Consider the following 113,177-nt stretch of genomic DNA (forward strand, 5'->3'; position numbering starts at 1 on the left):
CAAACCTTAAACATTTTGCCTGGGGTATAGGCATAATGAAAACTGGGACAGAAACCAGTGGGAGAGAACAGCCTATATGCTCAATGTATAGCCCATGCAGTGATTGAATAATGCTGACATTAAAAAAAAATACAGCTGATAAATGATTGATGAGCAAGAAGGTGTTTTGCTCATTTAACACAAGGCAGTCTCCATTATTATGGCGCAAGTAATTTCATTAAGAGGACTGATGTGTATTAATTAATCTTTGAACAGTGCTGGGGGGTGGGGGGGGGGTTGTGGTCAGATGATCTCCAATGGAGACTCAGGATAAGGCAGTGGCATGCACGTGCCTCAAACAAACACTATAGAGTAACAATAACTAGGCTATGTAGTTTTTAGAATAGGCTATGTGCAGGCAGGCACTGTGAAGAAAATAATAACTCCAAAAGAACATGGGGAACATTTTTTTATGTGGGTGGTTATAGGCTGGCTAGTCAAGTCGGTGTGTGGAGCTAACTTGCAAAACCAAAATTCAGGAAAAAGAAAGACCTACACAGTAGCCTAAACTGTCTGAAATTACACCAACAACAACAATAATATGACTTATCACTTCACGTTACATTTTCAAGAGACCCAACTGTCAGAGCAATTTGTCTCGGAGAAAATCGCATTGATTGTGCACACATAGCCACACTACACACACACACACACACACACACACACACACACACACACACACCACCTTAAGCGCCGTGTCGCTCAGTCACACTCACCATGCTGTCGTAGTGTATGAGCTCCAGCTCGTAGTCTGGCAGAATGTCAGTCCTGTTGTTCACAAGGTCCAGGGCCATCTGCGCGGAGGGCAGGCACGCCTGGCCGCCCGGCCAGCCGCCGCTCATTGGAAACAGCGCTCCGATGTACAGCTTCTTTTTGCCTATGGACGGACACGGCCAGACCAAGAGAAGCAACATAAGAGATGCCCGGAGTTTACTTGCTTCGTGGCCGGAGGCGACCCCGTGTGACTGCCGTAGACTTCTCCGAAGCCCCAACATGATCAGGTGAGTTGGAACTTGTTTTGAAGTGGTGCAGTAAGATAGAGTGCTGTTCTTTTTTAATGGTAAAAGTTGCAGTTGTCTGCCGCCTACTTGTCTTGATGGGGGACTAGAGGCTATACTGCTGTATATGAATTTCGTGCACTCGAATCGCAACTATAGTTGTCGGCGAAAAGTGATCTCAACACGTGTCTGGTTTATTGGAGAACTTTAAATAACCTATTAGATCTTAAAATATTTTACTTTGTTATTGTGCGTGTGCATTTGTGGACAGAACATTAATTCCATAATCATTTTAGTAACGTATAGGCGCAATCGATCCTATAATTTAGGCTATTTTGTAGCCTACCTTGATTATTAGCGGCTGGGACGAATTCAATTTGGGATCCATAGCATTTCTACTTTGGGCTGCAGATACGATTCTGATCATTCGAAGCTGGCTATTGCATTGCAATATCATGCACATGCAAACTGACGAAATTAATTTAGGGTTCATGCATTTGTACACATTGTGCACAAGGCAGTCGAATTACAGTCAACGATGCACAAATGATGCCCATACTCACGACTTTTACAAATAGAATAAAACACGCGCACCGAGCAACACTCGTCTCGAATCCACGAAGAATGGGTCAAATTGACCAAAATAAAAAAAGTTGGACTTTAAAAAAAATTAAAAGATGGTTTTGTGTGTGGAAGAAACGGATATTTAATCCTCGTTCAACTATTCGTATTCCAACATGAAAAGGATTTTCTGCGGAATCAGGCGCGCCTGAGCTCTGCGCATCACTCACTGCAGCACACTGACTAGCTGCATGGGAGTCTCAGCCAGAATAACTCGCACAGAAATGTGTGTGGAGAGAGGAGAACATAGAGAGAGAGGGGGGAGAGGGAGAGAGAGCAAGAGAGAGAGAGAGAGAGAGAGAGAGGGGGGGGGGGGGGGGAGGGAGAGAGAGAGGTTGGGAGGGGTGGAAGGGTTGAGACTTGAGAGAGACAGAGAGGGAGGGAGACAGACAGATGGGGGGGTGACACAGACAGACAGACAGACAGACAGACAGACAGAGGAGAGGAGAGGAGAGGAGAGGAGAGGAGAGGAGAGGAGAGGAGAGGAGAGGGAGGGAAGGTGAGAGAGATGGATAGAGGGAGGGAGAGGGACAGAGAGACCTACCTGAAGGCGGTTGAGAAGGGTCTTTGTACAAGGACCACTTCACCACTTTTCAACCTATCTTCATATAATTGGTCCTCATATAAAATACCACAATTTGTTTTCTACTTGGCCTGTGTCTCATAGGAGGGCTGTGGGCAGTTCAGAAACCCATCCACCAGTGACATCATCGTTAGGCAGATTTAAAAAAGTATATATTTAACAATGGCAACTATTTTCGCATTGCAACTTTTTAGGAATAGAACGCCTGCAGTTTCTATTCCCCATCGATGATGTCACTGGTGGACGGGTTTCTGAACTGCCCACAGCCCTTCATGAGACACAGACTTTGTGCTATTTTATCATGAACTTTTGAAAAGTGGTGAAGTGGTCCATTAAGATTTTCAAATGAAGCACACAAGGCCAGCTACTGTTACACTGTACTACTGCTTTGTGAGCCAGTGTCTTATTTCACTCTCCTTGAACAAGCTACAACTTATTTTATCACCACATTGTCCCATATAGCTTACAGGCCTATATACTGTGGTCCTATAATGCATTCATAATCAACGTTTGGTCTATATGTTGACATATCCAATTATCCATCTAAAGAGGTTACCTAGACTAAGGGCTCCATTTTCATTTGAGCATTCTAAATACACTATTTGGGGATTTAGCAGTGGGGAAGGGGCGTTCCCACACTAAAGTGGTAAAGTGGCTATTTTGGTCACCTGTCTAAATCCCTAAAACACCTCCGCTACCCGTTACATTATGTGTGGTTTGGGCGTTACAATAATGAAACCAATCACCCTGCCACATGCCATTGCCTTTAAGAGATCCCTTATCCATTGCCCGTTATGCCCAGTTCTATGTTGATTCATAGCCTTACGGTCTAGCCCAAGGCATGGAAGAGTGAAGCGTTGCTGCCTTGAAGTCTCACTTGTGCTGTCCACCACCCCCTCCCCGTGCCAACAACTCGCTCAGATCTCGCTCATTTTTAACATTTCAAAGTGCTGTGTGATCTACGGATTTCGAGCTTTCGTTTGGTATATAGATCGTGCGTTTAGGCAGTATACGAAACGGTACCGCTTGGGATACTATTTACATTATGAAGAGAGGATATATACACAATTGTTTTTGGATTTTTGAGCGATGGAAATAAGCTAATTAGCACAACACCCCAATGCCCCATTCAATTCAATGCAATTCAATTCATTTCATTGAGGGTTTATGGTAGGGGAAATAGCCAATAATGCGCCTTCCCAAATGTGTGTAACCAAAATAGCAATTTAGGGGAAAGCGTGCCAACACGCCCATGACCACACCTCTAGGCGCAAATACCGGTGTCGGCAAAATAGATTGCGGGTGACGCTGGAGCAAAATACCATTAAGGGACAGAGCAAGCTACTATACTCGTAATTTCCGGGCAGCGGCTGACTTGTGGGCCGCAGGTAACGGCAGCGACGAAAATCGAGCCCTAAATGCCAATGTTGAACTATTGACAAAAAGAAAAAAAGAAATTGATCAGTAAGATTATAGCTTTCAGCTACACAATCAATCAAGTGTTCGTTCTTTGTAAAAGCCTCTCAGTATACTGTGTGCTCACTCCATGCTCATCCACCTCCATATTACAAATAGCCCCCATGCGCTACAGCGGAGCTACTTTGAGAAAATAATCAATGACAACACAAACATGATCATATGAATGTCGTATGTTGGTATGCAAACACACTTGCCACCGTATACATACACTCAGACCAAAAAGACACACTGGCCTTGCAGCAGCCAATGCAGCACTTTCTCGCTGCCAACCTTATATGAAATCCCTCGGTAGGTCAATGGCTCTAACAGAATTAGAGCTGGAATTCAATTATGATCCAGCTGGTCATTATTTCTGCCCTTTTCAAAAGCGAGTATGCATGCTCCTCCGTGGAGAATCCTGTCTGGCTCCTGCCAAGATATTCAAGAATCAGTTGACGTCGTTATTAATACTTAATGGCATTGGCTTTTACTCTAGGGAAAGGTTTTGGATTGTTGTAAAAAGGAAAAAAATGTCAATACAATCGTGTAGGTCTATCAATTATACTATTTTTCCACAATCATATACACAAGTATCAACAATGTTCTATGAACACTGTAATAATAGGATACTTTCACTTTTGAAAGTTCCTTATTCAAACAGCTGTGAAAGAGACCATTATTTCCTCCAAATAATTTGAGGTCAAATGAACAAATTCTACAGTGATTTTATAAAACACGATTTATATAACTTCACTTCATTATCCAAATCTCATTATGTTGGAGTGTGCAATTCATGCAGATCCCATTGCTGTAATAAGCCACCAGAGGCAGAGGTGAATCTAGTGATCATATGTTGGCATTTCCCCTCCCCTTCTTCTCTATTACCCCATAAACCCCCCTTAACCACCCCCCACACCCATCCCACCCCATGACCCATCCACCACAGCATCAATTATTTAGGCCTGAACTTTTATAAGGCGTTCCAATCCACACCACCAGCAGCGAGCACTGACAGCACGCACAGCGTCCAAGAATGCAGTAAACAACCCCTGTGAAGGCACAGCCGTTTGCTGCCGAGGTATTAGGTGCAGTCTGCAGTGTGCACTATGGGGACATTTCAGCTGCAATCTGTTGCTGAGGCAATTTAATGAGGGCGTTTGGATTTCTTGAATCTAGAATATGTTGTGCAATAGGCATTCCCATGGATAATAATGGCCTGCTTTCTTACTCACTTTTCTTGTCTTTGGTAGCACAATAAATCGAATAAAAATAATGTTTTCCCGATATTTCTCAGATAGTTCCACACTTGCCCAGAATACCAAGGCCACCATTCAAAATGGATTGTTAGGTGTTGCCTGGAAGCTGACATGTAAGCTATAGTTTTGTCAGTATTGTTGCAGACACGGGTCCTCTGTCACATAGTATTTATGATTAATTCATTCTCAGTATCTTTCTTTAACATGCATTGAGTACCAGATACTGTAGCTGGGATTTACAACATTGTGTTATGCAGTGCCGGTTCTAGGCCTTTTGAGGCCCTAGGCAACATATTATACAGAGCCCAAAATGTTTATAAACAAATCACAAATGTTTATAAACAAATCACAAATGTTTATAAACAAATCACAAATGTTTATAAACAAATACCAAAATGTTTATAAACAAATCCCAAATCCCTTGGTCCTACCCCCCCGACCATGAGACTTACTACAGGTAAACTGGTAGTGGTCCTACCCCCCCCCATGAGATTTACAAATCCCAAATGTTTATAAACAAATCACAAGTGTTTATAAACAAATCACAAATGTTTATAAACAAATCACAAATGTTTATAAACAAATACCAAAATGTTTATAAACAAATCCCAAATCCCTTGGTCCTACCCCCCCGACCATGAGACTTACTACAGGTCAACTGGTAGTGGTCCTACCCCCCCCCCCCCCCCCCCATGAGATTTACAAATCCCAAATGTTTATAAACAAATCCCAAATGTTTGTAAACAAATCCCAAATGTTTATAAACAAATCCCAAAATGTTTATAAATAAATCACAAATGTTTATAAACAAATCACAAATGTTTATAAACAAATACCAAAATGTTTATAAACAAATCCCAAATCCCTTGGTCCTACCCCCCCGACCACTGTTATGCAAAGATAATCACACATTGGATAATTCATGGAACTCATAGTAGATACATGAAGTAGCCTACATCCACATCATTTTGGTTAGCCAAATCACTGAACTCTGATGTGACCCGCACCAGGTCTTGGGTCCAGACTTTCTAGTTACCTCTGTTCTGATTTTATTGCCAACGCTGGTCTGTGTAAGTTCCGATGTGTTTTGAGAATGTCAGACAATATGAGGGTATGTGCACTATTGCCTAATTGCCTATAATAGCCAGATTAAGTGTTTTTGTTTTTCTGACAAAAAATTGGTTCTGTATGGGGAACACTCACAAAGGCAAATGCTGATTAAACGCTATACAAATGGCATTTCATGATTATTCATGTTCATGTTATTATTTTGGGGACCTTTGGGACAATTCTGTCTGCAGATAGTGGATGTAATCTTCCCAGTCATGGGCTCTGCAGTTGGGAAGGTAATATGCATACTGTATGAGCACGTACGCACGCACGCACGCAGGCAGGCACGCACACACACACACACACACACACACACACACACACACGCACACGCACACACACGTACACGTACGCACGCACGCACGCATGTGCGTGCGTGCGTATGTACGTGCACACACACACACACACACACACACACACACACACACACACACACACACACACACACACACACACACACACACACACACACACACACACACACACACACACACACACACACAGCAGGGTATTAACCTTTCTCCTGCTGAGGCAGTAAGTGGGTGGTGAGTCAGGTGAACACACACTGAGTGGAGAGGGAACAAAATAAGAGATGCTGACAGAGTATAAAAAGAAAGTTCTAAAAGGTCTTTCTTTGTTAAAATAAGTGGCTCTATAGTCCTATAGTAATCATTGCTATTTGCTAACTTTGTTAACCAACAGGGGTCTTGCTATGTCTCCAGTTCGTTAGTAAACAGAAAATACATTTTCATGTCAGGGTATAGAAATGTTATCTAATCAGGAGAGAGTACTCATACAGGATAAACAAGTGCAATTGGAAGTTATGAAACAAAAACAAGAAAGTTGCAGACAAATTTGGAACACTATAAAATTGAACATGATAAATGGGTTCTCTTTCCTGATTGGATAAAATGGGTACCCCACCTACACCACATAGAAATGATTACTATACAGAATATATGCTTAACCTTTTTAAATGTTTGTTTTTGTTTTAACAAAAAAGCTAAACTTACAGAACTTACAGAAATAGGCAGCAGTGCAGCACACCATCAAATCATCTGTGTTAATTCAACTCATTTATGAGAGTGTAAAAATGTACCCAAATGAACACTTTCAGAGTTAAATTACTGTAACAGGGTAATGACAGGACCGGAGAAATTATCTCCTGTTTAGTTCATTGTGTCTTTGTAAAGTCTCTGCCCTCTCTTTATGTTATGTGAGTTCTGTTGTCATGCCCATGTCGACATAAATCCTGGCTGAGATAATTGAGTGCATGGTTTTAAATTTGACAGTGGATATTCAGCTGTCACATGGCATTGGTATAGGAAACACTTGTTTTGATGTGTCTGTTTGAGCGCTCTAAACACCCTCCACAGATCCTTACTCATAATATTAACCAGACCAGACCAAACCCATGCCTAAACATAACAAACAGTGCCTAATCTTAAAGTTGCACTATGTAACATTCCTCTTCTATCATCGATTTTAACCCGGTTTCCTGCACAAGTGCTGACATTTTTATTATTGAGCTACTAGAGATTGCCTGCTTGCTCAGAGGAAACATTTAATATTGACCCAGTAAAAATTTGTGTCAGATCCTGTGTCTAGGTGAGACATGAACTTTGACACAATCAAAATGTTTCAATAGAAGAGCAGGGAGACAAAACCACCCCAACCCCAAGTTATATAGTTTATACTCAAAATTATATTTGAATCATAACAACTGAATTCATGAATTAAACAAAAAAGTATTAACAGTGCCTAACCTTAACTAAATTAACAAATAAAATCACAAAACCCATGCATAAACTTCATTAACTGTGCCTAACCGCAATTAAAACGAATTAATGAATTAAACACGATATATGCTCATGCCCAAACGTAACAGTGCATAACTTTAACTCAAATTAATTAACTAAACTACACCAGGCAATCTCATTAACAGTCACTAACCTCAACCAGCTGCAGTTGCATATGATTGCCCCTGACCAATACAAACACGTACACTGAGGCTCAGAGGGCTGAATATTCATTACAGGGCTGAATATTCATTGTGTGTCTGTGAATCTCTATATGTATTTATGTAGCATTTCTGCTCAAGCCCTTCCAACAACAGCTCCATATGCCTATGGTTCAATACCGTGGAGTAATGCTTATTTCCCTTGACTGCAACTAAGAGCAATGGGTTAACAACTAAATAATTATATTTTTCCAGTGACATTATTTCACCAGTAGGGCCTATATAGTAACTTTTATTTACCCAAGAGAGGTTGTCAGAACAGTGCACACATTCGTAATCGTCGCCAACATCCTTCAAACTAATACACATTTAGTAGAAAGTAATTCTCCATAATCTGCTAACCCTGATTGTTAATTCCTTGTGTCAATTTTGTTCAGTCAATCAAACTGTGTACAAGTGTCTTGCCTTTTGCTGCCTACATCAGAGAGCGAGAGAGTTTTATTAAAAAGTGAAAGCCTCTGCTCTGTCTCAGAATGATACAACAGCTTAGTGGTCGTGGACAGCGGAGAGTGGAGTGGACAGTAACAACATGCATTTACTTGAGTACTAGGCCTATACTACATACAAGTTCCGTTTTTGAGTATGTCTGTAGCCTACTTGAGTATTTGTATTTTTTTGATACTTTCACTCCACTACATTTCTAGGACGTAAGGAATTACATTATGAATTAACCACTTAAACAATATTTTCAAATATAGGCCTAGTTGAAATATAGCAGCTCTAGTAGCACACACAACAACACAAAGTGTGAGCTTGTACAAGTGTCTAAATATACTTATATTTATTTTTTAAAGCAAGTACTCCAGTACTTTAACTCGAGCTTGTAGATCGTCTATTTTTGGTGTGCGATGGGTTTAGTAGCCTACAATGCTGTTGCTGTTACAATCTGCCTACTTGTAGACGTACCTGTATGAGTCTATGAGAGCATTTTACCCAACTCTCATAGATTAGAAACGGCTGCCCTCTTGTGTCCATAAAATGCATTGCAGCTTGAGATAAAAGACGACTATTATACTGTAGGCTACATAACAACATGAGGAAACAATCCAGGGCCAAAATCCTACCTGTGTAGTTTCTGTCATCTTTGGTAAGCCAGCAGAAAAAAAGGGAAAAGGAAAAAGTTCATTAGCAACTAGCAAAGAAGGTTTGGGTGAAATGTTTCAACATTTTAAAACATATTGTTTGATGAACAGAGAAGAGGACATCTTTCACTCAAATATTGTTATGGTGTGTATTTTCCCAGAGGAATATTGTGTGCATTCAGTATTCAAAATTCATATTATTTCATGCCACAAAGTGACAGACACATACTTATTGGACAGGCTAATAATATCACAGCTATAATAATACTATTATGTTGACTATCCTATGATGCTATCCTATCTAGTCCCCAGATTACACTCTAATTGCTTAGTTAAAGGTATAGGGTTATTCTTTTGGTTAAAACAAAAGGTTTTGTGTTAAAATGGTACTATATTCATTGCTATAGACTTGTTTGTCGGTAACAGGGGTCTCCCCAGTCCCCATCTCTCCAGGCAGCTCTTTAAGAAACAAAATACAATGGACCCTTCTAAACCCAGACCCCAAAAGTGATTGTCCAATGCCAATCCAAATAGTTTAGCAACTGTTGCTAAGAATGGCAAGCTTCCGTCACCTCATAGCTGTCAATGTTATATTGCATGGCTGTGTTGTTGAACCCATGCCATAGCAGCCATACACAGCTTAACGTCGGGGAAGTTACACGACTCACACACCCAGGTGATGGCAATAATACCGTACCGTGCATTACATGAAAAGTTGATTGAGTTGGAATTGGTTACTGTTTCTCCCTCTAACATCTCCTCCTCGGCTCCTCATATTTCTAGTTTACTGAAATAATGTCATGCACATTTTCCAGTGCATTGTTGACTAGATTTAGAATGCATTTTGAAGCTCCTGCTACTGAATTGATTGATTATTTATATGGGTGAGAAGCACAGCTTAAATTGCCAGTCCCTTTTCTGGCAGAGTGGGCCTTAGCGAAGGGTCCATTTCAGGTGGGTGGCCAATTTTCAGCCAATCAGGAGAAAGTAGCCTATAGTCCAAAGTCCACTAGCTAGAATGTGAACAAAAAAGGGTTTAATTTAATCAATAGCACTTCCTCCAAATTTGGTGACCTACATTGCTGAATCAATGAAAGTAAAACAGAGATAGTATACCTGTAGGCCTATCACTAAAATAACTGTTGCTGAAGTGGTTGTGAATGCTGCCCAGACCAGATCTTTTTTTTGTGCTGGCCTTTTTATGTATTACTCAACTGACCAGACATAACAGTTGTGAATTTGATCACTATGTTACATGTTGTTCAAAATAACACAGGCAAGGACATGTTTCAGTGTGTTGTTACTGTATCTTATTTTAGCCTATAGTTCATACTCTTTGCACTGACAGTGTTGCTTGCTGATAAAATCTGTTGTCTACATTGAACGTAATGCTGATTTCTATTGAGGCAGTTGAGTCACTCACAGAGGCACGTGGGTTTGAGTGAGTCCCACTTGCCCAGCTTGGTGCAGTGGCTGACGTTTCTGCCTTCCAGGATGAAGCCGGCATGGCAGCTGTAGTGGAGAACTGTGCCCTCCACCGGTGGGCCCGGGGGCTTCACCGCCACCCTGCCGTTCTCCAGAGACGTCCACACCCGTGGGCACAGCAGCACTTGAAGTTTGGAAAAAAGGGAGAGGGAAAGATAATTAAGCAGCTGTAGAAAGCCAGTAAGCTGCTCTTTTTATAAAGCAGTGCTATTGAACACCCTTAAGGGCAGTCCATACTGTCTCCGACCATCAAACTTTCGTCGGAAAGCTCCGGTACAACTACAACATGACGTCACTCGCAACTTCTGAAACGCATTCCTGCCCTTTACTGTGTGTGCGTTTTACAAATATTGAAGCAATGAAAAGTATTAAAACGCTTCTGACTAAACCTCCTAACTCCATTGGATCCTCAAACTGTCGGTCAACCACTACAGTAACTCCAACTTTGGAGACAGTTGTTTTTTCCACCATTAATTAAAATGACAAAGCCAGGCCACATTAATGGTCAAAAATGTCCTAACTCCACTTGAGCTGTACTGTATTTGGGTAAAGTGATGATAATATGATAAGGACACAAGGGCCTTTCTGTGTGGAGTTTGCATGTTCTCCCCGTGTCCCCTAGGGTAGGTACCCTCACAAAAAACAGGTCGGAATAACGTGTTCCTTCCACGCACTACGTCCGGCCGGGAAAACGCTCCTCTGTCAGGTGAAAAGAAGCAGCTTGGACTCCTCATGCATAGAAGGGAGCATGACGTCAGTCCGCTGTCAGCATAAAAGGTAAAATCACACCATGGTGCAACTCTCCCCCCCCCCCTCCCCCCTCTCTCTCTCACTCATTAGCAGCCAAAGTGCAGCACTATCTCTCTCTCTCTCTCTTTCTGGCACAACAGTGCCCCTACTGGTACTAATTGTCATACTGGTGCTCACAGTCACATAGGTGCATGGGTGGGTGGGTTAACGTCACATAGGCGGGTGAACACGGACATTGCTGTTCCTTGGAGTGGTTGCACCACTCAAAAATAACAAAAATATGTACAGGTTGGGGAACAAAGAAGGGCTTATAAGGAGGTGGGGTAGTCACTAGACTAGGGCGGGGGGGTAATCATTTCCTCTCCCTTTGGCATGCTAAAAAGTGGATTTTCAGGCCTGTTTTAAATTTGCATTTTTTTCAGGGAGGGAGTCAGGGTATTCCACACTTCTACAGTGCTGTAGAAGGAGAATTTTTCCCATGTTTTTTTTTAAAGAGGGTGGTACCAGATTGTTGTTCTTGCTTCCTCTTGTATTGTGGCTTTTTTTAGGTAGTTTGTCAGGCACAGAGGGCATAGAGAGCAAAGCTGCATTTACAATTTTAAATGTCAGTCCCAATTTCATTTGCTTAACTGTTTTATACCCGGAGCCACCCTAGACTATCAAAATATGTTGCAAAAAGATGGGTCATGGGCCCCAGACTGAGGAGTAGTATTTTGTTTTGGGAGGTTTGTAGCTTGGACTTTAGTGACATAGAGATGTTTGAGAACCAAGAGGTGCAAGCATAGTCAAAGTACGGCTGAATTAGGGCTGCTTGCTGGTCTGACAGTACACTCACTCAAACTCCATCCAGAATGCCACAGCATGCCTGGTCTTCAACCTCACAACATTTTCACATCTCCCCCCTTCTGTCTTCTCTTCACTCACTGGCTTCAAGTTGCTGCCACCAATCCAATTCAAAACACTGGTGTGATGACAACGAAGACAATCAATGGCATGGCACCTGCTTACAATCAGTACACGATCCACCCCTACACCCCTTCCTGCACACTTTGATCAGGTAACACAGGACGTCGACCTGCTCCTCCATTCCCTACAACACCCTGGCCAATGCTCCATGAATCCTATAATCTTCTACGTTCTGGAAATTGTGGAATGGACACATGTGGAGCCCTGACCTAGACCCCTGGTACACAACCCGCTCAGGAAAGCACAAAGCATTTCCATGGCAGCACATATTGCAGTGTGATGATGCAAAGATGTGGCAAGCTATTGATTGGAAGCGGGGGCTTTCCTCATCCCCTCGACAAGAGATACCTTCTCAAAGTGACTTTCAAGAACATATGGAGAGACTGCTGAACCCTCCTGCTGACAAGGGAGAACACCCACTACATACTGTACATAGGGCTATAATGATAATGCCAACAGTTACATGCCACTTCTAGACGAGCCTATCACAATGGCAGAGCTTCTATATTTGATTGACCACCAGCTAAAGGCAGGAAAAGGAGCGGGCCCTGATGGTGAAGTAAGCCCATTTAAAAAAAAACTTGAATGGGTGATGCACACTCATCAACTATTTGTAACTGGCTATCCAATGAGCTGGGTCCCCCTGCTAGACTTATGTTATTTAAGAAAGGTAACCTTGATTGTGACAATTACCCATGATAAGTGTGATTAATAGTGCAGCAAAGGTTTATGAATATGTGCTCAATAACAGCCATTCCGAGAGCAGGTGCTCAACATAAAATAAGCTGCTTTGAACACAGTGTGGCTTATAATTAGACATTGTGCCAGAAAGAAGCTGCATCTGTACATTGCCTTTATAGCCTATGATGACAGGGTCCCAAGGGGAACACTGTTCAAAGTCTGGGGTGTGGACTTACTATAGAGTAAGAGTTTGTTCAGTAACCCCGTTGATATCTATAATCTATCTAACTATAAATGCACCAAGTCTCTGTGTGGTACGTCTGTAATCTACATTACTCGAGAACCACTCGCCCCACCGACTTCAAATTCAACACACGCGTTCCACCCCATCACTGGGGGTGCAGTGCTAAGCTGGCCAGTTCTGACATCCCAACACTCCATATTTGGGCATGGCTGACACAGAACTCCAATAGGAATAAAGGGACACAGAGAGACACATACAGAAATCTGACATAATATCTGGGTGGGCCATGCATTTCCAACTTGTATTGTTCCAAGTAGGCCAGTGCCCATCGGGCACCACTGTAGAGGCCCCACAGGCACCTCTCTAGTGTTCTGAAATTAGTAAAAAGGAGAACCAAGTCATGAATTCTCATTTAACAAAACGTAGAAACAAGATCATATTTGTGACCGAGGAGACATGACATGATTGATAAACTGCAATCCGAAGAGGGTTCAAGATATAAGACCTACCAAGTTCCAACCCAGAATCCAGATCAACCCAGATTTATCTGTCCATCCACTCTATACCAGCACCGGCAGTACAGTACATCTTACTGTACATTGGGGACTATTTGAAGCTTTACACGGTTCTAGTTATTCTCTCATAGGCTGCGTGTGGAGAAGGGGGGGTGGAGTTGCATACCACCTGAGCAGGGCATGTGTCAATGTAAGACTGGTATACAAAATTAACAACTTCATACTGTTTGTTTCAATAAAGTAACTAACTAACTGGAAGGTTACGCTTTCCCCTGACATTAATAACTATTAGGTTACTCCTAGACTTTTAAAAATGGAGGGAAAAGATACAGTGCATTACACATTGTACCTTGATCCCCAGTTGGTGTATTGTAAATTATGTAACATGGTAGATTTGTGATAATGAAATACATTTGCTTTGTATCAAAGATTGCCATTAAACCTCCAGGGAATATCAGAGAAAATGTATAGTACTAACCACTATACTCTGGCTTGTTGAAATACACATCTTGATGGGGAATAGGAGGACATACGGTAAAGGAAATAAAGCAGCAGGGGACAGACGTCCTGAGCTGAGCGTGCTCTACTGTCAATTGGTTAAGAGAATTAAAGGTGCAGGCTCTCAGTGCAGGCTCTCAGTGCACTCACAAAGTCATTTTTCCCCCATTCTTTAATTTACTGCAGCAGCAGTTCAATTTAAACCAGAGAGAGTCTAATAGAGAGTTGGATCAAAGAGCACTTACAACATCTGCTGGACTGCATGATGTCCGTCCATGTGCCGTTGGGCAAACACTTCCTGACCTTAGGCCCCACAATCACCCTGTTCCCTCTGCAGATGTACTCTATCTCATAATCCATCGGCAGAATCTGCACACTGCGTATCTGGCAGGGAGAGGGAGGGAGAGAGAGTTATATTAGTGCCAAAGAGAGAGAGTAATTACAGTGATTGATGCTCTCTCATACCATTTGTCGCATTCACTTAGGGACTCCTTTAATTTTGTCTTAATACACTGGCTTTCTGGGCCCATGTGGTGCTATTGGTTGAGCTGTGTTATAAATAACATCTCATGGCAATATCTTCTGAATTAACAAGCTTCTGTGGTTTTGAAATGCATACTGACTCTGGTTTCAGGAGGGGGTATAGGAAGAGAGGGAGATCTCTCTGAGCATGTGTGAGTGTGATTATGTTTCAACCTTGCACTCCGATGCTGCATGCATACCGGTATGTGGGGGGAATTGTGTGCATGTGTGTATGTATGTCTGTGTGCCCTGCACAGTGCAGACACAAGAGTGTTCGATGCACATACCGGTATGTATGAGCGGGTGTTATTTATTTTATTTTGGACATGTCAAATCAACACTGTTTGATCCCTGCGTTTTTAATCCAGAGCAGATCTAGAAGCTGTGTACCTGTTCTTGGGTCAGCCCCCTGTAACGGATCCCTCCATCCCTAGGAGGACGGATGATGGCACAGCCTGAAAGAAAAGACGAGTGAAAGGAGGTAGGCAAGATGGCAAGAAGAATTTCATCCTCCAGAAAAAAAGTAGATATATTACTGTAACATGATATCCCTGTACCATTTGGTGCCTTCCCAACATGCACAAATAACAGCACTCCATTTAGGTCACTTAGCAATCTCTATGGAGCTGCTTCTACCCATTAATGCATATAAACACACACTCACGAACACTCAAACACAAGCACATAAACAGCACATAGAGACAAAAACACAAGCATATTACCTCCAGTTGATGAATTATGTATGGGCACAACAAGAGATGGAAGAGCATAGAGAATTATCAGAAACAATAGCTGTGCCATCTCTGGATCTGAAGAGAGGAAAGAGAATGAGAGAATGAGGGAGGGAGTCAGGGAGAGGGGGGAGAATAGGAGAGAGAGAGACATGAGGGGGAGAGAGAGGGAGAGTTTATGCACAAAATATTGCATAAAATAAAACACTTTGGGGCTTTGGGAAAAAGAAACAGAGAAAGCACGGGAACAGAATAAATCTAGAAAGGTTAATAGTATTCTTCCAATAAGGGGGCTGTCAGATTCATATGTGAGTGAGAGTATCATGACTACAGTGCTCACACACAGTACTACTGATGCAAACCTACTGATGCTACTCTTAATCACTTAAAGAGGAGGATATCTCCCATTTTCAGCTTATCTTCAGTTTAGGAGAGCTGTGGACAGTTCACATCGCATCGACACATTTGTGTAGAATTGTATAGATCTATTTTTGCTATTTTTTCATAATTTGTTTTGCAATTTGTCTTTTGTTTTTGAGAGTTTTTGCCTATAAGGACATGACCAAAATAAGTTGTAGGTCTTGCTATTTTTGAAAAATCGTTAAAATGTGCCTCAAATCTTTCCGAAAATTGTCATGATTTTTTTTTTCTTTTCCACGTCAGGCCTGAATGGGTTAACAGGAGCCCTCGTACAAGGTTTCTTTGAATATGCATGCACCTCCTGGTACCACAGCACCTCAAAGGCCCTTAAAACTAGGCTCCAAACTTGGCCTCACCCCCCCAAACCCACCTCACCCCTGCCCACTTTGACAGGCTGGAATGGCTTAGGGTCGACGACAGAGTACAGCATCTTGCAATGGGTCTAGTCCACAAGATTCGATACACCACCAAGATACCGAAGATACCCACAACACCAGAGGGAGTGCAACGAACCATGTACAACCCAGATTCGGCACAAACAAGGGACTAAATTATTTTCGCGCCTATGCCACCAAAATGTGGAACGCCCTACCAACAGTCATTAAGACGAATCCCTTGACTCCTTCAAAACCGCTCTCAAAGGGCACCTTGTCATGGATGTAGACAGAGTCGAACCCAAGTGCAGAGTAACAACAAACAAGTAGTAGATAAGTAGATAATAAAGTATTTAATAAAGAATAAGGCTTCTTACACGGAAGTAGTAGGCAGGAATCAGGCAATTGCAGAATGACAATGCAGTCAAAACAGGAATCCACAGACAAGCAACCATGACAACAGACTATGAACTGACAATGAGTGTTTGTGAAGAGTCCAGTTTTATAGGAGCAGGTTGATTGGCAAAGTGTTCACAGGTGGGCTGACGAGGGAGTTGAAGACAGGTGTGTAAATGGGACTGCAGTGTGGTGGAAATGAATGTGGGAGTGGCCATGGTGGAGTCACAGACTGAGGGGGAGAGAGAATGTGACACACCTACGGACGACTGCAATTCGAAACTGCCCCCCCATAAAATCTGAATCATAAAATCTGAATCAAAGGGGTGGGCCCAGGCGCCCACCCCTTTTTCCCCTCACTGTATATGTTTCTTTTCCCTTTTTACCTCCTTTATGATGAATTCCTGTTCTGTTCTTTGACTAGAAGTGTCTATTTGTACGTCTCTAAATGTTATGATGAATTGAACAAGGTGGACCATCTTGTAAACAAGTGTAATGCTTAATTGGGTTGTCCACTCACAGTTAACAGTCTTTGTATTGAGTTTGTGCTTGAAATGTACTTTAATTCTGCAAACTGTTAATAAATATTTCAATCAATCAATCAATCAATCCGTCCAAGTCCAAGTTGTAGCTCAAGTACGGTTCTCTAAAGCCCCGTTCAGACCAAAAAAAGCTGTTCATTCCAAGCTTTAAAACGCAAAAGCTGCTCTGCATAGAGATAACATGGGACCACGAAGCTAAAGCAGAAGCTAGCTTCTTTGGTGTGAATGGAGCTTAAGGATAGAGAGTTGTAGTGGTTAACAAGTACATACAGTAGTAGACTCTCTTTTGGCTCTCTGGGATAGAGTTAGGCCACAAACCACTTGGCCAATTAAACTGACTACACAATGTATAGATTTCATGAGCAGTTTCCATCTGTGGGAGTGATGAGTTAATCTGTGACACTTCAAACGATCCCTGACACTTCAAAAGAGGAGTTTGCATGTTCTCCTCGTGTCCCCTAGGGTAGGTAACCTCACAAAAAACATGCAGTAATCCTGGTCTCTAAACTGCCTCCCCCTGGCCAGCCGAGGCGCCTGATGGAGGGTAAAGGAACTGGTTGAAATAACGTGTTCCTTCCACGTGCTACATCCAGCCGGTGAAACTCTCCCATGTCAGGTGAAAAGAAGCAGCTTGGACTCTTCATGCATAGAAGGAAGCATGAGGTCAGTCCGCTGCCTCCCCAGGTTGGCAGAGGAAGTGTAGTGCCCAGGATTACATTAGATAATTGACACTGGGTGAAAAAATGGGTTGCAAAAAGATCCCTGACACTAGTCCATCAGTTAACTACTGCTGGAACACACAGGCCCAGGGGACTTTGCCCATGGCACACTCACTCATGTACGCACATACACACACACGCGCACGCGCACGTGCACGCGCGCACACACACACACACACACACACACACACACACACACACACACACACACACATCACACACACACACACACACACACACACACACACACACACACACACACACACACACACACCATACACACATGCACAAGCACACGCAGACATGTCATGCACACGCACAGAAACAGACAAGACACACTGGCATGACAGATACACAATGAAGTGTGCATGTTGTGTGTATGTGTATACAGTAACAGTACGCACGCAACCGCGCACACGCACAAACGCACACACAGCCATTAAGTTTGCATGTATCAAAGTATAACACACAACCCTATATATAGCTGCTCATTTGCAGTGTTGGATAATACATTTGGATTTATACTGTGGTCTCAAATACACAAAGTCACACATGTCGTACACAGCACACGCACGCACGCACGCGCACACACGCACACACACACACACACACACACACACACACACACACACACACACACACACACACTGCACATACAAATATACACTGTGTGATGGGTGGTGGTGTGACAACAAAGCAAAGCACCAGAGAGGGAGACAGATGGCGGCAAGGATTTCTTATAGAAGACAGACAAATTCTGCTGGATATTTCATTAGCATTAGCCAGTGTATTTTTAGAGTGTTTGTGCAGGACTTGTGCATACATACATGTTGAATAGGGAGTCTGCTTGTGTGTGTGTCAGTGTTTGTGCATGTGTGAGTATGAGTATGTGTGTGCAGCATATGTCACTGCATTGTGTACAGATACTGGATATGCGCCTCAGCAGGAGACATTAATATAACTGGTACCATACTGTGTAACATAAAAGTGAACAGTCTGACTCTGAGTCTGGCATGGATGATGAGACAGCCTAGAAAGTACAAAGCCAGTTAACTTCATCCATATGGAGGCTATGATGCAGAAATATGAAAGACACCCCCCCACCACCACAACCACTGATGTGGTTATCAACTTGCCTCAAGCTTACAGCGCAATTAAGACCAATTTCAGGCAGCATGCACCCTGCATGGACTATACATGTACCACAGTTGTCCATATAGTCTACTCTATACCATGATTAGGATCGATTCTATAAGAACCTTTAAATGTTATGTTTATCATGTGCTAATGGGTGTGTTGTCCATCTTTATCATCTTGCTACCTCGACTGAATTACTGCTGAATTAGGCGGCGGCCACATATTGCCATCATGTCCTGGACGGGGTAGATTCCGGGCATAAAAACAAATCCATTGCTATAAAACCCCTTGAGTAGGCCTATATGTTAATCCAGAAGGCGGCCACGGGACAATTCTGGTCCGCTTCAGAACCATGGACAGCGGCGGCATGTTCAGATTGTTAGCGCAGTTGCCAGCAGCCTGCTGGTGGATGGAGAATTGTTAAGCTATTGGTCGTTATGATGACACAACATGCACACACTGACTCAGATACTGTGATTTGTGCATGAGTGAGCATGAACTATTGAGACGTGAGGGTCACAGTGAGGGTGCCACCAACCGTATGCTGCCGGTAGTTACTGGTAGGCTGTTGACATGGGAATCCGTGATGACGGCCTGCATGTGAAGGAAGGCCGACCATTATACAAGACGTCTGCACACAGAATCGGCATCTAAAAACGCTCCTACAAAAGTATTAATGTCCAGCTCAGTTCAGCTCAAATCAGTTAACTGGACTGGATGATTATTTAAAAAATCAAGACGCAACATTTCGAAACGTTTCCCCCCCAAAAGCACCAGAATGGTAAACGGTAGATTAGGATGGTCGTGGAACAGAGAAATGAAAACAAACAGCTCTCTGTTTTATGAAAATAGCCCATACAGATACATTGTACATAAAATATGATAAATAACGTTCTTTGGTATACAGTAGCCTATACTACTGTATATATGCTGTGAAATCGAATTATATTTTCACATATAAATCAATGTAGTCAAATCCTGCATCCAACAGTAACATATGACACCCTGAAGCGATGCTGCATGTATACGTTACTTACTATTAGTTTCGATGCGCTCAGTGAAGATAAGGTCCTTCGGGTGGGACTCGTCGGGGAATAAAGCCCGCGGTGTCGGATTATTTGGTAAAAAATGTCTTTATAACGATGTGTATGGCTATTGTCGATATATAGTATAAATGTGCAGCTATAGCACCGTGTGCGTAAACAGAATGCCACAAAAAACAAAACGTATGCTGTGTTCTTCGGTGTAGGCTATGTTATTGCTTGGGGCTGGGCGCACGCCAAAATAAATACATGACAATTATCCACAGAGGTACATGCACGACTATATACAAAACGCATCCCACTAATACGACGGAGCAGCGATTTGCCACCACACTCCCCGCTTTCCCCCCCTACAATCTCCAGCTATATTCACGACGTCATGATGGAGACGTAGGGTGCGTAACACTCCCTCTTCCACGCATATAGTCACTGTCAGCAGCAACCTGGCTGATGAAGCACGCCTATTTAGGCCTACCATATTATTATGATCAGATTCATAATACATCCGAGGAGGCTTTGGTCTTATATCTTATTAAAAGCTCGTGTATTGATCCCACCGTGGATCATTATCAGGGTTTGAAGACTGGATCATATGGGGCGAGTCCACTAGTAGTCACTCTATGGCTATACGTAAGCTGCCGTAAAGCCCCCTGGAGCTTATGTCATCAAAGCAACAATCAGTAGTTTTTGTAAGTGGTCAGTGCAGGTCATTCTAACAAACCAGACTCCTGCCTCTATTTTGTCTTTGCATTCTCCTGCCAGTGCCTCTCCTCCCCTGCCATCTATTCCAAGACCACCGCTCTCCTTCATATTTATATCCCTACTGAATAATTGAAGCATGGCGGGAATAGATAACCTCTGCTTCTGCTGTGTCTCACCATCACTCTTCCTAACGCCATAAACCACAAATTCACATCTTCTCCTCCTATAACAAGCTGGCCCTACATTCCTGTTCACGAAAATAACCTAGCAAGAAGAAACACAAAACAAAGTATATAACAACAACACACAAGAAAAATAACGGTTACAGGTTGCAATGTTTTATTGATATTGAATCTTTTTTTTGTTTTTTTTACACTAGGCTATTGCATACATGGTTGAGTCAGTTAGTTGAACAATATAATATGAGTGGCATGTCAAAGTCACACCAATACCATCAAGAGTTGAAGACATTAGGAGTGTTCTTGAGAATGTAAATGTTGGGAGTGTTAAACATAAAGGAGTGGGATTAAGACAGGCGGTCAAGTGTGCACGACATGCTTAAAATATCAGAATGTCGAAAACAACTGTACAATCTCTCAAATATTCAAATCCACTATATGTCTCTGTACATTTCATTATTTTCCAACTTTGTAATAATTACATAAATTTACAAGTCATCTCTTGACTTAATTATTTTTCACATTAAAACTTCCACAACATATATACATATATAGTATCCATATATTATATATCACATACGTAATATATATGATACAGGATATATACTATATAATACAGTATATATACTGTATGCCTATGTGTCAGAAAATACAACGAATGAGTCAAATTAAATCTAAAAACTCATACTCAGCTGATTCACAATAATTAAAAAAAATATCATAAAAGGGTACACAAAATCCTTCCAAGTGTTTCTAAATACAGCTAGAATTTCATATTATTCAGTTTAAAATTACGTCACTATACAGGCTTAATTTGTCAGGTGTTTTGGGTCAAGGCACACTTAAAATTACAACTGAGGACGAAAAAAGAAAGCTTCATTGCAATTTGAATTTGCACAAATGAAATCTACCTTTACAATAGTAAACAATATTGAAATGAGGAAATCTGGGACAGGGTTTTGAATAACACAGCAAAGTACAGCAAAACTACTGATGCAATAAATAAAAATTAAGTCACAACTCAGGTTCATCATCACATAAATGTTCTTAAGTGTTTATTTGATCATATAGCCCTGAATGAGACATTTCATAATGTCTAAATAAATAGCTAGTTTGGAGTGCATGCTGTCTTGATGCAAACAGAATAGTCTGTGGCTCTATTAATTGTTTTAAGGCTCTAATCCAGTACATTTCATCAACCTTTTCTTCTTTTTTTTAAATTTTGTTTTAGGAATAATCAAAAATGCATTCTTCTTTCTTCCCAAAACACTACATAGACATAGATCACTGGAAATAAATACATGAAATGTGAACCCGAACATGCTTTTTCTCACAGCAGAGAAAGAGAACCGTTTTTATCATTCTTTCCAGTAAAGAACAAGTTGATGCGTATTGTTAGTGGAGATCTCAGCGTACGCGGATGGATCCTGCACCGCTCCACCTTGAAGCAAACACTGATTTTACTTGACATGTCATGGTGAAAACAACGAAGAGCTTGTTTTTACCAGTCTAATCAAATTAGATCAACCACTTATCTCAGAAAGGAACAAATGATGCAGGCCCTGCATATAGGGTTCGTCCTTTGCAGCTCTCTCGTGCTATAGGAGCTACGCCTCCCAGGTTCCCTTACTACCAGAGTATAAGAGGTTATTTAACTTAGTGGTTCTCAACCTTTTCATGCTGTGACCGCCCAAAATAATAACATTTGAACTGGGGCCCCCCACCCTGACAAGCACTTGGAATGTAGGATTTGAGGCATTCAAGTTTGTGACTCGGCTCCACACCACAGATGGTATGAAAATAGCACATCTATACAAGCTCACAATGCCTCACATAGCGAGGCGTTGTGAGCTTGTAGATCGGCTATTTTCACAATTTCTGCCTCTTTCTTATATTATGAGACAATTTGGCTCATGTTTGAACAGTTTATTTTAGTATATTTGATGGCTTTTGATCTCCCCCACTGAGAACCACTGATTTAACTCACCTCAAAAGGTCTGTAAAGTTTAGGAATACCGGTAATTTCCTTCTACTGTGATGCAATATATCAGTCTCATGATAAATTGTTGCCAGTCAATGTACCTGTGCTTGTTTATAGATTATCATACACCTCTATCATTGCTTTACTCCAGTTCTTTCACTTTCATACTGAACTCACGCTTTTATACTTTGGTATTTGCCTATATTGTCACTTTGTCAGGTTAGGTAACTCGTGTTTTCTTTTTAAGCGAGTACAAACGCTGTTGCTGCTTGTTTTCGGTTTTGTCTTCCAGGATTAATAAGACGACTATGACATCAGCTTCACAAACTGAAGCTTCGGTGGTGCTGTTTGTAGAATTGCTGTTGGCGTTCCTTGATGGTGGGTTCTCTGTTATCCATCGCTCCTCTGTCTCTGTCCACCTCGTCGCCCGTCACGCTCCCCACATCGCTGAAGTCCCCAAGGTGCTCCACGGAGTCGCACTTCTCCAGGTCGGAAGCGATGGTCTGCAGGCTGAAGACCGAGAGGGAGTCCGACCCGGCACGCTCCCTCTCCTTCTCGCCCTCCCGTTCCCTGTACTTCTCTACCAGATCGTTGGTCTTATCCTGCCCGTCTCTCTCCACCGGCCCGCCTCCACAGGCTCCGCCTTCCTTCTGGAAACCACTGTCGCACTCTGCGCCCACTGGGGGGCTCCGTACGACGCAGCTGATGGCCAGTGCTCCATCCGCGGGGTCCTGCCCCCTCTGGGCGTGGATCTGCTCACTGATTTTCTCCAAGTTGCGCAAAGCGATGGAGTAGCGGGTCTTCACCTTGGCCACGTACTGTTCCAGCTGCATCACTTTGGTCTTGTGCTCCTGGAGTCACAAAGAATGCAGAGTAGGGCTGGACAATTAACCGAAAATATATCAAAGCCCATATTTAGAACCAATAGCTGAATTATACTAATATTTTTGAGGGGCATTTGTGTAAACACAAACATTGAAGACAACAGTGTGTAAACACAAACACTGAAGACACAAATTGTGATTGGCCAGAATGAGATGAGATTTCTTGTATAAAAACACCTGCATTGATTTCATGCCACTGAGCAAATAATGACCTACAGACTATTTTTGTCAAGTCTGCAGCTTTCAGTACCGGTACATTTACCCTCACAAGTGTGTGTGTGTGTGTGTGTGTGTGTGTGTGTGTGTGTGTGTGTGTGTGCGTGTGTGACAGAGAGACGTGTGTTGATTGAATTATTAATTGCAGCACTATCATCACTTGGAATTACCTCCAAGATGTAGTTGAACTGAGCCTTAAGCTCAAAGTAGGGTTTGGACTTGACAATGACTCTCTTGAGGGATTTCTGCAATGTCTGGACGCGAGCTTCTGCCTCCTGACAAGCGTGGGTGACACGCATGTGTTCCCTTTCACTGCGGAGGCGCTCCTCCTCTGCCTCATTCACCTAAGGACAGACATGTACAACACATGTCAACACACAGAGTTAAGGCCGACAGTACACATACTGTAGCAGAAATAACCAAGCCTGTAGTACCAGGCTCAGAGAGAGTTTATTTCCCTGAGGCTGCCCTAAACATAATACAATATAATGTATGTGTGTATTCTTTACTCCCTTCACATTTTATAATACAAATACAATTCACACCAGGTCTGTCTCAAAGTAAGGTCACCCAAAATCTTGATGAAGGATTTGTATAAGGAAAAGTTGTGTTTGGTGTCATAATGATAGAGGCCCCTCCTTTCCAGCAAATCATTACGGAGTCCTTACCTTAGAGGTGGCATGGTTGAGCATCTCTTGCCAGGTTGGATCCAGGGTGTTCTTGCCGTCAGCCATCAGACCCTGCTCTGCCACATACACCATCTCCCTGGCGGCTGTGTGCATGGAAACGGCTCTTTCATAACTCAGTGCAGCCTTCTGGGTCTCCTGCTGCGCCTAGAGGAAGAGGACAACCAATCATAAGGCAAGGAAGTTGTAAATAACATAACAAATCAACTGTGAAACGAAGAAAAAATTATTAAACAAATTCCAAACTGGTGTGATCTTTTATTTAATAGCAACCTGGAAATACTGATAGGTCCCACTTTGTAAACAACATGGTGTTAGTGTCAGTGACATCTGGTCTGTTCTCCTTGTTACCGGTCAGGTCAGAGTTATTCCCTTCTCTGATGATTCTTTTTGCATTTCCACTTTTTGTGTTATACGTTTACAGCTAGAAGCTACAAGCTGCACACGTGGTGTACTATAAACACAACACACACACTACCGCAATGGGAGAGTCACCTACACAGAACCCTCAACAGTAAAGCCCTATGTGACACATGGCTCCCTTTATAACCAAAAAAAATTATGTTAATTAAGACATATGCCTTATTAATAATCAATACAAGATAGATTCATCACGATGTTTGTCTGCATCGGTTGCTGTTCTTAAGATGTGGCTAGACATGTACCGGAAGTTTGTATACTGGACCAGACCAGGTAAACCGGAAATTGACCCAGTTCTACATATTAGCATAATGTTTTAGAATTTAGTTTATCCTGTTTGGAGGAACAGATGGGTGACATTTCAGAGAGCATCAAGTATGTACTCAAGAGAAATGAATTGAATCAATTGAATAATACCAGGAGTCATCAAGTACATTTGACCTGGTATTGCAGCACCTCCCCAACCCCCGGTTTTATCAGTGGGGGGTGGGGAGATTAGAGTAGACAACCCAAAATGGTATTCACCCGAGGCTATGGATGGCCCTTTCACACTGATCGCCACAGCAACACCAGGTGAAACTAAATTGCTGATTGGTATGTATACAACAGAACAATAAAAGACAACTACCTTCTTTGCATACAATTTTTTTTTCTCCGGAGGAAATATATTCTCTATGAGGCAATTCGGTGGCAACAAAATCCCCTTTTGGACAAAAAGTACTGTGTGGTGGGGGCCCTGGGGCTCAAAAGAGTCCTCCAACTAAGGAAAGTAGGCGTTCTAATGAGACAACCTGCCTTTGTTTTGGTGAGTAGCAAAAACGAGAGTAACATAGCTCTAAATGCAACGCATTAGAGCTTTAGAGCTATGGACCAGAGCTAGGACGTGTAGAGACACTTGAATTAAATAGCAGTTACACAGGTGATACCAAGATACCGGAGTACAAATAAATGAGCCATGACTTTTTCAAAGCAAAATTATTCGTTTTATGGCGTCGTGTCTGGGGATCTAAAGAACATTCTTGGGATTGACTAAGGTTACCACATCTCTCTGAATGTGTAAAGTGTATTGAAATGTGTTTAAAATATTAGTAACAAGTTCCTCTCTCAGTGTGAACCATCATGTTTAGGCTACTTAAATCACCATTGCAAAGTGATGACGTTACCGTTTGGACTAGAAAGGAGTGATTTAGCTGTTCAGATCTTTATACTGTATCTCTGCACTCCTAGAAGTGCAAAATCTCCATCTCTTTTTTAACTCTAATGCAATGTTTCATGGAATTCTTCTAACTAATCAACTTGATTTGCCCTTACATAGACAGTCAGACAATTACATTTATACTCTAGGCATTCTTGGGATTGTCAAAGAATTCTTAGTAAACATTTAATAGAACTTACTATACTACAATTAGTTATTTTTCCTTCATAACAACTCAGCTCTGGAACAGCTTCAGGAATCTTTAGTAAGAGAGGCATCAGCTTGCCAGATTATGTAATCTACTTCCTTTGTTTCTTTGTTTGAGCATCATGGGGCTAGTACTGTCCTAAAACAGTAGCAACTGTTTCTTTGTTTGAGCATCATGAGGCTAGTACTGTCCAAAACAACTGTTTCTTGAGCCCTTTATCTGACCTAATCACTCCCAACTCCCCAAATGTGTTTCTGTTGCTGAATTTAAAATATAATTTATAGTAACGCAACAACAACACTTCTCTGCGATGTTTGACTTTCCACATACATGAACACAAACAGTATGGCACAGAGACACACACATACACGCTCATTTTACGAGACACACAATTGAATTTGCGTACCTCTTTGGCAAGACGTCGAGCCTCATAGTATGGTCTGGCTTTCTCTATGCAGCTGCCGAGCTGGGAGCTGTGGGCATTCAGTTTCCTGGCAGAGTCGGTGAGAATCTTTCTATACCCTGACCTGGCATCCTGGATGGAAGATAAGGCAATGTGATTATAATGTCACTGTATTATAACAACTGACCATACTGAAACACCATAAAGGGCCCGGGAAATGAGTGTTTATTCTTTGGTAGAGCATCTCAAATCCAGAGCTCTGATGAAGGCTCAAACGCGTAATCGTTCCTTTTTGGTGTGTGCTAATAAAGAAATGGAAATGTGAGTACTTTGTCCGCCATTTATTACATTGGATGGATTTTGGATGTGCTACCTTTTTCTCATTTATTTTAATTAATTAGTTGGTGACAGACAGATCATTCTGTGACCCCAGCCATTAACACGGTAAACTTCAAACTTTTTGATTAAACTTTTGTGTGTTTTTTGGCACATTTGAAAGTGGGTGTATGTTACAAAATATAGACCTTTGCTTACATTTGTAGATGATTAATTACCATATACTATACAACAACTATTGGGCCTCATGGCTCGGCAAGGCTACTTATACAACAACTATTGTACTATTTACACTTACATCCAACTGCAGTTCTAGTTTGTTGATTTCGGCACTAGCTTCATTGAGGTGTTCCAACTCCTCCTGTAAGACAAATATGTACATGATTTATCACTTATGTATTGATATTAAGACACACACAATGTATATATACTGTAGCCTGCGTAGTGGGTATATATTGCAAATTGTCTCAGTATTGTGATAATAAAGGTAGGCTATAGTCACTTGTCAAAACATGCATGCTTCACTTCATGAAAAGTACCATCATCCTGGTTCGATTGATTGAAAATTGTACAACAGTTTGTAGAGTAAGTCCAGTTCGAGGAAAGCAGTTCAAAACAAAGTCTGCACAGACTAAAGCCCGAACCACAACAAAGGGTCAGGTTGGGACAAAACAGTTTTTAACACCAATGCAACGCATTGCAACTCAAAAAGCACAATGGCCATTGGGGTCCTGCATTTTCTATTCATCATCAGAACATTTAATGACATCCAAATATACAGTACTGTGCAAAAACAAAACATCATATAAATTATAAACGGTTAGGAAAAATAAAAGATGTACAGTATAGAGGGGGGACAATTAAGTCTCCCCTTGAGTTAAACTTCTTCTAACCATGGTGGTCTCTTGGGATACAGGAGAACAGGACAGTGGCCACTTTTACGTGGGCATGTGCATAGCACATTTGACTCATAATTAATTGTAAACACGTTTTATTCTAGTTATATTCCCACAATTCCCATTTTCCAAACGAGCACACGCTTCTCTATGAACTCTCATCTCGTACCTGAATTCTGGGGTCCAGTTCTTCTTCGTAGGGGCTCTGTGGCCCCTCGCTCTTCAGTCTCTCTCGACCACCATCCTCGTGGGACGTTTCTAGTGTAGTTTCATTATTATTAGTTTCAACAACTTTGACCTCTGCAACACCACCGGCGATTTCTTCCCTCCATTCACCCGCTTCGGAGTCCCCAGACCCGGCGGGGCTTTCTCGCAAGTCGCCTGGCTCCATCACAGGCCAAGTCAGTCTACACGTTAGTGCTGCTGGAAGCGAACGTGAGCTCAGGTTACGTAGCTAACGATAGCTGACTTCGGTGGGGATCGAACCGCGACAACCCCTGTTAACAACCAACGGTATAGACTGGAACAGCCATTAAATAACGACTGAGCAAATAATGTCGTTTGGTTAGCGATGTACAAGCACCATCAGATCATAACTAATTTAACGAAATGAAACCCATTGAATCTCTCCGTTCGGGATGTTGACCAGACAAGGCTAGCACAGCAGGGTAGCTCGCTAATAGGCAAATTCTCTCTGCATAAAACCGGCCTTTACTCAGGTATAATTAAATATGTCAAAGTAAAGAAAACGGAGGCCCATCGCTTACCCGGAGCTTTACCCCCATCTCTCCAAATGAACCCCCGTAGCAGCCCCTCTTCCCAGCTCAGTTCATTGTGGAAGAAAAGTAAACACTCGAACCACTTGAAACCCAACGGCTACCGTAGGACGCAAGTCCCCCTCGGCCCCTCCCCAACACACACAAAAGTTTATTACTGCTGGTTACCCCCATCGATTCGTAGGCCAGTCATTACTTGCATTACATTGTTTTTTTTTCTTACATGAAGAAACGGTAAACACAATGTTCCTTCCATGAAAGGTTAAATGGGTGATTTTATTCAAAAAATATAACACACGTATTATTATTATTTTAATACTGTGACAATAATGTATGGAGGCCTCTTTGGACAATTATTAAATCAAAAGTAGTATGATTGAAAGGTAATCAATGAGAAAGTATTACCACAGGGCAGAGAGATAGAGGGATTATATTAGTTAGGCCCATTATTGGTGACCAGTGTGACCACCACCAAAATAACAAAACAGTTGCACAGTTTGTACAGACATTTTTACCAGACAAATAAAAATCAAGAACAGAGGTTAATAGTAATTTAATTTAAACAAATGTGACATTGAATGAATGAATTAATATATGCATAGCATAATATAAAAATAAATCTCTTGATTTTTACAGCAATTATGTTAAATCATTATTAAGGCTTATCCTACACTGTAAAAATATGTTTTGGAATCATGAAAAAGACCTGAGTGGTATTGGCAATAAGTCTTATATCAGGAAGAAGGATAAACCATTCTTTATAATCGACACAGAGATAGATTACATCTTAGCATTCATTCAAATACAAACTTGAAACTAATTCATTCTTTGGCCTAGAATGGTCTTCCTCATTGACACATACTGATTTCAATCAGGTTACTGTTACTGCATATCAGATCAACTCCAGGTGGGGTCATATTGGGTCCATCCGGGAGGGGGTGCCAAATAGATTCTCTTCCCCCTCGACATGAAACTGACAACGCCCCTGTATCCTGCCCGTGGGACTCCAGACTTTAAGTCTTCCATGACCCCCAGGTTTTTGGCCAGGACTTTAAAACTGTCCTTGCTAGAGTACTGCAGACGAAAGGGCCCCGATCCAGTCAGTTGACCCTGCTTGACCTCTTCATAACTCACCACAGGAGCACTATAAACTTTATTCTCAAACTCTTGTCTGTAGGTCTCCTCTTTCAAGTAGCTCAGATCCATTTTAGTGAAAGGCACATATTCAGAATTCAGCTTTATGTAGCGCAAGTACTTGTCATAAAATTGGCCCAGGCTCACACCCTTCCTACCAAAAGTCAAAGTGCGTGAAATCTCTGGGCGGATACAGGCCCGGTCACGGCGCTGCGCCGGCTGGCGCATCCAGTCGTCCCAGAAGGAAGCAGGCCACTTAGGCTCCAACTCATCCCATAGCTCCTTGAGGAGCATCCAGCCCAGGCCAGGGAAGAAGTCTGTCCTGTAGAGCAGGTTGGCTTTACCAGGGTCCACAAAGCCATCCCTGCCATTGTCATTCCAGGCTGACACACACCACAGGCTTGGGTCAGACTTCAGCATTGGATGAAGGGATCGGAAGTACTCAAAGAAGTCTGGTGCCACCTAGAGGAAGAAAATAAACTTTTCAATATGCTTTAACACAAATCAATGTAACACTGTACTAGTATACAATAGGTGAACTGAAGTATAGTTAACACAATCCTAACTTCTGTTAACTATACTAATAAAAACTATGGCAGTGGTTCTCAAAGTGAGGTCCGGGGACCAGCAAAATGAGTTATAACATCAAATTTGTTTCATCACTATGGTTTATACCCATTAACCCATTTAGACAGTGTGTAACTTATACGTTGTTATAGTTTTCATGCTGTGAGCCATATCGGTGTCTCATAGGCTATAGCAACAGCATTGTTTTCATTTGAAGGTTTTCAGAAAGCCTTAGGTTAGGTTTTTTTTTAGAATCGGCCTCAGGCCTAAATTGGTTAAATAGGGATAAACTAAAGTGAGTGTGAGCTCAGCTTGTAGATCGGCTATTTTTAAATAACAAAAAAAATAACAACACAAATCTTTTATGAGCACAAAATATTTTCAGATGGGGGTCCGAGGTAGAAAATCACTGAACTATGGTATTACCTCCAAGTCATCCTCCACAATCACAACTGAGGAATGAGACAGGGTGTTGAACACTTGGTTGAGAGCCCAGCGGTAATGCCTGGAGATCTTGTAGTAACCCTGAAACTTCTTGTGTTCCGGACGCACCACGTTATCTGTCAAGTCTGGCTGTTTTAGGTGAGTCACCTGATTACCATAAGAATGTATCACCTCCGCCGTCTCAGGATGTCCACAGTCCTGACTGACAATTATCGGGTAGAGCTCCGCTGACGGTCGATACTCTAAGAGCTTGTCCAGGCAGCGTTTCACGGTGACCCTGTTACAGGCAATAACCAGGATAGGAATTGCAGTCTGTTGGGGTGCAAGCTTCTGTCCACTTCTATTCGGTAGCTCCCACAGTGACCGATGACCCTGGATCTGTAGGAGGATCTTCTTCTGCAGTTCAAGCTCTGCTTCAAACGTGTCAGCCATGCGAAGCACATCGGCCGCCACATCAAAAGCTGGCCCTTCATCCAGCTCCCTTTGCTCTCTGTTTGGCTTGTTGTCTGACTGCCCAGACGGGGGCCTCCCCCACAACAGAAGCACCAGTATGGCATTCCAGGTGACAAATAGTAGCGTACCACCGAGAATGAGAGAGCCTCTTTTGCGAAGCATGGCCCAAATCTCAGGAGAGAGGGTGGAGCGGGGTCAGGAAGACAGGGTGCTGAAGGAATGGTGTCATAAAAATGTACTGTACTGCCCAGGACACAGGGAGGAGTACCTTGTGACTCATCACAAGAGCATAATGAAGTAAGACCCACACTTTTATTCCGCTTGTGTATACCAACTAAATATTATTATTTACCAAGCCATACTACAGTGACAAAGAGATGAAGCTGGGCACTGCAGAGATTCAGGTGGGCAAAGGATGCATCTTGCATTTCTGGATCCTCAACTTGCATTATCCAATTCCACCTGAAATAATAATAAAACATACAAACATAAGCATATAGATAAGCATATGTACAGTTAAAAAGGCTATATAAAACTGATCCTGTTATCAAAGTTATTAAATCCCATAACCTATTCAATTACATGAATAAAATGAAATAGTTACAATATTATCGTTTATGAGGAAATGAGGTTAGCAATAGCATATGGGTTATGGACTGCACACTGCCATGCAGTCGGTGCACAGAGGAATGTGTGACATCCAACCCCGGTGCCACAAATCGATTTTATTATCACCTGTAGCTAGCACACAAATGAAGCTAAACCAGAGTTATTCTAACTGACCAATAACTATATAATGAAAACACATAATTGCTTGTTGCATGTCTATCAGATCGAATGACATATTGGCTGTACAAAATAACGTACAGCTGAAGGAAGAACGTGTTCAGTGAAATTAGCCCTTACCCTGACAATATAAGAGTTTCTTCTCTCTGTAGCCATTTCTCAGCTATTTCTTCGATGACAATCGGCGAAAGTAAACGAGCGGAATTACAAGAACGTACTGTGTCGCTGTGAAATGTCGCATTAGCGAATTATACACGATAAAGTCAACTAATCTCGTTACTTTTCCTTGTTTCTCACAAGACTGAAGAAGTCGGACGACAACTTCCGGATAACATGTTAACAGGAAGTCCCGCCCCTACTGTCACCTTAGAAATTACATAACGGCGATGCTCTTATTATTTAGGACAACCTTCACTGAAAGTTTATTCTGCACTTTAAAACATAGGTCAGATGTGAAATATGCTATAAAAAAACTAATAATAGCAGCAGTTGTGGTGGAGTGACTGAAATGTAGGCTAATCAATTGAATTTGTCCATGTTTTCTGCACAATTGAAAGTTCAAACTCACATGTTTTAAACAAACGCCTTGCCCATGCCCACATGTTTTGTACAAAAAATCCATCACATATTCAAGTGGCCTAATTATTTGCGAATAATTTGGCAGAAATACTCAACATAGCTGATAGCTCGATTGTGCAGTAATAAAGCCTGGCTATAATACTGTCGTATAAAGTCAGTTCAAGTTTCAGCATTTAATTTATTATGATACACTTCAGAAAAAGGAATGAAATCCTTTGTGAACTTGATGCTTCAGTAGTCCTTCTGATTCTATACATTTTTATTAATGAACAGTGTTCAATTTTGAGATCACATCACAACAATGGAAAAATATATGCCTATGATAAATTGTATAACAGTATAGGGTGCCATGGCCTCATCAATCAGGTCGATTTTCTTTGCTCTTCGGTCTAGAATCGGAGCAGGCTTTCAATGGATCACTGGCTCCCTTTACCTGAAAGTGTGAACAACAGACACTTAGTTTGGGTTTTTAGGACCCCATATTTTAGACATTTATAACGATTTAACTGCTCACCTGTTGGACATTTGAGACATTTTGCGTAGTACTTTTCCCCTGTTCATCCATCTCTCTTGCATTATCAGGGCTGCAGGACAAGACCCCCAGGTTAAAAGAAATAATTTCTGACACCAAAATAGATAAAGATATGCAGGTATTCTTCAGAGTCGACCACCCTTTTAGAATGAAAAGGGGTACTATCATTTGCCCTACACTTTCCTTCGAACTTGGCAAAATCACTGACACATTCAAAACTGGAAGTTCTTTGATATTCTGCAAACACTTTATTGTATAAATGTGTGCTGCAGGTGCGGTAGACTGCAATGTGCGCACCGGTGCATTCGGGGCACCTGCACCTGTCACGTAAGAGCGCGCGTCCTCTGGCGGCGTGCACGTTCTCCAGTGTGAACGACAGAGATTTTTAATTCCACGATCATTTGTATTTGTCAGCAACGTTTTGTCCTCCAGCGGCGCTGATTTCACCGTGGCTGACGATCCTTCCCCCCTCGACACAGTACGTTCTCCTCGCAGAAAACACGCGGTACCGCGCTCACTGGTGGAGTCGCGCACCGCCCCATAAGCCAGCCCGAGGCTGCGCGCCTGTGTGACAGGCCGCTTGTTCGGTGGATTCCTGCTTAAAATATTCCCCCGACACCGGAGAACAGCAGACAGGGCAGACGCAGAGGGAGTAGAAGCCATAATCTGAGCATATTATGACAGCTGTCTGCACTCCAGTTTAGACTTCCTTGACGCTTCAATCACTGGCCGCCTCTCCCTAGCTAACCAACACCTTTATATAATAATTCACAGCTACACAACAGCTCAGGACTGGAGGCAGTCAGCACATAGGTTACAGTTACATTACAGTAGTTTGCGTCAGTCCCCCAGACCATATTTGCTTCGTCCGGCCCGGGGTCGGGGTAATGGGTGATAGCAGCTAGGCGTGCGTGCGTGTGTGAGAGTGTGCGTGTTTGTGGCTTTTGTTGCTGGGGTCAAGGCAAGCTGTAAAGGTTTGCCTAGGGCTAAGGTTTTCCCACATAAGAGTCCACAAATAATTGGGCAATTAGATAATTATTTTAAATAACTTTGCATTTAGTTTAGGAATATACCCGTAGGAATATCTTTGAACATAAGATTTGGAAAAACTAGACTACATGCATTTCTTACTTGGGGTAAATTAGCCTATAGATAAAGTTTAGCCCAGCTGATTTATTTTCAGACACTTAGACCATCTCATTTGTGGACTGGTGGTGTAGGCCTATGTATGTTGAAGCATTTTACTAATGCTGACCAAATCATATCTGCTAGTCAAATATGGCAGCTGATTTCCTTCATAGAGCACATAAATTCCCCTGCATGGTAGTCAAACTGGTTTCTCAGCCCTGTGACTATGAACACATGCAAATCACTCTCCCCCAAAGTGTCACAGTTGTATAGTGTCAGAGATATTCTTCCTGAACACATTATCTAACAGTCTGTAATGCATCATCATCCTAGTAACCTAGTTTGTTGACACCTCAGTCTTCAGGAGTAGGCTAGTAGCCTATCGGGTAACAAAACCAGTTTCCAAAAGGCAGACGTGCAAATAGCCATGCAGTCTTTAACGTCAGCAATCAGGTGTCACTGGAAATGTGTCTCTACAATGGTCATCATTATTTATTAATCATTGACACTGGCTGTGACTGGCATAATATTGACTTTCCAGGTGAATGCAAGCATCCACCATTTACATCGCTGGTAAACATCTTACAATCTTTTCGGGCATTAAAGCTTTCCAGAAGATAGTCTATATTCACCATAGCCTACACTACAGATACTAGGCTTAGCCGCAATTTGCAACTCTAGATTTTTTGAGTGGTGCAACCACTCCAAGGAACAGCAATGTCTGTCTTCACCTATGTGACTATGAGTACCAGTAGGGGCAAAAGTGGCGCTGTTGTGCCAGAAACAGAGAGAGAATAGTGTTGCCTGCTAATTACAGAGAGAGAGAGAGAGAGAGAGAGAGAGAGAGGCAGGGGGAAAGGGGAGTTGCACCACTCACTTCACATGGGTGTGATTTTTTTATAATGGGATGAATCTAGAGTTGCAATACCCTCCATTGACTCCCCATTCATCCAATTTGCGTTTGCGATCTGCTTGTATTAAACAAGGTTAAACTCACCAACATTGCAGCTCTAGGCCAAGCTTGAATTATCCTCTTTCAATCTGCCAAGCTTTTGTTTCATTAACATCCACGTAGACATGTTATGAGCTACTTTTTGTCAAGAACTTCTGTGCAGGTGATTGGAGTGTTGGAGGCACTCGTTTTTATCAACGGGTCGCACTGCTGCCTCCTGTATTATGTGCAAATGCGAAACAGGTGGTACGCAGTAACGCAGGGCCGTTCAGTGACTGCTTCCAAACCACCAACATTTAGAAAAAGAATCATTGCACAGAATTTCTTGACAGAAAGTAGCTCATAACATGTCTACGGTTGATTTTTATGAAACAAAAGCTTGGCAGATTGAAAGAAGATAATTCAAGCTTGGCCTAGAGCTGCAATGTTGGTGAGTTTAACGTCAATACAAACAGATCGCAAACGCAAATTTGATGAATGGGGAGTCAATGGAAGGTATTGCAACTCTAGATTCATCCCATTATAATCTAGAGTTGCAAATTGCGGCTAATACTAGGTTATTTTGGGAATAATGATAGGTTATACTACACATTTCCTTGTTTAAATTAAACTCTATTCTGGAGAAAAACACACATCTGACAATTTGACAATTTTTTATTTTTTTTAAGTTTATTTTAATACAAATCTATATATCTTTATACAATGTTGAATGGCATACAAAACTTAGACATCCTGAGTCAAACAGTTTGATCGGCCCAATAAAAAAGACAGACAAAGATCCATATAGGACTATTCATGAAGGAGTTTAGTGCATCTGATCTGAATACTTACAGATTTCTCATCACTATGGATGCTGTCCATATAAATGTTCATAGCCTTCTCTATGTCCATTGCAACTAAGAGTGCCTTTCACAGTTATGTACTTCATAAGGAAACAAAAAAGGAAATAAAAATAAGTTGGTCTCCATGTTCTCGTGTAGCCTACATCACTCTGGGCCTGTATATTCAGTGATTTCAACAAAAAAAAAAAGAAAAAAATCCTCCCCACTGTAGAGTGTGCTGACCATAGGCTATAAGGAGTTCCTCCCTGTCCCCAGTTAACCCCTGGGGTCAAAACACCATAGGTTTCGTTTTTGGCTAGGGTTAGCCAGCCTTCATCCAATCAGGATGAGAGGGGCCTTCCTCCAATCATGATCGAGTGGGGGCGGGCCTTGGTGCATGCTGTTGGCCTGTTGCGTGTCCCCCCACTGTAGAGTGTGTGCATGTGCACATCTTGTTAACTGGGCGAACCAGGGGTTTTCCAAATCACCCAAATCAATGAATTCTCCTTTAAGCCGGTATCGTTCAATGACAATCTAGGCTAACAGCTCTTCATGCTTGCAAATACGTTTTAGTCAATGACAGATTTCCTTGCTTCCTTGTTTTCTTTCACTCAGTCCACTGAGCATTAAACCAAAACATATACAGTATGTGCTGCTTTTGGTGTGTCACTGTCATTTAAGGTTCACAGACCATCCCAATCATTGTCATATATATGAGCCATGAGGGTTTTCTGTCCTTTATTTCACCCTCTTCTCTTCATGGTGCTGCTGCTGTGGTTGGAAAGCCTAGTATGTTGCCACCTCCTTGTTGATCTGCCAGAGTTTGGTTAACATGGTGAGGCCTCCCGTGAACAACCACATTGGGCATGACAACAAAAGCCACAATCCCTACTAGCATGAGTGCCACTGTGATTGTGATGATGGATGCTACCACAGCATAGTAGCACTGGTCTGAGCGGAACCAACTGCGCAGGCGACCTCTGACTCTGTTGGGGGGCCTTCCTACATCCACAACAGTGGTCGGAGCAATGCCTTCTTCCAAATTGCTGAGGTTGACGTCGTTACCCTCCATGGAGGAGCCATCCTGCTTCTTCTTGGGCAGGGAGAGTGTGGTAGATTTGGTAGGGCTGCTAGGAGGGAGGTTCTTCAGGACCAACTGACCCTTGCTGCGTTTGAAGCGAATGGATATCGCCCTCTGCATCTCTCGAGGGAGTTTGCGGAAGATGTCCTGGTTGTTGCCTAATTGAGGCAGGTCCCGTCCATGGGGGAGCTCAGTCAATTCACGACACACTGGGCAAGACAGGGACTTGAGCTCTAGAGAGGAGACATTGATACGTGCAAGGCACTCCAGACAGAAGGTGTGTCCGCAAGAGAGCAGCTTAGGGGTCTTGAAGATGTTGTCATAGGAACAGAAGCACACAACACATTCTGTGTCAGCCATTTCATCTTCAGGCTGCTGCGCCTTCCTACCTTCCTCCTTCCTATCCCGTCTGGTCTCCTCACTCTTCCCACGTTTCCTCCGACCATGTGTGCTTCGTTCTCTCCTCCTCCCCCTATCTCTGCCAGCCCTCTCAGAGTCGGTGCTCTTGGATCGCCTCACTTTTGCAGGTTTCTCCTTCTTCCCTTGATCCTGCTTGGTGGCCTTGTCTTTAAGGTCAGGTTTGGGTTTAGGTTTGACATTGGGGGCTTGTCCGGTACCACAGGTCTCATCCCGACTCCCTTCACCTTGCTGTCTCTCTCTGTCCTCATTCATGATGGCAGGATGCAGTCACAGTCCCTTGCTGGCTGGATTCAAATGCAGGCCTGCCTATATAACAGTTTCTTCAGAAGAGCTGTGGAAAATGAAATATGTGATAAGATGACTGGTCTTTGATAACAAACAGATCAGGAAGCAAATGCAGGATTAGGTGAGCTGCTGTCATACCCATGAAAGGCATGCCTGAAAAAAAAACCACTTTCATGATGATGAAGCAATTTTAATCTATAAGAATCTAATGTACTATTGTAGTCTAAAGCTATCAATTTGGTTTGATTGTTTCATTTACTTAACAGGCATGTGGTAATATTGTCTCGATAATGGGTTGCCATATTTACTTAATAGGCTTTCCTGTACAGAAGTCATTGGCAAACATTTCTGTAATGACCACAGCTTACTGTACTCAAGTGTGTCAAATAGATTTCAATGTACTGATCAATTTTTAATGGTTTCTCATTGACTTTTTGACAATGTGCAGCTGACTGAAAGCAAGCCACCATTTATCTGAGATACCATAGCAAACATTCCATAATGACAATCTACTTTACATAGTCACTCAATCATTAACCCCAACCTTTTAACCATTACTAATCTCTTATTTTCATGACAGGCAGCTTTGTGGTCATACATATTTTTTCATATAATCCACTGCATCATTGCATTTGCGATGATTGTTTGTGATGATTGTTTGTTTGTTTTATTGGACTGAGTGGTACTGAGTTTTTACTCAACACCTAAAAGGGTAATTTAAATAGATGCATTCATGTACATAAGTAAAAGCAATATGATTCAGGATGTCTGACGAGTGAAAACAGAGAACATTAATGTTACACAACAAATTCCATAACTCTGCAAAATTGTAGGTGCAATTGAATTAGCATTCAAGATTTCACTGTGTACTGTAGACACTCAAACGCACTTACTTTTTTGAGGTAGGTGAATGTTGGATGAATCCCAGATAATCCAGCATGTAAGATATTTCTAATTAGTTATGTTCCACTCAATATATCTCCATCGACACCAAAACTTAAATCTGACTCTCATCTGATCTCCTACACTCCCCCCTCTTGTACTGTTTTTAATCTGCGTGTCACTTGTTCTACCTGTGATACTATACTGCCTTCCTTGATTGTCCCTCCTTCCTTGCCTCTGTTCGCTCGATAGATACCTCCCACTCCAATCTCTCGTCCGACCAGTTAAGCAAGTCAATGTGGCATTTGAAACATTACTTAAGTTTGTATGTGTGGAATTCGTGGCCACACTTGATGTGTGTATGCACGTCTGTGTTTGAACTTATACAATATAGTAGCATATATCATTTAAAATATGACATAGTGACCCATATAAATATACAATACAAAGCTCAGCTTTTTAGTTCAATGTCTTATCTTGAAAGAAAGTGCCTTGAGATAGACCTTTGTCTTTTCAACAGAGCATCACATTTCTCCTCAGTGCCATAACAAAGAGTGTTTGCATTCTGGACACTGTACGGTCTAATTTATAATATGAATGTTTCCCATTGATGTAATATTTCCTGATGTGACATGGGGACAGGGAACACAGTCAGTGGAAAATTCCCGTCACTGAAGCAAAAACAAGGGTACCAGACTGTCAACCATGACCTACAACAAGTCAAACAACAAATGACTCTCATACTTCCACTTGTCTTTGTCTAGTTAGTATCTTTGAGATTTTACTGCCCTGACAAGAAGAGCCACTTAAAAGCTTAAAACAAACTGCTGCTACCAGAAACACAATTATTTACTGTTCACTTAGTTGGGATGTGCATACACTCCAACTCAATTCTAAATGTGCTAATAATACCATGCTTAATGGCAATATACATCAGTTTCATCACTTACATATCTTCCTCAAATATTGACAATTTAAAATATATAAGGTTATTTGCTCACTAATGCCTGAAAACATAGAACACCCTTATTAATTCCTACTAATGACAACTTGGTGGTTTTGACAGCTTTTTTGAAACTATGTTTATTTCACTCAACCTTTTGTAATTCACATTTAACAGTGAAAAACAAAAGGTTAAAAAAATATATATTTTTTTTTCCTTTTTACCGAATGGGTTTCCAGATTGGTTTCTTTATAACCAATATCAACCTTCGAAGACATTTTTAACAATCCCTGGGAGAATTCTCAGTGAATTCTAAGTTGCTGTTTTCTAGCTTGACAATGGATAATAGTGGGTCACTCAAACAAGCTGTCTAAACATAACTTCCTGGTGCATGTCAATGAACTTCCTCATACAAAAAGGCAAATAGAAAACTAGGCTAACTGAAGTGAATGGCAATGGTTAATGAATAGTATTTATCATGATTCATGACTAATGAGTATTCTGCAATATTAGAAAGCCATGTGACCCACCTTCCTTCTCTAATCTTAAACACAAAAACTCACATCCGAGGCCAGAAAAAAGTAGCTGGAAATGTTTATTGTCATAGAAAAACACATTTTTAGTTAGTTAGGAGTTAGTCCATTTACCATTCTTACAATGCCTTGCTTTCACATCCATAAGCTTAAACAATGGGCTTTAACAAGCCCCTCTGGTGGGTGTTCATGTGCACTTCGAAAAACAAAGCAGTAGTAGTCTCATGTTTTCTACTGAGGCGTAAAAACCAACCCAGCAAGTCCTGTTTCTGCTGCTGCAAGGCATGGCTGTGTTGATGCAGGGAGTTCAAATGTAAGGACATAAGCATTCCCCTTTTGCGGCTGAACTCACACAACGATAATAGTGTATCCACAATTCCATGTGAGGTTTTGATCAACTGTAATTTTGGACCGACCACTCAGTTCTGTGTTGGCAAACAGAGCCGTCACCAGTGCTAGTGGGATTATGTCACTTGTTGCCGTGCTCAGCCAGTTCCTCTTTTGTCTTGCCTTGTTTGCGTGGCATCTTCCTGCTGCTGCTGTCCTCCAGCTCTTTGTTCTTGTAGTAGTGAGGAGCCACTTCAAGAAGCCAGCCACTCTCTATCTCAATGACCTTCACACAGGGGGAAGATGGATAAATCAATTAACGGCAATTCTAAGGTAAACATTGTTATGGTGGTACAGTAATCTCTGCTCAGACTTCTTCATTGCATTGGCACATGGTCACACGCTAATGAGGAAACCAGATAAGCCGATGTAACACAAAGCAATCATTCTAAGAAGACTTTCCAATGTGTTTGATTGAGACATGACTCAATCATGATTGAGCAATGACTTCTGCATTTGAGTTAAATCCTGTATAATTAGCAAAAAACGCCTATACACAGCATACCCAAAGAAAATTGATTGTTGTTCTTGGACCATTTGGAATAAATGCTTGGGCATGGTCTCATTTTCCCAGCAAAAAGAATCAACACTATGTGCAACTGACATTGAGTAATAAAAGTTTGCTTGCTTACTGGGATGGAAGGTTTCTATTAAAAGATGTTCATCTATGCCCTGGACACAATGTGGCTACAGTTTATGGATTATTGTTGGTATCAGCTGGTAACATGCTGCCCAAGCTGCTTCCCACTCTGCAGTACTGATTCTCCTAGACCTATCGGCAGCATTTGACACAGTGAACCACCAGCTGCTCCTAGACACCCTAGCGGATCTAGGCATCGGTGGAACGGCACTAAAGTGGTTCTCCTCCTACCTCACCGAACGGACCTACCAGGTTTCCTGGAAAGGTCTGTTATCATCCCCCCGAACCCTCCAAACTGGGGTCCCACAGGGATCTGTACTTGGTCCCCTCCTTTTCTCACTGTACACTAAATCCCTTGGCACTATCATCTCTGCCCACAATATATCCTATCACTGCTACGCCGATGACACACAACTGTTTCTATCCTTCCCCCCTTCTGCCACTCAGGTGGAAGAGCGCATCACGGCATGCCTGGCTGACATCTCACAGTGGATGTCCTCCAACCACCTCAAGCTGAACCCAGACAAGACTGAGCTTCTCTTCTTCCCAGCTAAGTCCTGCCCTATGCGGGAGTTAACTATTTCCGTAGACAACGCCCTGGTAACGTCTGTCCCAACAGCCAGGAATCTTGGTGTTGTCCTGGACAGTCAGCTCTCGTTCAAAGCTCACATCACAGCTGTCACTCGATCCTGTAGGTTCACACTCTATAACATACGACGAATTAGACCGTTCCTCACCCAGGAATCAGCCCAGCTCCTAATCCAGACAACAGTCTTGTCAAAACTTGACTATTGTAACTCCCTCCTTACTGGCCTACCAGCATGTGCACTTAAGCCTCTCCAGCTGATCCAAAATGCCGCAGCTCGCTTGGTCTTCAACCAGCCAAAATTCTCACATGTCTCCCCCCTGCTCCGCTCCCTCCACTGGCTCCCGGTCGCTGCCCGCACAGAATACAAAACTCTGATGCTGGCATTCAAAGCAACCAAAGGTATGGCTCCCCCATATCTTGCAAGTATGATTGAACCCTACAAACCCTCCCGCGCACTCAGATCAGCTAACGCAGGGAAGCTGGAAGTACCCTCACTAAAAACGCCGGGACAACGCTCCACACGTCCCAAACTCTTCTCCCTTCTGGCTCCAAAACTGTGGAATGCACTTCCCATGGCAGTCAGAACTGCAGCATCACTCCCAATCTTCCGCCGTGGTCTGAAAACCCACCTTTTCAGACTCCATCATGGCCCATAGCACTTACTCTACCCTAGATAGCACTTCTGTAGACTTAGATAGCATTTAAAACAGACTTATAGCATGTTATGTAGACAGCACTAGAATTGCATTGTATATAGTCATAGCACGCCATAGTACATATGTATAGCATAGTAGTATATATGTATAGTTTATACGTATAAGTTTCATTATATAGATATTCCACTGTTACTTTCTTAGCTTACGCATGTTTCATGATGAATGTTTTTATGTGATGTATTGTATTCCCATGCTTTTGTTCTTGCTTAATGTAAGTGGCTCTGGATTAAGAGCGTCTGCTAAATGCCTAAATTGTAAATTGTAACACATGGGAGTCTGTCCCCGTAACAATACGCTAGACCCCTGGGAGATGGATTGCTGAGGTGGAGCGCCACACCTACCATCAGCTCCCGCACGACTTGCTGCACCCAAGCCATGCTGCTCATACGCTGAGTTGGCGGTGCCCGGGATCGAACCCATGAACTTGTGGTCCCCCCAGCACTCAAAATACATAATCGAATAAATATTACTGTTACTTATAGACGAATTCAGAAACGCGTCTCATGGTCGCAGCTTACGTATTTCCTGTAGGCGGACTCGACATAGCTGCGGGGTTTAAACCCTCACCAGGCGCACCTCTTCTACTACAGTGAACGGTAGAGTGACTGATGTTAGTCTGCCTCAAACGTTACTCTTTTACCTGCTTTTTACTAACAATACTTTAAGTGCTTAGTATGAGATATAAAGCACAGCAGCCTTGTGTTCATAAAACAGAAAGATTGTGTATTGGGTAAGACTGACGTTATGTATCTTTCAGGACCTTTCACTGCTTCGTCTCAACCATTACTCAATGGCTCTGGTCTCAGCCACCGTGGTGGATATTTTGACATTCCGTTTATTTTTGGGAATGTACTACTGTTGGAGCAGCCATAAACTACACAGGTTTATCTCGATGTTCTGGGCATCTTTGTAATGTTAGTGTTAGTAAAAAGCAGTTAAAAGAGTAACGTTTGAGGCAGACTAACATTCACTGTCACTCAACCGTTCACTGTAGTAGAAGAGGTGACCTGGTGAGGGTTTAAACCCGCAGCTATGTCGAGTTCGCCTACAGGAAATATGTAAGCTGCGTAAGCATGAGACTTGTTTCTGAATTCGTCTATATATGTGACCTTATGGCAGCGAACGGCATTGCAAACACTAATCCAACCAGTAGTGTGATGCAGACAGACCTGTCTCATGAACTCTTTAGTGGTGAAGACCAGCTCATGGTAGATGAGCCAGCGTGGCTGTTCCTCAAACAGGGAGCTGTTGGGGTGGACATAGACCGTCTGTTGATGCTTCACCGTCTTATAGCCGCCCTTACTCAACCGTGCAGTGTGGTAGAAATACCCCGCTGTTACTGCCTGGGGGAGAGCGAGGCAAGAGAGGGAAGTGGATATTATGGTTTAAAACGGTATATACACATCTATATAAACTTTTCAACTGTGTTAAAAGCAATGTTGTTGTTGCTGTTGATATTGATCTCTCCAGTAATGTGGGTTAGGTCAAGTGAGGTATCTGATGCTATTAACCTGCTTTAGTCCAATGCTATCTATGTGTTTCACTGGTTTTATGGTTCATGGTGTGGTTCATGGAGCAGAGCTGCTCTGTGAAACCCAGTGACTCCCATTGAAAATGAATTGCGAGCTGCTTTGCCCCCCCTCTCCCACCGGAACAGAGAGCGATTTCGTTTCAATAGTGTGTACGGCGCCAAACAGCAGGGACAATAACAGGCCTATTGCCTAAGCCAGTATCCTGTCAAAGGTGTTAGAAAGAGTAATTTTAACCAGGATTTAAATGTATGTTTTAACTACTGACAATCAGTACAGATATATGCATAGATCTATGCTCTAAAGGAGTTGATCGCTATTCGCTAAATATGAAAGTCATAGTTGCTCTCTATTTGTATATTTTATTGACCCATCAAAGGCATTTGATCAAATCAATCATGAAAAACTATTCATGAAACTGATTGCAAGAAGTTTCCCAAAATACATAGTTAGAATTCTTATAAATTGGTATGCCCAGCTAAACATAATGCTGTCTCCACCCCATTTCACCTGGGCAATGGGGTCCGTCAAGGTGGAGTTTTATCTCAGTTTTTATCTAATGTTTTTATGGATGACCTCTCAAGGCAGCTAAATGCTTGCAAAACAGGTTGTATTGTTGGGGAGTGTCATTAATCACCTTATGTATGCGGATTATTTAGTTATAGCCCATATATACTGCAGGGTTACAACAATTATTGAGGATATGCTCACAGTATGGCAAAGAACATATTACTTATAATGCCCAAAAAGCATTATGATTGTTAGCTAGAGATATTGGATATATATTTTATATATATCCTGTCCTCTCTAGATCTAATAGCTATCCAGCTGGATAAATAGATACACTGCAGATCACGAGATGCCTTATTAACCCTGCCGTTGACAGATCTCCGTCAAGTCTAATCCAATGCTTCACTGCCGATGAGGGAGATTTCCCTCATGTGGTCTTTTCAGTCGTATGATAGATCAGGGGTTCTCAATGCTTTAGGCTGGGGACCCCCGGAAATGCTTTGGCCATGTCTCGCGACCCCTGCCCCGCCCCTGTCCCCACCCCCAATACAAACTGACTGCAAAAATAACCTTAAAAATAGAGAAAATACATCATAAATGAACTGAAACCAGATATAATCATTAAGTAAAGTTTATGCATGCACCACATACTATGTAAATTTCATTTTCCAGCTATTCCTTTTTTTTAAATAATAATTTGGCGACCCCCTGAGGGGTCGCGACCCACGGGTTGAGGACCCCTGCGATAAATCACGCTCTTCGCCAATATATAAATGGTTTTAGGTTGCTAAGCAACAGATACAACCGGAAGTGAACAACTGAACATTTCGCCTGCCATGCGCCTCCATGCTATCAGATTTAGAGAAAAAGCATTCCGAGATTGCATTTTTGGTCAAAACAAGCTCAACGACTGTTGAGTTTCCTAAATTGCTTACTGCTCGCAGTGTCTGGAATATTTTCTAGACAAACTGGCACATGATATATTTCCCATAATGTGACATGATTAACTAGTAACAAGTAACCAGCTAAAATTCAAACTGTAAAAATATTCCATTAGCCACTGACTAAAGAAACACCCAGGCTTATCTCATGTGGTTTTGGGGTGTGTTCAAACTGATACATTCTGATAAGGTTTGTAGAAGTCCATCTGCAAAGCCCATACACAGGCAGCCTTTAGTGTAGATGATTGCTCTGGTTTACCTTTCAAATATATATATATATATATTTTTTTTTCATCAGTGTCCAGTATGTTGCAAAATCATGGTGAAATTGCTGATGTTAAAATACATGTTTTTGGCATGAGCAACAGGTCAACAAGTTCCCCATTCAGCATGTCCAGAAAGCACTGACCTTGCGGATGGGAGTGATGTCGTCATGGCAGCTGACCACTTCCACTTCTATACGGTCCATCAAACCCTCCAGCTGCTCCCTTACATCCCGCGCCCTCTTCATGGAGCGGAACTGGATGAAGTTCTCGTAACACCACTGGGTGGAGTAGCCGCTCTCCATCCACTGACGGAAAAGGATATACGATTATTAAGGTCACCGTCTCCTGGGAATCAGGTGCGACCTTTACTCAGGGTACGACAGCATTTTCTGCAAGGTTTTGTTCAATAGGCATTAGTTTTCCCATAAGTTAAGTTTTAGACCTTTACTTCCTGCTTATTGGTTCAATTCCTATTGATATTTTATTCGGTTTACATCTTCCCATGCAAAAACAAAGATATGAGCTTCCGAGTCTGACATGATACTACTGTTTGATTTCATTGTTATTGTATGATTCAACTCTACCTGAGTGTAGACGTTAAGCAGCACCATGTGGTCCCCTCCTGGCACCACGAAGTTCATCCTGGCATTATCGGCATGTACCACCTTGTCTTTAGGTCGGTAGAAGATGGAGTTGTTCACGGACAACATTGCTGCTATGGTCAACACCTCCTCTGAACACTTATACCTATTAGAAATTGGGGTGGTGCAGAGGGTGGAGGAGATATAAAAATGACTGAGGCTTTGCCAGCTTTCCTAGTACTTAAGAAGACATGAAAGGGTTTGTGTTTGAGCCGTCACCTGGTACCAACCTCTCCAAGACTAGAACTATTTAAAGGGATATTTCACTTTCAAAAAAACTTTTGGTCATTTCATCATCTACCCAGGTTTATGTGAACACCCCAGAGTCCCAAACAGTTTTTAAGTTGCTTCAGTCAGTATTTAGATATTAGCTGCCCCTATACAAAACCATTATAACTTAAAACTCCATTTTAACCATGATAGATTCATCGAAAACATGACATCACACGTTTTGCAGATTCCTTCGCATTGCATGTTTACATGGAGACGTCAGGCGCAGCGTTTTCAAAGATTTCCACACTGGAAGGTAGTTCCACTTTGTTGCGTTTCAACCCCCAATAACGGCATTGCCGTCTAAATGGATGATATATTTTTCTCTAGAGACTGTTACCGTGTAAATGTGGCCTGGGTTGTTCATTGTTCTGTTATCAGCAGACACTCACTGTTCAGAGGCTAGGATCATTTTGCTCAGCATTGGATCCACTGGCAGCTCAGCCATCCTGCGACCCATCTGAAAACAAAACAACAAGTACGTCAATTCACTGCTCATTACACATTCCAAGACTAGGTCAAAAGGACAAAAAGTGTTTTACATCCTTCTTGTCTAACAATTTGTAATGAGGCCCAGTGGCTCATTTGTCTGAAAAACGGCCACTTTTTCCTGCAGAGTATCAGTGATTAGCTGATCAGTGAGATTGTGCATGTGATAACCGCTGAAAGGAGACTTTGTGTATCACATACTGTATCTCATACCTATCAGTTTTTAGTCAATAAGGAAGGGAGTCGCGGGAACTGAAAATGTGCCACTGGCTGTGCGTGATGTATTTACTTTGTGTTTGTATGCACAGAATGGAGGAATGGAGTGAAGACGCCCATAGATGATATAGGAAAGTCAACAAAGGGGCCCAAGAAAGCCTACAGAGTGATCGAGGTTGTCTCCATGCTCCACGCCCCGCATGTTTTAAGTTGGGTTGAGTCAACTATAATTAAAGGTATCTGTAACTTACTAGAGGTTTGGCGGACCTAAAACAAGCCAGAAAAAATAAACTTAACATGAACCCTGCAGTTAATTGTGGTGCTCTCTGCTGGAAGAGTTTGCTTATTTTGGCAGTTATCTGTTAGCAATTCTACTGTGTTGAGTTTTGACTTTTGAGAAGGTATTATTTACAGGAATTTACGAAGAAAAGGAAAAAGAAAAACCATTTAACAATGATACATTTAGGTTCCCCTCATTTAAGGGGACAGGGTACCCACTCAAAGAAAATTTCAGTTGTCCATGATATTTCAAGGACAAGGACTTCAATTACTTACTCTTTTCGACTGATTCTCATTCATACATTGAATTCATTCATACACACACACACACACACACACACACACACACACACACACACGTACACACCTTAGTAAGTTCTCCCATGTGGTTTAGAGCTCCCAGAGCATACAGCTGTTCCAGAGCCAATACCAGGGTCTCGTGAGGGGGCGGGTCCATAAAGTCAAAATGAATCAGGTCATTGATACCTGCAAGCAAAAGTGAATAGTCTGATAAGATGATAGCGAACAAACAGTGACCCACATGCTTATTGTTATGATTGCAGGGCGTTTTAATATGTGAGATCACATTACTCACTATGCTCATGTTTAGCTTACTACTTAGTAAGCTAAAAATCAATTAGTTGAATCAAGGGCATGTGGAAAAAGATTCTGATTTGTAGAATCACAAACATTTCTTCCCTCACCCAGACTTTTGAGCAGAAGGACTACATTTCCCAGGTTGGTCCTCTGGATCTCGGGCACTGTGGTCTCCTCCATCTCGTGCTTGAAGGCCCAGGCCGTGTACAGCCTGAAACATTTCCCAGCAGCCACTCTGCCAGCACGGCCTGCTCTCTGGTTGGCCGACGCCTGAGGGCATACATAACACCCAGGAATGTTATATTAAAGTCAGTGACTCCACAAACGGCATAATCACTCCCCCGGAGGCGGCATTGTGCAATTTGTGCGATAGAAGTGAGCTAAGCAGACCTAACTTCAAGTATGATGTATAACAATGTATTGTATTCAGACATTGTGTTAAGAAATGCTTAAGTTTAGGTAAGGGATTGGTGCCCTCCAAGGTCAGGTAAGCCAATGAGATTGTGTCAGAGCTTGTAGAAATTGGGTGCCGCTACCGGTTCAGGAGCCATAAGTCCACGACCAGTATTCAAAGTGAATTACCCGTGAGCACGGCGTGACAATTAGTGACTCCATGCCAGTGCGGGCGTTGTAACTCTTCTGTTTGCAGAATCCGGGGTCAATGACGTAGATTATACCGTCTATTGTCAGAGAGGTCTCCGCTATGTTGGTAGCCACAACCACCTTGGAATGACAGGGAGAGAGCACACATAGCCATAAGAAAAAGCCAGTAAGCCTTGCATAAGTATGATCTGTAGATTAAAGCTAAAAATAAAACAAAGTGATCAATGGCTTGATATTAGTGATAATGCAACAACTCTACTACAGCCAAAGATTGCAGATCTACAGTAAAGTCATTCATTCACAGCACCCCCTAGGGGCAAGAACAGGTATGTCCAGGAGGTGCTTTATGCAACTTTGTAAACACTTTGTATAGACACTAAACAGTAACACAGTACATTGATGGTGATTATCAGAAACATTGTTTCTCAAGTAATTATTCAAAGGAGGATAAAGTGCAGAAGACAGAAGACATCAGTGTTTTTTAATCCAAAAAGGTTATAGGAAATTAGGAAACAAATACCAATGTGTCACTAAATATTTTCCTGGTCAACACAATACCAACTAGACCAGTGATCCCCAAACGTTTTAATTTCAAGCACTCCCAATTTCATTTGATTTGATAATAGACTACTGTATGTGACAACCAGGTATAGTCTGGTGACCGCCCTGGTTTTGCCCTAGTGGGACTGATTGAGGGTAGCTACTGGGACGTAAGTCGGGACTTGATCACCCCGGCTGGGTCGCCTGAGTGAGGGGTATGATGTTCGAGAGACCCGAAACCCCGATGACCTTGGGATACATCACTGAGGATACATCCCATGTTATTGCCTTATTAGGCCACAGTCCCACAGACCATTTGATATAATTTAACTTTTTATACCCAGTATACACTATAAAATCCTCATTGTTAATTTACCTCTGACAAATGGAACCAACTGAATCCGTGAGGTTCCATTTAGTTCCATTTGTACTCTTTGAGTTACAGACTTGAAAGCGTCAATTTGGTTTGACATTACTCTCAATCATTTAGCCGAGCGCCTCCTGGACCTCCTTGAACGCCCCTACATCATGCTGAGAACGAGTACGACTGACCACCGTTTCTCAACGTTGGGTCCGGGGACCACCAAGGGTCCAAACAGACAATGGGTCTGCAACTCTGAGGATTTTACATTGTAGTTTGGGTTACCAAAGATTAAAAAAAAATGGAACCTAATGTGGCCTAACATATCTAACTGGGGGTCCTTGAAATTAAAAAAGGTTGCGAATAACAGAGCCAGACTACACAGTATAATGGAAATGACAAACTCATATCTGTGTCTGACCTTACGAGCTCCAGGCGGAGTAGGGTTGAAGATCTTGGCCTGCATGTCAGAGGGCAGGTTGGCGTAGATAGGCAGCACCAGCAGCTCAGAGATCTTGGAACCCAGTCGTCTGCATCTCTCCTGAAGCAGCTCACAACAAGTCTCAATCTCCTCCTGCAGAACACATGGATGAAAGAACATTAAGTAGTTGTAAACATGCACAATTATGCATATAATATACTGCATTGGTTATGAGAATACCTGTCCAGTAAGGAAGACCAGGATATCGCCTAAAGGTTGAGTGACATGGATCTGTAGCACAGACACCACACATGCCTCCAGGTAGTCTGCTTCTGGAGCCTACAGAATAGAGGAAAATAAATCAGCACCAATACATTTTACACAAGTTACTTAAACAGAGAATAGATTGACACAATCAGCGCTGGGATTCCTTCAAAATGGAAGCTCTGGGTCTGGGGTGCCGGGAAGACATGGCCGCTTTTACTCTGTAAAGACCCCCCTCCCGTTCCAGAAAAAAACTGGACATATTTTTGCTTGCTTACCTCATTTCATTATTATCACTAGATGATCCCTCGCGTTCATATTTTGAATGAGAGGCATGTTGAAGTCAGAAATGAAGAGTTTAGTATATCCATCAGATCAAAACCACAGAGAGCGCCCTAGATTAGGAGATACGAGGCATTCTTTCTGCAGCGGTTAACTAGGAAGTGACCGGGACCGGGGGTGAACGAAGAGCGAAGCATGGTGGAGTTGGAGTCCAACTCAAAAAAATTATAATCTGAATGTTCTTCTCTCATTTGATATCATTGAAGATGCGCTAGGACACACGTATACACGCGTGTACACGCGTGTACACACGTGTACACACATAACAAACTGACAAAACATTTTACATACTTCAAATAGAACTGAAATGAGTATTGAATGTTGTAAAGAAGATGCTCTCCTTGTGTTTGTCAAAAGTCAATATTTATATATTGTTTCCAATATGCATTTCAGTTACACAACACTAGTGTTGTATAAGTGCATTCAGTGTCAGTCTCCCGACTATCCTCTCACTCCATGAAACGCAATACCTACTGTAACGATGATTTCCTGTGTTAGCACGTGTTAGCACGTGTGCTAGGACGTGTACACACGTCCTAGCAACCCGTCGGTTGGATTGCTTATGACGTGTGGGCACGTCAGGTGGACTGAACCAGTTAACAAGAGGTGAAAATGTTAATTGAACCATTTTTGGCAAATAGCATATGTCTGTGTTTTTTGTTTATTTACTCATTTGTTATTCATTCCCCCTTTTGTGCCAGGGAAACTAATACATCTTCATTATAAAAAATTACTTTAAATCTTTCAGCCCTATATCGTACTATTTTAAAAAACACAATTTCAATCATAGATTTATGAAACAACAGATGAGCATTTGAGATATCCTGTTTGAGACTAGTGTTGAAAGTGGGAAGGGTGGACACAAACTGACAAACTGACAGACATTTGACATAATATTGAACTCGACTTCAAATAGAACTGACATGTGTAGTAACTATTGTTGTAAAGAAGCTGCTCTACTTGTTTTGATATGTCAATATTTATATATTGTTTCCAATATGCATTTCAGTTACACAACACTAGTGTTGTATAAGTGCATTCAGTGTCACAGTTCAGTGTCACAGTTCAGTGTCAGTGTCTCCCGACTATCCTCTCACTCCATGAAACGCAATACCTACTGTAATGAGGATTTCCTGTGTTAGCAGGGAACTGTCAGTGGGCTGTGTAAGAATCTCCTTGAGGAGGTCTGATGGTTTAGGCGCCTTAGGCGTTGGGGGAGGGAGTCGAATAGCTTGAGCCCGGCATCTTATTTCAGGGTACCTCCTTTTTATATCGCTTGAAGTATACTATTATATAATATTATTGATCTTCTTTCTACTGCTTCTGACTGGCACCTATACTTTATAGGGTCACGTGACGTCATGGCCTGACGTCACGCTGTCGGCCGTTTCCGTGGAACCACCTACAACAATCTAAACTTTCTGAGTTCATCAACAAAGACTCCCTACACGCAAACCACAGCATTGCCTGGTGTTGAAAATGAACATATTGCACAGATGCAGTAGTTTAGCAAACTATCACACATTCAAAATTAAACCACGAAGCAGCCAGGTTTGTGTGTTCTGCAGATATGTGCCACTAGTACTGGTCTAGACTGGTCTAGACAAAGACTACTGTATGTTATTCTTACATAATACAGGTGACAATTTATGTAACAATGATGATATTACATGTATTCCACCTCAGGGCTTTACTCATCTCAGTCCTTCTATAATGTAACCAGAGTAGATCCTGCTGTATAAGTAACTTACAACCACTTAAAAAACACAATCTGAACGGCCCATATAGGATACATATACATACATACAGATATCCAAACCCTGCCCTACTGACCTAATGTTGAAAAGGTCCTTCTTGATGACATAACGTGTAATGATTTTAATATATTTTTATATATATAGTTTTGCAACCCATTTTTTTCACCCAGTGTCAATTATCTAATGTAATCCTGGGCGCTACACTTCCTCTGCCAACCTGGGGGGGGGGGCAGCGGACTGACCTCATGCTTCCTTCTGCTTCTTTTCACCTGACAGGGAGTTTCCCCGGACGGACGTAGCGCATGGAAGGAACACGTTATTCCGACCAGTTCCTTTCATAATGTGTACTGATTTGCTTGATGTTTGGACTAAATCTGTAGGAGTGATAGAAAAAAAACGTACGGACATACGGATAGTCTCGGCCACGGCTTCGGCCTAGCGGAGACAAAAAGAGCCTTGTTCCAACGGAATACTGAACCTGTCCAATACAGCCAGAAGAAATTCTAAGATAGGTTTGCTGATTAACATTACATGTTTTGGGGAGGCGCAACTATCCGAGAGTGCTACAGCACTTTGTGCGTTTTTCTCAGTGCTCACAGAAAATAATGGAAAACATCTAGCACAGATCAGAACAGTACTGATCAAAAAGATAAAAGTGAATGTGATGGTAGTTAAATGTTCTTATGACGCTATGCACAATAAAGGTAGTCATCTTATGGTCTTATGTCATTCGTGGTGCGTGGCAGGAGCTAGGCAACATTATACACCTAGCAATGCTGGCCACTAACCTTAGTGTAGAAGATGTCAACCGGGAACCTCCTGCCTGGTATCCTGAAGACGGGAGCGTCATCGAAGAAGTTGGAGAAGCGCTCCGTGTCCAGAGTGGCGCTGGCCACCAAAACCTTTAGGTCCGGTCTGAAGCGGGCTATGTCCTTGATCAGTCCAAACAGGATGTCTGTATGCAGGGTCCGCTCATGGGCTTCGTCTATGATGACCACACTGTGGTTAAAGAATAAGGACAGAGGAGATGATGAAGAGACTGTAACACCAATCATAAAACACTAGAATTTCATGCCCGCTTCGCGAGCACTCAATCCCAGAGTTACTTCGCCACGCACTCCGCGGCAGAAGTGCCGTGTTTGCCAATTCAGGGCGGGAACCCCTTTTGGTGTTGAGCATTATGTACTTCAGCTATTGAAAAATAGCAGATGTACAAGCTCATAGCGCTCATGTGAAAGAGGCGCCGTCTCCGTTGTCCCCCTTTTTGCCTCTGTTTCCCCCCCCCCCATATTATTACTTGCGCAAGCAGAGCGCGCAAGTAATCGTTTCGCTTGGTCTCTTCGAAGTGAAGCCAAGTTTTCTTCAACGGTAAATCTGTGCCTGGTTTGCTGGGACTAGTTACAACATTACGTCATCCTTGAGAGAGTACATGGTGTGTATATGACGTAATGTTACAAGTTACAAGTTACAAGTTACAACATTACGTCATATACACACCATGTACTCTCTCAAGGATGACGTAATGTTGTAACTAGTCCCAGCAAACCAGGCACAGATTTACCGTTGAAGAAAACTTGGCTTCACTTTTTGGAACCAAGTAACCACAGTATACTGCTAATCAAATTACAACTACATACTCTGTATGTAGTTGTAACTAGAACAACTACATACAGTCTGTGCCTGGTTTGCTGGGACTAGTTACAAGTTACAAGTTACAACATTACGTCATATACACACCATGTACTCTGGTCCCAGTTCTCAACGATGACGTAATGTTGTAACTGGTCCCAGCAAACCAGGCACAGACTTACGGTTGAAAAGAACTTGGCTTCACTTTTTGGAACCAAGTAACCACAGTATACTGCTAATCAAATTACAACTACATACTCTGTATGTAGTTGTAATGTGATTTGTAATTTGTAAATCTGTGCCTGGTCTGCTGGGACCAGACTACACAGATGACCATATCTCTTACGTCATCACTGAGAGCTATAGTCATACATATACACACCGTGTACTCTGGTCCCAGCTCTCAAAGATGACGTAATGTGGTATCTGCTGGGACCAGATTATACAGATGACAATTTACAATTTACAATAAGTAATAAAATAATTATACTGTATAATATATTTTAATTCAGTTTATATACCTTTTTTTTCATCACATATCAATGATTCATTTTTCTGTAAAAAAGTAGTTAGGTAGCAAATAGTTACACGTAATGATTATACATTTCAAACGTTCCTTCACAGAGATACTGAGATGTGATACTTTCCAGCGGTCGAAAGTACTTGCGCGCTCTGCTTGCGCACTAGTAGGCCATTTATGGCCTACTAGTGTGCAACAAGCAAGTATGCACTCGGCAGAGTGCAGTTCTAGTTGTTACTATTATTAGTAACGTGTATGTTTCTCTGTTGCAAATAATTATACAACACTATGGTGGTACACGGAGACTCGACACGAATCACGATACATTATATACATTGATTCTGTGCACTGTCCAATGACTGCGTTTTGTTGTGGTAAATGTTGCATTTATAAAGCGTCTTTATCCAAGGCGCTTTATATAGATTGTGCATTACATTCACACACACATTCATACACCGATTGCGGCGGAAGCCATGCAAGGTACCAACCAGCACATCGGGAGCAATTTGGGGTTCAGTGTCTTGCCCATAGACACTTCGACATGTAGACAGGAGGAGCCGGGATTCGAACCGCCGACCCATGGATCATTGGACGACCTGCTCTACCTCCTGAGCCACAGCTGCCCAACTGCCAATCACGTCAGTAATGACTACATGTCGAACTTTTCATGGGTAAACACTAATCAGGTTTCACCGGACAAAAAGAGGAGCTGCATAATGATCATCCACTGGCAAATAATGACTAACGTGCTCCAAAACATATACGTCTGGCATCTCTATGCAATGGATTGACAGCATTATGGACATTATTTCATTCCGTTCACAACCGAACGACGAACGTAATGATGAAAAAAGAATCACACCCGTGCGAACTGAGTGGTGTAACTCCTCTCCCTCTGCCTCTCTGTAATTAGCAGGCAACAGTGCAACACTATCTCTCTCTGTTTCTGGCACAACAGCACCACTTTAGCCCCTACTGGTAATCTAAACATAGTCACAGTCACATAGGTCAGACGGACATTGCTGTTCCTTGGAGTGGTTGCACCACTCAAAAAAAGGAGTAAACTATAGTCACTCAGTCCATTCAATATACCTGTAGGTGGCTAGGTCAGGCTCGGTGAGGAACTCTCTGAGCAGCATGCCATCTGTCATGTACTTCAAAACTGTTCTTTCCGAGGTACAGTCCTCAAAACGGATACTGTATCCCACCTAGAAGAGGGCATGCAAACGAAATAGAATAATGATCAATCAGAAATGTATTTATGTGCATTTTACACAGAAGTGTAGCCTCCACAATAACAATTCTGGAACAGAAATGCATTGAAATGTTCTACTACTTAAACCAGAACACCTAGAGAGAAAAGATAAACCCACATCATTGCCCAGCTTGACGCCCATTTCCTCTGCCACTCTGGCTGCCACAGACATTGCCGCCACTCTGCGAGGCTGCGTGCAACCAATCTTCATGCCTCCTCTGGTGTAGCCCTGAGAGAGAAGGGTGGTAATTAGAGAAGGGTGAAAAATAGATTCATGTACAACCATCATCATCATCAGGTAGCTTGTTACTTAACTTTAATCCAAATTGATAACGTTTATATTTGCACGCCACATTTCTGTTGACCAATGTACACTCTCTTTACAGCGGCAAGCAGCCTTTCACTTACATCTTCAATGAGGTACTGTGGGATCTGTGTGGTCTTTCCGGAGCCCGTCTCCCCCTCGATGATCAGGATCTGGTGTTCCTGAATGGCATCCAGCAAGTCCTGTCTGTAGGGGAAAACGGGTAGGCTGCGTCGTACCTCCTGAAGGGACAGCTTCTTTCGCTGTGCCTCAGACACGGCCGGTTCATCCTGCTCCTGAACTCACCCACAAGGAGAACACCACATTAGGGCTTTGTACTTGCCGATTGTCACTCAAACAATTGCGATTAACGATTTAATTGTGTTTCTGTCGTTGAACATTATGAATGAAATTAGAATACATTTGTGTGTAGCTTTTAGGCCTTAAGTTGCACAGGGCAGATATGACAAATAACCCACATTTTTAATTACTTTATACTATCTACAGTCCATCTTGGGCATGTAGACCTGCTCCTATATCCACTATTTTTTAACATGGAAATGATTATGAAAATAATTCACATTCACAAGACCCTGCAATAAAAATGTTATGTGCAAATTAAAAAAGGACTGAATATTTGTAAGTGAATTGCAAACACAGCCATGCTCACTACACGCTGCAATTCCATTCAGCTCTATTCAATAATGAATTTCTAAATTTAGTTAACAAAATGTTCCAAGTCCAGTGGATTAATTATTTCACCAGCCAATGCCATAGTCAAATGATTTCAAAGCAGTCCAAATAATTTATTAACTCTATCTCTACCGCTAGCTGTTAGCATAAACCCCAGTTCCCAGTGCCAGCATACGCATTCACAAGACAGAGTTTGCCCGACCACCCCACACAGACACACACTGGCTACAAGTACATACACTCGCTACACATTGGAACAAGCACACACTGTTTACCTTTCGTCAGAAGCTTTTACATGGCGGCAGCATCGCGATACAAAGGCACAAATTAAATCTGAAATGTGGATGGCAGAAAATCCACCAAGGACATCAATCCTGGAGTCCAACTTATAGAGGTTTTCAACTGTTTAGCACTGTGAATATATTTGCAATCCCATAGTTGGAACAGTGGGGCGTTGCTATAGGAACCGGAGTTACCGGACCAATGTTAAAAGCTTCCGTAGGCCTCAACCATTACTGTATATAGACCGAGTATACGTTGGGGTACGTATATATACGGACCTGGGCTAAGACGCCACCTAGCGTCGATGTCCATATATATACGTACCTGGGGGGGAAAAAAAGAGTTAAATACAGGTTGTACCCATCATAGTACAACCCGTCAAGGTGTTATAATTTAAATAGGCTGATAACATGGCAGTCATGACAACCCCACCTTCTCTGACAGGGTACCCTTCATGGTGATGGCACTGCTGACAAAGTTGATCATCTCATCCTCCTCAAGGATCAACTGGTACTTCTCTCGCTCCTCCTGCATGCCTTGCTCCCGCTCCTTCTTGGCCCCAAAGCTCAAGGAGGCAGTCTTCAGCCTCTCCTCCTCCCAGCGACCTTGCTCTCCTCCCAGCTCCATGGGCATGTCATCGAACTCTAGGTCCCTCTGTGGCACCTCCTGGAGGAGGGTGGATGAGAGGGAGAAATGTGCACGGAAGTAGAGGAGAACAGGGAGAACAAAATAAATCCTCAATGAATAAAGCAAACCAGCAATCGTTGTATCACAACTTCACATGTCCCATCTCTCACTCCTACCTTGCTTCTCTTCTCTTCTGGCATGTAGTATCTGTTCTTTCTCTCATCTTTCTCGTGGGCTCCGGCCTTCTTGTAGTCTTTGGCCAGGTCGCGGAGGTTGCGCTTGTATTCCAGTTCTTTCTTTTCCCTTTCTGTCAGCTCCTCAGTAGAAAACAGGTACTCGTCGTCTTTGATCTCGGCCTCAAGGTCCTCCAGCTTCTCTGCCTCTCTCTTCTGCAGGTACTCCCAGCGGGATCGCTTCCTCAGCTCTGGCAACTAGGAAGGGATGGCAGGGATGGGAGAACTCACTGGACTGTGTCATTATGTTGATAGTTACCTGGTGAATGATTCCAGTGAGGGTCTTTCAAAAGGCATGCTGCTTATGGACTTGAGGAAAAATGGATGAAAATATCATTTGAGATGGGGACACTTTGGGGCATGCTATACTAATGCTGAATAATGGCTACATATCATCTTTGGAGTATACATTCTAAGATACATTTGAATAGCTAATGTTAATGAGATGAGATGAGATAATAAACAGAAAGAGAAACAACAAAAACAGAAGAAACGGAAACCAGAGACAAGGATGACATATACTAAATACTAAAACTGTGCACAGTGGCAAGAGTACATTTCAATTATTTTTATTTTGTTCATCACAAAGACGTTTCGGCTATCCAGCCAAATCTGTGTAGGTTTCGCTCTAGACACTGATGAAGGCTGGATAGCCGAACAGTCTATAAAAATAATTTAAATGTACTCTTGCCACTGTCTGCGATCCATCACCCCCCTTTTTTCCATGATGTTGTTTTGAGTGGATAAGAAGAGAACGGTGGTCACAAGAAAAGTCAATACTAAAACTGTAAAATGAAATGTTATTAAATGTATTCAGAACTGAGCTACTATGACTAACTGATACCTACCTACCTACTGTACCTACCAGCAGGACACCATTGGTCTCCCTGATAGGCGAATCGGCTGCATATACACAGATACTATTATAATTTAAATATTAATTAGCTTACTTTCATATCAAAATTGATTTTTTCCTAGATTTGAAAAATGCATTAAAAGATTCCAGGATTTCCCCCATGCATTAATGGTATCCTCCAAAGATGGTGAATCTTCGTAGAATACATCATGTGTGGTGTCAGCTTCCCTAAGTCTATAAATCAGTTTGACTGGCACGATGGTGCCAGTCAAAGCACTCACCATTTTCCTTTGGTCATCTTCAGCCAACTGCAGTCTCTTCTGAGCCTCTTCATAAGCCTGGAGTAAAACAAAATGGAAGGCATTACAGTACACCATATACAAAAATGGGTCAACTCTGATTAATTCATAAAGCTTCATAAAGTCATCCCCACCTTCTTGTCTGTCCTTTCCGCTATGTTCCGTGTCTTGTCTTTGTCCTTCAGTTTCACTCGCTCAGCAAAAGCATCCCTCTCCTCTAGGTCTTGTATTCGCTCTCTGTCCTCCTTCTCCCACTCCTCCTCTTCTTCTACTTCTTCTTTCTTGTTGGGCTCCTGCTCGTTTCTACGTGTATAACAATAAGAATGTAGAATAGGGCAGCAAAATATATCCAAGCATCAGCACTAAACACTGCAAGGTAGAAGGTACTAATATCAATGTACATATTGGATTCGGTATTGTGTACTGTATATTTTAATGTATTGTACCTTTTTAAAGTTTTTGATTCATGGGTTTTTTATTATTGTTTGGACCCAATGTTTTATACATTTGTGTCAATAAAGTAACTAACTAACTACAACACAGGGGCCACCTACAGTACCCTGTTGTACCAACAATATAATTGAAAACTAAGAGCGTATCTCAACTTCAAGTGAGTGACATGACGTATAGAGGGAAACAAGAACACAGAAAACACAAGCACTGGGGATACCTTTTTGTGGGTTCATCTTCACTTGATGACTCACTCTTCCTTTTCTGCCTGATGTGCTTCCTCTTGTTTCCTTTGTCCTTGCTTTTCTTTTTCCCTTTCTCCTTCTCTTTCACTGCCTCTCCATCACTTTCGCTGTCCTCCAGTAAGGTGTACGTCCGATTCTTCTTGTCCATCTCTATGGCATGTCGTTCAACCGCTCTCGCCGGCTTCTCAACAACTTGCGCTCGTGGAATCTAGGATGCATCATTTAAGACAGATGTAGAGATTAACCACTTGATTTTGTAAGAGTCAGACCACACTGGATACTGCCTGACTGGAGTTCACTTTAATAGCCTTCTGAGCCATTGCTGCCCAGTTGTCAAATTCGCAAAGTGAAGGAGTGTACAAATTAATAAATGGTCCACATATTACTTTATTTGCAGAGTCCAGTCTTTGGTGTGGAAACCTGGGCAGAATGTATTTAGTAGAGCTTGACAGATATATGGGTGTGGCCGATATATCCGACATTTATTTGTGTATTCTTTATTACATTGGTATGCAGCAGGTGTGTCCTGATTTTTAAACACTTACAAACTGGTCATAATAAGAAACGTGCAAAAACAGCCAATCGACAAGCTCACAAGGCATCCTTCCTGAGCTTGTATATCAAATTTGATGCCTTTGCTTTTGTCAAATATAATATGTTATCAAAGCTAAGTTTCTCAAACAGGTCAAAATATTGGTAACCGGTGGTCTATCTGACCCAAAGATCTGGCATTGGTTGGGCAGCCTCTAGTAGGATTGGAGCACAGTAAACACAAATGACTTAATGACCTACACAAAATATTTACCTTTCCATAGAGTTCTTGTGCAAAGTCAATCACTCTTTCGTCAATGTCGATTGTGCCAGTTTTCTTAAGGCGATCAACAAAGTCTTGAGGGTCCCAGGACTTCCGAGCAGTGCCAATCATGAACTGGGCCACATACCGGTCACTCATCCCCATTATGTCATGTAGACGGTCATTCACCCACTGCTCTAGATTAGCCATGTTGTCTGTCAAAACAGATGACAGAATGTTTGTCAAGTATGGATGTTTCATGTTTTGCAGTCAAATTGTGAAACACAGAGCAACACACAATGCTGCCAACATTAATTTCTTAAGTTTTCTAGTCTAGTTGATCTAAGCCTAAAGTCCAAACCACACCGGTAGGACAAAGCCGTTTAAAGGTTAACCAACACCAATGCAACTCATTGCAATAATTCAATGAGTTGCATTGGTGTGGTTGACCTTAAAACAGTCTCATCCCGACCCGACCCTTTGGTGTGGTTTGGGCTTAAGGCAACCAACATCATCCCAGTAAGACGGACTTCTTTCGAGTTAAAAAAGCTGCAATCCTAGCCCTGAAACATGACTGTCATAAGTACGAGCGTGATTGATTGAAGTATGTATTAACCGTTTGCAGAATTACAGTACATTTCAAGCACAACTCAATAAAAAAACTGTTAACTGTGAGTGGACGACACCATAAAGCTTTACACTTAATATACACTTCTACTCTATATAGCCAAAAATAGGAAATCATCATAAAGCAGGTTAAAAAGTGTGTGTGGGGGGGGGGGGGGGGGGGAGAAAAGATATACAGTCAGTGAGGGGAAAAAGGGGTGGGTGGGCGTCATGTGAACCGTTTAAATAAAGGTTCACATGACGTTTAAACCGTTTAAAGATGCCCTAGCTGCTAGGGCATCCACCCACTTTGATAACCACATAGAGATAAAGATAAAGCTAGCAAAGCGCCAGGTTGCGTATGCTTTCTGTAAATTCTGACCAAAAAAAACACGTTTCGACTATAAAAATGTATTACAGTTCTGTTAGTTTCAGAAGAGAAAGATCCAGCGTCAGTCAGATCAAAACGAGCCTTACCTCTACAGTCTATGCAGGACGCTGTAAACAAAGTGCTTAACGTGAGTCAAACGTGCATGTTACTTCCTTCCTACCCTGAGTTATAAAGTTCACAATTTCACGAAAGTGGTTACATTATCTCTCCCGTGTGATGCCTAACCAAAGTAACCATTTATATGAAGCGAACGAACGTTACGGTAAATGTTGTGTTGCTAAATCAAATCACAACAGGATTTCGTTAATATTTCTCACGCTGGACTTGGCGTCGGAAATAGAATTACGTCATTTCTGGGGCGACACGCAGTGTTACCAGGTTGGTTTTGCAAGAGAAACAAGCACCTATGGGTATGGGGTTCCCTCTGGCATAAGCATAACATGTTTTCAGATGGGGGTCCGCAGACGAATACCGGTATATGTTAATTTGGGGGTCCTTGACTTGAAAATTAAACAATGGTTTAAACAACATTAGGAAAAACAGAATAACATGTCAACGTCACTCAATAACAAGGCAATAACATACCGGTAACTACACTGGTGACACCGTGTGATATAGGCCTATTATAACTACAATGGCATACTGCCCTCATGCGGTCACCATGTGTCAAGTCAACGACTATAGCCAAAGAAGAAAGTACAGAACAGGAATTCATCATAAAGGAGGTAAAAAGGGAAAAGAAACACATATATACAGTGAGGGGGAAAGGGGTGAGTAGTGTGTGTGTGTGTGTGTGTGTGTGTGTGTGTGTGTGTGTGTGTGTGTGTGTGTGTGTGTGTGTGTGTGTGTGTGTGTGTGTGTGTGTGTGTGTGTGTGTGTGTGGGGGGGGGGGAATCTGGGTTGTACATGGTTCGTTGCACTCCCTCTGGTGTTGTGGGTGTGGACTTCGTTAACATTAAGGAAGTATCTAGACAGGTACATGGGTGTGGTGTACTGTATCAAATCTTGTGGACCAGCCCCATTGCAAGATGCTGAACTCTGACCCTAAGCCATTCCAGCCTGTCAAAGTGGGCAGGGGTGAGGTGTGTTCGGGGGGTGAGGCCAAGTAGGAGCCTGACCAGTTTGTTTTGGGAAGTCTGGAGCCTTGTTTTAAGGGCCTTTGAGGTGCTGTAGGAGGTGCAACTGCATGCATAGTCAAAGAAACCTTGTAGAGGGCTCCTGTTAAGGTCTTCACTGTGTTTTTGTTGACCAGTGAGGAGATCCTGTAGTGTAAAGGAATCTCAGTCAGGATACATATTAAACAAGTGGAATTGTAAGTGATGCAGACACAAAGAAATGAGCAGACAAAATTAGATTAATTTAAATGATTTAAAAGTTAATAAATGGCTACTCTCTCTTGATTGATTGGCTGAAAATGTGTCACCTATACCTGAAAATGTATTTTCTGTTTATTAAAGAGCTCCAGAGACAGGAGACCTGTTACTGAACAAACACTCTAGCAATGATTACTATCAGAATAAGTGATGTAACCTTTTAACAATTCTTTTTTTAACCAAAACATATCACTTACTGCTCATACTCTAGACTATAGGAAACATTAGACTATAGGCAACTACAGTCAGAGCCTCTCCTCACCAGATTGAGCGACTAATTTTGGTTCCTAGCTTTCTATTCCTTTAAGGAATAGAAACAGAAAGCTATACTGTATGTACAGGAACCAAAATTAGTTATACTAAAGTTAGTAATAAAACCTCTATTACTTGGTTTGTAAGTTATCTTTTCCAAATAGTTATTAATCATAATCAATACCGGGTTTGTCTTTATGGATAGTTGATTATACTTCTTTTTCCAGGCTCATCCAGGCACCAACTTGTCAGTGATAGATCTGTATGACAATCTGGGCAGCCTTCGACCAATGTGGAAACAAGTTCAAGGATTCAAGACCTACCCAAAATCATGCAAAATGCAGCCAACGGCATGATAAAACTGAACTGCCTTCTTTAGGGAATACCTGAAGAAGGCAGTTGTATCTGCCGAAACGTTGGTCCCTACTCCGCATCCTAATAAATAATCGGCACTTTGGCTATCTGTGTGTGCCACAACTCTTTAGATGTTTCTACCGTGAGCTGGCACCACTACTAAGACGTTTATCTATGGTGTTAAATAATACTTCAAGTAATAGTTAGGACGTAAAATTAGGGTAACGTGTGTCGGGGACTAAACGTCTCTCTCTCACTCTTGTGTGCACACTCTTGTCCGTGTGTGTGTGCACGCACTGTTCTTTATGGCATGTGGAGGAACAACGCAGACAGCAGCACAAAATTAATCCTACCTCCGTTTAGAAGTTTATCGACATGAAGAAAGTGCAATACAACTCACACAACTGCTCAAAGTAGTGATAAGGGAATTAACAGATAATAAGTGTGCAATTGGTATGTACTGTATGTGGTTCTCATTTTGCTGTTCCCTAAATAAATGTCCTCTTTTCACGTGCAGTAACTATCACTTCTCTCTCCACAGACACTTAAATGGCTTCCTGACCATATGAAGAGTCTTTCATGCTTGCTATAATAGATATGGACAGAAAGTGTCCATTTGTGACTAGGCCTTAATGGTAAACTGATGTCCTCCCACAGACCCTCACCAGAGAGTTCGCTATATACAGAGCAGAACCTTCCTGGCTCTTCTAAATGGAGATATACCCAACTTTCAAATGAAAGGTATGACTAATAATGACCCTCCAAAATGTACACTGCGTTCCCCTTTTCCCTGGTCCGTTCTAGTTTTGGTCAGTTTGTTCATGTAACATATGTGTAATACACACGTGTGTGTATTTTCTTTATGTTACTACGTTACTATGGATATGTGTTTCACCTCATCAGCCTGGAGGCAGAACTTTCTACACATCAAGAAGCTTGTACTGATTGGAGGACCAGATGATGGAGTCATCACACCGTGGCAGTCCAGGTGAAAACTCTGGCAATCAATCAATGATTCAGTCAAACTTATATGACAGCTCTGCTAGGAACATATCTTGCAAGCGCCTCAGAAAGCTTTTTGTGTGCAATGCAAATAATTGATTTAAAAGGAAAGAAAAGGAAACTAAATGTGTGTGTGTGTGTGTGTGTGTGTGTGTGTGTGTGTGTGTGTGTGTGTGTGTGTGTGTGTGTGTGTGTGTGTGTGTGTGTGTGTGTGTGTGTGTGTGTGTGTCCGTTCGTCTCCATTGCCATTGTTCGTATCCAATTGCCAAGGCGTAAGAAGAAATGGCACCCTTTTCACATTGGCCTATTATAGTGCCACCAGGAGGCCACAACCTGACATGCCCTGGTGGAGACCTGTGCCCCAAGGGGCACTTTATCTAGTTGTCTCCACCAGGCCGAAGGCATGCGGAGAGAGTATGTTTTGCACTGTATGTTTTGCACACGGCCTGATATAGCGCAACCAGGAGGTCGACTTTTGAAAAACACTCCTCCAGATTCTGTCCAAAAATCCCACAAATCGTTACACACTCTATGGTCATGTGTTCAAGCCGGATCTGTCCGATATTTCATATTCCATCCTAATTGGACAACATTACGTTTGCAGGATTGGCCCGTTTTGAACAAAAAGCCTCAAATGTTCAATCATGAACGCAGTGTGCAATTTACGTGAAATCTTTCACAGACTTTCCTACTAGGCTGAGGAATATATCCCACCCTTTTCACATTGGCCTGTTATACCGCCAACAGGTGGATTTTTGCAAAACACATTTTTGGAACAAAATGCCTCAAATCATCCAATTGCCATCCAAGGCGTAAGAAGAAATGGCACCCTTTTCACATTGACCTATTATAGCGCCACCAGGAGGCCACAAACTGACCTGAGCGGGTGGAGACCTATTCCATAATTGTTTTTAAATTAATTCGATAGTGTCTGCTTTCATTTCATATGTAGCCTACGCAGTATAATGGAGACTCACATTTGTCAATTTCAGATGAATTGAATATGAAGGAATTGGGGTCCAAGCCATAGTGCTTTCTAGGGGTGGGACTGTGGGAAGATATATCGGTATCGCGATATATCACGATATATATCACCGTGATTTATATTGTATCATCCTTCCAATATCATGATATTGATTCGTTAGTAGGCCCTACTAGGCTACCCAGTGTTGTGGACAGACAAGTTTTGGACAAATTGTAAAGTGTTTTACTGTTTGGAGTAGGCAAGATTCATGTAGCCTGAAAATATAATTTAGTCACAAACAACATTTCCAGTGACTGCAGTGAGATAAATGATAAATCTATTCTTTTCTTCATCATATATCGAACATATACTACTACTTATACTTAACTACTTTCGCACAAATGAGATTCACATTTATAGCCATCAAACTACTGGACATATAAAAAAATGTAATGCCCTTTTCCATTTTACCAATCTGTTTAGAGTGTGCTCTCTGTGCTGTGTGCACTGTGCACATCACATACTTTTGTCCTTTTCAGTTGATCAATGCAGCCACTCAGCCTGCAGGCAATCAATTTGAACAAATCAATTGACCTTAATAAACTCATTGATAGGTGAGGAACAGTGTTGTAGCCTGGGGAGGAAGAACGTAGAAATGTGGTCTCTCGTGTGGGAAACATATAGACAACGCAAGCCAGGAAGAGGAGAGGGAGAAAAATACATAAAAGTTACGGATTGCAGCTTTAACACTGGGATGGCCAGAGTGCCAGCCCTCATAACAGGTAGCATTGATGACGTCAACAAGGTAGCGCGCACAGTCAGCTCTCCCTTCCCTCCGGTGTTGCAACGCAGTCGAGTTCCTGGAGGAGTTTCAGTTTGTAAGAAACTTTTTTTTAAACCAATTTACACATAGTTTTGATTCAATGTTCAGTTATTACGGTGTGTGTCGCGAGATCGGCTTTTATCAGCTGACTGTGTGGTTTCTGGTTTGAGTTGTACTATAGATAACGATAGGCTGCTATCTCCTCGGCTGTGATATATTTCTCTACTTTATCACGTTCAGTCCGGATTGAACCTGTAGCAGCTGTAATAGTAGCCTATGCTTTGTATGAAAACTCACGCTCTATCACATTGTGTCATGATGAGATCGAACGAAGTGTAGTAGCCTACTGGTGCTAAATCGAAGGTGCGAAGAGATTGAGAACAGTGAGTTGGCAGGTTTATTTTCGGCTGAATCACCACGGCGCGGCATTCATAGGATAGCCTTCATTCTAATGCTCAGCGTTTGTCTCGCTGCACTTCAGTTCAGTTGCCTAAAATAGAACCAGATAGACGGCAGGTCAGTTTGACCACGAGTCCAGGACATATGAATTGATTCCATGCAGTCCGTGTTTTTATTCCGATTTAACGCAGTAGAATAAATGGGCTGCCTGCCTGTGTGCGAACGAGGCGAACTCAAAAGTGCTGCGAAAAGCGGTGGACAAGTTTAATAGTTTGGGAAAAGCATTTTCTGCATCGACAGTCACAGCCTGACAGATTTTTACTGTCAGCGTGGCTGAAGGTCGACGTGTACGCCCCGTGGTTAACTACTGTAAACACCCACCCAGCTGAGCTGCTTGCTATTGGGGAGAGCACTCTGTCCGGTCACAACATCCGAAGGGGAGTAGATTAAAAACCATACTGCTAGTCAGTGCTAGACAAAGCATAAGAGACCTGGCTATTCAGGGTTAAAACATTGGAGCAAATGTTTTCTAGTGGGATAATAGAGACAACGTTTTGATCATCCAGTTAAGACTGGAATATTTTGAAGTTCAAGCTACTGTAGTCAGTGTAGTGTACATTGATTACTTGTTGTACGGCCAGTGGCAATCCTGGCTACAAGCGATGCTGAAAATGAATTCTACTTGAGGTTTCCACATTGAATTATAATAAAGCAGGATTAACAGTTATTTCAGATCTTCCTGTGTGGACATCAAGGGAGAAGTTCATCTCTCCATCCATAATGTCCTCCAGAGGGAAAAAGGAGGGGTGTCGTGTATGTGGGGGCCCTCTCCAGGGTAACCAAAGACGATGGTTGTTTGCAAGTCAGAACAAGAGGGGTGGTCAGCCACAGACTCCTACTGAATACCTGAGAGATGGGAGTGTGTCCAGATCTTCTCTGAGTAGCCCATGGGGTAAGTGTGAAACAATGAGGATTTTATTTGTTCACATAAAAGATTGTTGAATAGAATGAGGAATTATTCATTTGTTAGCCAAATCTTGTAATTTACATCTGAATATTTTATATCCGAGTAATTAATATGGTCTTATTTGGTTGCCACATATATGGTTTCCATGCCTGGTTTAGTGACTACTTTCTGTGCCCCTTGCAGGTAGTACCCTGTCTCTGGGATCATCCGTCTCTCTGTCCCAGTCCTTACTATCGCCGTCCTCCCCTTCAAAAGGAGTAGATGTGCTCTCTGTGCTAACGCATATCCTGGGACAGCCGGTACCGCGAGGCAGTGGACTCGGAGAGTTCCTGTGTGGCAAATGTGTGGGTGTTCTAGAGCGGGTTTTCAAGTTTGACTCGGTCATAGCCAGGGTGAAGGTGCTCTCATCCGAGAGGCTTAAGAAGATGACCGATGAGAGGGACAAGATCAGACAGTGGGTGCGCCACAATTACTGCCACAGACACCCACATGACTTTAAGACCATGGGCAGCACAAGTGAGGAGGATGGAGAGGCTGAGAAGGAGGGATACAGAGAGATGCTCCGAGATAATATGGCTCTTTCAGAGTACGAGTGCTGGTCCGAGAAATGGGCCACATGTCCATATTTCATAAGAACGGGTAAAAGGTGTAGAAAAGGTAAAGGTTGTGAGGGGTGTACCGCGCTACGGGTGTCTGACTCAGATTATGAGTCTGTTTGTGGCATTCCCCGCCGCATGCCTTTCCAGTCCTTTTCCCCATTAGCCCTGTCACGGGACAAGTCCCAGAGCATGCCACTCCATTGGTCAAGGTCGTCATCCGTCTGTTCCAGCCCTGCATCTTTGGCTGGTTCCAGTCTCTCCTTACTGGTTCCGTCTCGCACAGAGTCCATCCAGTCTCTGGTGTCACTGGACGGTGCCGACCCATTCGATTCACCAGATTCACTCAGTCTTGTTCTTAAAGAGCTGAAAGGTATTGAGGGAAAGCCAATCAGTTCTCCATTAGGGAGTAGGATCCCTGTTCTGGGCAAGAAGGAAGGGAGGTACTCGGAAGTGTCAGATGAGACGATATCACCGGTATTGCACAGGGTTCTGACGTTTGGAGGTGCAGAGAATGGAGAGAACGGACGGGATGAAGAGACTGGTGATAATATGATAACAGACTCAGAGCTAAGAGATGAGTTCATGCCACTACATCGAGAGGTGAGTATTTCTTACTCCGGTGGTAATGGTACTAGAAACACTTTATTGCCAGTGTGTAGAACACAAATGACAGGGTCAGGGGCAAAACATGAAATATAGATATAGGACAATAATTGCCAAGACAATCAATGCTAACAACAATAATAATCTCTAATGCACAAGGACATGTAGTACATGGCGACGTGTTGTAACACACACACACACACACACACACACACACACACCATGCTATAAATGATATGAATGAATACAGTATGTTGATTGCTGTGCCTCTATAATGTAACTTTCATTTTAATTGAACTTGCCAAAAGATTTTTATTTCTATTTGTCAGTTTCTTTTCAAAAAGTGTACAGCTCTCAACTGCAGGGTAAACTTACAAAGCAGTGGCTACCATAATGTTTTTTTTAAGTAATAATCTGACGGCTTGTATTCAGTTGACTGAGCAGTCCAGCAGTGATGGTTCCATGTAATATTGATTCGGTGGGCTGCAACACTATCCAGAATCTATGAAAAGGCTGTAAAGAATATTCACCATGTTTTGAAAGTAAACAATGACAAATTAAAGCCATGCATTTATTCGAAGTCCCTGTTATTTCAGAACACTACAGGGAGAGTACACCACGCTTTCAGGCAGATGCAAAGTCAGCTGGATCAAGCCATGGCCCGCATCAGGACCCTGGAGACTGAACTGAAACATGGCAGCAGCAGAACAACTGCTGACATGGAGGTCATTGGATCAGAGGACTGGGCCCCAGTAAGTATCCACCGCTCTGATGCACTGCTATTGATTTTCTTATCTCTTTTCAGTCATTTAGATGAGACTAAAAATCTGTGGCTACCTAAATATGTGCAGTAATTACATATAACCTTAGGAGCATCATTACAAGCACTCAATCGTGTAAAATCATTCCAGCTATAGCCCCGTTACCTACACAATAGCCCTAGAAATATCAGAAACATTCTACAAGCTAATGCAGTTTGCCCAGCCCAGATGTTTGTAACTGCCATGGGAATCGGCTTCTAACCCTTTTCACAAGAGAAAAACAGGTTTATTCTGCAGTGCTTAGAAGCACAGATGCACAGCATACACCTCCATTTAGTCACGTGGTTAAATTGCTGCTTTCCTTGAGCCACTCTAAATATTGTGTTGACAGAGCACAAATATAGCATTATGCAAGGCATGGTAGGTGGGTGCAGATATCTTTGTCACTTTGAAAGGGTGCAGCTGCAGGTACTGATCACAAGCCAACAACACACACAATATACACGGGATCTTCTCTGGAATCCTCCCCAACCAGTATATTTTGCCCAGGGCTCACTAGGCTTTTCATTATACGATATAAGATATCATTAGCAGGGCCTTAAGCTGTTGTTTCGTATCTTGTGTCCTGAATGACCTTGTCTCTCGCTCTTTATTTTTGTGACTCAGTGAAAACCACTCTCACTTTTGAAGAGTGCAATGTCGTTTTGTTTTCTCTAGTTGCCCCAGAGGGAAGGTAGCAGTGTGCTTCTCCAGAGCCTAGGCCACTCCCTTCACAGCCGTGAGCGGTTGATCCAGGTGGGTGAAGTTATGAGGGTAGACAGGATTCAGTCATGCATGCATGGTGTCCGGGGTACTCTGTTACAGCTGGGCCACGGGTTCAAAGCTCACTGGAATGTTGTTTGTCTTCCTAGTATTGGCTGTATGACCTTTAAAGGGACAGTACCACCAAAACATGTGTTGGTCTCACTCACAGCTGAGTTCTGCTGAGTCCGTGGAAAATGCTTTCAGGCTATGTTGTGGAATTTATATCTTGAAATATTATTGTTTTGAGTCTGACCAAGGTTCTCTTTTCTTGAGCTGAAGGTGATTGAAGGAAATAATGCCATATTGAGAATATTTATATTATCACCTTGCAGATCTTTACTGTCACTATTGAATGAATGAATTATTTTATGTAAGTGTCATGCCACCATGTGACCCATTATATGACACCTTTTCATACAATTTACAATTATTCAAATGTACACTTCTAGACAAGAGAAAACTCATGAAAGAAAATCTCTATGGTATAACAGCAATTAAAGGTACTGGTACTAGCTTTAGTTTCCATTAAGTTATTGCTGCCAGGAGGGAATAAAAGCTCATTTCTAATGGAACTTTTGTTGCTGAATTAAAACACTATGTCTCCAAAGTAACTTTCCACACAGTAGACAACAATTTCCTGTTTTCCCCAGGAGTGCATAGGTTTGATCAGGAGGCTGTGTGTGGAGGAGGGAGCAGGGACTAACCTGGCTGATAGGCTGACTGAGAAACTGACGGAGAACCTAAAGGAAACTCTCTCTGATAACAAGGTAAGAGTTATTGGTGCTGAAAGTGTCCATCCAGATTGTTGACGGACAGAAGTTGCTGATAGCAGCCAGTCTTTGTATATTTCACTCATACTGATATCATATGTAACTTAAGCACATAGTATTTGCTTAGTATATCAATTCAATACCTTAATGGATTTCGGGGTACAAAAAATATCCTTATACCTGTAATTGTAATGCAATATTATTATGGGTGACAGTGGCTTAATATGTCTTACTGATTAATTACCTATGACTAGTGCTTGTCTCTTTACATGGCACTTCTTCACAATACACAGATGTACTAATGACACAAAACGTTATATTTGTTGGCCGTTTCTTACGAGCCTTGTGACTTTGATCCTTCAATTCCTTACTGCTGATTCCGTTTCATATTGTCACGCTGGTAATTTAATGTAATTCCACTGTAGCACTCATTGAAAGTTATTCTTCGTTAAGTGTGAAATATAAATGGCTGTAAATGTGCTGCAGGGTGCCTTGGAACGTTTGAGGTCTGAGATGAACGAGAAGGAGAAAGGAATGGAGAGGGAGGTAGAAGCACTGAGGAAGGCTGGGAGAGAACGAGAGAGAGACCTCAACACACTCAATGCTGTGCTGCAGTGCAACCAGGATGTTATCAATGTAAAGAAGCATAATACACACACACACTGGGTACCTGTGTTTCTTTACACCGCCACACCATTACCACGTTCACACACTGCGTACATTGTACTTTTTCCTTCACACAACTCTTGTCAGAAGTGTTATTTAGACTGGTCTGCATTCCATGTTGACCCCAGGATCTGCGAGTGCTCCTGGGAGAGAAGGAGCGCATGCTGCAGGAGACGGTGAAAGAGAGGGCGGTGTGGAGACAGAGGGACCAGGCCCTGGCAGCAGTGCTGAAAGAGAAGGAGGCTCTGCTCCACTGCCTCAAGGTGGAGCTAGAGAGCTGTCAGAGAGATGTACAGGTGAGGGACAATGAATCACTGGCCCAACAGAAATCCAGCAAGTTTGTGAGAAATGTCACACCCTTTCTCACAAAACATCCTGTATTGATTTTGTTGACATAATGATAATTTCTTTAATTTCAGCCAAACCTTTCCCCAGTCATTGGCTTTCACTTCCACCCACCCACCCACCCTCCCTCCCAGCTCTCACCCACAGCTTTTTCCTGCCACATTAATTTGATCTGTAAATATTGACCTTACTGGCTCGCTGGAGGAAAAGTTTTCCCTCATAACTTGCCTTGCTGTCCTTACAGGCTCTCTCCGAGTCTGTGATTGGCCAGGGATTGCCAGGGGGTGGGGCAGAATCAGCACTGGCCTACCAGTTGAAGGAGAAAGAGAGGCTGCTGGCAGCCTGGATACAGGAGAGAGAGGACAACAGCGCCACCATGTGCCAGGATGTCACCAAGCTCACCACCACTCTGCAGGACTACCAGGTTATGGTGCAGGTGAGACCTTCAGGCTCTGACACACTGTAATTGCCACTGACACGCATCACATTTTGGCTATTTGTTCACATTGACTTGTTAAATCATCTCAATATTTTCGACTGCATCACTATTGCTGCTGATGGTTTGGTAAAATTCACGAGTGAGAACATAATGGAGTTTATCCAAGTGCAATGGAACCAAAACACAGAACAGAAAACGGTGACCATTCGACAGTGAGGCATCAGGCTTGCCAGCAACAAGACAAGACTTCCATAATTTGTTTAATTTAACATAAAAGAGTGCTTTCCGGCGGTTTCTCTGTCTTGCAGGGCTTTCAACTATCTCATACACCATGGGCAAATAAAGCACTCATTAGAACACAGATGATAAATAACACACTTGGCTTCATACAGTACACAGCAAAGATCCTCTAGTTTGAGGGTAATGTTCTTGGTGTGTTATACCCAGTCCGTGGCAGGCCTTGGTAGGATAAACTTGGGCAATGACTATTACCTGAGTGACAATCTATATTTATATTTATGCACATGGTCCCTATTGCTGTTAACCCTCACTACTTGGGGAGAGTGTACACGGCCACACGCTTCCTCTGATACACACAGACATAGCAGTGTTTGTTCATACATTTTTCAATATGGAAAAAACATGCATTAATGTTCTCATCAGAACCAGCAGAAGAGCCACAGTCAGACTGTGGCCTCACTGACGGAGCAGCTCAAAGACACTCGCAGGGAGATGAGGGAGTATGGAAAGGAGAAGAAGGCGGCAGAAAGATCTTGGCAGCATGACAGGGAGGACAGAGAGCGTGAAGAGAGGAAACTGAGAGAGAGCCTGGAGAAGCGAGACAAACTCATAGAGGTAAGCGCTTATTGCGAATGTTTAAAGTGTTTCACCTTTCAACGCTATATGGACACTTATATGCTTTGTTGTCAATTTTCTTCAACACAGCAAATCCTCCTAGACTCTGAGGAGCGTGACCATCTCTTCAAAGAGCTGCAGCACAACCTGCTGAACAAATATGAACCCATGACTGCTGTTAAACACACCTTGTGATTGAGGGCACTGGGCATACAGTAGCATGAAGTTGAAACAGAATGCACATGTTCTGTATAGAGATGTTATACTAACTTGCACTTTGGCACCACGTTTGCATGGACATGTTTATTGTGGTGTACGTTTGGGACTAAAAACGTATTTTTCTTCTTCATTCTTGAGATACTGTACGTGCCTTGTCCTAGTATGGACCAAAGGAACATTTTTTACTTGAGTACTTGACTATTAATTCAAAACTGACATTTCAGCTGTCCAGAGTGGAATACAAGATTATTTATGATGGGGCAATAGTTTGGAATGGTTTATTGATTTCTTAAAACTGGAGATGCATCACTTAATTTAAAATTTCATTCAAATGTGTTGATTGTTGGATGGTTGATTCATTTCTGAATCGCATGTTTATTGATTAATTCTGTATATTTCTTTAATTCTTTAAAGTGCAGTCATGCTGTCTTATTTGTGTTTCTTTTTCATTTTGATGAGCCTATAGGCCTATAAGTACAAATCTTGCCATTTTTGTTTACAGTAGCTACTTTTACTTAAATTGAGCACCTGATTACCGTAACTTGTAAAAAGTAATGTGGCTCAAACGTTTTATTTGGGGAACTTGCCTTAATAATTTTCCTTAAGCGCGTTGCTTTACAATAACTTTAAGTGTGATGTCTATTAATTTTCTTTTCTTTTATTCAAGAGAATAAACTACTCTAATCTAATTTATTTCCGACTTAATTTTATTTCGTTACCTATCGTAGTATAGCCATTGATGTAGGCAACAAATGTAATCGCCTATGCATGTTGAGCCCAATGACCTGTAGATTTCTCTCAACAGAACTTGATCTCCAGCTATTGTATTACAATAAAGGCTCTCCTCAGGCATGCCCTCCCAGTCCACACTGACCAATCAAAAGCCTGTAAGTTTCTAGTTACTTCGGGAACTGTTGCTATGGAGCAGATACAAAAGTTTTTTTTTTTTTTGTGTCCTGCTAGTCGATGGTTTACCATTTCATTTTGAAAGTATTTGTAATGCAAGGAGCCAATAAGCGATTGTAAATGCCAATGGTGTTTGATCAGGGAGGAGAAATGCAGGTGCAGTCGGTTCCACTCTGCTCTGTGACCATTGGACCACACTTGTGGCACGATGCGACGGTGCACTCCATCCGCCGTGCTGAACGCTTGGTGCGGCAAACCCATGCAGGACGTGGGGCAGGCACCAGCCGGCCTCTGAGCTGTACTGTTGGCTTCTCTCCTAAGGACAGGGACGTACGGACAACCGAGGATGAGAAGGAAGAGAAGGAAATGAATGACGGTCATCATGATTCCATTTGTAAACATAAGCTGACAAGGCCTTACACCACTGGGACAATGGTAAGAGAAACGTGGCAGGTTTACAGAGGTATATTAACATTACCATAATGGTCAGTCTTATCTACTGTATACCGACCTGGGCTGCAGTATAGGCATATTATAAGTACTAGGTCTGCTTTGGACTGAAAACTAAAGATGCAAAAACAATCTGTAGGCTAATTCCCACAGTTAACATTTGAGTTTTTCATTCATTAATTTAGATGTTTTTCAATTAATGTATGTAGTTCACACTGCCTGGCAAGAGATTGTCATCCAGCTGACTACATTGCGAACACACACAAGTCATCATCAGTGGCATGCAACTATGGTCACAGAGGATGTGACCATAGTAGCAGCGGGCCCACATCAGGGGTCAGTGGCGACAACTACGGGGGTGCCTGGTAGCTGGAGCACCTCTGAAGAAAATAGGAACGCAAAATGGCACCCCTGAGCTTCCCTCCCCCATGACTGTTTTTGTCACGTAGTGATGAGTATTTTCGGGGAAATGAACAAGACAAGAGTTGTAGGTCATCTCGTGTTTATTTAGAGACAGCCATAGCAGCACAGATTCCAAGACCCCGGAAAGGTGTCCCAGACCACCAGCTCTGTCTCTGTGTTGTTCACTCCGCTCTTCTTTCTCGAGAGTTAAAGTCTTTATATACAGTTGTCAGATGTTTACAGAAATATTCATATCCTTACTAATTAATCATGTAGTTCTCTCTATCCCTTTGGCCTTTAAAGGAGAATTCCATACTAAAAGGCTTTCTTACCTTTCTTTGTAGTTGTTGCGTCCCCATCAAAGAGGTCCAGGTGTTATTTTGTGCAAAAGCTCCTCATTGGCTATTTCCCCTACCCTAAGCCCTAAATGAATTGAATGGGATGTATGGGGTGTTGTGCTAATTCGCTTATTTCCATCGCTCAAAATTATATATTTTTTGTATATATCCTCTATTCATAATGTAAATAATAACCCAAGCGGCACACTTAACTACTTATTTCGATGGAAATAAGCGAATTAGCACAACACCCCATACATCCCATTCAATTCAATGCAATTCAATTAGGGCTTAGGGTAGGGGAAATAGCCAATAAGGAGCTTTTGCACAAAATAACACCTGGACCTCTTTGATGGGGACGTAACGACTACAAAGAAAGGTAAGAAAGCCTTTTAGTATGGAATTCTCCTTTAAGCTGATTGGCTAATACACATCTCAAATTTGAGATGTGTATTACTGGTGACGTGAGACAACATACTAGGCAATGGTCAGTTGGATCAAATGGTCAGTGTGGTGTTAGCTGTGCTCTGCACGCTGTCGTATCAAATGGTCAGTGGATGATAGGCATTCTTCTTAATATAATTCAGAGCATGGACATGACGCTCTCTCACAGAAGTATTGAACACAGTTTGCATATGTACTGATATGAATTATTTCATATCAGTAGTCAAACCTTTACAGGGGTGGTGGGGGTGTCCTCAGAACAGGTATTCAAATGCTAATGTGGTGGCTTTTGTTTTGAATAAGCGACCGCCACAAGTACGCTACAATGGACATTCATTCTTTAGTTTATTGTTGATCATGCTGAAATGTTGAAGTCATGAGTGAATCATGTGTTCGTTGTGATCTGAAATCGTACCACTGTTTATTAGCAAACTGAATTAGCAAACGGGGAAAAACATGTTTTTTTCCCGTGACAGTTACAAGAAGTTGCTCTGTCAGGGGTCCTCTGCTTAGCCCACCATGCAACATTATTATTATTGGCCTTCACTTTTATAACTGTAGGCTATGAACTTAGTTCAGTCAGGACAACTCAAGAATGAATGGAATATATATTTATTGAATATAAAATGAGCAATAGATTTATTATGGTTTAGTGATGAATTGATCTGCTTTTTAGGTACTGAGATCAAGCGCATCAGTCTCAACCATAGGGACTCCGAATCCCCCGGGGCCCTGTACCTAAACATCAGATCCAAAATGATAGATGGTATAGCTGGGGTGGAGGAGGGTAAGCAGCAAAAGTTTAAGCAGACAGCAGAGCAACAGTATCAGTGTGCAGCAGCAAGTAAGCAAGCAGATTGAGCAGAGCAAACTTCCAGTTTAAATAGCCGGTATGAAACTGGAATGAGTGGAATGTGTGATTGGATGAAGTGAATCATGAATCAGAAGTGATGCCGATGCCGCCCAATTAACGGCCGGCAGCAACTGCACTGAGTTTCCTGACTGAACTTGCTCTGCGCATGTCTGACAGGCGCATTATGGTGTATTTTAGTCCAACCCTATCGCGCCTATATTTAATTAGTGTGTTGTTATTGCAGTTACCCTCTTCTTGTTGTCTCCTTCCAAAGGAAACACAATTTGACAGTCTTCCTTCTATTTATAGTTTCTTCATGGCACCCAAACCACAGGTGTGGCGCCGTTCCCCCCTCCCAGTTTGCGTGAGCAGTGTGCGGAGGCTAGCATTGCAGTAGCTGGTGAGTACATGCGCAGAGTGCGCGATGTCGAGGGCCAACTCCGCAGGCAGGCAGGCAGGGTGACACAAGAGGGAACCAAGCTGGAGAGGGAGAAGGGTCACCTGGAGAAGATGATACGCAGCCTGAGGTGTGACCTCCAAGTCAACATGAAGAGTGTGGAGGGGAGAACCCAAAGACCGGCCACTGTTGAGACAGTGAGTGACTGAGAGGCAGTCTGATGGAATCATTGCATGGATAAATACAGATACGTTACACACTGTACTTTCTCTCACAGTTGCAATACAATTATTTTCCTCACTGAATGTCCTGGGGATGACAATAACACAGACAGTGCTGCAAGAAAAGAAAGGCAGACAGGCAGTTTGACCTTTGACCCAGAATCATGTCAACACCACCATGCATGTGATATGATGATGAAGTGTAAATATCTACTGTTGCAGGAGAGAGATGGTGCTGATTACTTGCTGGCATGTGAGAGACAAGAGCTGTCTGATTTGAAACGGGATCTGGAGGGAACGCTGAGAGACACTGTGACCCAGCTACAGGTGACAAATTATCAGTTGACCCAATTATATTTGTCAAGTATGCCTCTCCCACAGGCTGCCTACCATTTACTGTCCCTGTCTAAGCTGTCAAAGCACCACTCTCCCTATCAAATCCAATTACATTTTCAGTTCTTCATAATGAATTGGCACAGTTGTGGTAAACAAAAGCTCTACCCAACTTCCACAGACCCTGGGTCAGTGCAGTAGGCAGCTGTTGGGTTGTGCCTGTGAGAGGGCTCGTGTCATACAGCTGCTGCCACACAGTGGTTCTCTGTCTTCAGGAGGACGTGGCCCTCCCTCTCGGACAAAAACTGACCCTGTCAGCCCATTCACACCAGGTACTCCACATAATCACAATTAGGAAGGGTGTAGGGCTACATTCTCCACTGTTACATTTAAATGAACTACTCCTTCACTACTACTGTAAGTAACACTGTGCTCTACGGTTAAAGGTCCAAAGAATGTACAATGTATGTCCACAGATAGTCAGAAGAGTCTGGAGTTGGCTGCCACTGCTGTGAGTCAGTCCCAGCTTCTGAGGGAGAACATCAGACAGATGATAGCCAGCGCCATCTCCAGGCAGAAAGCTGCTCACCACTGTGTTAATAATGGCCTGATAAAGAAAATAGCAGAGACCATCACTCTTAAGGTACATATTAAAAACAATTAAATTCAATAAGGTCTTAAATTCAATAAGGTAGGAAGGAAGGAAACATTTAGGTGTGTGTGTGTGTGTGTGTGTGTGTGTGTGTGTGTGTGTGTGTGTGTGTGTGTGTGTGTGTGGGGTGTGTGTGGGGGGGGGGGGGGGGGTGGTAAACTGTAGACTTGCCACACACTTAACTTAGCAACACCACATTTTATTTTATTTCCCAGAGCACCCTAATTTAAACTGTGTTGCAAGATGGATCCTGTCACATTGATAGCTTGACGATTGTCAGTGAGTGACACTGTTGTACCACATGTGACATCACTGATGGGAATCTAGCTTTACGACTTGTCACAGGAGGAGATTCCTGTCTCTCTCTGTACTAAAACTAAATACATTTCAATGATGCATGGTGTGTAACGGTTTTGACATTTGTGTAAGATTTAATTATTTTAACCTCTTTTACACTTTATTCTTGCATGTCACAGCATAAATTCTCCTCTTTTTCAGCAAAACTTAACTTTGATGTCCACAGCAACCAGACAGGCCTTGTTTCGCAAACAGAGGGAAATGAACTGTATTCGACACAACCACGGTAGAGCACAGGTCAGTAGCCTATACATGTTACAGAGTTGTTCCTTTGAGCGCTTTATGTGAGATATACAGTTTATATTGTTTGTTTCTGTGACATTTAACATGAAAACACTGTAGGTCAAGTTAGCATAAATAAAATAGACGTGGTGGGAAGAGCATTTGTTTCAGATGCGTGGCCCATTGAGGAGTTTGATACAGTACATTTCAAGCACAACTCACTACAAAGACTGTTAACCCTCCTGCTGATCAACTGTATTTCCTACAATAACCATGTGCTTATAGGTTGGACTTCAGGATGTTTACCTACACTATATCCTTACACAGGGTCAGCACATCTGCCAAGACAATGTTTTCTATTTTATTCATGCGTTATCAAGGGCCCAGAATACAGTGGAGATATATTGTCCAGAGAGAAACTGAACAGGCCTCTAGTCCATGTCTACCATAGACACCCTGGGACACAGTTACCCGAGGCGGCTCATCTCATACAGGTAAAACTCCAGCTCAAGTCAAGCATGTCTGCAATGATGTGGTCGCCCCTTTACCAACTCGCCCCCGCAAAATGTTTTAATGTAGTTCATTTAGTATTTCCCTCCCTCTCTGAAATCTGAAATTATCTTGTATACAGATTTATTTGATTGTAGTCGATCTCTATACTCATTAAGAAAGAATAACATGACAGAGATGGTGACTGCTTAATTAATTTAATTTAGGACCGTCCAGCAATTAATTTCGTTAAACACATTTCTTCCATGTAGCCCATGTTTTGTAATGGCATCATCATATGCTATTATGCCCGTGGAGTGAACTTAACAATGATAAATTCATATGATAATTCCTTTTATATAATCACCGTGAATTAGTGGGGCGAGATGGAAAAGGCCTGGGCGACCGTTTAGGCCTACCTGTTACCGTTTGAACTTTAGACCAGTTGAGCATGACAGTCTGATCAAGCTATCTGTGTATTGTTTGTGATTCTTAGGGCAGTGCAGTGCTGAGGCGCTGTCTGTTGTCCTCTGAGGATGAGCTGGCCAGACTACATGGCACCTGCCAGCATCTTCTAGACAACATGCATGGCAAGACGGTGGCGGCCCAGGTGGACTCTGCCATAGTCCGCATGAGGCGTCAGCGTGTGGATAAACGAGCCATGCCCACTGTCCTCCAGCAGGGGGCATACTGAAATAAACACCTTGTATTCAGTACCAAGTCTCTTGAAATGATGTGTGAAAGAGACGTTTGGGTGTTGATGATGGAATCTTTTTTTTTTTTTTTATTAATTACAGCAATCAGCAATAATCTGTACAGTATTGGAATGTTATATACATTTTATAATTTATTGCAGGAAACGAGGAAAGGAATGGTGCTTATAGTTCTCCTCTCATGATACCTTTATCAACTTTCCTTCTTTTCAAAATCGTTTTATTTAAGTTTTCAATGACTGCAATCGCAAATAATGAAAATATTATGCAGCAGGTTGGCCTCCGCCAGAGCTGCCTATCCTGTTTGTGATTTTCATGGACAGGAATGCAGATGATGTGGTCCTGATGGCACCATCGGTCCAAGACCTTCAGCTCTCACTGGACCAGTTCGCAGCCGAGTGTACGGCGGCTGCGATGATGATCATGCCGGAGAACCGGATCGGCAGGGGCGGTATTGCAGTCGTCGTACCGCAATGTTATAACGAAAAGAGAGTTGAGCCAGAGAAGTCAAAGCTCTCTGTCTACCGAGCAATCTTCGTTCCTACTCTCACCTATGGTCATGAAGTGTGGGTCACGGGTGGCTGGCATCTCCCTTAGAGATAGGGTGAGAAGTTCAGTCACATGAGAGAGACTCAGAGTAGAGTCGCTGCTTCTTCGCCGAATCGCTGGGAAAGGAGCCAGCTTAGGTGGTTCAGGCATCTGGTTATAGGATGCCTTTCGGGCAGACCCCGGGGCAGACCAAGGTGCAGTTGATGGAGGAAACACATAGACTCCCTGGCCATCAAGCCACCATCTTCTTTTCACCTGACAGTGAAGGGCCTCATTAGGGGGGTGTATCCTCCCCAGTTCCTTCCTCCCCTGAACAGGCACCCTGATGAAGACTTGTTTGAGTCAAAACATGTTGGCGTTTTAAACTTTAATAAAGTACCTTGATTTTATATCTGCCCTCTCCTCTTTTTTAAACCGTTTTGAGTGCTCGGATCACCCCTCTTTCTTCAGGTGCCCTGACCATTTGTGGGAATCACCTTTATCAACTTTTCAATCCTTTAAATATTGTACAGTTGCAATTTAGAAATCTCTGAAATCTTTACGTCAAATGTTATGGTGTGTAACATAAGATCTTGGATCAGTGTATTTGCAAGAATTTAGCCAGGTCTGCAAAGTCTTACTAACTACAAAATATATATGTTATTGAAATTTGATCAACATATTCATGCTTTCTTTCAATAATTGAATGTTTACATGCTTGATCCCCAAAATAAAACAATAACAAATGAGTGCTTTACTGTGCAACTTAAGTGTTGGAGTCTCCTGGCAATACTCCTGTCCCTGTTTATACACTGCAAAACCCTTGAGTATTAATTCAACTCTGGGAGTGTACAGATGGACCCATATGGTACAGATGGACCCATATGGTCCATCTGTACACTCTCAGAATTGAATTAACACTAAGGATTGCACAGTGTTCCTCTTATTCAGTTTCCCAGTCATGAGACTGCTGGTCACTTGACAGCCCTCCTACCAAACTTCACGTCTTTCATTAAGAAATAAGGGATGATTCAATCAACATTACCTTTTGTGTGTGGAAGACTACGTTGCAGTTTGTTTGTGAGGTTCAATTTGCAGACTTAAAATTAGTTTTTAATAGATTTAAACCAAAGAAAATTGTCCTGTCAAGCTCCTTTTATAGTCAATTCCCATGCTTGCATGAAAGAATATACCACAGCTAAGCCCGGCACCATAGTAACTTCAGGCTTAACAACACTGGACAACTTAGGCCAAATTGAATCAGATCTGCTAGGGTGGGGAGACTCTTGGAGGTAATTAACACAATTTCAAGAGAAAGTAGGGAGTACTGATCAGATCTCAGTAGCTTGGTTGGGTGGAAGGAGAGACGAAACCCAAAGGCAAACAACCTGGGATAATACTGATAAGGACGACCAGGAAATAGGTTTGAGTGGATAAGAGCATATTCTATATCAAGTAACTCCAGGCTAAGATGAGTGCAGCAACATTGATATAGGCGATAGCAAGAAGAAGTTAGTGAGTTATACAGTTTTGTCTTTGTTTGGAGAGAGACAATAACACAAAGTGATGTCGAAGCTCCTTTGTCCTCTGCTTTTCCTGTGTTTATTCCCAGCTGTGGGTAAGTGAATAATATCCCTGTGTGTGTGTGTGTGTGTGTGTGTGTGTGTGTGTGTGTGTGTGTGTGTGTGTGTGTGTGTCGCGTCGCACGTGCACAAGTGCATGCTTGTACAATTTTCTTCAGTATCCAGTTTGCAGATTCAGTTTCAGTTGTTTTTTTTTTTATATTGATGAGATTAATGTCTCGCCACTCAAAGGCTATTCATTCAGTATTTCAGTTTTTCTGATGGTAAACAATCTGTGTTTCAGTCCCCCTTTTCTGTTACACCTGTGTGTTCCCTGCCATCTCGCCGCTGGACTGCATCAGGTATCCTATGAAGTGTCCTCCGGGCCAAGTATGTCTGTCCAGCAGAGCTGTGGGCCAAAAAGGTGAGGAGGCCTAAAGTTACTGTGCAGTGTGCACCATTTAACCACTTAAGCCCTACATACGATGAAACAGCCTAAAGATTTTGCAGGTTTAAAGTTGTTAAATTCAATGTGTGTGCAACATTAGAACATGTCATAACACACAACAATTCAGTTCAATACCATGTCTGATTTCATATATCATTATCAATAATTTCTTATACACCTTGGCTTGTCAGTGCTAATTTCTAGTTTCTAGGAAACAATTGGTGAACATGTTTATTTACTGTCAGCTACTGATATTCAATGGCAAGTGGTAGCACTGGTAGATGTGAGAGTAGAGGTAGAGGTGTGGCCGTGTTAATTTGAGGAGGAAAGACTTTTTTAACAACCCTCACTCAGTATATAACTAGCAGCACCAACATGTCCATGTGCAAGCCACTTAAACTTAACACCAAATTGTTCCATCTAATCAAGCATTGCCCAAGAGGCTGTATAGGCCAGTGGTAAGCACCCTTTCCAATTTCAAGGACTTTGTTTGTTCATTTGTACACCGTTGGAGTTACCCATAAGTGTCCATTTGGACCCCTGGTTCGACTCCATGTTGAGAACCAGTGCTGTAAGCTACTAAACAAATGCATATACTGTAGTATTGACCTCATGCAGATTGAGAACATCTTGCCATTAAGTTAATGGCAGGGTGGCAACTAGCTGCAATTTGCCATTGACAGCCCATACATCCAAACAGAAACGTCCTATGTGATTGTATTAAACAACATCAAACTCAGCAACATTGCAGCTGTATAAAAAGCTTGAATTATCCTCTTTCCATCTGCAAAGTGTTTGTTTCATAAAAACCCACTGTAGACATGTTATGATACTTTCTCTCAAGAGATTCCTTGCAGGTGAAGTGTTGGAGTTTGAAAGTGCACATTGGATACCACTCAACGGCCCTGCGTACCACTTGTTTTGAATTTGCACATAATGCAGGAGACAGCAGGAAGTTGCTTTGCTGAAAGCAAGCGCTTCCAAACTCTGACACTGAAAATAATCACCTGCAAGGAATTTCTTAACAAAAAGTAGCTCATAACATGTCTACGGTGGATTTTTAATGGGCGCTAGCCTCTCCTATGTCCAGCTTTGAGGGTTTGTGAAACACAAACATTGAAGATGAAAATTGTGATTGGCCGGAATGATATGATGTATGATAAAGAGCCGTCAGTGTGTGTGTTGGTTGGTTGGTCACCCATCAGGGATTGAGCATGTGACATCATGTGACATCATCAGGGATGGAGCACGTGACATCACGTGACATCATCAGGGATGGAGATCCCTGATGTCATCAATATTAAGTCCATACCGGGTATAGAGATCCCTGATGTCATCAATATTGGCCAGCAACTCTACATCTGTCCTCAAACCTCAAACCCTTAGATCTCCATATGTGGAGCTGACCTATTCTGACATTCTATATGTTGATCCTTCCCCATCCATCCTTCCTCTTCGATGTCTCCCTTTTGACTGATCCCTGTCCATTCAAACTCTGCCCCAAAGAGACGGGCCTGCCCCAAAGTTATTAGTGCAGCCACGCCCGGCAGCTGGCGAAAACTAGAGTTGTTAACAGGCCGAAAATTAAGATCTTACCCCCCATGCCAAAGCGCCAGTGCTCGCCCAGCAGTCTGCTGTCACCCAGGCAGATATGCACGCGACTTCGCCCCTTCTCGCCCTCAGGCGTCTTACTGGTGTTTAGCTTTTGTTTAATTAATTTGTGTAAACAATTTCTCATTGACAATGGAAAGAGCAATAGAATCTGCACACTGGATCCAGCTCCATATGCATTTGATGTTATTAACCACCAATGTGGAAATACAAAATATATTTGGAGCTGGATCCAGGGTGAGGACTCTTTTTTTAAGCACCTTGGCCTTTTTACTTTGGATGTGCGTGCAAAATATCAAAATATGCCCTGAACTGTTGTGCATTCCAAATTCCAAATTATATAAATGTGATTAAATGAAATCAGTTTGTGTGTGTGTGTGTGTGTGTGTGTGTGTGTGTGTGTGTGTGTGTGTGTGTGTGTGTGTGTGTGTGCATGTGCGTACGCGTGCGTGCGTGCGCACACTATGGTTGGTGCCTTCACCACACTAACATGAATAATTCTGTTTTCAGGAGACTTCCGTGTGGTTCTTTATGAGAGGAGCTGCGTCCTTACAGCCCTGTGTGGTCTCAGTGGTGAAAAGTACACCATGGGGCTCAACTTCACCTTCACCAATGAATGCTGCAACACACACCTGTGCAATACAGGCGGAGCTTATTCTATCACCCCCTACTGGACGGGCACACTACTCACACTTCTCATCTCATACTTTGTCTCTGTGTGGTGATTGTGCCCTGTGATTCTCAAGGGGACCCTCAGGGTTCCTTAGCAAAATTAGTTCGTATAGCATGAAAATCTGTTCAGCCACTTTAACCCTATATATATATATATACATTGGCTATTTAAAGATCACAACGCGTGTGAGCTTGTAAATCTGCTATTAAAAAAATGTATTTGTAATATTTTGTAAAGATTTTAACAGCGCAAATCCTTTTAGGAGGGGTCCCTGTCTGGCACAAGATATTTTCAGATGGGGGCCAAATAGGCCCAAATATTAATTTGAGGGTTCATGACATTAAAATAAAAAGTTTGAGAACTGAGTTTGTGTGTGTGTGTGTGTGTGTGTGTGTGTGTGTGTGTGTGTGTGTGTGTGTGTGTGCGTGCGTGGTTGCGTGCGTGCGTGCGTGCGTGTGTGTGTGTGTGTGTGCGCGCGTGTGTCTGTAATCCACATAACTTGAGAACCGTTCGCCCCACCGAATTTGACACAGGGCTATTTTATTTCATGATTTACCTTGCACGTCTGGCTACATTTGGTAGTGAAATAAGGCTGAAAAAAGGCTGAGTTATTTTTGTGTTTTGTTCACAGCACACCTAACAAAAGACCATTGATATTAAATATTGATGATGATAGTTACATAAAATTGTTTAAATGAGATGCATATGTACTGTTATTTGAACATTTTGAAGGATATGTAGTTGGCCCTTGGGTGTTTCCTAATAGGGCCCTTTGAAAAATGGACACACCTGCCATATGGAGCTGGCCACAAGTTACAACACTTAATATTTGGGCATGCCTGACACAGAACTCCATATCATACAAGACAGATACAGAAATCTCATATGGGCATAAAAGGACACAGACTGATGGGTAGAACAGGTACTCTGACACGGGTACAACGGATATTGTACAGCATGGATCTCCAACTTCCATCATTACCGACTCGGTGCTCTAGTCTACTGTAGCTTATGTGCTTTATGCATTCTCAACAAAAGGCAATTGTACACTATGTGTTCATACACCGTCCTATAGGATCATACCAGTGTGCGTTTTTTTTTTTTTTTTGTCAAATAAGTTATGTTATAATTATAAATGGTTATATAATTGGAACAGTATTTTTTTCCTTTTATGAAAAACAAAAATAAGAAAGGAAAGAAACAAGCCCAAAATGACATAGTCATATTTTACCAGCTGCACACACACACACACACACACACACACACACACACACACACGCACACACACACACACACACACACACACACACTCTAGTCTGAGTCTATTGGATTGTTGTTGCTGGCTGATTAATACAGTACATGTCAAACCTGGGGTCCTTGAACTGGTTGAGAATCAGTAAGCAGCCATGTGGTCATTTATTTTAACCCATAGGCCTAATGTATTTCACCAAAAACAACAGATTTCACTACGAATAAAAAAACAAAGCAAATTTTCATTTTCATTTTGAATGAAAATATATGAGCGTGTGGGATATGGTCAATTCAATGTAGCACACGATTTTTGCATTGGGCAATTTTGTTGCTATTTTGCATGTTGTAGCCATATAGGCCTATAACAATAACATTAAACCTATAATTAGTGTCGTTTAACATGAGTTAATAACACACATAATTAACACATTGAATAATAGATTATTTATGCCATAGCCATTTGTGTTTTCCGGCTGACAATAAAATATTAAACATGTCCCCGGCCCGCACAGCCTGGCTTATCACTGTTACAGTATGCAGGCGTCCCAGGATGACCTGACCAGGTGACAGGTGTTACTGATTTGTGATCAGTTCGACTTCGAACTCACGGGGGGTAGCAGTAGCTAGGCTAAAAACAATTCGGAGAGGTTTGATATTTCATCCATATATATTGCTGATAAAGTGAGTAAACTTTTAGTAATTGGCTTAGCTCTGACCAGTGTCGTCGTGGCATCGTGGTCGTGTTGTTTTCACTGGTAGCTATAGCATGTGGACGGTTCTGTGGTGAAGTCAAATGCCTCTGGGAGTGGGAACACGCCACAACTACCGCTGATGATGATGCATTCGAGAGTCCCACTCATCGAAAAAGAACATTTCTGGATTTGAGCAGATACTCATTCTGGGCCACACTGAGTCCAGGCATTCCTGATTATGGTGAGAGTTCCAGTGCTTGTGTGTTGTGTACAAACAAAATCCTAGTGGTGGAGGTCCGCAGGAGCGCTTCGGATGCTGCTGTGATTTTCTATAGGCCTACCTTCCCTGCATGCTCACACTCGGCATATGTCAAGTCAGTAAAATCACGAAGGAACTGGTTTATTTTAAATATGACCATGGGCTCTGCGGAAACAAGCCAGCTGTAAGTCCCCTTCTTTTTCAATTAATGATGAATAAATTAAAGGTAGAGTAGCCTATGTGATGCGTTTTTGTTAAAAGTTGCTCTGCATGGTCCATAGTTCGAATGCCTTCATTAGAATGCAACGGCAGCAAGAACTAAGGCTATGCAGAGCTAGTTAAAAGTAAAACTTTTTTTTTAATCACTATATTCTCATAGTCATTGTTGCTATAGTGTTCAATAACAGGGGTCTCCCTGTCTCTCCAGCTTTTTAATAAACAGAAAATATTCAGGTAGGTGTCACATTTTCAGCCAATCAGGAGAAAGTAGGCATATCCATTTATCAGCTCCATTTTTATAGCGTTCCAAATTTGTCTGCTCATTTCTTTGTCATCAATTACAATTACACTTGTTTTTTATCTGTACATTTCTCACTGAGTTCTCTATCCTGATTGGATGAAATTGGTATCCCGATCTGAAAATGCATTTTCTGTTTTAAAGCTGGAGAGATACAGAGACTCCTGTTCCAGAGCACTCAATGAGTACTATCACATTATAGAGCTTTTTAACCAAAGAAAACCACTTTCCCTATACCTTTTAAGCAAATTAATGACATTAATTCAAACTAATCTTAAAGTTCAGGAAGAGTGCTAGTAGGTCTATAATTTGATGTGCTTTTCGTAACGGATAATGAACAACCGTTTGGTTTACACATACATTCTACGATATGATCCACCGACACCTGCTGGACCAATCAGGCGAACTGCATCGTTAAGCTTGCCCATCGCCTGTCACTACAACAGGTGAGGCTGAAGTCGCTTTATTGTAGGCCTATGCCGATATTTGACCCCAGAGTCTGAAAGATGAACATTACACTCGTTCTTTTCAGATACACGTATACCTATGCTGTTGGCTACACACCGAAGGTGGATATTCGAAAGGTCTTCAAGCCATTGAAGAACAGGGTCAAAGTGATTCTCACTGCACGAAATGGTAAACATTTTATGAGCCTGCTTTCTAGGCTATCAAAATAAATAAATAGTCTATGAGTCCTGTCCCACAGCCACTTATGTTCTAAATGTGACTATTCATCTCTTGATAGCTCAGTGGGAAAGACTTTCCCCATGTGGAAACGTATGTGCTTGGCAAGAGCATGTACTTTCAGATTGAAGCTCCATCCATGAGCATGACTCAAAGGATATATGTCCATTCCTGCCCCAGTATCCAATCATAGAGAGAACTCCGGTATAATGTAATGTCTCATTCATTCATTGACTGTTTACTTGCTTAATGCTTATGCTCAGCTCACCTGTGCAGAGCACAACTTTGGCAAGGTTTAGTTGTTGAGTTCATGCAACGCCCATGTTTGTTCATCTGATTGTTCCTGTGTGTGCTGTCCTGGTACATGTGCATGGTTGAGAGCAAGGAGGGACATTCAGTTTCATCCCATACAAAAATAATACTGTGAGATTATTTGTGGATGCATTCTTGCTAAAAGGAATGACAGGAAAAGTAAGTAACTGGGATGATAATCATTTCACAGATACTATAATGAACTTAACTCATTTCATTTTACCCTATGATAGTTAATGTTCTGTTGCATTAACTATGGACTGGAATATTCCAGGCTAGGAAAAAAAAGAGTATATTACAGAGACATAAACACAGTGTATGAACTAATGTTCATACACTGTGCAGTATCTGTGGAGAATTCGATCCCCACTTCCACAGCCAAGTCGTGTAATTATACAACATAACAGCTGGAAGGTGAGATCTGGTTATATTACATTTTTGATTAAAAAACAATACATACAAATATTAAGTACTGTAGTGGCAAGCACAAACAAACTTTGCCACTCGGCTGGGCACATGCGTGTATAGAAACCGTTTTTGACGTGTGCAACAAAAGCATAATGTCCAGGCATAAACTGTTGGGTGCAGGGTTCCCATTTATTCAACACGTGAATTTACATGCCTGGACATTATGCTTTTGTTGAACGTGTCAAAAACGGTTTCTATACACTCATGTGCCCAGCCGAGTGGCAAAGTTAGTTTGAGCTTGCCACTACACAAGCAAAAACCGTATGATATCTAGCCTATTGTGCCCATACCTTCCAAAGCATCAACCTGGCTTGTTACACCCTATGTCACTGTGTGTCAATCATTGTAACACACACCGCCCATGGTGAACCCGCCCATCTAACGGATTAAAGGCACACACGGGCAGAATGGCTCCTTCAAGTACAATTACATTTCTTTGAAATGGATGTATCTGTGTTGGGTTAACACACACACACACACACACACACACACACACACACACACACACACACACACACACACACACTCTGTTACCAATCGCTATTTCAACACACGTTTCATGTAGGAAGGAGGAACTGTATGGTCCAGCCTCTGCTGTAAATCCAACTACTCCATCTACTGCCTCTGCTGGTAAGATATATCAATATATTGAATATGGTTACATTTGTTTTGATCAACTGAACATTGAGACCCAGGTTGTTGGATATAATTCAATTAAAACCTTTTGCTCTCCAGTGACAAAGACGGTTAGCAGCAAAGCGTGGTCGATTGAGCATGAGGTCAAGCCCACCGCAACACCAATGACCACATCAACACTGACAGCCACAACGGCAAGAAAGAGGAAGACAACCTCAACAAGTTAACAACTATGACGACAACAGAGTTGACGACTACAACCAGAAATGCACAAGCCATAAAGAAAACGGTCAGTGGGGGTGTGAGGACTCAACAGACGAGTGAAAGGCTCCTCTGTGGGGGGGCCACCAGACCATGCATGATATTTGAAGATGTCTTTGGTCTCAACAAATAAATACTTAACCTGGAATACATATTGGTGTTTGACACCTATCTTAAAGGGTAATATGCGGGTTGTATTTTTGTTCAATAAACAATATGGACTAGGGCAAAAGTCCTGTCTTTAAAAAAATATATATATTAAAATTTACCCAGTTTTAGCAATTTTATCAAACATTTTCTCGGCCCAAGTCGGCCAGCCATGCATGCAGCTTATGTCCTAGCACTTGAAACTCAAATCTCTTGACATACCGTGTATTGATACCTTTTCCTTTATTGACTTTAGTACACAACATAACTCTGTCCACGTGTATTCTAAATGGATGTCAAGAAGGTTTGCTTTTATGAAAATCTAACAAAATGGGGTTGTGCAGTAATAACAGACCTACTGACCAAGCATTTCAAACCTTACAAATCATCTCAAGAGTCAATTTTATATATAAGCGTTTATTAGCTTAAATGTCTTATTGCTACATGGTGTCAAACATTCTGTACAATTTAACTTTTACAAATGTCAGGTCAATTATTATAAAAAGAATTTGACGTTTAAGATATAATGAAAAGCAGTGATAATGCTACTTACAGATTAACCATTTGGCTGTTGCCTTCACAACCACTACTATCAAACCAGCTACTTGGCTTTTTTTTTAATGAATCACATTAGATAATCACCCCATTCAGGAATGACCACAGACGTAGTAGAATAGGCTTATTTCGTCTAACATTACTTTTCCTTTGTACATTATACAACGCCCCTTTAAACAGACTACAGTATAGCATCATATCACCTTCATTTCGACAAGACGATGTCTTGCAGCGTGTCGGGGTTCTTCTGCCAACTTCACTGTGGCATGAGATGCCTTGTCCTCAGTAGTATGAACTAAGATGGGAATGAGCTGCAGGGTGTCGAGGCATGGTTGACCCAGGGTAGATGGGGCTGTTGGGTGAGTTCCAGTATGTTGTGGGGGGGCCGAAAAAGTTCCCAGGGGACACGGACATAGGAGCTGGGTGCCCTCCCATGAAGTTCATTTTGGGCTGGTGGCTGTGGTAGGGCTGCACGTAAGGCACCTCAGTCTGGTACTTCACAATCGATCCTTCGGCTGAGTGATTCTGATGTGCCTGCGAGATGCCCTGGAAGTCAAATTTGTAGGCATAGCGCTTGCCATGCACTTTGGTCATGATGTTCTTGTCATAGTAGTAGCGAAGAGCACGGCTCAGCTTGTCATAGTTCATGTTGGGTTTGCTCTTGCGTTCCCCCCAGCGCTTTGCCACCTCATCCGGGTCTGTCATCTTGAACTCGCCATTGGTGCCTTCCCAGGTGATAATGGTGGAATTGTTGCTGTCAGACAGGAGCTCCAGCAAGAATTGCCACAGCTGGATCTGCCCTGAACCTTGGGGATAAAAGGGGTAGGAAAGTATAAGGGTTTTGTCATGACATCTTAAGATGTTCATGAAAATGCTAATACGTCTTCTGGGATAGTGCAATAATCATTACAAATTAAGTCTAATTTCAAATGAACTTACTTGTACAAAAGTCTAAAAAGATCCCATATTTTCTATGACTACCTATCACATAGAAATGCATTTATGATCAGAGCCTATGTTTCACCAAATGTGACCTTTTCACTGTGTGCCATGGAGGAAGTAATGGCATGAGCGGCAAGTAACGTACCCACAGGCCTGTGAGCGCTGGGGTCAGGGAGCCTGTTTGAACTTTGTTTGCCTGTTCGGTTCTTGGAGGAGTTGGGGGCTTGGCCTTCTGTGAGGAAAACAGTAGGGCAAATAGTCACTTGGATGAGAGGGAGGCAACTCAAAAGTTTGGACCGGATTTTTGCATATTGGGGAGTCGACTCGATGCTTTGATGTTCACTCCTATCCCAGAATGTACCGTAGGAGCTTACATTCTGTTATAAGCCATGTCTCAGCCCTGGCTTGCTCTCTTCAACTCACTCAAAAACCAGAGCAGACAGTGTAAAGGCCTCATTTGCGGCTTCTATTTATTTTGGTGCATGCTTTCATGCTTACCTGGGTTAGCTAGTCGACTGCTTATGGACCCTAAAGCTTGGTATGGGTCTGTGAGGAAGAAGAAAATGTATTATTATTAATGTTCTCATATTTTCCCTTTCAAGCATTTGATGAGTAGGAAGGAGTGGAATTCACACCTTGCACGATTCTTGGTGCAGCCTCTGTGACTCTAGTATTGTGTTGGTGCTCCATGGAAGAACCTAAAAACAGGAAATTTAAAAACATTTACATAAAGCTGCATTGTGGGATATAATTTGATTGTCACAAGACCTGAAAAAGATTAACTGTATGAGGTTGTATGTAGATGTAGCGCTACCAACCAATGTGTGCATTTTAACTATAAAAACTGTGTGCCTCCCCTTTATAAAGCAAGTTGTTATCAAAATCTGGCCCATCGCTAAGCTGTTGGCTGTGTGTGTGTGTGTGTGTGTGTAGGGCTGTATATCGTTGTGGTTTATGTTATTCGGATGGGAATCTGTAAAGAACAGTTTTCTAAGCTATACATTCTAGATATCATTCATGCATAAAGGATGAAATTGTCCTAATGTGTGGATTCATACCATACCTTTGGGTACTGCAGCCATGGTGTTTGCTGGCCAACTGCTCCTGCGACTGATATCATCATAGGTATTCTCTAGATAAACAATAACCAAAGATGAGACTAGACAAGGACAGGAAGAGGGCTCAAACAGCCTTTGAAGTTGACAGTGCCACTACTAGGAAGGAAGCCCATAAATGGAGACCAAGAAGGAATGATATGAGGACTTGGGAGAGCTGAAGATGACCCACAATTTCTTAGGGTGACTGTTCTTTTGTTAAGGCCACCCATGTCACCACAAGATTGTCAATTGTGTCCAAAAGTGGGACCCATAGCCCCCATTTCCTGTGTCGGTGCAGCTGTTTCCTCTCTGAAACTGGCTGTTGAGTTGCAGACTCGACAGGCTCCTCATCGAAGGCCACCGTTGTGCTATGAAACCTTTGCACTCTTGAAACTATGTAATATGGTATTGAAACTCAACACATTCTTTTTTGCACCCCTTAAATCATTCAAGCAGTTTTCTCTGCTGTTCTTTTGTGATAGATCCACGATTGTGATCTCAAATTCTCTGAGACGATTCACACCCAAAATTCTTCAGCTCTCAGACGGACCATGTTATTATGTCTGCTGGGTCGTGACACCCGCCATATGCGCTTGAAAGATTCATGGCTTTGAGAATGAAATTCATTTCCACTTATTCATTTCCTGTACAATCAAGTGTTTGATGGAGAGTCTAGAGTGTGAGAAGTCTGTCTTACCCGCTTTGACCTGTAGTCTTGGCTGTTGTGGGGTGGTGTTGGTGGGAGTTGTGGGGTAGGAGAACGTTGGGCTACCTAACGAAAATGACAACAAAAGATGTATGTCAGAATAGATTGAATATACAAATATACAAATAATAACAAAGAACCAATACAATATTTAACTTCAAGATGTCATTGAGATCAAACTGAGTCAGTTTTCAGTTTGATCTCTGTCTGTTGGCGTGAATGTGAGTCTTGATTCTTGAATGAAATATATGGCTGCGATATTGTAGCATGAGTCCAACAATGGCTTTACAAAGTCCCAGAGTGTATACCAGGTGAGATCACCAGTATATAAGATGAACTACAGAGCTCTTCTTTCACTCCATAAATGTATGAGCCAGATTACACCTCAGAAGAGAAACAACCACAAGAGACATAAATAATTTGGTTTTCAGTGACCTGCATGATTAAATAAAGGTTAAAATCACACTTGTGCTCTTATCATCATTACATCACATTCCATGCTCAGCCAATCAGCTGAGCAAATTCCGTGCTCATACACACACGCACAAAACAGTGCATTCCGGGCCTGTTCATACACACACAAACATAGCAGCCTTTAAAAATGTAGATGTGCAGTCAACTATCGCTGCAGCCCTATAACCAAGTGAGAGACCGTTTTTGTTCATAAAACAATTAACATAACTATAACTAAAAGCATTTGGAATTAAATAAAAAGGTTACCGGTACTTTTCAGGATTATATTTCAAAAATAGCAAAACATAATTCAGCATTTGAATTCGAATATAGCAAAAATAGCTGATCTACAAGTTCCAAACACGTTGCACTATAAATCAGCTATTTTTGCTACGACAGAAATGTGCAGCGTGGCCCTCTGGAGTGAGTGTGGAAATATAGTGGCCCTCTCCATCGTCAAAGTTGCCCACCTCTGGCCTACAGTAGATGGTTATTTATTTTCACTATTCATCATATGCAAAGTTTATTGTGTTTAAAAGTGCTGGACATGTTCAGTAATAGGGGTCTCCCTGTCTCCATCTGTTTAGTAAAAAGAAAATACAATTTCAGGTTGGAATACCAATTTCATCCAATCAGGAGACAGAACTCATACAGGATAAAGGAGTGAAATTGTTAGTGATTAAACAAAAAATCACACTTGTGTGAAGTGAGGGGCGCTCTTATCATCGTACATTATCATTCATCATCTCATTCCGGCCAGCCACAATTTGTGTCCTCACCTTCGTCATCAATGTTTTGTACACAATGTTTGTGTTTACACTATGATGTAGAATTTGACATAATTTGACTATGGCGTAAATTTAACACCGTGCCCGTGTTGTGATGTCAGAAGAGGCCAGATCCATATATGGAGATATAGGGGTGATCAGGTCCAGGGCCCAGGACGGACAAACCGGACATACCCATATATGTATATATTTCTGTATGTGTGTCTCTGTGTCCCGTTATTCCTATATGGAGTTCTGTGTCAGGCATGCCCAAATATGGAGTGATGTCAGAACAGGCCAGCTTATAGAGTTTGGGCAGAGGCCCTGTCCAGAGCCCGGGCAGAGGCCTTTTTGGGGCGGTTCTGGACAATCGTGGGTCCGACCTACTCGTCACCGAGCACTGCAACCACTGCGGGGGTGCGGAATTCGTGTTTGAAGTCGGTGGGGCGAACAGTTTTCGAGTTATGTGGAATTCACACGTACAGACAGACATGACAATGAGCTATCAAAATTGGACCTGGAAATTGGATAAATTGATCAATTCTCTCTCGCAATGATTGATTAGCCTACTATCAGAATACAGGGCTTTAGCCTTTTAGCAAACTTTCAAATAAAAATCACACTCCTGTTTTTTGGGGGGCATAGAAGTCCATACATGACGTCATTTCTGAAGCCAGACGTTGGAGGGGTAGAGCCCCTAACAATATATACCCCTTACCATTAAACCTTTTAAGTGTTTAATGGAGATAGCACATAGAACAGAACCACAATACAATGCTATCAGCCAGCATTTTATTATGAACATAGAGTGAGCCTTACTCTGTCTGAGGTATGCAAGGTGTGAGAACAGGATGTCTGCATTATAAGCGGATGTGAGACGCATCATGTCCTCCTTGGTCATCTTGCAGAGGGCCTTTCCATCCATCGCATGGAACAATATGACATCCACCTCCTCAAGGACATACTCCTTGATGGCCCAGTCCAGCCACTGGCGTACGTGGTCCTGTGTCCATACCTCAGGGTCTAGATAAGATCACACATTAAACGGATAAAGAGAGAGAATCACGTGTCAGTGTTGTGTAACTAATATTTCATTAGTAATTATTTGTATTACTGGTGGTATGAATGGTATGAATACAATTATTAACATTTTGTACCAACCATTTTGAATCAATCTCTAAATTGTTTTTCTACTTCAGTGTTACCACTGATTAAACAAACTGGTATAGGAAGATTTTTGATACCTAATTGAATATGCTATGTATATTATTGTTGGTCTTATCAAGGTATGTGAACACGGCTCATTTCCAGTAGCAACAGCCCATAATATTCAAACACGAGCAGAGTTTGAGATTGTACAGATTAGAAGACGCCACACCCTTGGATTCTGATTGTCCTTGCTTAACACATCAGTGATGTAACATCCGTGTATTATTATGTAGCAGCTTAGCTTGAATGACTCATTGGCAAATTGTCTGCTTCCACTTTACTACATTTGAGGGAACCCCTACTGTACACCCTACTCAGCCTACTGTACCCCCACTGTCTAAATGTGTTCCCCGAGACTCTCTCACTCATAGTTGAGTGCAGTATAGACCTACAATAACTTGACCTAACTATGTGATTTTTGTGATTTATTTACAGATACTCCAAATGACTTACAGACAGGAAACCTGATTGGGTTTAAAAAGGACCTTTGATCATTTGTGGTTGAAACATAGATGTAGCGAGATGGTTAAACAGGAAAGAGACTGCATCCGCACACGTGTACACTTCTTACATGTTCTCTCTGCCATCAACACAAATAAGCAATTCAATAACCTTTTATTTCTATACATTCATGATAATGTCGATTGTAGATCATAGCTGATATACTGTATTCATAAAACATTAACACTTATTCAATCAGGCAAGAGGAACAAAAACACTGACAATGTGGGGGAGTAGTGGCACGAGCATGCGCATGCACGCGCACACACACACACACACACACACACACATACACACACACACACACACACACACACACACACACACACACACACACACACACACACACACACACACACACACACACACACACACACACACACACACAGTACAAGTACAGCATATGCTATGCCCATATCTTGATTGGCTTGCACAAGACAATTATGTGCCAATTCTTGTGAAACACAAACTATCTTGTGACAAGTTTATGTGCACAGACAAATTTCTTCCTCGGGAGACAAATAATAAAGAACATTGAACCTTGAAGATTTTGGAGTGACTCAACTCACCCGCTGGCACAATGACCCTCTTCTCATCTGTGGTGGTGTTGGGTGGGCTGCTGGTCTGGGGGCTGGCACGGGCCTCCGGGTACGTCGCCTGGTATGCCATCTGGGGCTCATGGGTCCCGTCACTGCTCATGTGTCTGGACCGCTTGGTGACACTACAGTCCACTGGGGACTCGCGACTACAAACGACAAACAAGAGAGCACCGGCAAATTGTGAATGCTTATCTGGAAAGTGACATTGATGGTTTTCCATATCTTGGAAGGTTTGAAAATATCAGTCATTCTAATTTAAACCTATGCATGTGAGTTAAGAGCTATCATACAGTGTGTATTATATTTTTTCTTATATATTATAAGAAATTATTATTTATGCCTCAGTTTCTAGCTTTATTGCCACCTTTGGGGTGTCGGTGGACTTGGTCCTCTCAGAGATGCATGGGCTGAGGAGCTGGGCATTTCAATATCCGATGAGCTGTGTTATAGATATAGATTGATTCAATTTAAAGTATTGCATAGATTGCATTACTCCAAATCTAAACTTAGTATAATTTACCCAACAGTCTCAATGTGTGATAGATTTGGTATTGCAGAGGTGTATCACATTAATTGTGCCAGTGTCCAGTAATTTCTTTCTTTTTTCTGGGAAAAATATTTTATTGGTTCTCCAGACAACCGGAAAAGGGATATTCAGTCAGATGCTGTTTAGCAATATTTGGTTGCTCTGATGAGACAGGGGCCCTTCCTTCCCACCAAAAACAGATTCTTAAGACAGGTATGGTCGCTGCCTAAAGATTTATACTGATAAACTGGAAATCTACAACTTCTCCATGTTTCAAGAGATTTCTCAACGAGATGCTCTCCATTGCTAAGCTGGAACAAATCCATCATGACAGATAGAAGACACAAGCTAAGTGGATGTGGATGCCATTCCTGGCAGTGCTTGACAATAGTTGAGTATATGTTCTGTATATCTGACTGCTGTGTGTGTGTGTGTGTGTGTGTGTGTGTGTGTGTGTGTGCGTACGTGCGTGCGCGCGTGTGTTGTTAAGTTCTGTCATTTGAGTTTGATGTCTTGTATTGTTGTGTTGTGTTGTGTGACAGACAAATCTCTATCAGGAAGTCTTCCTGATAGAGTGTCATGTGTGACACGTTTATCATAAGCATTTCGGAATGTGATTCATCATGGCCTTCAGACGTCCTTCCTCACCTGGCTCCATTGACATGATCGCTTCTTTTCCCAGAATTCTGTGTTCCCTGCCCCACCCAGTCAGGCTCAGGGGGATCAGGACTCTGCTTCGGGGCCTGGCTGAATCCACCAGAAGACGTCATCTCTGTCTTCATGTGCATGGCGGGGGCTGTGGTGTAGGGCGGCTCAAACATGGACTGGTCCTCGCTCACCACAGACAGCGCTTCCTGTCCACAAGAAACCAGAACATGGAGTCAGCCATTGCGGTAAGAAGGGGTCACAACAGTGTTGACTGCAGGGAAACTGACGTTTTCACTGCAATGTGTTCACGCAACAGGTTCAACAGGCCATTACCATTCACAATAGTCAAATCAAAGGTGAATATGACTCATTTGAAGGATCATGGGAAAGTCTACTCACTATTAGTGAATATCAGAACCCTTTCCAATCGTTGGGTATTAACCACTTTAAACCTAGCGATTCTTTCAACATCATAGGCAATATTATTTTTTATCTTTTAAAAAACATTTCTAAAATAAATGTATATAAAAGGCTTAGCCTTAGATGGTCATGATCAACCATCCCATAATCTAGAGACTGCATGGGGCTGTTATTGTGTAAGATTGACTGGATGAACCATGCATTTATTTGAAATATTATTTCCAAATAATACAGTGGAAACATCACATCTGAACATGGAATTTCAGACTAATCTTTGGAAAAGCCCCCACATCTGAGAATGGAATTTAACCCTCATCTCTGGAAAAGTATAGTAGCATTCAATTTCCATCCTTTCCCTAACCCTTTTAAAGTAATTCCCTGGAGCACATGACATCACATATTGGGAGGCAAGACAAAAGAAGATAATCAAAATGACAAGGGCATATGGATAACATTTTTAGAGCTGAAATGAAGAGCATTTAAATTGCACACTGTGGGCTTGTGCCACCCCTTACCCCTATCCCTAAACGTATTTGCCATTTTTATATGGCCTATCTACAAGCTAGTTGAACTATTTTACAATGTTTTTTCAAAATTGTAAAACATGGCAAATACGTTTAGGGATAAGGGGTGGCGCAAGATGGGGCCCTGTGTGTCTAATCATTTATGTAGCACCTTTTCATTTATTATTATTACAAAGTGCTTTACAAGATTAAATATCTGTGTGCGTTGTACAGTAAATGTACCTGTAAATAAAACAGCAAAATAGTTAATAAAAACAAAGAGGGAAATCAAAATAACATTTAGCTGTTTAAGAAATATAGACTTTTTATAGATAATCTGATTTCCTCAGGACCTAGGTAAGTCATTCTAAAGTTGAGTTATTGGAAGCTTATGTGATAAAAGTGCAGAGATGAAGACTAAGACGCTGTATGTGAAACATTCAGATTAGGATATGGTACAGTAGTCGCTATATGCTATCTCCAATCTCTCCATCTAATGCTTGCCACTGTGTGAATTCGTTACAGGATTGAGGTTGGTGAAGTTTAGCACAGGGTGGAGTCTGTTCAAGATTTGAGTCTTTCTGCACTGCTTCCTGTGTTTAGCACAGAGAAAGGCCTCAAACACCACGAGTGTGTGTGTGTGTGTGTGTGTGTGTGTGTGTGTGTGTGTGTGTGTGTGTGTGTGTGTGTGTGTGTGTGTGTGTGTGTGTGTGTGTGTGTGTGTGTGTGTGTGTGTGTGTGTGTGTGTGTGTGTGTGTGTGTGTGTGTGTGTGTGTGTGTGTGTGTGTGTGTGGGGTGTGTGTGAGATGTTGTGTCTGTACTCTGTAAGGTGGGTAAAGCATTACGGACAAGACCTGTTGTTTGAGTGAATTGTGTGCATGTGCAATCCAAGGCAGTCTAAGTGTGTGTAAGTGCATGTTTGTTTAGAGGAGTTGAGTATTGTCTTTGGTCCTTGTACGTCAGTGGCGTGCTTTTTCAGTGGCTCACAGGAAACCTGGCCCCCATGTGCAGAGAAACCTTTTGGCACAGGCCAAGGGAGAGGAAACAGGGCGGGGGGGCACAGTGTAAAAAATGTGGGTCATTTTAAAAGTGGAAAACAACTCTAGCACCCATGGTCAGGGTAGAAAGGATAGAGGGATGGAATTGGACAGCAAGGGTATATGCCTTGATTGAAGTGCTTGATTTGAAGTGCTGTGGCGTGCTTGTGCGCATGCGTGCCTGTGTTTATGTCTCTATGCATGTTTTGTCTTTGTTAGGTTTTTTTTAGGCTCAATTGTATTGTAAAATAGATCTTAATGGTGATCATGGTGCAGAGTTTGGCATTTCCTGCAGACAACTGAGATGATTGAAATTCATCAACCTGTAGCTATAGTCAAAACTACCATGTTTGATCTGTTATTGTTTTGATAAACATAAAAATATAACTACTATGGCATCTTGTTCTTAATTTAATTACAAAAAGCCAAGGTCAAGACCACATACCAAGGAGGAGGTCCTCCATGGAGTCACTTTTAGGTGCCACATTATTAATTGCTTAATATCTACAGATTATTATTTATTTATAATTACAATTTAGGCATTTAGCAGACGCTCTTAACCCAGAGCGATTTACAGTAAGCAACAACACAAGGTAATACATCAAATGCATAGAAATAGTAATCAAGGCACATTGTAACTAGAAACACTGAATGCCAGTTCATTAAATCCTATACAAGTTCAATGGCAACTTTAATTTCTTGCCACCAATAATTTCCACACATTTAAACTGCGCAAACTCATTTTGGAACAAAACTATATATTCACTGAAGCTTTTTTGGCTACAGAAAACAAAAAGAGCCTATAGGTCTTAAACCTCTAAACAGAATCATCATTCATAAAACAGGTCAGCTTCCAGATTTGTTCTGCCTCTTTTTTTTCTGACTTTTCTTTTAATTCAATTCCTCTTATGTCTTTTCCTCAGTCCACTGCTTTCTCACCCTGCTTCATGGTATGTGTCTGTCTTTCTTTGGCCTTTTCTGAGGCCCTGAGTCAGTGCAGAAGTGAAACAGTTGGCTGACTTCACATATATTTAAAAGGCTTTGCATGGGCAGCAAATTATCATGCGAACAAATGGTATAGAGAACACTGATTTCGTTTATTAAATGTATACTTGGCCCTTTTCAACAAAACTCACTCCACAAATAGTGTGTATTTTCAAATGGAGCTTAATCCTTAGTGACATCACCTCCTCAGGCTCAGCTATAACTTCATTATTCTGGGTCCATTTGGTTACATTTGTATTTTGTCCACATGTGTATAAAGCTCATGCAACCACAGTGACAGTCGCAAACACATTCTCCCGCTCTCTTGGTCTTTACCTCCCTTTAGTGTGCTCTCTTTACCTACGCTGATACAAATATACCGGTACTCAAATAAATGTGGCCTGGCCGCCAAAGCCACAACTGACTTCCTGTTCAATGTTTCTCTTTCTTAGTGAGACCTGTTGCACAGTGACGCAAAACAAGGTTCCAAACATTGCCTGGGCATGGTTACATTGCCTGCGGAATCAATGACCAAATTATACTCGTCAAATTAAATACTGTTAAATAATAATACGATGGTGACCTCTCTTCTGTGATAGTGATCAAACTCAAGCTGAGGGCAGGGCCGTGCCTGTCAGCAGCTTTACAGATTGCATCATGCATGGAGTCTTGCCCAAGCTATCAGCTTCATGAAGCATGCATCATCTGCATGTCACTGATTAGTTGAACGAGTGGCATGCTGTTTTAATTTGTTATACTAACATGTCTCATTACTATACTGTAGCCTGATCAACAAGTCTGTATAGCACTTTGGCCAACTCTGTTATTTTAAAATGTGTTTTTATAAAGAATAATAAAGTTTGACTGGATTGGATTGTGTATAGACAGCACCCCTAAGATTATACAGTAACCTTAATTTTTTAATTAAATATATTATAAACCTGAAAAATACAGTGGGAATTGTACTGTTAGTAATTTTTGAAAATTGTACTTCCATTGCATGTTGCATCATGTGCTAGTAATTCATTATACATACTTTGAGTAGGCTACACCTATTGTGTACTTTTTCGTTGGATCAATACCAGGGTATATTTGTAAGCTTTGCGTGCAATATATAAAGTCAACCAAACAAATTGGTCACAGCAGTCCTTTTCCAGCTAATTGAATATATTCACACGCAGCATCCATTTTGCTCATCACCTTGGGTTGGAATCCCTCTGTCTGGGTAATGGTAATGGATGGTATAAGACACTTTTGGAGTTAGGTTTGCATCCTTAATCCTAAATAAGATGTTCCTCTTTTTTATTGTTGTCACAAACAGCTGATATTATTTCTGTTTAAACATTATGGCTCTGTTTTTCTAATTATAGGCATTACAAAATACTTACATAATACTATTATGTAAATCATAATGCCTCTATATTCTAGAGTTATTCTTATATTAATTAATTAACTAACTAAAGATGACAATAGGCCTGGTTTTCTAAAAATGCATGTGATTATTGTCACAGTGGGTGTTGTTTAAGGATTGTTTATGATCAACCATATTGAACTGTTGAATTGTGATTGTTTTTACTCTACAAAAAGCTGCTTCCAAACTATAGGCCTATACTCAATTATAGGTAGAACTCCTATACAGCAAACTGGTGTCACACTGTCAATATTAGCCTACTATTAGTGATCTCTTTAAAAGAAATCTACACAAAACAAATGATGTTGTGCCATGCTGGTGAGCATGCATGTTAACAAAGAAACAAGGTGTCTCTCCGTTTTGAGAGGCAGAAAGCAGAAGTAAAAGTTCAGTCGAGCTGATTTTGCAAAGGCGTGAGCAGCTGCGTCTTCAATCATGATGTGGTTTTCACAACTTCGAGCTTGGCAAGTTTGGCAACATCACGACCTCTGAGGGGGAGCAAAAAACTGTCTACAATATACTGGCCTCCTATTAGAACATTTTGTCAAGGCAAAGCGATCGAGGCACATTTCGTTCAGGGACACACTGGTGTCACACTGCATGCCATGCGTGAATCAAATGTAAAACAATGCATTGACTCAGTTTATCCGCTGAATTTTATTTGGCAAGCCTTTGTTGGATTTTTGTTTTTTTTTCTCGTCCAGGGAGCGGAAATGTGTGCGGAAAGTCTGAGGTTTGAGACAGGAAGCCTGCTCAGTTCAGATAACGACACCTGACAAGTACTCCCGTTTGCAACTATAAATTATTCTTTAAATAACCTTATTTTTACAACAACACCAACTTAACACAAGAGCACTCCAGAACATTTATCTCAACTGTATAAATGTTGCAAATGTAAGCTACAGTGTGTGGGCCTATGTGACAGGCCGCAGGGGGCAATTAATGTCACATCTTGCCAATCATTTGTAAATTGTAGACCTACATCTAGTAGGCTAGCCTGATTGGAACCCAATTATGGAATGATTATGATGATGTTTAAATACAGTAAAACTCCAGTCTGTTTTAAATTAGGTTATATGGGCATTGGATTCTTATAGCGCAGGCTAAACGTTTATTTTAAGAACAAATAAAGACGGGATAGCTTCGACGAGGATTTCGTTATTTCCCCGTTTAATAAGTTAAAAAGTCGTCTTTCATTCAAGCTGAGTGGAGGAAAACTTAATTTGTGTTTTATCCAAACTGACATGTTATGCAGTAGCCCACAGTAGGCTATCTTTCTTAGAGGTAGGCCATTGCATTGAAAATCTACACATTTGTGCACCCAAAAGTGAAAGGATTATATGTAGGCATATATCTCATAGCCTCAAATTATTAAAAATATTAGCCCGCACAAACAAAATATAGGCCTAGCATTCAGCGTGACGTACATGCTCAGTGCAAAAAAAATCCCCAATCGATTAATAAAGTTATAGGCTGTGCCATTAGAGTAATATTAAACATTTCATTCTAATTTCCTTTGCGATATTACCCCAATACGTGTTTTGCCTTCACTTTAATTATATACTCTGTATACACATGACAAATAAACCTGAACCTGAACCTGAATTATAATGTATCAATATGAAGAGTATTTTTTCTAGTAGAAAACAAAAGGAATTATCATATGCCCCCTGACCAATTAGGGCTATACCGGTATATGCTTTTTTTAACTGACATTTTCGAGATTATTGCGTCAACGAATTATGCGGCTGACTATTATAAAAATAAGCCAATGTTATATCAAATGTATATGTCACCTCATGAAATTCCTTCGTCCTTGGAGATTTATCTCATTGTGTCCAACTGGGTCCATGGCGCCATCAGACACCTGCAGCGCACCAATATCCTTGCTATTCCTAATTAAATTCAGTTCGCAACAGATGTTTACAGTTTGCAAAGTAAAAGTAAAACTAAAAATATTTGGTCCTGTCTTTTGTGTCGTCCTTTAGCCTATAGATCACTCTGATCAAACGAAGAAATTCATTTTGTTAATAGTCTTTTTACGCGTAGGCTACGAGTCACCAAATTGTTTTTATCCGAGTGTAAAGATGTAGTGGTTACTTGTGTTATTATAGAACCGACATACAACCACGAACGGGAAGGAAGAGGAAATTTTGTACAAGAAGGAAAGAGTGGGGACCTCGCATCACCGCCTTGCCTCTTTCACTCAGCAAACAGAGAACTGATGTGGGTGGCTTTCACAAGCAATGTTAAAACCAGATCAAACACCTACCTTTATCGTACAGTCCATTGCAGAAACGTCTCAGTCTTTGTCATTTAGTCGTTTAGAAATGTTAACGTTAACTGAGTCCTTTTAACGTCGCTTAATCGCATCAATTCATGGAGGGGAGCATTTACTCTTTGGCGCAAACCATTGCAGTAGCAATTTTCTCTCAGAGACCATAACCGGATGACAACGTTTTTTTCTCTCGCTCGCTCTCTAAATTGGGAAGTGAAGTCACTCTGAACAAGTGCCTTGAAGCTGCGCGCCTCATACTGAAACTACAACACTGGTTGTTGTTGTGCCAATGGCTTATTATATACCGGTAGGCCTGATCATAAACTACAACACTGGTTGTTGTTGTGCCAATGGCTTATTATATACCGGTAGGTCTAATCATAAACTACAACACTGGTTGTTGTTGTTGTTGTTGTGCCAATGGCTTATTATACATAATCATAACATGCAAATAGGCCTAACATTGGGGAAACAATCATGCAGAATCATATGTTCCTTTGGCAATTTTACATTTATTTTATTTATATACAATCATTGTATATAAATACAATACATTATTACAATATTTAGGGGGACCTCACCTCATAAAGTAAACTATAGTCTTCTTCTTCTTCTTCTTTGGGTTTAATGACAGAATCGTTCCCTGACCGGGAATCGAACCCGAGCCGCAGTAAACTAGTCATGGGAAGAAAATGTTTAAATATAGCGGGGAGGCCGCATACGTACTTTTGATAAATTGAACATGGCGGACCCTCCTGTAATCACGTGTAATGCTTAATTGGGTCGTCCACTCAGTTAACAGTCTTTGTATTGAGTTTGTGCTTGATATGTACTGTAATTCTGCAAACTGCAAATATTCCAATCAATCGATCAGTATATCTGATTGACTTAAGTGATGTATATGGACCCATGTCGATATGGGTTTAACATAGCCATAGGCCTATAATAGCCATAGGTTTTCAATGGGATTTATTTTTCATTTTTTATGGTCAACACAAAAGTTATAGCCTATGCTATCCTGTTGTCTGTCTATATGCGAAACATTTAATAGGACTACCTGCTGCTTCATAACGGCTAAAAACATTTCAGTTATATATTTTCACTGACATTCGATTAATTTGACTTACATCTTAATAATACTTTCGATTGTATCAAGCAATCCCCAAAACATCTTTATTGTATTAGATTATTATTTTCTGTGGTTCTTCCTTTTAGTTCCTTTCTTGCGACACCCCCCCCCCCCCCCCCCCGCCCCGCCCCCTGTTCTAAATAATCATCTCATCAGCGCACCAAGGTTGTGTAAGTCGAGCCCCGTTGTGTCCTTGTCTTGATGGGAGTCCTCCCAATCACGACTCGTGTGTCTCTCACATCACATCGTGCACGATTTCGCAGCTCACTTTTCCAGATGTAGGCTATTTTTTTCGGTCGGAGGAGAATGGCTAGAGATGTTTGTTTATACAAGGCCCTTGGGTCGGCCTTATCTACTCGAGCCACTCACGCCGTGATTTCAAACTTCTTCAGCAAGTAGTTTTTACGGGCCATTGTTCTGTCGAATGGCTTCTAAAGATATGCTCATGGCCTCCCACCTCATTAGACCCACAACTCGCAAATTCTGATTTCAAAAGCCCATGCACTTCAACTCCACCCAGATTATGACTTGGTGTTTAGTCAAGGATGTCAGGGTATTAATATGACAAAATACTTGATAGTAGCCGATTCATTGTTTAACCAGCCTTATAGCCTAGCCTATCTATTATCTATATCTTGTTATGTTAATGCACTCTTTTGTTTTGCACAGGCAGTTTCCCTATTTTTCTCTTTAGTGGCCTCACTCGTTTAGATTCGATAGGCTATAATATTAGACTATATTTTAGTCAAGGCCTACTTGGTCTATAATTCTCCCAATAGAACAAATAATATAACAGCCTATAGGCCAATTATCTGTCTTGTTTCTCTTTATAGCCTCATCAATATATCCAACCAACCAATCACTATTGTAAAGTCGTTTGGGTGATTGATGGGGTGATAATTGGAGTCTTTTGTGAATGAATGTTTGGGCTGCCAAATGTATGTTCGTGAATCGTGTCTGACGTCACGCTCTATTAAAGCTCGTTTTTTTTGGATACAATGTGTTGGTCACGACGCTGCTAGGACGCATTCCTTCACTGCCTGCCACGCCCCCGGGGCCCCCTTTATAACGGGACATGGCTGGCCACTGATTGACTATACTCTGTCTGTGTTAACTTGTGGAGACGATCTGACTGCAAGTGGAAGAGGATTCTTTTTTGCCGGGAATAGAAAATATTATGTACTGGGATTCCTTCATAAAACCAGGCGACAGAAACACAGACAGCAAAGACGCAAAAATAAAGGTAGGCTTTTTATGATGTGAACGGGGGTTGTTTGTCAGCCTGTTTTATGAAAAAGAAAGAAAGAAAAATACATGTTGAGTCAGAGTGTCTTTAGCCTCATGTTCAGTAACAAAAACGTCATAGTTATAACAGTTATTACAGAATTATATAGCCACTCAAGGTAATTGAGTGAGTGTTAGGTCTAACAAACATTCTGCCTGCATGGGTGACTGAAACATTGTGTTTCTTGCAGATGGAGATATACCAGTCTGGTTATTACACGGAGGACTTCAGGACCCAGGAAGTACCAGCTGGCTTTGATGCATCATATGGTAAGTCTGATGTTAAATCACCTGAGGGCCTGCCCTACACACACAGTATCCATCACATCATTCATAACAATTTAAAGATTGTTATATTTGATACTTTTGGATTTTGTTCCACTTGGTGCTGCTACGATCATTACAGTATAGGCCTGTAATTAATAGATAGCTTTGGCATTTCTGGACATTTCAAATCTTTGTATGATCAACCGCCCAACTCTGTTTCCGCTGAGCCTGCTTATGTTGAAGGACAGAGGAAATGTTTTGAAGCCAGTATCATCACTCCTGTCAAAATGTACTGAATGAGACCTTGACAAAACGTGTGTGTGTGTGTGTGTGTGTGTGTGTGTGTGTGTGTGTGTGTGTCACCATGTGAAGAATATCTGAATGGGCTGAGAGCGAGAGAGAGAGAGAGAGAGAGAGAGAGGGAGGGAGAGGGGGGGGGGGGGGTCAGGTTATAGATACTCACTGCATTTGACTGCCTCTCTCCCTCCCTTCCCTAATCCTTTCCTCCAGACTTCCTCCTCCAACAGATTTAGGGCCCCCCCACCCTCCATCACTAGTCTGTCACCACCACCCCACACACACACACACACACACACACACACACACACACACACACACACACACACACACACACACACACACACACACACACACACACACACACACACACACACACACACACACCAGCATTTCCTCATCTCTTCCCCCCTGTTTCCTCCTCTCCCTCCATTGAGCAAAAGTTGAGGTGGACCTGAGTGGAGTGTTGCTGATTCGGCAGTATACACAAATACCCCCCCCCCCCCCCCCCCCCCCCGTTGTGTTGTGCATGAGAACTCACCCCATCTTTTTTTTGGCCTTTTTATTGACTTTTCCAACTAGTTATTTAACCTCCTATATCAGAACCCTGTAACATGTATTCCTCTCCTTCCGGCTTCATGCACACTGACTTCAAGTCTATAATGTTGTTGTATATGTAACCTCCAGACTACGGTGGTGAAGACCTGTCTTTTTTGTTAGACAGTAAAGGACCTGCACAACAACAGTACCCAGCAGAGAGCTACGCGGAGCCGCTGAAAACCTCTCGGACGTATGACACCAAAGGTATACAAGCACTCACAGTCACAATACATTCATTCAGCTCACGTTCAGTGTTAACACATTTACTGTCATGATTTGTCATCAATGTATCTGGTCTGACAGTTTATCCAATTGAATGTTTTCTTTTCTTGTCTCACAGTTACTTCTAACGATCTCTTCAACCTCGACACATACCCAGAGTTCAACTTTTGGGCCTCATATCCAAATGGTGGGCATTTCTCAATTGTTTTTTTGTTTGGCATGTTTTACCACTGAAGAGTAAAGAAACACCAACATCAAGTGTTTTATTAATTTCATAAAATGTATCATAAAACCCTATTACAGCAAGACAGGGATAGTGTTGTACTGCTGTTGCACTGCTGCCATCTATGTTGTGGGACTGATGTGGTGGTGGCTGAGCTGATAGGGCTTATTTAGGTGGAGTCAGTGTGTATAGTGTTTCATTTCTCATGTTGATCAAATTTGAAGTAGACTATTTGCCTAAAAGCCTGGTTTAAATTAATGGTACCTGTTTCATTTTCATAGATGGGCTAACATTGGACCAGTCACAAGCAGGCTTCCAGGAGTCCACCCAGACATACCAAAGTCTAGTACCCCAAAATGGACAGTTCAGCCCAGCAGGCATGGGAAATGACAGCAACCCCTTCCTCCCCGGAAAAGGAGTCAACACGAGTAAGCAGTTTGATGCATGGATATAGCAAACATAACATATAACTGCAAGCATACTTATACTTATTAAGTCTTTGTTGTATTTCTATGATCTTTTAAATCCAATAATAGGCTATTACAAATATGTGTGTCTTACCAGTAAATTAACACACGTGGCTTTGTTGCAGCAGGTGAGACAGACCAGACCTACACATGTCACTCAGCAGAACTGTATGACTCTGATGCACAGAGACGGACGTCAATCACGTCATCCTTCTGGCCTGACTACCCGTCTCCCAGCTACACTGCACCTCTACCTCACCCGCCAACAGCCTCGTGCCCCTCAAATCCTGGGCCTCAGTCCACGGGGCAGTACTGCCCCCGTGTGGTAAAAAGGAAAAACACACACTCCCAGAGGCCTGACAGGGAAGGCCAGATGACGGGAATGTCAGCGTATCCAGGTGAGAGACAGACAGATGAGATCTGATTCTGTGAGTTTGTGTTTTGAAAGAATATATTATGCTTTGTGTATTGCTATTAATGTTTGATGTAAAATAAAATATTGTTTCCTAGACATGCTCATGCAAACTGATGCATCCCTTTAAAGTGTAGTGAGCTACAGGATTGATTGATTGATTGATTGATTGATTGATTGAATTATTTATGAAAAGTTTGCACAGGAAAGTACAGTTCAATACAGGGTCTGCTATAAGAGGATTTAAAACTAAAGTAAGGCCTACAGTAAAGGCAGATTTGTCTGTTTAATGTGGACAGTTTTGAATTGAAGGCACCCAAGTGCACTTTTATTGCTGTTTTGAAGGAAAGTAGCGGAATTAATGTAACCCCTTGTTTGAGCCCAATCTGGGTTGAATGTGATTAGTGGAGCTCCCTCTGGTGTTGTGTATAGGATGGCAAGGATTTTGTACCAGACATGCTGCCTATAGTGATTATTTCTGAACAGGCCTGGAATTAAGTTGTTATGCATGGCATCACATTAAGCTTTATTAACGTCAGCTCTGATAGAAGCATACAGAAATCATATTTGCTTATTATAACATAGTAAACATGGTTTCATAAATTCATTCACTCGTTTAGGATCTGGACCCATCCAGCTGTGGCAATTCTTGCTGGAATTGCTTTTGGACTCTGCCTGTCGTCATTTCATTTGCTGGACAGGAGATGGTTGGGAGTTCAAGATGTCCGACCCCACAGAGGTGAGGCCATTTCCTTTGCAGTTTGGTTTGAATTATGTGTAGCCTGCTGGGGATATTATATTTTCCTAGTTCTATTCCCAACTGTGCACCTTCCTAACTAGTTTTGCTCTACAGGTGGCCAAGCGCTGGGGCCAATGCAAGAACAAACCCAAGATGAACTACGAGAAGCTGAGTCGTGGCCTGCGATACTACTACCATAAGAACATCATTCACAAGACGGCAGGCAAGCGCTATGTGTATCGCTTTGTCTGTGACGTGCAGGGCATGCTGGGAAAGACCGCACAGGAAGTCCTGACCAGTCTGAATGTTGTGTCGCCACCGAGCACCGAGTCGTGGCAGTGTCCTGCTGTGCCTTCATCCTTGTCAGAGCAAAGCAGTGAAACGTGGTCATCACAGTAGGATCGGTATATGCCAGGACTGTTGGTGTCTATGGTGCTGCTTATACTCAGCACCATAGACACCATAACTCTGTTAAAGACTGAAGATTTACCCTGCTCTGAAATCAGTTGGCTAAAAATGATTGGAGTCATACATGGTTGGCCAATTTGAGGTACATCGTTCCATTTCTGTAATTGGTCTGTTATTATGTGATATATTGTCAACTGTTGCATAATGTTATTTGACAGCATCTGTTAAATATTTATGCTGTATTTTTGAGGAGCACTAGCCCCTCCTATGTCCAGCTTTTGGTGCTAACATTTATCCTAACACAAACATTAAATGCCATTGACAATTTTGAGTGTTTGTGGAAACACAAAAATTGTAACATAAATGTTGAAGATGAAGGTGAGGACACAAATTCTGATTGGCTGGAATGAGATGATGTACGATAAGAGCCCCTCACTTCACACTTGTGATTTATTTTGTAATAGATTTGACCTTTTAAAAGGTTCAGTAACTCATTGTGGTGCTGAACCCTTCAAATGACCAATTTAATGCTCTTCAACTGTAAAAAAAAAATAACTGTAATTTCTATAGTCAGATGACTTGAGCACTGTGTAAACAACTTACTTTAATAAATGCAGCCTACTGGTGTTTTCATTTAATATAGACTAATTTAGTGCATGCATCACTTTGTAAATAATGTTAATAGTTTTCATATTTGGAGGTTTTGCATTTGTTTGTAGATTATTTTTTTATACAAAACTTTCATGTCTACCTCTTTTGCTAATCAGAATAAATGAACCTGGAATTCACACCTTACTAATGTGAACATTTCTGCCTGTGAAAATTGTTTCAATAAACTGTAGGCTACATAATGAGGTTATGTCCATGTGTCATTGTGTGAGTTTATTGTTGGTGAAAATGTATTGTAAAAAGTGTTGGCCTGGGCCATGGCTCAGTGGTTCAGGCACCTTGGCAGGTAATCCAGTCTGGCAGTGTGCCGCGGGTTCGACTCGCATTTGCATGTCTTCCCCCCATCTCTCTCCCCATTTCCTGTCAGCCTATACTGTCTGTCCCTCCATAAAATATATAAAATAAAGGCGAAAGCCACAAAAAAGAACATTAAAAAAAGTATTGTAAAAATGTGGCCACATTAAATATTTGGGAAAACTGAAAAGTTAATTTTTGGTTGAACAAAATATTCTGCCCCTCAGCCCATTAAAAGTATATCCTATATTCAGTGTTTTTGTTTATGATTATGGAAACAATATTATAGAAATATCAACGCTGGCATACTGTTAGGGCTCCAATGTACTTTATTACATGCACCCAAAACATTCTGT

The 113,177-nt window shown here is 41.9% G+C and overlaps 10 protein-coding genes across 18 annotated transcripts in view; 4 read left to right on the plus strand and 6 right to left on the minus strand.

Moving 5' to 3' along the window:
- The window catches only part of gabbr1a (gamma-aminobutyric acid (GABA) B receptor, 1a), a gene marked incomplete at its 5' end in the record, with an annotated part of 52,720 nt that extends 37,091 nt beyond the window's left edge, over nt 1-15,629 (minus strand). The window contains 6 exons of one of the 2 annotated variants that reach the window (XM_080767732.1): nt 756-916; nt 9,150-9,167; nt 10,591-10,776; nt 14,552-14,690; nt 15,219-15,283; nt 15,551-15,629. In XM_080767732.1, the coding sequence (XP_080623858.1) occupies nt 756-916; nt 9,150-9,167; nt 10,591-10,776; nt 14,552-14,690; nt 15,219-15,283; nt 15,551-15,629 (648 nt within the window). The remainder of the gene's footprint in view (nt 1-755; nt 917-9,149; nt 9,168-10,590; nt 10,777-14,551; nt 14,691-15,218; nt 15,284-15,550) is intronic. The other variant, XM_080767731.1, reaches the window with a different exon arrangement.
- Nucleotides 15,630-21,225: 5,596 nt separating this feature from the next.
- Nucleotides 21,226-29,135, minus strand: sh3bp5la (SH3-binding domain protein 5-like, a). 2 transcript variants are annotated; one of them, XM_080767549.1, is made up of 7 exons: nt 29,064-29,118; nt 28,466-28,716; nt 27,699-27,761; nt 27,068-27,196; nt 24,821-24,985; nt 24,323-24,496; nt 21,226-23,903 (listed from the first exon to the last, which is right to left on the minus strand). In XM_080767549.1, exons 2-7 carry the CDS (start codon nt 28,685-28,687, stop codon nt 23,373-23,375), a joined length of 1,284 nt encoding a protein of 427 aa, XP_080623675.1. In that variant the 5' UTR covers nt 28,688-28,716; nt 29,064-29,118; the 3' UTR covers nt 21,226-23,372. The 2 variants fall into 2 exon arrangements, with proteins under 2 accessions (XP_080623675.1, XP_080623674.1); XM_080767548.1 differs by having other exon boundaries at nt 28,466-29,135.
- A 194-nt stretch (nt 29,136-29,329) lies between these two features.
- mgat1a (alpha-1,3-mannosyl-glycoprotein 2-beta-N-acetylglucosaminyltransferase a) lies at nt 29,330-32,778 on the minus strand. Its single transcript, XM_080767500.1, has 3 exons — nt 32,577-32,778; nt 31,200-32,132; nt 29,330-30,668 (listed from the first exon to the last, which is right to left on the minus strand). The coding sequence occupies exons 2-3, from the start codon at nt 31,830-31,832 to the stop codon at nt 29,970-29,972; spliced, it is 1,332 nt and encodes a 443-aa protein (XP_080623626.1). The 5' UTR covers nt 31,833-32,132; nt 32,577-32,778; the 3' UTR covers nt 29,330-29,969.
- A 3,536-nt stretch (nt 32,779-36,314) lies between these two features.
- rnf183 (ring finger protein 183) lies at nt 36,315-39,328 on the minus strand. The gene is made up of 2 exons (XM_080767440.1): nt 39,148-39,328; nt 36,315-38,300 (listed from the first exon to the last, which is right to left on the minus strand). The coding sequence occupies exon 2, from the start codon at nt 38,219-38,221 to the stop codon at nt 37,226-37,228; it is 996 nt and encodes a 331-aa protein (XP_080623566.1). The 5' UTR covers nt 38,222-38,300; nt 39,148-39,328; the 3' UTR covers nt 36,315-37,225.
- A 1,092-nt stretch (nt 39,329-40,420) lies between these two features.
- Nucleotides 40,421-62,471, minus strand: dhx16 (DEAH (Asp-Glu-Ala-His) box polypeptide 16). The gene is made up of 21 exons (XM_080768916.1): nt 62,240-62,471; nt 61,169-61,371; nt 60,339-60,571; nt 59,803-59,971; nt 59,651-59,707; nt 58,457-58,711; nt 58,086-58,319; nt 56,783-56,974; nt 56,493-56,603; nt 56,212-56,327; nt 53,759-53,969; nt 50,848-50,946; nt 50,608-50,760; nt 49,265-49,405; nt 48,790-48,952; nt 48,453-48,571; nt 47,494-47,561; nt 46,775-46,937; nt 46,334-46,495; nt 44,114-44,287; nt 40,421-41,225 (listed from the first exon to the last, which is right to left on the minus strand). Exons 2-21 carry the CDS (start codon nt 61,364-61,366, stop codon nt 41,082-41,084), a joined length of 3,162 nt encoding a protein of 1,053 aa, XP_080625042.1. The 5' UTR covers nt 61,367-61,371; nt 62,240-62,471; the 3' UTR covers nt 40,421-41,081.
- A 4,428-nt stretch (nt 62,472-66,899) lies between these two features.
- Nucleotides 66,900-75,053, plus strand: LOC308318469 (uncharacterized protein). 2 transcript variants are annotated; one of them, XM_080768037.1, is made up of 11 exons: nt 66,900-66,976; nt 68,054-68,272; nt 68,471-69,486; nt 70,086-70,241; nt 70,968-71,045; nt 71,705-71,821; nt 72,311-72,460; nt 72,619-72,786; nt 73,080-73,271; nt 73,938-74,129; nt 74,220-75,053. In XM_080768037.1, exons 2-11 carry the CDS (start codon nt 68,101-68,103, stop codon nt 74,322-74,324), a joined length of 2,346 nt encoding a protein of 781 aa, XP_080624163.1. In that variant the 5' UTR covers nt 66,900-66,976; nt 68,054-68,100; the 3' UTR covers nt 74,325-75,053. The 2 variants fall into 2 exon arrangements, with proteins under 2 accessions (XP_080624163.1, XP_080624164.1); XM_080768038.1 differs by lacking the exon at nt 66,900-66,976 and adding an exon at nt 67,195-67,304.
- On the plus strand, nt 75,048-81,106 carry tektl1 (tektin like 1; the record flags this gene model as incomplete). Its single annotated transcript, XM_080768039.1, has 9 exons — nt 75,048-75,235; nt 75,396-75,689; nt 78,051-78,335; nt 78,582-78,686; nt 78,874-79,024; nt 79,169-79,335; nt 79,843-79,938; nt 80,304-80,417; nt 80,909-81,106. The coding sequence occupies exons 1-9, from the start codon at nt 75,200-75,202 to the stop codon at nt 81,104-81,106; spliced, it is 1,446 nt and encodes a 481-aa protein (XP_080624165.1). The 5' UTR covers nt 75,048-75,199.
- A 2,044-nt stretch (nt 81,107-83,150) lies between these two features.
- lypc (ly6 domain containing, pigment cell) lies at nt 83,151-86,215 on the plus strand. The gene is made up of 3 exons (XM_080767875.1): nt 83,151-83,271; nt 83,520-83,639; nt 85,785-86,215. Exons 1-3 carry the CDS (start codon nt 83,220-83,222, stop codon nt 85,997-85,999), a joined length of 387 nt encoding a protein of 128 aa, XP_080624001.1. The 5' UTR covers nt 83,151-83,219; the 3' UTR covers nt 86,000-86,215.
- Nucleotides 86,216-91,559: 5,344 nt separating this feature from the next.
- On the minus strand, nt 91,560-106,002 carry fli1rs (Fli-1 proto-oncogene, ETS transcription factor-related sequence). Of its 4 annotated transcripts, none has more exons than XM_080767569.1 (10): nt 105,805-106,002; nt 99,178-99,383; nt 97,974-98,149; nt 96,514-96,717; nt 94,466-94,540; nt 93,735-93,803; nt 93,307-93,369; nt 93,170-93,217; nt 92,817-92,903; nt 91,560-92,535 (listed from the first exon to the last, which is right to left on the minus strand). In XM_080767569.1, exons 1-10 carry the CDS (start codon nt 105,820-105,822, stop codon nt 92,012-92,014), a joined length of 1,470 nt encoding a protein of 489 aa, XP_080623695.1. In that variant the 5' UTR covers nt 105,823-106,002; the 3' UTR covers nt 91,560-92,011. The 4 variants fall into 4 exon arrangements, with proteins under 4 accessions (XP_080623695.1, XP_080623696.1, XP_080623697.1 ...); XM_080767570.1 differs by lacking the exon at nt 105,805-106,002 and adding an exon at nt 105,329-105,638; XM_080767571.1 differs by lacking the exon at nt 105,805-106,002 and adding an exon at nt 103,252-103,314.
- Nucleotides 106,003-108,046: 2,044 nt separating this feature from the next.
- On the plus strand, nt 108,047-112,665 carry etsrp (ETS1-related protein). 3 transcript variants are annotated; one of them, XM_080767822.1, is made up of 8 exons: nt 108,047-108,182; nt 108,415-108,493; nt 109,475-109,591; nt 109,728-109,796; nt 110,114-110,260; nt 110,425-110,697; nt 111,332-111,450; nt 111,565-112,665. In XM_080767822.1, the coding sequence occupies exons 1-8, from the start codon at nt 108,117-108,119 to the stop codon at nt 111,847-111,849; spliced, it is 1,155 nt and encodes a 384-aa protein (XP_080623948.1). In that variant the 5' UTR covers nt 108,047-108,116; the 3' UTR covers nt 111,850-112,665. The 3 variants fall into 3 exon arrangements, with proteins under 3 accessions (XP_080623948.1, XP_080623949.1, XP_080623950.1); XM_080767823.1 differs by having other exon boundaries at nt 110,428-110,697; XM_080767824.1 differs by having other exon boundaries at nt 109,508-109,591.
- The last annotated feature ends 512 nt before the right edge of the window (nt 112,666-113,177 follow it).

The sequence above is a fragment of the Protomyctophum bolini genome, assembly GCF_963924005.1.
Source record: "Protomyctophum bolini genome assembly, chromosome: 7".
NCBI classification, from domain to species: domain Eukaryota; kingdom Metazoa; phylum Chordata; class Actinopteri; order Myctophiformes; family Myctophidae; genus Protomyctophum; species Protomyctophum bolini.

Coding starts and splice junctions, on each gene's coding strand:
- sh3bp5la (XM_080767548.1), bottom strand. CDS start 28,687: ATGGAGCCAGGCGACTTGCGAGAAAGCCCCGCCGGGTCTGGGGACTCC. Junction 24,497..24,820: donor TCAACCATGCCACCTCTAAG/GTAAGGACTCCG, acceptor GTCTGTCCTTAG/GTGAATGAGGCAGAGGAGGA. Junction 23,904..24,322: donor AGTTCAACTACATCTTGGAG/GTAATTCCAAGT, acceptor TTGTGACTCCAG/GAGCACAAGACCAAAGTGAT.
- etsrp (XM_080767822.1), top strand. CDS start 108,117: ATGTACTGGGATTCCTTCATAAAACCAGGCGACAGAAACACAGACAGC. Junction 110,698..111,331: donor GGGAATGTCAGCGTATCCAG/GTGAGAGACAGA, acceptor TCACTCGTTTAG/GATCTGGACCCATCCAGCTG. Junction 111,451..111,564: donor AGATGTCCGACCCCACAGAG/GTGAGGCCATTT, acceptor TTTGCTCTACAG/GTGGCCAAGCGCTGGGGCCA.
- mgat1a (XM_080767500.1), bottom strand. CDS start 31,832: ATGCTTCGCAAAAGAGGCTCTCTCATTCTCGGTGGTACGCTACTATTT. Junction 30,669..31,199: donor TTGTGGAGGATGACTTGGAG/GTAATACCATAG, acceptor TTCTTCCTCTAG/GTGGCACCAGACTTCTTTGA.
- lypc (XM_080767875.1), top strand. CDS start 83,220: ATGTCGAAGCTCCTTTGTCCTCTGCTTTTCCTGTGTTTATTCCCAGCT. Junction 83,272..83,519: donor GTGTTTATTCCCAGCTGTGG/GTAAGTGAATAA, acceptor TCTGTGTTTCAG/TCCCCCTTTTCTGTTACACC. Junction 83,640..85,784: donor CAGAGCTGTGGGCCAAAAAG/GTGAGGAGGCCT, acceptor TTCTGTTTTCAG/GAGACTTCCGTGTGGTTCTT.
- rnf183 (XM_080767440.1), bottom strand. CDS start 38,221: ATGAATGAGGACAGAGAGAGACAGCAAGGTGAAGGGAGTCGGGATGAG.
- fli1rs (XM_080767569.1), bottom strand. Junction 98,150..99,177: donor GATCATGTCAATGGAGCCAG/GTGAGGAAGGAC, acceptor TGTCGTTTGTAG/TCGCGAGTCCCCAGTGGACT. Junction 96,718..97,973: donor GAGGGTCATTGTGCCAGCGG/GTGAGTTGAGTC, acceptor GATCTTATCTAG/ACCCTGAGGTATGGACACAG.
- dhx16 (XM_080768916.1), bottom strand. CDS start 61,366: ATGGCTAATCTAGAGCAGTGGGTGAATGACCGTCTACATGACATAATG. Junction 59,972..60,338: donor GAAGATGAACCCACAAAAAG/GTATCCCCAGTG, acceptor TTATACACGTAG/AAACGAGCAGGAGCCCAACA. Junction 59,708..59,802: donor CGGAAAGGACAGACAAGAAG/GTGGGGATGACT, acceptor GTTTTACTCCAG/GCTTATGAAGAGGCTCAGAA.
- LOC308318469 (XM_080768037.1), top strand. CDS start 68,101: ATGTCCTCCAGAGGGAAAAAGGAGGGGTGTCGTGTATGTGGGGGCCCT. Junction 72,461..72,618: donor GCAACCAGGATGTTATCAAT/GTAAAGAAGCAT, acceptor TGTTGACCCCAG/GATCTGCGAGTGCTCCTGGG. Junction 74,130..74,219: donor AGCGAGACAAACTCATAGAG/GTAAGCGCTTAT, acceptor TCTTCAACACAG/CAAATCCTCCTAGACTCTGA.